The sequence below is a fragment of the Lathyrus oleraceus genome, chromosome 3, assembly GCF_024323335.1.
Source record: "Lathyrus oleraceus cultivar Zhongwan6 chromosome 3, CAAS_Psat_ZW6_1.0, whole genome shotgun sequence".
Taxonomy (NCBI): Eukaryota; Viridiplantae; Streptophyta; class Magnoliopsida; order Fabales; family Fabaceae; genus Lathyrus; species Lathyrus oleraceus.
Window position 1 is genome coordinate 302,519,795 of NC_066581.1, and position 144,179 is coordinate 302,663,973.

General features: G+C 38.2%; 5 protein-coding genes across 10 annotated transcripts; 3 read left to right on the forward strand and 2 right to left on the reverse strand.

The window, feature by feature from the left end:
* Positions 1-8,173: 8,173 nt before the first annotated feature.
* Positions 8,174-9,331, forward strand: LOC127130966 (F-box/kelch-repeat protein At3g23880). Its single transcript, XM_051059916.1, has one exon. It carries the CDS (start codon positions 8,174-8,176, stop codon positions 9,329-9,331), a length of 1,158 nt encoding a protein of 385 aa, XP_050915873.1.
* Positions 9,332-57,327: 47,996 nt separating this feature from the next.
* LOC127127245 (heat shock cognate 70 kDa protein) lies at positions 57,328-59,451 on the reverse strand. Its single transcript, XM_051056376.1, has 2 exons — positions 59,202-59,451; positions 57,328-59,079 (listed from the first exon to the last, which is right to left on the reverse strand). Exons 1-2 carry the CDS (start codon positions 59,422-59,424, stop codon positions 57,455-57,457), a joined length of 1,848 nt encoding a protein of 615 aa, XP_050912333.1. The 5' UTR covers positions 59,425-59,451; the 3' UTR covers positions 57,328-57,454.
* A 6,846-nt stretch (positions 59,452-66,297) lies between these two features.
* On the reverse strand, positions 66,298-105,541 carry LOC127130967 (uncharacterized). The gene is made up of 5 exons (XM_051059917.1): positions 105,533-105,541; positions 105,146-105,409; positions 103,505-104,395; positions 102,890-103,183; positions 66,298-66,552 (listed from the first exon to the last, which is right to left on the reverse strand). Exons 1-5 carry the CDS (start codon positions 105,539-105,541, stop codon positions 66,298-66,300), a joined length of 1,713 nt encoding a protein of 570 aa, XP_050915874.1.
* A 2,014-nt stretch (positions 105,542-107,555) lies between these two features.
* LOC127127246 (short-chain dehydrogenase TIC 32, chloroplastic-like) lies at positions 107,556-110,155 on the forward strand. Of its 6 annotated transcripts, none has more exons than XR_007805294.1 (6): positions 107,556-107,941; positions 108,548-108,635; positions 108,717-108,805; positions 108,967-109,046; positions 109,560-109,713; positions 109,818-110,155. XR_007805294.1 is itself a non-coding variant. In XM_051056379.1 (6 exons), the coding sequence occupies exons 3-6, from the start codon at positions 108,793-108,795 to the stop codon at positions 110,065-110,067; spliced, it is 486 nt and encodes a 161-aa protein (XP_050912336.1). In that variant the 5' UTR covers positions 107,556-107,941; positions 108,548-108,635; positions 108,717-108,792; the 3' UTR covers positions 110,068-110,155. The 6 variants fall into 6 exon arrangements, 2 of the variants coding, with proteins under 2 accessions (XP_050912336.1, XP_050912334.1); XR_007805292.1 differs by having other exon boundaries at positions 108,548-108,603; positions 108,967-109,114; XR_007805293.1 differs by having other exon boundaries at positions 108,548-108,603.
* A 67-nt stretch (positions 110,156-110,222) lies between these two features.
* On the forward strand, positions 110,223-112,476 carry LOC127127247 (uncharacterized). The gene is made up of 6 exons (XM_051056380.1): positions 110,223-110,249; positions 110,333-110,439; positions 110,823-111,159; positions 111,378-111,489; positions 111,652-111,938; positions 112,089-112,476. Exons 3-6 carry the CDS (start codon positions 111,058-111,060, stop codon positions 112,317-112,319), a joined length of 732 nt encoding a protein of 243 aa, XP_050912337.1. The 5' UTR covers positions 110,223-110,249; positions 110,333-110,439; positions 110,823-111,057; the 3' UTR covers positions 112,320-112,476.
* Positions 112,477-144,179: the final 31,703 nt, after the last annotated feature.

The window sequence follows — 144,179 nt, forward strand, 5'->3', positions numbered from 1 at the left end:
TTTTCTTTGAAGTAGTTTTCAACAAGATTTTTGAATGTGGGAAATAAACTAGAGACATCTGATTTATTTCTTAATGGATAGAGCCATAAATATTTGGGGAAGTGATCAACAAAAAGTAAATAATATGAGAAACCATCTAAAGACTTGATGTGGGTTGGATCCCATACATCAGAATATATAAGTTTTAATGGTTTTTCTGTTTTAATACTGGAAATAGAAAAAGGTAACTTGTGACTCTTAACACTATTGCATGATAGACAAGGTTGTTGTTGGCTCTTTATTTTGTGAGATGGTAGGATATGTCTAAGTATGCGATCAGATGGATGCCCCAATATGTGATACCATGGTGGAGGAATGTATGTAGTTGTGACAAGTGCTTGTGGTAGAGATGATGGATGGGGCATGTGGTAGAGTCCATTGCTATGCTGCCCTTTTATCAAGAAATGATCAGCAAAAAATTCAATGGAAATTGGATTAGTGTGACATAGAGATGAAACAGACAATAGTTTTTGAGTAATTTTAGGCACATGTAAAATATTTGAGAGATGAAATGATTGAAAGGGAGTTTTAAAAATAATTTTACCAATGTTGTAGATGGTGTGTCCAAATCCATCACCAACCAGAAGCTGATCTGAACCCGTGTAAGGTTGAGACAAGTGCAGGTTGTCCAACTCATTTATTATATGATGGGAAGCTCCCGAGTCTAAGATCCAACCTGATGCACCTGAAGGCATGGCCCTAGTATGAAGAGCAATAGAAGATTGATTCTTTGGAGGGTAGCCATGCAATTTGTAGCAGACCTTGGCTATATGGCCTGATTTGTCACAAAATTGACACACTACACGCTTCGAGAAGCCTAGTGATGTTGATCTGGGGTGATTGTGATACTACTTTGGTGTTTTGTTGTAGAATTGTTTCCGTTTGTGTGCAGTGTTTGTAGTCGAAATGAGAGGAGTTTCTTGCATAGTTCTATCCCTCTTTAAATAACTTTCAAAATCATAAAGGAGATCATGAAGATCATCAAATCCGATAGGATTTTCTTTGGTTCTTAGAGAAGCAGTCACTTCACGATACTCAGAGCCAATGCCATTCAAAGTGTGGATGACAAGGTCCACATCGTCCACCGGGGAGTTGATGATGGCTAATTCATCAGATAAAGCCTTGATACCATGGAGGTATTGAGAAATAAATTGTGATCCTTTTGTGAATCGAGATAGTCTCTCTTTTAGGTGCATAATTCTTGCACGAGTTTTGCTCACAAACATCTTAGTGAGAATGTCCCAAGCTTGTTTGGAGGTCTTGACATTCCCCAACATGTTAATGATACTTGTATGCTGGATCAGTTTGGGCTGGAATGGCAGTGGTGCCATCAACGTAGCCAATGAGATCATACCCTACAAGGAGTGCGTTGAACTGTACATGTCAAGCAGGAAAATTGTTGTTGCTCAGTTTCACTGATAAGTGGGTGTTTAGGACAATAATAGAGTTGGCATTTGGGGTAATTAAAATTTCAGATGTTGTTGAGGAAGGCATGGTGAGATTCTGGATCGATTTTACTGTAAAGCTTAGTAAACTACTGATACCATATAAGTGAATGTATTTCTGAATGAATGTTTTACAGAGATATACATCAGTATATATACATATATTACATAGTGAGAATTGAATAGGAAATATTTGAAATAAGCCTAAACTTTATCTAGCTAGCTGTTATTGTTTGACAAAGTTATATGCCTGTAAATGCTAATAATAATCAAATAACTCTCCTTTAATATTTGATGACCAAATCAAATATTCTTTTATTACTTGACTATTCAATTTGATTTTGTTGGTCCATTAACTCGTACCTATTGTAGCGGGGTATTCGTTACCATTAGAGATATTGACTAAATCCAAGGTAAATCATACAAAGTCGAGTCGCCACCGCACTTCTATTTATCCAAAGGAATGGTTAGAAAGCGAACAAAAACCTAATAGTTTTAACAAAAACTAGTAAAAGAAACAGAGATCTGGGTAAGGGGGTTGGTTATGCAATGGGAAGGTGTTAGGCACCCAAAACATCCTAGGTACTCCTAGGGAGCCCTTTTCACACTTGTGAAGGTTGTTGTTTTGTGAAAATTTTATTTGTGCAAACATGATTGAAGAGATGAGAAGAGGATGTACAAGTTATTTACATTTTTGTGTTTGGATGGATAAACCCATTGCCTATGTACCATCTTGTAAAAAGATTAGGATCAAAACCCCGTAGTTCGGGGTAGAAATCTCAAAAATGAGTTGGTGAATTGATTGGTCCAAAAGCCTTAAGGTCTTTTATTATCAAAGGGAGAAAACTCAACCAAACCACAAATCCACCATGTGAGGATAGCTTCAACATGCTAGTGAGGGGTTAACCCTATAATAAACATGGAAGACTCATTGTCCATCACTAAGGATATAGGTGAGTATTACATCTACCACAAGGATAACTCAAACCTAATAGCTAAAGGTTATGAAAGATTTTGATTAAGAAAGTGGCCATTGGAACCACAAAAGACATTTGAATGGGTTATATTTACCAATTAGAAGTATATACAAAAATGGTCAAAGTTGACTTAAAAGTTCAATTCAAAATAAGTGTTATGAAAAGAAAGTTTGAAAATCAAAAGCATAAGGCTTAGGTTTCTAATGTTTAAAAATAATGGTTAAATGTTTGCACAAAGAGTTTTGGCTTGGGTTAGAGTGGAGGGAAGAAGAAGAAGGGCTAAAGTCCTAAGGAAAATAAAAGATGAGGGATAAAGAAATAAAACCACAATGGAGTTCCTCTCTTGAGATCATATTGATGATCCAAGTAGCTCCCATCCTTTGGAATAAGCAACCACAAAGCAAATATTTCAAGCAAACAAACACAAGGCCATGCTTCCAAGAATCCTCCAATGGCTTTTGTATTTCTCACTTTGGATGCTCATGGTAATGGTCCTCCAATTAAGCTCAAATGGAAACTCCTAGCACAAAAGCACACACATCAAAAGTTTCATGGAGTAAAACAAGAATGGACAAGAGTGAGTTTAGAGATTTGGTCCTTCTAATCCATCTTCAACATTAATATCCTTTACTCCAATTTTGCATAAGGAAAGTCCTAGAATCCAATTCTCCATTTCTTTGCATAGGGAAAGTCCTAGAAACTAAGTCCATTTCTTTGCATTTTGGTTCACAACAATCAAAACAAGACACAAGCATAATAGTATATACACAATCATGTGCTCAAGTGAGCAAAAGGCAAATGGCATTAACATAAACATGTGCTCAAATGAGCAAAGAGAAAAGCAAATGGATAATATGTGCAAGAATTGTAAATTGCATAAAAATAAATTGCATAAAGTAAATGTTAATTGTCAATAGTTAGTGTTAGTAGTTAGTGTGCCATAAGGAAAATTTAGCGCTATGTTAAGCAATCGTAATTGGACTTATGTAGAAATCATAATTATCTGAGGTCGGTCAATAATAATGTAGGCAACAAACACAAGTTAGGAGTCTTGATTAGTGAACCAAGTCCCAACAACTTGCCATGCCAAAAAGAAAATGAGAAATGATCTTGTATTGGTTTAAGCCTTTTGCATGATTTAAAAGACAACCTATCCTTAATGCAAAGCCATTCACTTGATCAATTGATCAAGATGAATTAGATTTGAATCAAGGAAGGTTAAATCTCCCTAATCAATACTAACTTATCAACCTTTAACTCATTGATCAAAAAGAAAAGAAGAAGAAGAAAGAGATGAATAATAGAAATGGAAATGACAAAATGGTAAAAGAAATAAATGCATTAAATGAAACGTCATGTACCAATCCTCATATGTTGACCAATAACATTGAAAGTCAAAGTCAAACAACCAAAAACAGAAGTGAGATGATGATTGGAAGTCAAGAAATGAATAAACTATTTTTGGCATTTTTTAATATAAGAAATAAACTTGAATTAAAATAAATGGAAAGGTCAAACTTCAAAATCACTTCAAATCAACCTTGAAAGGTCCAAGTGATTTATCCTAAGTCCAACAAGGTCAAACAAAGTTTGACAAAAAATTTCAGCATTTTTAAAAGTCAGAAACTATTTTTAATCAATTAAAAATGAATAAAAATAACCTAATTGAACTAAAATCTCAAATAAATCTCAAATCAATTCAAAAATTGATGAGAATATTTTTCATATATCCATCATCATTCAAATAGGTTAGGAAAATATTTTTGCATTTTTTGAATATCAAAAACTATTTAAAATGAATTAAAAATAACCAGAAAAGAGAAAATTCACAAAAAATATCAAATGACAAAATAAAAAAATAAAAAAATCAGAAATAGAAACTAGAATTTATTTGGGAACTAATGCAATTGGTCCCATAATTTTTGGATAAAAAATGAAAGAGATATTGATTTTATGAAAATAATTGGAATTAAAGAAAATAAAAGGAAAATAAAACAGAAAATAGAAATTGTAAAAAGCGTGGACCGTCTGATCTAAGCTCATTAATTGAGCTGGCAAATCAAGAGGCCACAAAGCGCGCGCCTACCATGGATCCAAGTCAATGCGTGCACATGTGAAACAATATGAAGTCATAACAAGCAAGGGACGAGATTCAATCTGGGAAATAGATCCAATGGCCAGGGTTTGATCTGGAGATGATGAAGCCACCGGAGCCACCGTCTTCTCCGGTGAGCTCCAGGATTCCGGCCAAATTGCAGAAATTAAATAGGCAACCAAAACGTGCGATCTATACATCAATAGAAAGCTGGGATGATGTACATCATCCCTATACCATCCATTTTCCTTCTAGATCTCTATAATGTGAGAAATCAGAGCTGGAAAAATCTGGTTTTCATCATGAACTTAATGAATTGCAAAAATCAAAAGCATAAACATGATGCCTCTATTGAGAGGACTTCAGCCAACACAAAACCACAACCAATAGCTCAAAGGATTAGGAGAATAAAAAAAAATACCAGTTGGAGTTCAAGTTTGAGTTCTGGTGATTTGAGCTTGAAACCTTGCTTGCTTTATCAAAACATAAGTTCAATGAAGTGTATGGTGAAGGTCTAGAAGCACTAGATCTGAGAATTCAACCAGATGAAGTTGAATTTCAAATCTGAAAAAAATGAGAAAAGTGAGATTGCTTCTTTAGTGATGGTTAGGGAAATATTTCTGCAGCATTTTTGGTTGAGATTGGCGTGTCAAATGAGTGAGCATGGCAAGGTATTTATAGCTGGAGCTGATGCCAAAATGAGAAGAAACTCGTGTGCATGAAGCTTTGGGTCCTCCATGCATGGGCCTGTACAGGCGCATGTGAGGCTCAAAAGCTGATGGATTTGCAAGCTGATAGCACAATGAATTGATTTGGTCGTGTAATTTGCCTTGCAATAGCTTGCATTTCAAGATTCATGTGAATTCTCCATTTGCACCTAAACAATCATCTCTTCGAAAGTGCCATTTAGAAAATCCAAGCATAGGCATATGGGTAATGATTGGAAAGGTCTTTGTATGAGGAACAATTGTTATGTTGGACAAAAACTCATTTGGAGTGGGGAAATTTATGAAATTTGAGTTTAAAGTGTGATGTGCAAAACATGTCAATGCAAGGTTTCTAATTTTGGCCAACTTTCAAGCCCCTCTGTTTTGATGATGAAAGCTTGAAATGGAAAAACCTCCAACATCAAAGTTGTAGTTCTTTTTAAGACAATCAAAATAGACTTAAATTTTGTATCATTTAGATTTTTGATGAAAGAGTTATGGGCACTTGAAGTTGGACTTTTTTTACTTTTAATGCATTTGGTCAAAAAGGACCTATAATGTCTTGCATTATCACATGTATTTACTTTGAGATTTTGAAATTTTTTTCAACATAACATTTGAAGTATACATCTTAAGCTTTCCAGTGCATTTGATTCCACCTCAAAATCATAAAAAATGAATGAGTTATGTCCTTGGGAAGTTGACCCAAAATTAGGGTTTCAATCAAAATGACCTATAATGTATTGGAAGGGAAGATGGTTTTCAAAGCTTCAAATCAAATTTTGATGAACATGAAAGTTGTTCATATTGTCCTTAAGAACATTTTTTCTTTTGGAACCATCTCCATTTGACCAACACATCAAAAGTTAGGTCTCAGTGCATTTCAAAATAGTCAGATGAATTGACTGATCAACTTCTCAAGTCCATGCCTCATATCTTGATGAATTGATGATTGAGGATACTCAAATAAGTTCAAATATGCATGAAATGAAGAGTTAAGGAACTTCCCTTGATTGTATTTGATCATGGACTGAGGTTGCTTCATGAGCAAGGCATTGTGGTGCACAGATGGATTAGGGTTTCCTTGAAGAACAAGACCTCAAAAACCTTTGACTTGCTTTGATCAAAATGATGAATTGAGATGCTAGGGAGGCATATTTGATGGATGAGAGCTTTGGGGACCATTACCATGCTGGCTATCATCTCTTCTTGACCATGTCTTTGTACCAATGATCTCCTAGAAGCTTTGGACTTTGTGATTGCTCAAGCTACAAATAAAAGATGTTAGTGACATATTTTTGTGCTTTTGGTTAGTAAACAAAAATGAGAAAAGCAATGATATACAATTCAAGCATGCTTGGTGACCTCAAACCATCTCACAGAAGGTCCCACCCAAAGGCAAAGGGGATCAAGATGCTAATGATCCTTGAGGCAATGCAAATGCAATGTTATGATGCCATGAGGGATCTTAGGGATAAAATTGGGATCTTACACCTATTACCAACATTCATAATAAAAAATAAATATATCAATTATAAAATATCATATCATTTTAAAATTTTAAGAACATTAATTTTTTTTATTTAAAATTATTGTTGAATTATAAAATAAACTAATATTTATATTTAATATATAATAATTTAATATGTTTTTTAATATATATATATATATATATATATATATATATATAATATATATATATATATATATATATATATATATATATATATATATATATATATATATATATAATATATATATATATATATATATATATATATATATTATATATTATATATATATAATATTATATATATATATATATATATATATATATATATTATATATATATATTATATATATATATATATATATATATATATATATATATATATATATATATATATATATATATATATATATATATATCATAAAATGGAATAGATATTAAGGTGTATATATCCGAATCCATATCAACTTATTTTAATAAATAATTAATTTTTGGAACTCATCTTTTATTTATTTGACATATTTTAACTCTACGACTATTTTTTGGCGTACTAATTAGGGTTGGGTCCAATTGGCGCACTCTAATGCAATTTCATTATATATGCAATTTAATTTCATATTATTAGTTTACTTAATAAACGGTTCGTCCGTAAATTTAATCGGTTTAATCAATTACAACTAAAATTGTAAATTTCATCGGTTCAATCTTCGATCCGATTTTTAGTAAATGATCAAAATGACCTATTACCTTATCACATTAATTTGATATTTATAAAGATGATTTTTTTATAAAAATATTTTTAAAAGTAAAATAAAATACTTTTTCTTTACAAAATCTAAAATAATTATGCAACTTATACTAGTATGCTTATGCCATAGCAACTCAATGAAAGGATTTAGAGATGACAATGAGTATAACTTGACTATGATACTATAATACTCATATATATTCACAATTAAAAAAAAATCTCTATATCCGTTTCAACTCTGTTTCAGAACCCCGTATCTATTACAAGCATTCCTAATAAAAAATAAATAAAAATTAATTATAAATATTATTTACAAATTTTAAGAACATTATTTAATAAAAAAATTGTTGAATTATAAAATAAATAGAAATTTATAGAATAATTTAACATATTATATATATATATATATATATATATATATTATATATATATATATATATATATATATATATGAAACGGATATGAACTAGTAACTTCCACTTATTTTAATAAATAATTAATTATTGAAATATTTGACCTATTTTTACTCAATATTGGTTATTTTTTAACGCACTAATTAGGGTTGGGTCCAATTTCATTATATAAAAGCATATGGAGGAAACGAAAAAGTTGTCCTCTACCCTCAAAAACCTGCCTTACTAATTTTAAAATAATGAAACCATTTCAGGTGTTCCTCCACAACGATCTCGTCACAGAAGTTCTTTCGGTTCTTCCGGTGAAATCTCTTATTCGTTTTAAATGTGTTAGTAAGCATTGGAAAACTCTCATCTCCGATCATTCCTTTGTGAAATTGCATCTTAGAAGATCAGAAACACGAAACTTAGTATTAGTAACATGTCACATAATAGCTACCCCTAAAGAGCCTGATCGCAGTATTGTTCCATATCCTATACGTCGTTTACTCGATAACCCTTTGTTCATGCTTTTTGATGATCTTAACTATCATTTGAATTACAAAGGATGTGATTATATAGTTGGTTCATGCAACGGCTTAATTCTTTTGGCCGGTGAACATTTCAATTGCTACTTTAGGAATCAGGATAGGAGTAGAAGTTACTGGCTCTCGGTTTGGAACCCAGCCACCAGGTCAATTTCTAAAAGTTTTGGATATATTCATGAGTTTGGTGAATCTATATATCAAGCTTTCAACTTTGCGTTTGGTTATGATAATTCAAACGAAACTTATAAAGTGGCGGCGTTCCGTTACCTTCCAGATAAAAGCGAGGTGAGAGTTCTTAGTTTAGGTGATAATGTTTGGAGAAATGTTGAATGTTTCAAGGATGTTATTCTTCCGTACAAGTACGTGTATTTGAGTGAAACTATTAACTGGTTGGCCAAGGATATTAGTGTTGAGCAGATTGTTATTATTTCATTTGATTTGACAACAGAGACATTCAAGAAAATGGATGTTCCCGGTGGTTTTAATGGAGTTTTGTCTTGTGAGCCAAAGCCAGTTCTTGCTGTGTTGGGGGGTTGCCTTTGTTTTTCTTATTACTACGAGGAAATGGATTTTGTTATATGGAAGATGAATGAATTTGGAGTTGAAGATTCTTGGACTCTTTTTCTTAAAATGAATGGTCAAAATCTTGGTATAGATTATGACCATAGTAATTATAGATATCCATGGGTGCCGTTGCTTCTGTCGGATGATACACTGATACTGACGAGTAGTAATGAATCTCAGGCAATTCTCTATAATAGGAGAGATAATAGAGTTACTCGAACAAACATTATTGCTAATAGAACCAACTTTTCTTTAGAGTGGGAGGATGCCAAAGTTTATGTTGAAAGCTTAGTTCCAATTTTCTAAAAGTAAGTTTCTAAATAAAATGTGTTTTGTTATGTTTTGATTGTTACTTGTCAATATTGTCATCATTCTTTGTTCTTTTTTTGTTACATCTTTGATTCTTCTAGTTCTCACATAGGTTGGTCAAACTGAGCATGGAGATACCAGATGCAGTAGCTATGCATTCAACAGAAGCTTCGAAATCAACAAAAATATTTTGAACTTGCAATTTCTCTTTAATGGTTTGTTGCTATAGATCATTAAAAGGATTTTAGTTTTATTTTTAATATTTGTATGCTGTGTCTATTGCATATAAACTGATCACTATTAATTAGAATTCTTTCTTTTTCAAATGCCTTACATTTTACCCGTATAATACTACATTGTATATTTAATCAACAGGTGGATGATTTGGTTCAAGTTTAGTTATTTTACAGTGTTCTATAATTGCTTGAGTGAAGTTTTCTATTGATAATTTTCTTTACATGCATTAGACATGTTGGGAACGGTATATTCTATAAATGAAATGGTCATGAGAAAAACAAAATGAGTAGCGTTCCATGTCATGCTAAATTTTGTTCTCTACTCAAGGAAGTTCGGGCAAGTTATTCATTAAAAGCTTTTGCATTCATTGCGTACAAAGCTGAAAGACAACAATTAAAATCATGCATTAGCCTCAAACCTAACGAAGGGAGTAGTAGTGTTGAGCAGGTAACATTGCCTAAAGTAAATAACCGACGATAGGATTGTTTTGGAAAACTGAAGCGTCTCATATCTGTTCTATCTTTTGGATTCTCATTGTTTTCAACATTTCCAAGGAGAAGCTAATTATTGATTCAAGTGAAATACATTTTGTTATATAGGAAACCCATACAAACACGATGATTATTGATTCTCATTGTTTTCAACATTGTTGAACCAAAACACATACAAACACTTATGTGGATATGCGATGTCTCTCTCACTTATGTGTTGTTCTTAATCCTATGTCGATGCCTAGTCTCATAATCCATCAAATGGTATCATGAGCCTTTAGTTCAAATAAAGAGACTTGTTTACTTCTATCGAAATGTCTGGTGATACTCTTCCTGGTGACCTAATTGTTGGAAATCCCCAAAAACCTATGGAGAAACTCAACCAATCTTGATGAACAAGATTGTAACTACCCACACAATAACAAAGAAAAGAGAAGAACAATGGAGAAAGAGAGAGTGTATAGAACGATGAAGGAGAAGAGTAATATAATTATGCAGAATTTCTCTCTGCCCATAAACTGTAGAAAACTTCTTATTCACTTTGTCACTGCAAAATACTGTGAATTACAAGTGTTGTGAATACTCTATTCACCTTTATATGAAAATAAGGGTTACTCCCTCTATTTATAGATTTAAGTTAACTTTGACCTCAAGCCAAAGCCCAAAACTATAAAAACCCAAAATTATAAAAGCCCAAAATAGCTAACACTACTTAACACACTAGGTGGTTGGACACTTTCTTACTCTGTCGAGCAACCTGCTTCGACACAAGGAATTATAATTCAACACACCACCTAATTCATTGTGTCTAAGCTATCTACATTCATCATAGCTCTTAGCCTTCTGAACACTTTGACCTGCAGTCCCTTTGTCATGATGTCTGTAATCTGATTCTCAGTTCTGCAGTGTTCCACAATCATCTTCCCATCTGCTACCTGCTCTCGAAGATAATGGAACCTCATCTCGATGTGCTTGCTTCGACCATGTGCTATCGGATTCTTCGTCAGATTGATAGCTGACATGTTGCCGATCTTCATGGTAATTACTCCATGATTCTTTGTTGTTATCTCTTCGACCAGATTCACCATCCATGTTGCTTGGCATGCACAAAGAGAAGCAGCTATATATTCTGCTTCGCATGAAGATAATGCCACTACTGGCTCTTTTCTCGAACTCCAAGCAACTGGTGCACCACCTAGCAAAAATACATAACCAGCTGTGGATTTTCGATCCTCAGCATCACTACACCAACTTGAGTCGGTGTATCCCACTAATTTGCATTCTTTTCCTTCATCAGCTGCAGGAAACAAAATGCCATAGTCGAGAGTTCCTTTTAGATACCTTAGTATCCTCTTTGCCGCTGCTAGATGTGATACCTTTGGCTTCTGCATGAACCTACTCACCTTACCTACACTATATGCTAAGTCAGACCTTGTGTAACAAAGGTATCGAAGTGACCCAATAAGTCTTCTATATTGGGTTGGATCGACATCATCTTCATCTGAATCCTTCGACAGTTGTAATTTGGGCTCAGTTGGAGTCGAAGTTGGGTTGCAATCTTGCATCTCAAATCTCTTGAGAATTTCGCATGCATACCTTCTTTGGTGCATCATCAAACCTCTACCACTCTTGTAGAATTCGATGCAAAGGAAATATGAAATGCCACCCAGATCTGAAATTTCGAATTCCTTGTTGAGATCACCTAAAGAGTCTGATCGCAGTATTTTTCCATATCCTATACGCCATTTACTCGATAACCCTTTGTTCATGCTTTTTGATGATCTTAACTATCATTTGAATTACAAAGGATGTGAACGTATAGTTGGTTCATGCAACATTTTCTTGATCTGTCGCGGCTTCTGCAAGCGTTGTTACTCCTTCCTTCACAAGATCCCAAAGATCTTGATAACAGAACACAACCTTTATCTGCTTGCACCAATTCTCATAATTGTTGTTCTTGAGAATCAGAAGATTTGCTGGAAAATACCCATTTGGATGATTCGTTGCCATGGTGATTTTCTTCCCACAAATCGATTAAACCGGAGTTCTTGATACCAAATGTTGGAAATCCCCCAAAATCTATGGAGAACTTCAATCAATCTTGATGAACAAGATTGTTATCACCCACACAATGACAATAAACTAAAAGAACAATGGAGAAAGAAAGAGTGTAAAGAACAATGAAGGAGAAGAAGAATTAAATTCTGCAGAGTTTCTCTCTGCCCACAAACTGTGGAAAACTTGTTATTCACTTTGCAACTTTATAAGTTTCGTTTGGATTATCATAACCAAACGCAAAGTTGAAAGATTGATATATAGATTCACCAAACTCATGAATATATCCAAAACTTTTAGAAATTGACCTGGTGGCTGGGTTCCAAACAGAGAGCCAGTAACTTCTACTCCTATCCTGATTCCTAAAGTAGCAATTGAAATGTTCATCGGCCAAAAGAAAATGTTGCATGAACCAACTATTCGTTCACATCCTTTGTAATTCAAATGATAGTTAAGATCATCAAAAAACATGAACAAAAGGTTATCGAGTAAATGGCATATAGGATATGGAACAATATTGCGATCAGACTCTTTAGGTGATCTTAACAAGGAATTCGAAATGTCAGATCTGGGTGACATTTCATATTTCCTTGGCATCGAATTCTACAAGAGTGGTAGAGGTTTGATGATGCACCAAAAAAGGTATGCAGGCGAAATACTCAAGAGATTTGAGATGAAAGATTGCAACCCAACTTCGACTCCAGCTGAACACATATTACAACTGTCGAAAGATTCAAATGAAGATGATGTCGACCCAACCCAATATAGAAGACTTATTGGATCACTTCGATACCGTTGTCACACAAGGCCTGACTTAGCATACAGTGTAAGTATGGTGAGTAGGTCCATACAGAAGCCAAAGGTATCACATCTAGCAGCGAAGAAGATGATACTAAGGTATCTGAAAGGTACTCTGGACTATGGAATTTTGTTTCCTGCAGCTGATGAAGAAAAATAATGCAAATTAGTGGGATCCACCGACTCAAGTTGGTGTAGTGATGCCGAGGATCGAAAATTCACAGTTGGCTATGTGTTTATTCTAGGTGGTGCACCAGTTGCTTGGAGCTCGAGAAAAGAGCTAGTAGTGGCAATATCATCGTGCGAAGCAGAATACATAGTTGTTTCTCTTTGTGCTTGTCAAGCAACATGGATGGTGAATTTGGTCGAAGATATAATAGCGAAGAGTCATGGAGCAATTACCAAGAATATCGACAGTATTTCAGCTATCAATCTGGCGAAGAATCCGATAGCACATGGTCGAAGCAAGCACATCGAAATGAGGTTCCATTATCTTCGAGAGCAGGTAGCAGATGGGAAGTTGAATGTGGAACACTGCAAAATTGGGAATTAGATTGCATACATCATGACAAAGGGAGTGTAGGTCGAAGTGTTCAGAAGACTAAGAGCTATGATAAATGTAGATAACTTAGACACAATGAATTAGGTGGTGTGTTGAATTGTAATTCCTTGTGTCGAAGCAGATTGCTCGACAGAGTAAGGAAGTGTCGAACCACTTATGCCTATTTTAGTAGTGTTAGCTATTTTGGGCTTTTATAGTTTTAGACTTTGGCTTGAGGTACAAGTTAACCTAAATCTATAAATAAAGGTAGTAACCATTTTTTTTGTAATGAGGTGAATAGAGTATTCATAACATTGTATTCATAGTATTTTGCAGTTGTAAAGTGAATAACAAGTTTTCCACAGTTTGTGGACAGAGAGAAACTCTGCAGCATTTAATTCTTCTTCTTCTTCATCGTTCTTTACACTCTTTATTTCTCCATTATTCTCTTCTTTTATTATCATTGTGTGGATGATAACAATCTTGTTCATCAAGATTGAGTGAAATTCTCCATAGATTTTGAGGGATTTCCAACAGTTGTGTTGCCTTGGTCATTGTGAATAATCTCAACTCTAGCGTGTACATCATGCCTCACTGCAACACAAGAATAAGCTGTTCCAAGGTCTATTCCCACAAAATGCCCTTCATATTTCTTAGGCATCATCTTCTAGAAACAGAAACTCAGACAAAAAAAACACTCAAATCAAAACAACAGCGTAAAATAAATTAGAAACTGTACCTTAATGTTTTCTTCTCGTAAAATAAATGCTCTTTATGTAGTGTTGAGCAGGTAACATTGCGTTAAGTAAATAACCGACGATAGGATTTTTTTGGGAAACTGAAGCGTCTCATATTTGTCCTATTTTTTGGATTCTCATTGTTTTTAACATTTCCAAGGAGAAGCTAATTAATGATTCAAGTGAAATACGTTTTGTTATATATACAAACACGACGATTATTGATTCTCATTGTTTTCAACAATTTATGAAATATATATATTTTGAACCAAAACACCTACAAACACGAGATCTTCAAGATCCAAACCCTAAAACCTTAAGGTTTGAATCTCATGATCAAATGCTTCTATGGATTCGTATGGAGGCTTCCAAACTTGGATTTGGTGTGGTTATCGGAAGGTCCGATAATGGTCCAGATAGAAGATGCGCTTTTGTGACAATGACATATGAAAGAAGCGGGAAATATATAACTCCTCTCCAAAATTTTAAAAGAGACGACACCGGTTCAAGAAAACGTGAGTGTCCCTTTATGGTGCGTGGTTACATGTTGGCAAACAAAAACTGAAGATTTAATATCATATGTGACTTGCATAACCATGATTTGTATGAAAAATTAGTCGGTCATCCTAGTGTGTATCGGCTCATGGCAGAAGAGAAGAAATGTTTTGCAAACATGACATTGAATTTGGTTCATCCGAAAAATATACTTGCAACATTGAAACAAAAAAGACTATAAAATATATCAAATATCAAGAAAGTGTATAATATTCGGTACCAAATTAACAAGGCGCTTAGGAGGGATAAAACTGAAATGCAACAACTCTTGAAACTGTTGGAAGATGACAGTAACGTGTCTAGGTACCGAATGTGCGAGGATGGAGTTATTGTTGGAGATATATTTTGGACTCATTTTGATTTCATAAATTTGTTCAACACGTTTCGTATTGTGCTCATACTTGATTCAACTTACAAGATCAACAAGTATAGACATTCATTATTGGAGATGGTTGAGGTTACCTTAATTGAGAAGACATATTCTGTTGGGTTTGCATTTCTAGAGAGTGAAATAAAAGAGAATGCTACTTGGGCCTTAGAGGTGTGTCAGACATTGTTGAAGGACCAATGGGAGATGTCTAAAGTTATTGTTATCGATCGCGACAATGCCTTGATGAATTCGGCTAAAGAGGTATTTCCTACTTCTAATACATTACTTTGTAGGCATCACATAACAAAGAATGTGAGAATTCAGGTTAAACCTGCGGTAGGGACGAAACAGATAGAGTCTGAAGATGGAAAAATGGTGAAGGCAGGTGTGATTATGGAAAAAATAATGGATACATGGAATCGTATAGTAAATTCTTCCATAAAATAACTATATGTCGATTCCTTTATGCATTTCAGGAAAGTCTGTGGAAAGTATCTTGATTTGTTGAAATTTGTTGAAAGCACAATTCTTGACCAGGAGAAGGATAAAATTGTTTGTGCATGGACTGATAAGATTAGACACCTTGGAAATACAACAACTAGTAGAATTGAGTCTGCCCATGCTACTTTAAAAATTTGGTTGGAAAATAGTAAGAGTGGTTTGTGTAGAGATTGGAATTCTGTGAACCAAATGATTCAAAACCAGCATAATGAGATAAAAACACCTTATGAACAATGTCATAAGTTGTTTTCATAAGTTCTTTTAAATAAATAGCCTCACAGAACTATGCTAATAAGTAAGTTCAAATAAGTCAATGTAAACAAACTTTTAGACTCATTGGTCTTTTAGTTTATTAGTCTATTTAAATATTATTTGAATTGCTTATTTACATATGTCTAAAATAAATATGCTTCTATGTAGGCTAACAGGATAGCGAGGTCATCAAAAAGGCCAAACTCAGGCCTAAAAATAAGCCTATGACATACTACAGGCTAGACTTAGGTTTCGTTTTTTTTGGTAGGTCAGACTTAAGCTTGACAAAGCCTAGCTCGACTCAGCCTTTTTTACCCCTACTTAAGATACAATTGTATCATAGAAGCCAATATTCAAGATTATTGTGGAATAGCTTGGCTCAATTTAAGGCCATAGCTTTTTTTTGGCAGACTTTACTTATTTCAGAAAAAAATATTAACATGTTAGTATGAGTGGATTTGTATTGTGTGAGAAACAAGCATAATCTATTATGCAGTTATTTTATCACTATATTGTTACTTCTAAAATATGGAATATTATTCCTAATCCAACCAATCTATTTAATTTGTTTATATAGTTTTGTAGATGTGCTTGCTTTAAGAAATCGGAAAACAAAAGGAAGAGGAAAACAGAAGAAAGGAAGAATAAGAAGAATAAAGGAAGGAGAGAAGAGATGAAGAACCTAAAGGCTAATACTTTAAGGTTTAAGATTCATTTGACAATATTAATATTTCTAATCTTTTTAATAATGATAAATGATTAAAATTATTGAGTTTTTTTAAAAAAATAAATAACTTAATTTATAAATTAAAAAAATATGATATGGAATTATAAATGATGTGAAAGTGACATGTTACCAATATCATTGTCATGTCATTAAAAATTAATCTCAAATTAAAAAGGGGACTAAATTACCGAAACAAACTTTAAAAAGGAAAAAAAATCCTGGATTTTAAAATGAGAAGTAAAACTAAAAAAAATAGTGCATCAAAGTTGCAATTAAGCCTTTAATCTAACAAAATTCACAAACCAAAATTATCGATCATCTTAGATCATGAAATATAGAATTCGGTAATCGATCTGGTCTTTGAGGACAATAATCTTGTACTACTTCGATATAGTTGTACGCTTGTGGCATGTCAAGTTTTTAGTGCCGTCTAAACTAAGACATTTTCTTTTTTTCTATTTTTATGTTTTCTAATTTTCAATTATATGTGAAGAACCCAAAGTCCGGGGAAGGGGAATCTCGTTGAACCGATTACCAAAATCAAACGTTATTACCACGGCAGGCGTTAATTACAACAATCGTAATCGAGCGCTATATTTCTTATTTTAAAAATTATAGATACATCTTCTTTATATGTTAAGTGACCAAAATGACTTATTACCTTATCACACTAATTTGATATTTGTAAAGATGAGTTTTTTTATAAAAAATATTTTTAAAAATAAAATAAAATATTTTTTTCTTTACAAATTCTAAAATAGGGTTATGCAACTTATACTAGCATGCTTATCGTTAACGCCAAAGCGACTTAATAGGAGGTTGTGTAATTTAGGGATGAAAACGAGTAAAGTTTGAGTATAATACTATAATACTTATCTTCATATCCACAATTGGAAAAATTAATTTCTATATCCGAGTTTATATCCGCTTGAACTTCTGCTTTAAAACTCGTATTCATACATATTACCAACATTCATAATAAAAAATAAATAGATCAATTATAAAATATTACTCACATTGGTTATAAATATGAATAATTGAGCATTTATAAGTGGAAGAATTCATACACCTATCATCTTAAGATTTTAGGTGAATATGTAGTGTTTCTTTCACTAATGTGTTGTTCTTTTCCCAATATTGATATTCTTCCTCAAGACCTAATAAACCTTATCAATAAATTGAATTTTATGATGCTAACAACATTTATAAATTGACCTAACAACATTTATAAATTAAAATTAATTTTTTAATTTATAAAAAAAAACTTTTAATATTTTAAAAAACTTTTTCATATAAATTACTTTTGAAAATACGAAAAAAAAATATTATTTTTTAAAATTAAAATAAATGGGCTCTCTATCTTTACAAAAATAAATTGGATCACTCATTCGTTGACCCATATTAGTTAATAATTATACAAAGACAACAATATGAGTTCGAGCATGTGTCATTTCACTTAAGATAATGCTCTAACTATTAAATTGCTAGAAAAATAAAATAAAATAGGATCGATATAGCCTTGTGTTGCCTAGGTTTGGGTAGTATTCGATAAGAGTACAAAATATGTTATTTAAAAAATAATTATAATTAAAATATGATATTATAATTTTTTTAAATATAATTATAAAAATAATATAAAAGAATTAAAAATTAATATAAAAGAACAATATTATTCAAATGGCAATGAAAAATCAAAATTAAAAAAAATAATTTATTCAAAAAGGTAAAAATTTACGCTATAGCATAAAAAAAACCACATTTTAAAATTTTTAAAAATTCTGAGTAAATACTGAATACCAATATTTACTCCTCCATCATCGGCCTCTAGTTAATGTTCATTGAAAGGATACCAATATTTATTTCTCCATCATTATTAAAAATAGTAGCTCTAGTTCATGTTCATCTAAAGAAGATTACTACCTCTGTTTCAACTTGTTCCTTGGTGCTAGTGGAAATGGAAGCTCTAGCCAATACAATGGAATTTGATTTGGCCCCATTCTCTGATTTTTTCTGTCATGAGAATAACGTCTTTTTGGTTTGAAGCCTATGATTTTTGTCTTTAATGTTGCACGAATTATGATATCTCCTTTTTCTTCTTTAAGAGGATAAGGTCTTTAACTTGTTTGTGTATTACCTTTTCACAGGATGGAAGTGAAAACTCCTCTTTAGCTTTGTGTATCATTCCTAAAGTTGCAAGCCACCATACACTTTGATGATCATATTTTCCTTCTTGAATTTGAGCCTGAGCTCACTTAATTCTATATATATATATATTAAGTTATTTAGTTATTTATATAAAGTTATTTACATCTATATCCATATTCATTTATTTTAATAAATAATTAATCATCGGAACTCACATTTGTATTTATTTGTCAGATTTTTACATTATCTATATTGATTAATTTGTGTTGTACTAATTAGGATTGAGTCCAATTGCCGTACTCTAATGCAATTCCATTATATAAAAGCACATAGAGGAAACGAAAAAGTTGTTCTCTACCCTCAAAATCCTACATTACTAATTTTAAAATAATGAAAGTATCCCCGGTGTTCCTCCACAACAATCTCGTTATAGAAGTTCTTCCGGTAAAATCTCTTGTTCGTTTTAAGTGTGTTAGTAAGAATTGGAAAACCCTCATCTCCGATCATGCCTTCGTGAAATTGCATCTTAGAAGATCAAAAACACAAAACTTAACATTAGTAGCATGTCACATAATAGATACCTTTGAAAAGTTTGATCGCATTATTGTTCCACACCCTATATGCCGTTTACTCGATAACCCTTCATTCATCCTTTTTGATGACCTTAATTATCATTTAGGATAATATGAGACTTATAACACCCGATAATATCACATCAAATAATTTAGGATTATATATTTGTGATACTTATAAATAACTCAAATTTTGGTTTTAATTCTCATAAAAAAATCTTTCAGAAAACGGTCCTTCGTCCATACTTTTGATTGCTCTAACTATATATTCTAACAAAAGATGATGTAGCACACCACATTATACGCCATGTAATTTAAAGTTACTGAAAAACACGTTAGGTTACAGGGATTTTAAACCTCCCTACTTTCCTCTCTTTTGCAAATAATATGTTGGGAGCAGACAAACATAAGAATGCTCATGAAATACCTAAGAGAAATGTTGCCTCATAGAATGCAATGTCATCATATGAAAGCCAATACAATGAATTCTCTAAAAACCTTCCAACAAACTTCAAGTAAACCAAATTAACACAATTTCATATAGATTAAAAAAAAAGAAAAAGAGATAATGATATTTTTAATAAAGTATCTTTTAAAATAAAATAAAAAAGAGATAGTGATGATAAACTGTCATGCTATAAGCTATTATGAATTGTTAATTAAATACTATGGTTCTTGTTTCCACCATAGTTCAAGAACCGTGAATCCGATTACTATGAGACTTGAAGATTTGGAAAGATAATCCAATGGGATATTGCATGGTGATGAGATACCATGAATTAAACAAGTATGCTTGGTAGGTGTTTGTAATGGTTTCATACCTTATGTGAACTACTTATATATGTTTTATGTTTGACTTCTTTGTACCTTATGTAGGTTATGAACTATATCATGATGCATGCTTTATATTGTGGATTATTGTTGTATGGTTTGTGTAATAACATGATTAAAAGTATATGACGATGAGTGAGGAAACCTAGGGCTATAACTAGATAAATGAACTAGAAAGATAACTTAGGTTATGAAATTAACTTAGATAGCTACACTTGGACGCAAGGGTACCTTGGTGTGTGTCGTGGACAAGTAGTTGCTAGAATTATAGTTTAGTTATGAAATAATATGCTTTGTGTGTAACATGTTGTGTCGTTATGTGATTAAGGTGAATGTGATTGCCTTGTGATTGTCAAATACAATCATGATGTGTTTCTATCTAGTCACGTAGTCAGAAACAACCCCTTGTTTGTGTCGTCCTAAGTTGCGATGCTTATATAGAGTAGGAATTGGGATGTATGCACCAATACTTGAATGACCTGGGTTTGAATTCCAAAAGTGGCAGATCTCATGGTGGGTTAAAATCCCATATGGGTAAAAGGCTTGAAATGGGTTTGGAGTTCCATAGAAAGCGATGATTCTCGAGGTGGATGTTATCCCTTAGAATCTGAAGTCCATGCACATGTCAAAGTATGAGATATGATCCGTGACCTGAGTTGATAATCCTGGATGTAGGGCTTGCTAGGGAAATATACCTATGATACAAGGATCAATGACCCGAGTCGATAACCCTAGACGTAAGGCTTGCGGGGGAAAGATACATTGATTTGGTTTTCTACTAGTGATTGTTTGAGTTAATGAACTCAAAGAGACATTTTTCCATACATTGCGAGTTTTGTGTACTTAAGTATCTTTCCCCCCTTTGACTTGAGTTAGGATTTCATTAGAACCATATAGAGTTGAGTGGACCCATAATATAGGGATCTTACTGAGATTATTATCTCACCCCAATATTGTTGTTACTTTTCAGGTTTTGTTGCAGGTTACATTATACAAGAGGAAATGTGCATTGCTGTTTCAAGGAATGAAATTTATGGTGATCTTCTGCTGTGTATCTTGTACAATGACGGATGTTATACTTAGATTTTAGATTATTTTTTTAGCACTTTCCATATGTTATTCCATATATTGTATTTTTTGTATAATTGGTCAAGTATGTAAATGATACCAATAGGAACTTATGACCGTGTCAGTTTCAAATAATAACACTTGTATGATATTATTCTAAATATATATTATACGGGTTATTACAAGGAGAGTAATGAAAAAGAAAGGAAAATATATTTGGCGAGGACTCATTCCATTATCTTCCCTTTCCATTTTATGTTTTCTAGTTAAGATATTACCATTTTTGTATTATTATGGGTTTTGTTTCTTTAAAGACGATATCATAAGCCTAGCAAGAATAAATGTTGAGGGGGAAAGGCCACCCGTTCCATGATCGTTGTTCCAATATTATCATCCGATACTATTTTCAAAGATGTTTTGGAGGAAAAAATGCCATGGAGGAAAAATGTTGCAAGTACGAAGAAAAATGTCTTCCTTGTTGAAACAAGTTTGGTTCTACAACTATCCTTAAGTTTTGATGACAAAAAGTGTAGAGAATAATTTTATACTCTAACCATTTTTCCGAGTGTTCAGAAAATTGGAAACAGATTCTGACTCTAAAGATGTCCAGACTCTAAACCAAGGAACAAAAGTGTTCAAACAAGTCGACTATGATCTATCAAGTCAACATTTTGAACAAAAGTTATCCAGACAAACTCTAATATAAAGCTTTGACTATCTTCTTGTGAAAGTATCAGAACCTAGGTGTCGAAAGACACTATTTGTTTCACCAAGTTCTAATGACATGCTTTGGAAATTCTACTCAAGCTTCATCAACAAATATTAGAAGCCTATGAATAGAAGTTGTTCAAGCCAAAAGTCAACAAAGATTTGATGTGACAAAAGTACAAAAGAAAATATACTTTTTCCATAAAGTATTGTACTCTATGTCAAAGAATTCTTCTGCATACCATCATTTTCACCAATCATAGTCTACAACGCCATTTCTAGTATTGTGTTTGAAGTGATCTTCACACATTAGATACTTATAGGATATTTCAGCTTCACCTCCAATGAATCTATTTTGCATCTATTTAAAGAGGTCGTTAAATATTGAAGAACAAGACTTTTGATACCTACACTGAACTTTGATCAACATTCACACTCAAGAAACATATACAGAGAAATAAGAAGTGTTGCTTATATTTATACACTTAGAACAAAATCTCATTGAAAACATATACAAAGAAATAAGAAGTATTGCTTATACTTATACACTTAGAACAAAATCTCATTGAGTATTTGCTTATCTGAAGCATCTTGTAAACACAAAACTTATTATTACAACTTTGATTGTAATCCTCAAACGACCAGGTTAGGTCAGGCTTTTGACAAGTCAATAGCAGGTTATTATTGAGATTGAAATCTTCTCAAGTGACCAGGTTAGGTCAGGCTTTTGAGAAGTCAACAATAAGTTATTATTGAGGCTGAAAACTTCTTAAGCGACTGGGTAGGTCAGGGTCTTAAGGAGTCAGTGACCGTTAGTTTTCTCAGAAGACCAGTTGAGTCAGAATCCTTAAGAAGTTTGTGACAAGTTATCAGTTCATTTTTAATCAGTGTTGATTATTGGATTAAGTCTTTGTCTAAGGTAAATCACCCAGGTGAGTGGACTGGAGGTAACCTTGTCAACGGTGAACTAGGATAAAAATCCTTGAGTACTTTATCTTTGTTTTCATTGTTTTAAGCTTTTGTTTTAGATTGCGAAAAATTGTCAATCTAGAAACCCAATGAGCACTACAAGAAGGATCTCACAACACAATCCAGAGGCCACTACGGTCAAGCCATAATAGGCACTATGATTGTAATGAGTGCAACACCCCCTCTTTTCAAATCCGACTTTAATATAAAAAAAATAGATGCCACTACTATCTGAACATATTGAGACACACAACTTGACACGATTTTACATTTCCTCTGTTTTAGAATTTTTAATTTCATTTTATGCAACTTGGTGTTATTTGTCTAGACTCTCTAGAGCAACCGTACTCATTAATTTACTACAATTCAAGTTATTTATTCATTTAGAGTCATGCATGTCTTTACCATTCCCATGATGAAGTAATCTCGCTTAGGGTCATGAGGACCGTCCAGAATATAGACCTTTTGTAGAATGAAAGCTTTGGAAAAGTTTATGTTTTAACAATCTTAAATCTCATTTAATTTGTTTTTTTATGTGCAAAATAAAAACTTCTACGAAGGTAGATGTAGCTTTAAATATCAACTGAAAGTATGAAAGGTAAAAGTTGATGGTCGAACCTAAAAATTAGATGAATAAGCCAACACTCGAAAGTAGCTTAGGCCTATTTGAGAAAGCACAATCTAATTATTAATAGACAGACTTAAAGGGTCTTGTATCTAAAGCAAGCCATGAAAATAGGAAACTTCATAGACTTAGGATTGTCGCATCCTGCGAAAAATCAACCGGCGATGCTCGAAAATAAAAACACACAGAGCCGCCACTAAACGTAATTTATCCCAAGATAGGGAAAGGAAACGCTCAGAGAAACCTGGAAAGGAAATGGTCTCGCGACCAGAGAGAAAGGGTAAGGGAGTCGGTTACGCAAGGGGAAGGTATTAGCACCCCTCACGTCCGTCGTACTCGACGGGATCCACGTCCTAGAATAAAGAAAAGGTTGCTAAACATCACACACACACACACGGGGAACGCAGGTGGGGTTAAGAGAAGGGAGCTCGATAAGGTATCGCACCTTATGCCTACATATCTTGTCTGGAACAAGAATCAGAGCCACTGTAGTTCGGCTTACGCACGCCAAACAACACAAAACATATAAACAAGCAAGAGTGGCAAACATGGAGCCCGACAACCACTGGATGGAATTACGTCGGCATCCGAACCAAAACGCACTCAACAGGGCAAACGTGGAGCCCGACAGCCAATCACTGGGCTTACGTCGGCATCCGAACCAAAACACACTCAAAAGGGCAAACGTGGAGCCCGACAGCCAATCACTGGGCTTACGTCGGCATCCGAACCCAAACACACTCAATCAGATAACAACAAATACAAACAAACACACGCAAAAAAGAAAAAGGCGCCCGGAGTGGTCTCGTCGAACCACCTGCCTACATACCTTGTCTGGAACAAGGATCAGGGCGATGTAGTTCCCCTGAAAGGGACTAAATTGCTAACCAGAAACCGGGGAAAACACGACACTAGGGAGCTGAGACTCGAGCCTAATGTTGTCATGCAAAGTCACCCTAAGTTCAGGTTTCTACCTACTTGCATCAGTGCGATATAATCCTAACCAGGAAAGAAGAAAGCATACAAGCATACATCATATATCAAATGAGAACAGGCATCTCAAACAAGCATGTCAATCAGAGATTCACAGAGCACCCGCTATAACCAAACAAGAGGCTCAATCAAAGGGGTTTGACCGCCGAAGCGAGTCGTCTGTACATGGTTTTGATTTGCTCTTAACCTTGCCATTACGAGGCTAAGGTGAAGCAGATGAAGAGGTGAAGTGAGGATCAGACCTCACAGCTCATATCCCTAACCAGGGAGAGCTTCTGACAAATGAGCATGGGTCCAGAATGGGGGAACCCTTCTATACTCAGAGACTCTGACACAATGTGCACTGCACAGATCTTGGGCTTTTGATCTCAATGCTACAACCATGTAATGGGAGCAAGGAGAAGACTCACAGAATAGTGGGGGACAGACTGCTTGTCCCTAACTTCCACCAATTGCCTTCTTTGAAGGACTTTTCCTGCTTGGGCTTAAAAATAAACAACCACAATCATTGCCTCTTAAGGAGGACTTCAGACAATTTGCTCGGCCCGGTAACAGCCGGATCTCCAGACTACATGAAGTTTAGAGGACTTACCTCAATGCAAGTTGCTTAAGCAACGCAAAGCAAAAGTTCACAAGGAACTGAGCAACTAAAGTACCTGGAAACAATCCAACACAGTTAGTACTCAGACAGACAAAACCAAACAGCAAGTGTTCAATCAATCAAACTATACAAAGCAATGCACAATAAAGCAAGCTCAAAGCCCAAGCCTAAGCTTTACCACCTACAAAACAATGTTATGTTAGTGTACAAACATCAAACCACATCATTTAAAATTGATTTGGATCATTCTCCATGTGCATTATGCCTTTGATCCTGAAAAATCAAGCAAACATTAGCAACTAGACCACTAGGCTAAGCCTAGGGTCCAAAGGCAATAAAAATTCCTAAACAGCAAGGTATCCACCAACCAATCTCAAATTAAAGTCAAACAAGAGCAAACATCATTGGTCTCATGTTTATATCATTCCTTATGCTCATGTTATGCACAAAATAAGGCAAACTAGTTCAAATGAAGCACCAAGCATACAAACAGAACTATTGCATTCAAATCCACATCAAAATAAATCCAAAAATTCTCAAATTAAATACACCTAAACAGGGGCTAATCCAGGTATGGCACACCAAATTTGAGCTTAATTGGGCAAATGGAACCATGTCAATGAAAATCAACAAAAACAGACACAATTATAGGCTCCAAATCACAACATCAACACATGCTTCCACTTCAAAAATTCATAACTCAATGAAAACAGTAAAGAAATGGATGAGACCAAAACAGGGAGGTCCTAACATGTGTCTACTACAAGCATATCAAATTTTATGATTATACAATACCATATGAGCATTTCTCAATCAATCTACCAACCTAGGTCACATGAGCTTGCAAATTTAATCACCAGAAATGAAAATTCACAATCAAATTGAAAATGACATGAAAAATTCCACAAAAATTCTCATAGCATCCTAACATGTTAATCAACATTCATGCAAAATTTCAATCAATTCCAACATGTATAGGTCACTCAAAGAATTCCAGCAAATTGACATCAAGAGGTGTGACACCAATTGTCACACCTAAGTTCCAAAATTCATATCTCAATGGCCAGGCATCAAAAATACATGAAATTTACATATAAATGAACATCAACCAGTCAAGAATCACTACAAAAATTGGCAAGAATTTATTTTATGATATGAGCATTTCATGATCAAATTGCCAAAATGTATCAAAAATGAACACATGTGGAAAAAACCCTAGGGCAAATGATTTTTCTACCAAGCACAACTTTGACCAATAGGTCAAAAAAATTCTACACAAGTCAACAAAGTCATAGAAAAATCTCCATAATTTTCTGATTTTTCTACTATTTTTGGTGAATTATTTAAGGTGTTATCAATTTTTAATAATTAAATGAATTAATTAAAATGATAAAATGGCATTTTCGTAATTTCTGGCGCGGTGGAGGGAAACACAGAATTTGAAAATTCAAAAGCATTTCTGGATCAAACGCGTTAACTGCTTCGTTCTCAACCAAACGTTTTTCCAGAATTTTAGAAAAATGATGAACACAAAATTTCAACGAAAATGGACATGCATATAACCGATGGAATCGTCTGAACACGTAGATAACAAATATCAACTTATTTCCTCCTAAATGTTCCTAAATCATGCGAATCGAAGAGGTTAGGGTTTATGTTCATATCTTAAAATCCAGATTTCTCCTCCTATGGTTCATCATTCTCAAAACTAATCACATCACCGTGCTCTACATAACATGAACTATCAAACGCATATAAGCTTGAAGCAAATCATGAGATTCGAAATTTCTCAAACCTGGAAATGGCAGTGTGAAAACAGTGGAATCCGTGCTCTTCCTCCTCAAACAGTCGCAGTATATGCTTCAAGAAACTGAATGCCAAGCTCAGGTGCACTTGATTCCACTCCTAACATGCGAATTCTTGATTTACCATTGGAGCACCTTCCTATGACAGCCACGATTCAAGTCTTTTCCACCTTCAATCTCCACAAACAGTTGCCAAGGATGATGATTGGAGTTCAGATCAAAAAGAATTTCGAAGTTTGGTTGAGAATTGATGATGAAATTTGGATTTGAAGGTTTTTGTGTTCTTGAGGGTTTGAGAGAATTTGAGAGGTTTAGATCTGAATTTTGGTGAAAATGAAATTTTTTTATGATTAACAAGTGTTTAGGTTTATATACATGAGCTTAATTATCCCTTAATCCACTTAATTAGCCAAAAGCATTGTTAGTGTAAATGGTAATTTGTAAGAAAGGGCAAAAATGTAATTCCACTATGACAGCTCATGCCACCTGTTTTGACAGCACATACACCTTCCAATTATCATATGTGAGTTGTAGAAACTTGCCTCATGCTCATTGGTTGTGTAATTCTCAAATTCACCTTGTGTTTGCATTTTGTCCATTTTCACACTTCCACTTTTCAAGCCAAATCTCAATTTACAAGGCCTATGCAAGAAATGATGATTCCAACACACTCCAAATTCCATTTATGAGGTGTAGCAAAAAGTCTCATCTCAAAATTCCAATTATTTTGAAAGTTGGACAATTTTGCCCCTGGTCCAATTCAGCTGTCCAGTTGAAAAGTGACTTTTTGCATTGACCATTTTTGGGAAAATCCAATTATGCACCCTCAAATTACATGTCAAATGGAGTTTGTGCATATAAAGAACTTGCAATTTGGACAAAGTATGTGGAAATTATGGCCTCCTGATTACGGGTCATTTCTGAATTTCACTGAGCCATAATTTTCCAACCATACATGGGATTTTCAAGTTCTTGGACTTTTTGGAAAGGTGAGAACAAGATCTACAACTTTCATGTTGAACAAATTTTCATTTGAAGCTTCCTTGGACACGTGGCTTTGAGGTCCAAAACTTTCCATTTTTGGAAACTTCAGTTACAAGTCACTTTCTATTTTTGGCAGTTTTTGTCCTGACTTGATTTTCTTCATTCTTAGGCTTTGAGATGTCATTCAACACTTGTTCCAACATGAATGAAGTGTATCCAACTCATTTCCACCTCCAAATCCATCAGATCATGTACAGTTGACCACAGTTGACTTTTCAACTGATAGATGAAATTGGCAATGCATAGATCAAATTAAGCCCCAATCTTCAACTGAAATGGCTCAAGGGTGCAACCCTAGCCTCAATAAGCACAATATAATCACAAAATGATCCTCATCTCCATCACAAACCTCATCTTCTGATTATGCCCTGATTGGCCCAATACAACCGATTAGGGTTGACCAGTGGTCAAAACCCTAATCTCAAGGAATCTTCTTCAATCTCCTGATGACACCAAACCATGATGATGATGATGTATCATTGCAATCAAAGTGAAGACCAATATCCTTTGAGAATCATGAAACCCTGATTCACAGCCCAATCCTCAGATGGCCCATGATCAATCAATAAAACCCTGGCTTGCACCTTTGACTTCCTCATCTCCTGATCAAGACTTGGGAAGATGGCTTGCACAATGTAACCACATGATATGCAACATGAAATGCCTAATGCCCTAAAATGAAATGCAAATATGTTAATGCTTAGTCCCACGAGAGGAGGGCAAATTTTGAGGTGTTACAAGGATTAGGGGTGGAAATAGGCTAGACCGACTAACAGGGCCCTACGACCTAACATACACAGGCTCATGCCAGGGCATTTTTTTTTAATAGAAAAGTCCTGGGTTTTTTTATAAGCCTATTTAATTAAAAAGGCTATGTCTCAGGCCATAAAAAACCTTTTAGACCATCGGGACGACCTATTTAAATAGATATAAATAATTTTTTATTATCATTATGTTATGTTTTGTACTTTGAATTAAAATACATAAATAAAACATGATTATCTTAAAGGACTTATGAAAATAAGATAAAAACACCTTATGAACAATATCATAAGTTGTTTTCATAAGTTCTCTTAAACAAGTAGACTCACAAAACTTATGCTAATAGGTAAGTTAAAATAAGTCAATCTAAACAAACTTTTAGTTTCATTGGTCTTTTAGTTTGTTAGTCTATTTAAACATGATTTGAATTGCTTATTTACATATATCTAAAATAAATAGGGTTTTATGTAGGCTAACATGATAATAAAGTCATAGAAAATATCAGACTCGGGTCTAAAAATAAGCCTATGAAAGACTACAGGCCAAACTTAAGCTTCAATTTTTTTGATAGGTCAGACTTAGGTTTTGCAAAGCCTAACTCAGTCCAACCTTTTTCCACCCCTACTTAAGATACAAGTGTATCATAGAAGCCCATATCCAAATTATTATTTGGCTCAATTTAAGGGCATAAGTTTTTTTGTAGACTTTGCTTATTTCAAAAAGCATAATCTATTATGCAGTTATTTTATCACTATATTGTTACTTCTAAAATATGGCATGTTATTGATAACGCAAAAACGTATCGTATTTTTGACTTCATATGCATTATTTTTTACTCGATTAACACTTATTATTACGCAGTATTTTATGTTTATTGTAGGTATTTGTCGATTAAAAGGTTTACCGCAAGTAAAATGAAAAATAACAAAAAGGAAAGAAAAAGGAAGAAAAAGAGAAGAAAATGAAGCTTTCAAAGGGATAATGGGTCACCAAAGCAAATGGGCTTGTGACGCCCATTATCCAAGGAGTGTGGCACCCACCACATTGGCCCATGAGGAAGGTGGCGTCCGCCACCAGCCATTGAGAAGTGGTTGCTAAAGGTGGTGTTCGCCACTCATTAAGAAGATAGGGTTGTGGCAACTGCCACAACCTGGTCTTCCACCATTATCTCCACTTTTTTAGCCACGATGCCATTACCTTGCTACAATTTAGGAATTGTGGAAAAAGATATAAAAGCGGACCTCTCAGACTTCCCAAGCACCTCTCTGCTTCCCGTTTTCAAGTTTACGATTATTTTTTCATTCAACGTTTATTTTCTTTTAGTTTTCTAGGTTGTTTCTTACCTTGTAAAAGTGATAGTTTCTCCACATCGGGGACTATTACGGTTTATTATTTTACGCATTTGGGATTCAATTGTAAGGATTATTCATTGCCAAAGCCTGCCGGAATTATTTTAATCAAAGATTCAAGATTTAGTTCCAGTTCTTAAATTGCAATCCAGGTTTTATTTTGATTACTGTTTTATTTATTTATGCCTTATTGCATGTTTGCCAAAGTCTGTCGAAATTGTTTTAATCGAAGATTCAAAATTCAGTTTCAGTTCTTAAATTGTAATCCAGGTTTTATTTTGATTACTGTTTTATTTATTTATGCCTTATTGCATGTTTAATTTCCCAAATACCATGTTTGTTATCGGATGTATGTTTGGCTAAACCCTTAGGTATCAGTATGTAAAGACCGTCCAAACGACGGGATTCAATAAATAATTGGTATTAGTTTTTATAAAACTTATTTTTCCAGTTTTAGTTTCTTATTTTAATCAAACTATTTTTCGTACGAGAGTACAAAACAAACTAAGGTTACTGTCAACAAGAACGAGAGTTTGAGATTTTAAGCAAATAGCTGAAACTAGACATTAATCCTAAACACAGCGAGAGCGCTTTAGGATTAATTAGACTTTATTTATATTCAAAAATTACTTTTAAATTCAAAATAAACGCTTTAGGATTAATTAGACTTTATTTATATTAAAAAATTACTTTTAAATTCAAAATGAGACCGCAAGAGTCAAGCATTCTAGTTTAGGAGTATGGTCAAAGTCAATAAAAACGAGAGTGTGAGACTAAGTCATTTCTATAAATAATTTTTACTGAAGAATATTTTAACCAATAAGATTACACCAACTATCTATCGAATCCCCGAAGTTTGAGGTATTACATACCGATATCCCCTATATCCCATATCTTTATTCTATTTGCGTTATAGTTATTTCTCTTCATCCCTCAAATCATAGAATAATCATCGGTCTTAGATTTACATAGCAACATTAGACCACGATACGTTCGATTATTAGTCCTTGTGGGTTCGATAAGCTTTAAACCTACGCGATAGGACTGTGCACTTGCAGTCACAATTCACATAGACTTACTAAGTCGCAATCAGTTATTCCTAATCCAACCACTTTATTTAATTTGTTTATACAATTTTGTAGAGGTGCTAAGAAACAAGAAACCAGATGAAGAGGAAATCAAGAACAGAGGAAGGACAAGAAGAATAAAAGAAGGGAGAGAAGAGATGAAGAACATAAAGGCTAATACTTTACTTTAGGGTGTAGGATTCATTTGACAATATTAATATTTTTATTCATTTTAATAATGATAAATGATTAAAAGTATTGATTTTTTAAAAAAATCAATAACATTAATTTATAAATTAAAAAAATATGACATGAAGTTATAAATGGTTAATATGAAACTGACATGTAATAAATACCATTGTAACTGAATTTTAAAATGAGGATTAAAACTAAAATAAAAAAGAATAGGGGATCAAAGTAGCAATTAATCATTTAATCTAACAAAATTCACAAATCAAAATTATCGATCGTTTTAGATAAACACATGAAAAATAGAATTCGGTAATCGAACTGGTCTCTGAGAATGATAATCTTTTACTACTTCGATACAGTTGTACGCTTATGGCGTGTCAAGTTTTTAGTGCCGTCTAAACTAAGACGTTTTTTGTTTTTAATTTTTCTAACTTTCAATTATATCAAAGAATCCAAAGTCGGGAGAATCTTGCTGAATCAGTTAACAAAATCGATCGTTATTTCTACGACAAACATTGATTACAACAATTGTAAACGAACACTGCCTTTCTTGTTTTAAAGATTATAGTTAAGTGATCAAAATGACTTATTACCTTATCACATTAATTTGATATTTATAAAGATGATTTTTTTTATAAAAATATTCTTAAAAATAAAATAAAATACTTTTTTTTTACAAAATCTAAAATAGGATTATGCAACTTATATTAGTATGCTTATGGTAGAGCGACTGAATAAGTAAAGCTTGACTATAATACTATAATACTCATCGTAGATTCACAATTGAAAAAAAAAACTTATGTTTTAGAATCCGTACCACATCTATTGCCAACATTCCGAATAAGAAATAAATACATTAATTATAAATATCATATCATTTAAAATTTTAAGAATATTATTTAATAAAAAAAATACTATTGAATTATAAAATAAACAAATATATATATATATATATATATATATATATATATATATATATATATATATATATATATATATATATATATATATATATATATATATATATATATATATATATATATATATATATATATGAAACGGATATTAATTAAGTAGATATTAAGGTGTAGAACCAACTTTTCTTTAGAGTGGGAGGATGCCAAAGTTTATGTTGAAAGCTTAGTTCCAATTTTCTTAAGGTAAGTTTCTCCTCTATGGTTTACTTGTTTGAGTTTATGGTCCGTGGCTTAGGTTAATTTTATGTTGAGCATGTGGTGTATATTGAGAAAATCAATATGGTTAGTACATAATATATGAGCATGTTTCTAGTTGATATCATCTCAGCATAAACTTTTTATTTTATTTTATTTACCTGTGGATATGATCTCATCATGGAAGATTGTTTGTTGCATTATTTCTTATATGCTGTTATGCTTCTACCCGTGGAGGCTAGAAATGGAGCACTCAGTTTAAAATGAAAAGAAAATCTTAATATATTGTTGTTTTTTAATAAGTTAAACTTTATAGCTATAGAATTATTCAACCTAGTACGTGTAGTGGATACTGGATGAATTCTGATAATTAAAGTGTGTTTACTTGTCATCATTTTTGGTTCTTTTTTTTATACATCTTTGATTCTTCTTGTTCTTAAATAGGTTGGTCAAACTGAGTATGAAGATACCAGATGTAGCAATGTATACGACAGAAACTTCAAAATCAACAACAAGAAAAAAAAGATTTTGAACTTATCATTTTTGGATATTCCCAATTACATGAGTTATCAGATCTAAACAATAGTTCATTTTTAGATGCATTATCTATAAATGTGTTTTTTTGTTAGTCCTTGAGGTTGCAATAGAAATTTATGATTAACACATAGTTCAATCTCTCTCTCTTGTATATACATTTAGGAATATAAATGATCATCCATGGAGCAGATACAATGATATCCGTGTCCGTCCAATTGAGCTTGAAATCTTCTCAAGCGACCAAGTTAGGTCAGGCTATTGAGAAGTCAATAACAATGTATTATTGAGGTTGAAAACTTCTTAAGCGATTAGGTAGGTTAGGGTCTTAAGGAGTCAATGACCATCCATTTTCTTAGGATAACGGTTGGGTCAGAATCCTTAAAAAGTTTGTGAAAGATTATCACTGCATTTGTAATCAATGTTGATTATTGGATTAAGTTTTTGTCTAAGGCAAATCGCCCCACCTGTGGACTATTTAAACATTATTTGATTTGCTTATTTAAACATGTCTAAAATAAATAGGCTTTTATGTAGGCTAAATAGATAAGGAGACCATCAAAAAGGTCAGAATCAGACAAAAAAATAAGCCTATGACAGACTACATGCCAGACTTAGGCTTCGGTTTTTTTGATAGGCTAGACTTAGGTTTGACAAAGTCTAACTCGATCGAACTTATTTTCACCCCTACTTAAGATACAATTGTATCATAGAAACCAGTATTCAAGATTATTGTGGAAGAGTTTGGCTCAATTTATAGCCATAGTTTTTTTTTGGGCAGACTTTGTTTATTTTTAAAAAATAAAATTAATATGTTAATATGATTGGATGTGTGTTGTATGAAAAGCAAGCATAATCTATTTTGCAGTTATTTTATTACCATATTGTTTCTTCTAAAATATGGCATGCTATTCCTAATCCAACCACTTTATTTAATTTGTTTATACAGTTTTGTAGATGTGCTTGCAATAAGAAAGAGGAAAACAAGAGGAAGAGGAAAGCAAAAAGAAAGGAAGGATAAGAAGCATAAAAGAAGGGAGAAAAGAAATGAAGAACATAAAGACTAATATTTTACTTTAGGTATTTAGGATTCATTTGACAATATTAATATTTTTATTCTTTTTAATAATGATAAATGATTAAAATTGTTACATTGGAAAACCCTCATCTCCGATCATGCATTCGTGAAGTTGCATCTTAGAAGATTAGAAACACGAAACTTAACATTAATAACATGTCACACAATAGATACCCATGAAGAGTCTGATCACAATATTCTTCCATATCATATACGTTGTTTACTCGATAATCCTTTGTCATACGGTAAACTGACTTTTTGTGTTTTTTGCTTTAGAAAGCAAATGTCGCGGTAAGCAAGAGTCGCCACCGACTTTTCTTTTATCCAATAAGGAAAGGTGGAAAAGAACAGGAAAGACCTTAATTTAGATTCTTAGGTTCGGGAGGTACATTATACAAAGGGAAGGTGTTAGCACCCTTTGTATCCATGGTTATCCATGGGCTCTTAATTGCTTAATCATTTATGTTTTTTTGTTTGAAAAAGTGTTTGAGGAATGTGCAGGAAATGTTTTGAAAAGGAGAATTTAACTTTGTAATGATTCTTGTATGAATGTATACAAAGTGGTTATCTCGCTTAGTTTTGAAAGTCGTTTAGAAAAATATAACTCGGCAATGATTCTGGTACGAATGTATGCCAAGTGGTGATTTTCTAAGATGTTTTGAAAGGTGTGAGGTGTGAAAAGTATTTTAAGTTATGAATAAGCAATTAAGAGCTATACCTATCCAAGGTCTTTACGGGCATTTCCTATCCTTATGAGGGTAAAACTGTCCTTACTATTGAGAAGCAAGTAGTTTTATCCTTTGGATGTAAAAGGGTCATCGTAGGGTCATCGATTGGTCATTGAAGGCAACAGTTGTGAGGATACCTTAGCATTCGAAGGGACTATCATCATTTAACCGTAGGCTACACCGAAGGGTCATCGAGGGACAAAGGCAACATTCGAGGGACTATGATGATTTAACCGAAGGGTCTTTGCTAAGTGTATCCCCATATTCGCGGGACATGACCATAATACCGTAATATCGTAGGGTAACAAAAGAGAGGTCCAATATCACTTATTAAAAGGCTAAGTTTTACAATTAATTATATAGCCGTAATCAATTAGGTAATTAAGTCCATATTAAACTCGATGAAATCAATACATTAAAATCAGCTAGGTAATTTAGGATGAATCTCCACATTAAAATTAAGTAATTCAAAATCCATCTCCATAAGGGTATCCCACACATGAAGTGGAATACCTAGCCGGCCATTTCCTCGGGAATATGTAAGCCTTTGCACAATTCAGCACACGGGTTAGAATATCGAGATAAAGTACAATTGAAAATTGCACCACAAAATAAACACAACAGTCATAAAGTCAGACCAAATAATGCAGAATTATAATTAATCGTGATTAGATAAACATGAGGTAGAACAGAAAAGAAACAAAACAGCCACTGTCTCGTTCGCTCCTGCTTCGCCTAGCGAAGGCTTAGCGAGTGCTCGCTACAAGCTCGCTTAGCGATGTGCTAGCGAGCGGCTGCTGGTTTTGAATTTGATAGCAGCATGATCTCCGGAACCCTGAACTTTATGGCATTTAATCACAGGAATAGCATGGACAAACATTCAGGATATTCAAGCATATTTAAATTAGCATGTGAAATCAAATTACATATCCGAAAATTTAATCATGATGCTTTATGTATATAGAGATTACCGATTAAAAGCGTAAAACAGTAGCGATGCGCACACCTGTTTGCAACTGAGTTGCGGTGTTGAAGGGACTGACCACTCTTGGAGGTGGGCGGCGGTAACTTCGGCGCGGATGTGCGGCCTTCAGGGTTTCTTTATTCGGAACTCTCTAAGGTAGCCTCCAGGGTTTCTGTGCCAGGGTTTCTGTCCGTCTTCGTCTGTCCATTTTCGTGACTGAAGTGTCGGTATTTATAGTGATTGTGATGACCTAATGGGCTTAGAATGAAGCCCGAAAATTCTGATACATCGCAAGCTTCGCTAGGCGAAGGAGTTGCTCGCCTAGCGAGCAAGCTAGTTTGGGCCTTTTTCTGGATTGGGTGCTTCGCTAGGCGAGTGGCATAACGAAGGGTTCGCTAGGAGAAGGAATTGCTCGCCTAGCGAGCAGGCCAGTTTGGGCCATTTTGGATTGAGTCCGTTGTGAGCTGGGCTTTTGTTCCTTTAAGGTCAGTGCCTTGCAGAATAAGTTGGAGTGCTTCGAGAGATGTTTTGCAAGATTAATGGGCAAATTTTGGGGTATGACAGCTGCCCCTGTTCAATATTCTTGAACCGAGAGAGTTGGGATGGCAAGTATGCCATTCGTGGTCTGGAGGTGGAAGATTATTGAACACTAGAATGCCCTAAAAATTTGCACTTGTCAATTAGTCTTGATGGAGATGGGCTTAAAGATGCCATCCAGGAAGTTTGATGATGAGAGCTTCAGAGTGCGTCGTACATTAGACGATATCTGAAGGCAGGGGTGTCATACTGAGTCATACGATAGACCGTATAGTGAGTCATCCATTATGCTGTCGACTTCGCTGGGGAGTCAGAGTGTGTTATACGCTGCTGGGGATAAGGGATCAGAATGGGTCATATGCTAGACCGTATCTGAATACCAGTGTGAGTTGTTCATTAGGCGGATGACTTCGCTGAGGATGAAAAATCAGAAGGGATCGCACACTAGATCGTCTCTGAGTTGCAGAATGAGCCGTACGTTAGGCTGTATATGACGAAGGTAGAATCAGAATGGATCGTACGTTAGATCGCATCTGAGTTGAAGATCCAAATGGGTCGTACGTTAGACCGTATTGGAGTTGCAGAATGAACCTACTATTAGGTTGTATCTGAAAAGGGGTCAGAATGGATTGTACGTTAGATCGCATATGAGTTGAAGATCCAAATGGGTCGTACGTTAGACCGTATTGGAGTTGCAGAATGAACCGTCCGTTAGGTTGTATTTGAAGAAGAAAGTAGTCATACGCTAGACTACACCTTGGAATGTACCGTACGCTAGGCAGTATCCGAGGGTTTGAAGATCCAAATGGGTCGTACGTTAGACCGTATTGGAGTTGCTGAATGTCAGAATGGATCGCACGTCAGATCGTATCTGAGCTGAAGGAGTCATAGGTTGGGCTGAATCAGAATGAACCGTACGTTAGGCTGTATCTGATAATATTTGTGGTTGTATTTGCAATGAATATTTGGGGTGGGCTTAGGGATGCCACCATTAGGAGGATGTCAGAACGTTTGTCAGAATGGATACTCATCTGGATTCTATCTGAAAAATGGTCCAAATCTTGGATGTGATCAGGAGGATAATTAACCTGAAAAATAAAGTTAGTTTCATGCAATGTCATGATGCATGAGATGCTTTATGCTTGCGAACATGGTATGTAAAGTATATGATGCGGAATGAAATAAATGTGAACATTGTATGCAGGTATGTGATGTGAAATGATGTAATGAATGCAACATGCGTCTGAAACGTTCTTCCAGGGGACTCTACTGGGGAAATAAATCTCAGTCTTCTGGTCGGAGATATTTGTATTGATGACCCTTTCTTAGCTGGGGGGTATTTGATTTTTATCTGATGGCAGAGATATTTAACAGAGCCTGGCTGGGGGTAGAAGAGATGACCAATTTGTCTAGTGATGCCAATTTCTTCTGGGGAATAACTGGCGTTGCCGGGGAATCGAATTAGCAACAGATTCATTGGGAAGCGTGATTAGACCTTCTCCTCGATCCTGAAGTCGTGTAGTAATTGCTATTACTATTCTAGGCATGCATTTTTGGTAAACATTGATCATATTCAAATGCATAAATCAATTCAAATTAAATCAATGGACGTTTACGCAAACAAAACAGAAAAGTAAAAACGAAATCATCTTTTTGGAAATAAAATTGTATTGATTTTGAAAGAGGGCCTGTAAACAGGCAATTCGTGTACAGGGAGACAGAAATCCTAGTAAGAGGAAATTGCCAGGCAAACAAAGAGAAAGCTATGCAGAAAAAAGTCCTATTAATTTTAATCCCACTACTGTCATCATGTCTTCAAGCGTCTCATCTCCTGCTGTCGAATAGAAGTGATTAGCTTGTTCAGTCCTTGGAACTTGGGTGAAGCCGACAGAGAACGGGACATAGTCATACGCTTTAATCCCTAATTTTTGCCTGGACCGCCTTTTCAGGTTTTCAGTCCACCGGGATACCCTTTTTTGCCCAAGCCGCCTTTTCGGGTTTTTGACTCGCCGGGTGTACATTTTTATATGTTTATCCCTAATTTTTGCCTGGACCGCCTTTTCAGGTTTTCAGTCCACCGGGATACCCTTTTTTGCCCAAGCCGCCTTTTCGGGTTTTCGACTCGCCGGGTGTACATTTTTATATGTTTATCCCTAATTTTTGCCCGAACCCTTTTGGTTCGCCGGGATGCCCTTACTTTTGCCTAGGTACGTCGACCTAGCGAGTCTCTTTTATGCGTAGTATTTTTTAACTATGTCTGCGTTCACGGGATGTGGGAAGTCTTCGCCATCCATCGTAGCAAGCATCATGGCTCCACCAGAGAATACTTTCTTAACTACAAATGGCCCTTCGTATGTGGGAGTCCATTTGCCTCTGGGATCACCTTGTGGTAGAATGATACGCTTGATCACCAAGTCGCCAATTCGATACACCTGTCTCTTGACTTTCTTATTAACTGCCTGGGTCATGCGCTTCTGATATATCTGCCCATGACAAACAGCCGCGAGTCTCTTCAATCAAATTTATCTGATCAAGTCGAGTCTGAATCCATTCATCCTCATATAAGCCTGCATCTTTCATAATTCTTAGAGAGGGAATCTGAACTTCCACTGGTAAAACGGCTCCCATTCCATAGACTAAAGAGAAAGGGGTTGCCCCTGTCGAAGTGCGGTAACCATGAAGAGCAAAAGGTAACATCTCATGTCAGTCTTTGTACGTTACTGTCATCTTTTGTATGATCTTCTTGATATTCTTATTAGCAGCCTCCACGGCGCCGTTCATCTTTGGCCGGTATGGAGAAGAGTTATGGTGTTTTATTTTGAACTGCATGCAGAGTTCAGTTTAGTACCATTATCAGTGAGAACTCTTTCAGGAGACAGCAGGTTTCTCAAATAGATATTTGATAGAATCCATCTTAGAAGTCAATAAAGTGGTATGATTCAACATATACTGTCTTAGTCGGCGAGCAGCCCAAGCCAAAGCACAGTAAGCTTTCTCGAGCTGTGAGTATCTTGTTTCACAGTCGGTACCTTTTGCTAAGGCAGTGTATGGCATGCTCTTTTCGACCAGACTCGTCATGTTGCCCCAGCACACCCTATTGAATTTTCTAACACGGTCAAATACATGATTAGAGGTCTTCCTTCAATTGGTGGTATCAGAATTGGAGGTTCTTGGAGATATTTCTTGATTTTGTCGTTCATCATTCCGTACCATCTCTTGATTCTTTCTCAGTAATTTGAAGATGGGTTTGCAGGTAGCGGTCAAATGGGAGATAAATCGGGCAATGTAGTTCAACCGTCCCAAGAAACCTCTGACTTCTTTATCTGTACGGGGAATTGGCATTTCTTGAATAGCTCTCACCTTCGCCGGGTCGACCTCAATTCCTCTGCCACTGACAATAAATCCCAAGAGTTTACCGGATCTTACTCCGAAGGTGCATTTGTTCGGGTTCAATCTCAGCTTGTATTTTTTCAACCTCTCAAACAATTTGTACAAATGGTCGAGATGTTCTTCTTCAGTATGAGATCTGGCTATCATGTCATCCACATATACTTCTATTTCATGATGAATCATATCATGAAACAAAACCACCATAGCGCGCTGGTACGTTGCTCCGGCGTTCTTTAAACCGAATGGCATTACTTTGTAACAGAAAGTGCCCCATTGCGTCACGAACGTAGTTTTCTCCCTGTCCTCCGGTGCCATTTTAATCTGGTTATAACCCGAGAATCCATCCATGAAGGAGAATACTTTGTGTTGAGCGGTGTTATCTACCAGAACATCGATGTGCGGGAGCGGAAAGTCATCTTTGGGACTTGCTTTATTCAAATCTCTGTAATCTACGCACATTCGCACCTTACCATCCTTCTTCGGCACTGGCACCACATTAGCAACCCATTGAGGATAAGAAGTAACGGCTAGAAAACCAGCATTGAATTGTTTCATAACTTCGGCTTTGATTTTCTCAGACATTTCAGGACGCATGCGACGAACCTTCTACTTAACAGGATGACAATCTTCCTTCATCGGCAGCCGATGCACTACTATATCAGTATCCAGTCCGGGCATGTCTTCATAAGACCAAGCGAAAATCTCTACATAGTCATGCAACATCTGAATCAATCTTTCTTTGACACTGTTTTCCAAGCCTGCTCCTATTTTGACTTCTTTTCTGTCTACTTCAGTACCCAGATTTACAATTTCGATTGTCTCCTCATGCGGCTGTATAGTCCTTTCTTCTTGCAGCAACAGTCTGGCAAGTTCTCCAGGTACTTCACAATCTTCCTCACTTCCATCCTCGGCTTGATAGATCGGATTTTCAAAGTCATAATGGACAGTAGTAGAGTTATTATCAACAGGATCCAGAGTGGGTATGGATCTGCAATTTATTACGTGAGTGTGTGCAAGAAAACATAGCTTGTTTGAAAAATGACAGGAAAGATAAAGAGCGCAATATTTGAATGCAAAAAGTCCATTGATTTATTGAATGTAAATATGCTTATGAAAATGACAAAACCCTTGAAAAATTAGCTATTATGCCCCGGGTATAGACACAATGCTTTGAACCACAAAAATAGCAATAACAATTACTCCTGACTAAAGGAAATCGGGATAGTGTCTTCAGCCTTCCAATTATCGAGTCCGTCACCAATTGTTGGGAAAATCCAGCTATCCAGGTCACAATCGTTATCAGCATCTTCTACAGCATTGACAGTCTTGTCATGATTAGGCAGAGGAGCAGTGATGACCTTAGGAGTCTCCGGAGGATCAGAGGTAGTCGCCTGGATCTTTCCACTTCGAATGCCGCTTTCAACATATTCACCTGTCAATATAAGTTCAGTGAAACCCGATGAGGAACTTCTCAATAGATGGCTGTAGAATGGGCCAGTTAGTGTACCCATGAACATGTCCACTAATTCTCGATCAGTCATAGGGGGTTTGACTCTGCCAGCCAAATCTCTCCATTTTTTAGCATATTCTTTGAAGCTTTCTTTAGATCCCATAGTCATATTCTGCAACTGTAGCCGAGTAGGTGCTAGTTCAGAATTATACTGGTACTGTTTATAGAAAGCTGTTGCTAAATCAGTCCAGGTGCGGATGTTAGAGCTCTCGAGCTGATAGTACCATTCCAACTGTGTGCCAGACAGACTCTCTTGGAAGAAATGGATCCATAGCTTTCTGTCAGTGGTATACGGCTGAATCTTTCTCACGTAAGCTCTCAGATGCATCTGAGGACAAGACGCACCATCATACTTAGTGAAGACAGTGACCTTGAATTTGCGAGGAATGACCACATCAGAGACTAGACCCAAGCTTTCGAAATCCAAACCGGGCGCCTTCTGACCTTCCATAGCTAGCATGCGTTCTTCCAGCAGTTTATACTTATCACCTTTTGGAGAGTACTGCTCATTCTCGTAATCTTCATCGTCGTCTTCAGGGTTGAAGAGATCAACATTCTCATCCCCTGAATCATTCTCTGTTTCCTCTTCTTGATCCTTCGGCATTCTGATCTTGACCCCTGCGGCCTGTCTTTTAAGCCTTCTTCCCGGATTGATGTAACTCACAGGTTTCTTGTCCTTCTTCTGCTCGAGCAAGAGAGCCTTCAGTTCCTCCTGCCCCTTGGATAAGCTTAAGATCATCTCCTGGAATTGAGCATTTTGAGCCTGGAGATCTTTGACAGTTTGTTCGAGAGCCATTTTTCTGTTTTTGTTTAAGAGGCAGACCGTGAGAATATGATCCTTTAGAGTGCCTGTTATGCAATGTTATGCTATGCAATGTATGAAATGTTTTCAAGGACTTTTGGAATTTAACTTTGCGTAAACTACCAAAAAGAGAGGAGATTTTATTACTAATTTCTTAATCAATGTTCATTACAAAAAATAATAATAAAGATACAATGAAAACTCAAGTCTCCCAGGGACAGATTCTTTTTGGGCGAAGATATGCATTTAGTCTTCGTTCCTCATTAAGTTGGCTGGTGAGCTCTAGTACTTTCTTCTTTTCTGCATTGAACTGAGCTTCGAAAGTATCCCTTTCCTCTCTCAACTGGGTCCAGGATCTCTTCAATTCCTCCACATCGGTAGGCATATCTGGATAAGGAATGATCTGAGAAGCACTTCCTTCAACTCCCAGCTCAACAATCAATGGCCCGACTGCAAGGTATGGCATGACAAGTTCACGAGCTCTGGCGCGCACCCACCTGAGATAAGGCTCCATAGGAATAGAATTTTTCTGTCCTAAAGTACTTCTTTTCACCATGCCCCAAGCCCGTATAAACCTTTGACGGAGACCTTGAGAGTCAGTGTCATAGTCAAACACAGTGCCTTGAACAATTACTTCATGTGGACCATCTCTTCGAGCATACCCAAACTGACGTAGGGCTAAGGCAGGATTATAAGTAATACCCCCTCTTATCCCCAGGAGTGGTACGTTAGGGAATTCTCCACAACGGTCGATGAGGATAACATTTTCTCTGAGATTAGAACACCAACGGATGTCTGAATGGGAGAGTGCCATTATCCTTTGAGACCATTTCAGATTTTGATCATTCTTCAAGACTGATTGAGGAAGGTGCGAAATAAACCACTTGGATAATAAAGGTACGCAGCACATGAGAGTCCCTTGCCTCTTCATAGTACGAGTGTGAAGGGAATGCAAAATGTCTCCAAGCAAGGTGGGCACAGGGTTATGAGTGAGGAATATCTTAATAGCATTCATGTCTATGAATTGGTCTGGATTAGGGAATAACACCAAACCATAGATTAGTAATGCTAGGACATCTTCGAAAGCATGGACATTCATAACTTTTAGGAATTCTCGGGCCTTATTTATTAGAAATTTGGCAAGTAAACCCTTAACTCCACTTCTTGTTACCCAATTAGTTTCAATGTCAGACTTTGTCATGTGTAAAGCTGTGGCAACTTCTTCAGACTTCGGAATCTTTTCTAAACCACTGAAAGGTATTTGGTCAAGAATAGGTATCCCAAGCAACTTGGAAAATTCTTCTAATGTGGGTACCAACTGATAATCTGGGAAGGTGAAGCAATGATGTTTAGGGTCGAAGAACTGGAATAGAACTCTCATCATATCTTCTTTGAAACTAGTGGTAACCAAATTGAGGAGAGAACCATGTTTTTTGATGAACTGAGCATGATCGGGAAGTTCTGACACTAATTCCTTGAGTTGAGGAGAGATTGCTACAAGATTGATCCGGATAGTCTTCCTGGAAGCCATAACCTGTTTAACAGAGCAAAGCTAAATCCCTAAGTCCTTGAAATGGTTAGTATGATGCCATGGTGTTATGATGTTATGATGTTATGATGTTATGATGTTAAATAAATAACAAGCACAAGCAAGTCACACAACAATCATTCCTAGGTTTTAAGGCTTGCATGAGTTCCATAGGTAAGTACCCTCCCCACTGAAGTTTGGTTGGTTCCACCTGTCCTAGAATAGTAACCGGGTTCTAGAAGGATCTCAAATCATTGACCTTTCTTTAAGTCCACTTCAGTGCAACACCAAGTGGTTGACCAAAGCTTCCCTAAAGTCCAATCTCAAAGAGTGTAGTATCAAGTATTAACCAACCTCAGTCGGAACCGAAGCCAGTTATCTCACTACTTTCTAATGGCTAGGATGAGTCAATTAGGGTTCTAAAGGTCCGGTTAATGCTTTGATGACACCATGCGAATGCCAAATTTTTCCTCAAGTAAACATGAGGAACATCAGGACATCCAAAGTGTCACATTAACCGTAGCCATCATTTTAACCATTCCAGTATACGCCGGATAGTCGCGATGATCTATTGCTACTTACCTAAGGTACACTAGATCCGGGTGTAGGATCTTTCACTCAAAACTCCCTTAAAAGAAGGAACAATTAGAAAAACATAAATGATTTTTTTTAAGGTGACCTCTCTTTGTAGTCCCCAGTAGAGTCGCCAGTTCTGTCATACGGTGAACTGACTTTTTGTGTTTTTTGCTTTAGAAAGCAAATGTCGCGGTAAGCAAGAGTCGCCACCGACTTTTCTTTTATCCAATAAGGAAAGGTGGAAAAGAACAGGAAAGACCTTAATTTAGATTCTTAGGTTCGGGAGGTACATTATACAAAGGGAAGGTGTTATCACCCTTTGTATCCATGGTTATCCATGAGCTCTTAATTGCTTAATCATTTATGTTTTTTTTGTTTGAAAAAGTGTTTGAGGAATGTGCAGGAAATGTTTTGAAAAGGAGAATTTAACTTTGTAATGATTCTTGTATGAATGTATACAAAGTGGTTATCTCGCTTAGTTTTGAAAGTCGTTTAGAAAAATATAACTCGGCAATGATTCTGGTACGAATGTATGCCAAGTGGTGATTTTCTAAGATGTTTTGAAAGGTGTGAGGTGTGAAAAGTATTTTAAGTTATGAATAAGCAATTAAGAGTTATACCTATCCAAGGTCTTTACGGGCATTTCCTATCCTTATGAGGGTAAAACTGTCCTTACTATTGAGAAGCAAGTAGTTTTATCCTTTGGATGTAAAAGGGTCATCGTAGGGTCATCGATTGGTCATTGAAGGCAACAGTTGTGAGGATACCTTAGCATTCGAAGGGACTATCATCATTTAACCGTAGGCTACACCGAAGGGTCATCGAGGGACAAAGGCAACATTCGAGGGACTATGATGATTTAACCGAAGGGTCTTTGCTAAGTGTATCCCCATATTCGCGGGACATGACCATAATACCGTAATATCGTAGGGTAACAAAAGAGAGGTCCAATATCACTTATTAAAAGGCTAAGTTTTACAATTAATTATATAGCCGTAATCAATTAGGTAATTAAGTCCACATTAAACTCGATGAAATCAATACATTAAAATCAGCTAGGTAATTTAGGATGAATCTCCACATTAAAATTAAGTAATTCAAAATCCATCTCCATAAGGGTATCCCACACATGAAGTGGAATACCTAGCCGGCCATTTCCTCGGGAATATGTAAGCCTTTGCACAATTCAGCACACGGGTTAGAATATCGAGATAAAGTACAATTGAAAATTGCACCACAAAATAAACACAACAGTCATAAAGTCAGACCAAATAATGCAGAATTATAATTAATCGTGATTAGATAAACATGAGGTAGAACAGAAAAGAAACAAAACAGCCACTGTCTCGTTCGCTCCTGCTTCGCCTAGCGAAGGCTTAGCGAGTGCTCGCTACAAGCTCGCTTAGCGATGTGCTAGCGAGCGGCTGCTGGTTTTGAATTTGATAGCAGCATGATCTCCGGAACCCTGAACTTTATGGCATTTAATCACAGGAATAGCATGGACAAACATTCAGGATATTCAAGCATATTTAAATTAGCATGTGAAATCAAATTACATATCCGAAAATTTAATCATGATGCTTTATGTATATAGAGATTACCGATTAAAAGCGTAAAACAGTAGCGATGCGCACACCTGTTTGCAACTGAGTTGCGGTGTTGAAGGGACTGACCACTCTTGGAGGTGGGCGGCGGTAACTTCGGCGCAGATGTGCGGCCTTCAGGGTTTCTTTATTCGGAACTCTCTAAGGTAGCCTCCAGGGTTTCTGTTCGTCTTCGTCTGTCCATTTTCGTGACTGAAGTGTCGGTATTTATAGTGATTGTGATGACCTAATGGGCTCAGAATGAAGCCCGAAAATTCTGATACATCGCAAGCTTCGCTAGGCGAAGGAGTTGCTCGCCTAGCGAGCAAGCTAGTTTGGGCCTTTTTCTGGATTGGGTGCTTCGCTAGGCGAGTGGCATAACGAAGGGTTCGCTAGGCGAAGGAATTGCTCGCCTAGCGAGCAGGCCAGTTTGGGCCATTTTGGATTGAGTCCGTTGTGAGCTGGGCTTTTGTTCCTTTAAGGTCAGTGCCTTGCAGAATAAGTTGGAGTGCTTCGAGAGATGTTTTGCAAGATTAATGGGCAAATTTTGGGGTATGACACCCTTCCTTCATGCTTTTTTATGATCTTAACTATCATTTGAATTACAAAGGATGTGATTGTATAGTTGGTTCATGCAATGGGTTAATTCTTTTGGCAGGTGAACATTTCAATTACTACTTTAGGAATCATGATAAGAGTAGAAGTTACGGGCTCTTTCTTTGGAATCCAGCCACCCGGTCAACTTCTAATTTTTTTGGATATACTCATGAGTTTGGTGAATCGATATTGTTGTATTAATTTTGTAATAGATTTTTAAAATATTTATTTTATTAAGTTGTGAATATATGAGTATGTGTGACATATCTATAAAATTTAGTTTCATGTTGTTAGTTTATTTAATAAACGATTCGACCGTAGGTTTAACCAGTTTAATCAATTACACCTTAAACCGTAAATTTCACTGATTGAATCTCCGATCCGGTTTTTAAAATATTGGTTAAGTGATCAAATAAACTTATTACCTTATTACATTAATATATTTATAAAGATGATTTTTTTTTTATAAAAATCATTTTTAAAAATAAAATAAAATACTTTTCCTTTACAAAATCTAAAATAAGGTTATGCAAATGTGCCATAGCTATTCAATGAAAGGCTGTAATTTAGAGATTACAATGAGTAAAACTTGACTATAATACTATAATACTCAACTATATTTATAATAAAAGAAATCTCTATATCCGAATCTATATCGGTTTGAACTCTATTTTAGAACCCCTATCTATTACAAACATTCCTAATAAAAAATAAATAGATTAATTATAAATATTATTTAAAAAATTTAAGAATATTATTTAATAAAAAAAATATCGTTAAATTATAAAATAAACAAGAATTTATATTATAATTTAACATATTTTTTTAATATATATATATATATATATATATATATATATATATATATATATATATATTGAACTAAATAGATATTAAGGTGTAGCTTCCACTTATTTTAATAAATAATTAATTATTGGAATTCATGTTGGTATTTATTTGACCTATTTTTACTCTATATTGGTTATTTTTTGGGTACTAATTAGGGTTGGGTTCAATTGCCGCACTCTAATGCAATTCCATTATATAAAAGCACATAGAGGAAACGAAAAAGTTGTCCTCTACCCTCAAATCCTACGTTACTAATTTTAAAATAATGAAACCATCCCCGGTGTTCCTCCACAACGATCTTGTCACAAAAGTTCTTTTGATTCTTCCGGTGAAATCCCTTGTTCATTTTAAGTGTGTCAGTAAGCATTGAAAAACTCTCATCTCTGACCATGCATTCGTGAAGTTTCATCTTAGAAGATCAGAAACACGAAACATAACATTAGTAGCATGTCACATAATAGATTACCCTAAAGAGTCTGATCGCAGTATTGTTCCATACCTTATACGTTGTTTACTCGATAACCCTTAGAACAAAATCTCATTGAATATTCTTGTTAAGTGTAATACTTGATTGTAAACTTGTGTATCTACTTATGTGAAATATCTCGTAAACACAAAACTAGTTATTATAACTTTGATTGCAATCCTCAAACTACCAGGTTAGGCTAGGTTCTTGAGAAGTCAATAATAGGTTGTTATTGAGGTTGAAATCTTCTCAAGCGACCAAGTTAGGTCAGGATATTGAGAAGTCAATAACAATTTATTATTGAGGTTGAAAACATCTTAAGCGACTAGGTAGGTCATGGTCTTAAGGAGTCAGTGACCATCAATTTTCTTAGGAGAACAGTTGGATCAGAATCCTTAAGAAGTTCGTGAAAGGTTATCACTGCATTTGTAATCAGTGTTGATTATTGGATTAAGTCCTTGTCTAAGGCAAATCGCCCCACCGGTGGACTAGAGGTAGCCTTGTTAACAGTGAACCAGGATAAAAATCCTTGAGTACTTTATCTTTTCTTTTATTTTTTTAATCTTTTATTTTGGATTGCAAAGAATTGTCAATCTAAAAACCCAATTCAAACCCCCATTTCTTGTGTTTCTTGAACCTTCAGTCCTACCTACAAAGGTTGCAAAGGAAAATGTGGTTCTCTTACATGGTCAGTCTTAGATAGAAAAATCATAATACCAAAGAATCAATAATCAATCAAAACTATATCATTTTATATAATCACATGATACAAAAGAATCAATAATCAATCATAGTACCAGAGAATGATCTTATTTTATTTTATGAATATATCGTGCACTTGCGTCTTATCAAATTTTCTGTGCCATTGCCATGGACTATTTTTTCCAGATTTTTTTTTTTTTATTTTCATCGTTTAGACTACATTTTTTTCCTGTTATTTAATTTCTCTCAAATTCTATCATGCTTGGTTGAATGTGAAGAGTCCACATTGTTGGGTAATTTGTTCAACCAATTTATAAGATAGAGATTTTTATATAGGAGACGTAAACAACAACTAGTGATGGATGACAATCACACATTAAAAGACTATGCATCCCTGATCAATAGTGTTTTGATTTCTTTTTTACATGTGGTTTATCGTTAATTCTTAATAGTTTAATTTCAATTTTGTTAGTTTTATTTCTGTATTTTTGTTTGTCTTCATTTTTAGGTGTTTAGAATGAACAATGACAAGGTATAATGCAGAAGACGCAAAATTGGACAAAACGCATGAAGACTGTACACAAGGAGGATGCCACAATACAGTCTAGAGGCCACTAATTTTATTTATACAAAGTTTAAATTCTTGGTGTTGTTTGTATATACTCTCTAGAGCAATTGTACTCATTAATTTACTACAATTCAGGTTATTTGTTCACTTTTTATATTTTATTCTTTATGTTTATATTTTCATTTAGAATCATGCATGTCTTTACCATTTTCATGATGGAGTAATCTCGCTTAGGGTCATAAGGACTGTTCAGAATATGGACCTTATGCAGAATGAAAGCTTCGAAAAAGTCTATGTTTTAACAATCTTAAATCTCATTTAATCTGTTTTTTTATGTGCAAAATGAAAACCTCTACGAAGGTAGAGGTAACTTCAAATATCAACTGAAAGTCTGAAAGATAAAAGTTAATGCTCAAACCTAAAAATTTGACGAATAAGCCAACACACAAAAGTGGCTTAGGCCTATTTAAGAAAGCGCAATCAAATTGTAAATAGCTAATTGAAAGGGTCTTGCCGCTAAAGAACACCATGAAAATTGGAGGCTTCAGAGACTTAGTATTAGAGGTGGAAATATGCCAGACAGACTAATAGGGGCCTACGACTTAGCTTACATAGGCTCAGGCCAGAGCATATTTTTTTAATAGAAAATGCCTAAGCTTTTTTATAAGCCTATTTAATTAAAAAGACTATGCCCCTGACCATAAAAAAAAACCTTTTAAACTTATCAGGTCGGCCTATTTAAATAAATATGAATATTTTTTTGTACTTTGAATTAAACTACATAAATAAAACATGTTTATATTCAAGAACTTATGAAAATAAGATAAAAACACTTTATGAACAATGTCATAAGTTGTTTTCATAAGTTCTCTTAAACAAATAACCTCACAAAACTTATGCTAATAAGTAAGTTAAAATAAGTCAATGTAAATGAATTTTTAGGTTCATTGATCTTTTAGTTTGTTAGTCTATTTAAAGATTATTTGAATTGCTTATTTACATATATCTAAAATAAATAAGCTTTTATGTAGGCTAACAGGATAACGAGGCCATCGAAAAGGTCAGACTCAGACAAAAAAATAAGCCTATGACAGGCTACATGCCAGACTTAGGCTTCAGTTTTTTTGATAGACCAGACTTAGGCTTGACAAAGCCTAACTCGATCGAACCTATTTTTACCCCTACTTAAGATACAATTGTATCATATAAGCCATTATTCAAGATTATTGTGGAAGAGCTTGGCTCAATTTAAGGCCATAGTTGTTTTTGGTTGACTTTTCTTATTTAAAAAAAATATTAATATGTTAGCATGACTGGATGTGTGTTTTGTGAAAATCAAGCCTAATCTATTTTGCAGTTATTTTATCACTATATTGTTACTTCTAAAATATGACATCTTATTCCTAATCCAACCACTTTATTTAATTTGTTTATACAGTTTTGTAGATGTGCTTGCAATAAGAAAGAGGAAAACAAGAGGAAGAGGAAAACAAAAACAAAGGAAGGATAAGAAGAATAAAAGAAGGGAGAAAAGAGATAAAAAAACATGAAGACTAATATTTTACTTTAGGTGTTTAGGATTCATTTGACAATATTAATATTTCTATTCTTTTTAATAATGATATATGATTAAAATTGTTGATTTTTTTAAATAAATAAATAACTTAGTTTATAAATTAAAAGAAATATGACATGAAATTATATGATGTGAAACTGACATGTTATCACTACCATTATCATGTCATTAAAAATTAGTCCCAAATTAAAAAGGGGACTAAAATTCAGAAGAAAAAAAACTTTAAAAAAGGACAAAAAAAACCTAGATTTTAAAACTAGGACTAAAACTAAAAAAAATTGATAGGGGACTAGAGTTGCAATTAAGTCTTTAATCTAACGAAATTCACAAATCAAAATTACGGATCGTCTTAGATAAACATATGAAATATAGAATTCGGTAATCGAATTGGTCTCTGAGGACGATAATCTTTTACTATTTCGATATAGTTGTACATTTGTGGCGTGTCAAGTTTTTAGCGCCGTCTAAACTAAGACATTTTCTATTTTCTATTTTTAATTTTTCTAATTTTCAGTCATATGCGAAGAAATTGAAGTATGGGGAATCTTGCTGAACCGATTACCAAAATCGAACGTTAATTCCATGACAGACGTTAATTACCACAATCGTAATGGAAAGCTATTTTTTTTAAAGATTATAAATACATTTCTTTATATGTTAAGTGACCAAAATGACTTATTATCTTATGACACTAATTTTGATAGTTGTAAAGATGATTTCTTTTATAAAAAATCTTTTTAAAAATAAAATAAAATATTTTTTCCTTTAAATCTAAAATAGGGATGAAAACGAGTAAAGTTGGACTCCTCCTTTAAAACTCATACTCGTACCTATTACCGACATTCATAATAAAAAATAAATAAATCATTTATAAAACATCATATCATAATAAAAAATATTGTCTTGAATTTGAAGCATAAGAAATTATAACGTCTTCGTAATCAATTAGCTAGCGAATTTCATCTCATAATCCATTATATAACTACCATAATTGTGATCAATTAGCGAGCGAATTTCATCTCATAATCCATTATATAACTACCATAATTGATTATTAATCATAAATAGATGCATAATCAATTATTATACATACAATAGATTATGACCCATCCATAATTTATTATTACACAACAATAATCAATTATGGTCCATCCATAATAAATTATGGACGGAGAAAACTCATCGGTTAGAAATGAGTTTTTTATTTTAAAAAGAGTTTTCTAAAGGGTTTAAAAAACATAAAGTTAGAAAATAGTTTTTAGTGTGTGCGTGTAGAGTGAGTGTTTTAGTACTTAGAATGTATTATACTTATATTATATATTTGATTCTAAAATGATAAGGGCAACTTAATAAAAATATTAAAAAGTAAAATTTTGGAATGAATTAAGGATGGAAATTTGACTCATTCTAATGGGCACCCATAAATTGAATAAAATAAAAACATGCAAAAATAGATACAGGCATAAGTTTGGGTAATTACGAGTATGGACATATTGGTACCCACTCCGCCTCATACTCGCACATTATATATTTATATATTTTCATTTATATTATTATATAAAAATTTGTGTCTATCAATTATAAAACGTATATCAATATTAAACAATTACGTATTTAATATAAGTGTTCGTTTATTTCAACAATAAATTGTTCAAAAATTTTATAATATTTTTAAAATTTTGAAATTATATAATATTTTATAATTTATTTATTTATTTTTAATATGAATACGGGTCACGGATACGACTATGGACACTTATATACTTATAGGACATGGATACGGATACTAATTTTGACACACAAGCTGTATGGATACGAGTATGGAGATTTTTTCAAATTGCTAGTACGGGGATGGGTACTATGTACTCATTGCCATCACTATTCCTAGCATTAACGTCTGATGCTTAATGTTGATCTTAACCTTCTATACTTTTATGCCAAATATCATAATCTTTTATTTAGTTTAATCTTTCTTTTTCATTTGATGATGTTTATGATAAATTACATTATTCCTTTGTGATCATCCAAATCTGTTAACCAGTTAAGTAAATAGAGCCGCACAAAAAGTTTGCACTTCACATGTAAGGTATCCACGTGCTTGGTGATAGTCAAGTAAGGTGTCCGGGTGCTTGAGGTTTTCCAATTTTGGGTGCGTCTTCGAGGACTTAGGGATGTGATAGTCAATTATGTGTTTGGTGAGCCGATTCCTTTGGCGGTGAGCAGAGATATGTTTGGTTGAATCATGTTCATGTCTTATTTGAGAACGGTGTGAGAAAGATCTCATTGGATGGTGGTATGCTCCTGGTGTATGGCTATTGTCTACACCTCTATAGTCACAGATAATGACAAGGGCAATGCCTCATGGACAACTCTTGAGCTCTTGATGGTTATGACCCAACTTCGAAGGAAGCGTCCCTCGAAATGAGTCCATAGTGACCGTGTTGCAACTATTAGATTTAATTATTAGATTTAATTCATATTTAAGTTTGTTAGATATTAGATTTAAATATTAGATTTGATTCATATTTAAGTTTGTTAGATATTAGATTTAAATATTAGATTTGATTCATATTTAAGTTTGTTAGAGGCTTATAAATAGGGTGTCAATCATTGTAACTTTTAATCCTTTTTGTAGCCATCATTCTCTGAATAAGAATATTTCCATTCATCATATATTCTACCTTTGCACCAACAATTGGTATCTAGAGCTCCGGTTCGGATTCATTGGGGAAACACGGGAAACACGAGTGAACGTGAGGTCTTGTGTGTTTGATTTTGATTCTTAGATTCGTGTTGAATCTTGAACAAAATCTGATCAGAATTTTAATTCTGTGGGTTGGGAAACACTGTGTGAGAAATCTGAGTGTATTGTGCAAGGTAGAAAGATGAACGGAAACGGCAACATGAACACCAAACTTCCAGTATTTGACGGTAAAAACTGGAACCGTTGGATGATCCAAATGCGTGTACTGTTCGGTGCTCAAGATGTTCTAGATCTTGTCACTGATGGTTATGTTCCGGTAGCAGCAGATGCGACGGATGAACAGAAAAACACGCAGAAGGAAGTAAGGAAGAAGGATCAGAAAGCATTGTTCTTCATTCATCAATGTGTTGATGTAAATGTGTTTGAGAAGATTGCAGATTCAACGACAGCAAAGGCTGCGTGGGACACACTGGTTAGATGTTATGGTGGTGACACATCAGTGAAGAAGGTGAAGCTTCAGTCCTTGAGAAAGCAATATGAGAATCTCAACATGAAGAATAATGAGAAAGTTTCTGAATACATCTCCAGAGTGATTCTGATCACTAATGAGATGAAAGCGTGTGGAGAAACTCTTTCTGAAGAAACAATCATGGAGAAGGTATTAAGATCCCTTACCTCTCAATTTGATTACATTGTGGTAGCAATAGAACATTCCAAAGATCTGAGCACCATGAGAATTGAAGAACTGCAGAGCAGTCTAGAAGCGCAAGAGTTGCGTTTGACTGAGAGAACTTCTGAAAGGGAAGTAGAGCAGCAGGCTCTGAAAGCAACTTCTGATAGGAGGTATCAGAAGCAGTCAGAAGCCAGGAGAAGATCTGATGGTGGTCAGAAGTCAGAAAGCTCAACCTCTGATAGACAAAAAAATGCTCAGAAGGGAAAAGAGAAGTATGACAAGAAGAAAATCCAATGTTACTGCTGTAAGAAGTTCGGTCATTTTGCTAGAGACTGTTGGTCAAACAAGGAGAGAAAATCAGAAGAAGCAAATATAGCCAGAAGTTCTGATGACGAATCTGTGCTATTGATGGCCTCTGAATCTGATGATATGGATCTGATAGACTGGTGGTATATGGACACTGGCTGTTCAAATCATCTTACTGGAAACAAGAAATGGCTGGTTGACTTTGACTCTGAAAAAAGGACAAAGATCAGATGTGCTGATGACAAATATCTTAATGCAGAAGGTATGGGAAATGTCAGAGTGATTCTGAACAATGGGAAAACAGCATTGATTCAGAACGTGTGGTATGTACCTGGCATCAGAAGCAATCTGATGAGTGTGGGACAATTAATTGAGAAAGGTTTCTCAGTTACCATGAAGGACAATCTTCTGAAGCTGTACGACTGTAATCAGAAGTTGATTATGGAGTCAGAACAGGGAAGGAATAGAACATTCAAGGTGAATGTCAGAACTGCAGACTCAGAATGTCTTAGTGCAACAAGTGCTGAGAAGGAGAGTGAGCTGTGGCACAGAAGATTTGGTCATTTGAATTTCAGAAGCTTAAAACATCTGAATTCAAAGAAGTTGGTACATGGAATTCCTGCAATTAAGAAGCCTGAAAAGTCATGCAAAGTTTGCATGGAAGGAAAACAACCACGATTGCCATTTGCGTCAGAAACTGCTCCAAGAGCAAAACATGCCTTGGGAGTTGTACATTCTGATGTGTGTGGTCCATTTCCAGTAGCATCGATGGGAGGGAATAAATACTTTGTGTTATTTGTTGATGAATTCACAAGAATGACATGGGTATCCCTTATTAAGTTCAAACACGAGGTGTTTGATGAATTCAAGAAGTTCAGAATGAAGGCTGAGAATCAGAGTGGTCAAAAGCTGAAGATTCTTAGAACTGACGGTGGAGGTGAGTATAACTCCAAAGAGTTCCAGAAGTTCTGTGAGGAGAATGGAATTGAGCATGAGGTTACTGCTCCTTATACCCCTCAACACAATGGTCTTGCTGAAAGAAGAAACCGAACTTTGCTTGATATGGTGAGAAGCATGCTAAAGGAGAAGAAGCTTCCTCAGAAGCTCTGGGGAGAAGCTGTTGCCACCGCAACGTATGTACTCAACCGATGTCCTACGAAGAAGTTGAAGGAAATAGTTCCAATACAGAAGTGGACTGGAGATAAGCAAAGTGTTAGTCATCTGAAGGTGTTTGGTTCTGTTTGCTATAAACATGTTCCAGAAGCCAGAAGACAGAAGCTGGATGATAGAAGCAAAGTGATGATTCTGATAGGGTACCACAGTACAGGTGCATACAAGCTCTATTGTCCAGAAACCAATAAAATTGAATTCAGTAGAGATGTGATTGTGAAGGAATCAGAAGTTTGGAATTGGGAAAAGTCTCAATCTGATTCTGATGTTAGAACTTCTGAAGAAAGGTCAGAGTTCAGAATTTCTGAGGTTGGAGTAAACTCTGACGTTGATTCTGACTCTGATAGTGTTTCAGACTCTGATGATCCAGACTCTGATGACCCAGACTCTGATGGTAATCCAGATTCTAGTGGCAATTCAGACTCTGGAAATATGCCAGACCCTGAAGATGGTCAAAGCTCTGGAGGAAGTCAACCATCTGAAGCTAGAAACTCTGAAGCTCAAGACTCTGAACAAGTTCAGAGACCACAAAGAATAAGAAACATCCCCAGAAGATATGCAGAATTTGACATGCTGAAAGACACTGAAGTAGACTCTGAAGGAGAAGTTATTCAGTGTGCCATGTTAGTAGACTCTAAACCCATAAGTACAGAAGAGGCTCTTAAGCAGAAGCTCTGGCTGAAGGCCATGAAAGAAGAACTTGATGCTATAGAGAGAAACAAGACTGGAAGTTCTGAACAAGAGATAGCCAAGTTCAAGAAAGTTCTGATGAATGAATTCGAAATGACTGATCTAGGCAAAATGACATACTTTCTAGGGATGGAGTTCAGATACTCTGAGAAAGGTATTATTTTGCATCAGCTCAAGTATGAATTAGAACTTCTGAAGAGATTTGATCTGAAGAATTGTAAGATTGCTGTTACTGCATGCCAAGCTGTGTGGATTCTGAATCTATTGCAGGATCTGAAGATTAAAGTAAACAAACCTCTGAAGCTGATGATTGACAACAAGTCTGCAAACAATCTTGCCAGAAACCCAGTGTTGCATGGGAGAAGCAAGCACATTGAGACCAAGTATCATTTTCTGAGACATCAAGTTCAGAGGGGAGTGTTAGAAGTTGTACACTGCAGCACTCAGAAGCAGTTGGCAGATGTTCTGACGAAAGCTATCAAGACTGATCAATTTCTCAGATTAAGGGATGGAATTGGTGTTACAAGTTTTGATGGAATATGAATTAAGGGATGGTATTAGATTTAATTATTAGATTTAATTCATATTTAAGTTTGTTAGATATTAGATTTAAATATTAGATTTGATTCATATTTAAGTTTGTTAGATATTAGATTTAAATATTAGATTTGATTCATATTTAAGTTTGTTAGAGGCTTATAAATAGGGTGTCAATCATTGTAACTTTTAATCCTTTTTGTAGCCATCATTCTCTGAATAAGAATATTTCCATTCATCATATATTCTACCTTTGCACCAACAGCAACACCTAAAGTTGTGTTTCTATTTAAATTGGAATTTTTTATTGATTTTCTTCAACGCAAAGGAGCTCTGTGTTATGTTATTCCAACAGAGTCAAAAATATTTACAGTGAGTTTTTGCATATGGTGCTCCTACCAAAGCTTGGAATTGTTGAAAGATTGCAACAATGTAAACTTTGAGAAATACGGTAGAGAATTCGTGAGAATCACAACGATTATCTCAGACGACACCACTATGTCGTACTAAAATCAGGAAATGATTGTCGAAGGTAGAAGCCTATGGTACAGTGGTTACTGTTTTCTGGTGAACATATGAAATACCTGCAAAAAGTTAACACTATCTCTAATCAGTGTTTGAATGAAGTGAAACTTTGCAAATGTGTTAAAGAAAACCTAATGGTCACGCCTATATAAGGAGGTGGTTAGAACCATTTCCGATTTGTTTAGGTTCATATTATTTAACTGGGCTAGTTAACTAAGTGTAAAGGTTTTACATTCGTTGTGTAGACTTGGGGCTACAATTCATTAACAGATCAATGTAAAGGTTTTACCTTCATTGTGTAGAAAACAGAAGAAAAAAAACTTATAATCTTAATGGAGAAAAAACCCTAACAAATCTAGGCTATAGTATAATGTCAAGATACATACTATCTAGCTTGTTCATATGATTCTTAAGAACATCTATTTCGTGCATGTGATTGTCATCGAGCAATATTTTGGCCCTTTTGATTGCAGCATTGATTTGTATGTTCTTCAGTTTTGAGAGCTTCAATTTAACCTCCTGCTTCTTTAAAACGGTTTCAAGTTTGTAAACACAGTTTTCCAATTTACTTTTAGCTTCGGCCATTTCTTGGAATTTCTTATCTTCAGCACTATAAATATCAGCTTCTCGAATCAATTTTTGAATTTCTTCTGCAGATAACCTCTCTTTATAATCTGTTATCACAATCTCATTCATGATGCCCGTGGATGCTTCCTTAGCACAAACTGCCAAAATACCGTTCTCATCAATAGAAAAGTTTACACTTATAGGATGGCCACGTGGGGCAGTTGGAATCCCAGACAGTGTAAAAGAACCAAGAACATTGTTGTCACTAGCTCTCGTTCTCTCACCCTCATAAACCCCTACCATAACTAAAGTTTGGTTATCTATAACCGTTTTACACATTATTGCCTTCTTGACAGGTATAATAGTATTCTTAGGAATCACTACTCTCATTCTATCATGAGGCTTTCTAAAACCTAAAGACAATGGTGTAACATCGATCAATACCAAACTTGGAACATTCTTAATGCCATCACTTAGCAACGCAGCCTGCACAGCTGCACCAAAAGCAACAGCCTCATCAGGATTGATGCTATTGCACAAATCCTTTCCATTGAAAAAGTCCCCTAATAACTGCTGCAGTTTGGGAATCCTAGAAGAGCCACCAACAAGGACAACATCATCTATACAACTCTTGTCCATCTTAGAGTCAGTAAGACAACTCTCAACTGTCTCCATACATTCATTAAAAAGGTCCATATTGATTTCCTCAAACTTAGCACGAGAAATTGATGAAAAGAAGTCGATGCCCTCAAATAATGCATCTACCTCAATAGTGGTGTCAAAAGAAAAAGAGAGTAACTTTTTCGCCCTCTCGCATTTAGATCTCAACCTCCTTAAGGCTCTTGGGTTTCTACTAATGTCCACTTTGTTCTTCCTATTGAACTCCTCTAAAAAGTAGTTCACCATTCTATTATCAAAGTCCTCACCACCAAGGTGGGAGTTTCCAGCGGTAGCCTTAACTTGGAAGACCTTATCCTTGATTGTTACAAGAGACACGTCAAAAGTTCCACCACCAAGGTCAAATACAAAAATATTGCGTTCTCCCACACAAGCAGTTTTCTTGTCAAGGCCATATGCAATAGCAGCAGCAGTAGGCTCGGCAATTATCCGCATAACATCAAGGCCAGCAATGGCACCAGCATCAATGGTGGATTTTCGTTGAGAATCATTGAAATAAGCTGGCACAGTAATGACTGCATTCTTAACCGGTGATTCCAAATATGCTTCTGCAATCTGACGCATCTTTGTGAGGACCATTGATGAAATTTCCTCAGCACAGAGGTGCTTCTCCTGACCCTTGTAATCAACAACTACCATGGGTTTGTTGTTTGCATCAGCAACGACTTTGAATGGCCACATGTTGATGTCTTTTTGAACAACATCATCACTGAATTTCCTACCTATTAACCTCTTAGCATCTAAAAAGAAAATTATTGGTTACTAAAGGCCCAAACCAATCAACATTGAAAAAATCATAACACTTAAGTGGCCTCTAAAAATGAAATGTACTGATTCAACAAAGTAAGTGAAAGGAAGTTACCAAAGATAGTGTTTTGTGGGTTTGTAGCAGCTTGATCCTTAGCTGCTTCACCAATCAATCTTTGTTTGTGAGTGAAAGCAACACAAGAAGGTGTGGTTCTGTTGCCTTGGTCATTGTGAATAATCTCAACTCTAGCGTGTACATCATGCCACACTGCAACACAAGAATAAGCTGTGCCAAGGTCTATTCCCACGGCATGCCCTTCATATTTCTTAGGCATCATCGTTTAAGTAAACTATAGAATCTCAGAAAAAAAAAACTCAAGTCTGAAAATGTGGAAAATGGGAACAGGCAATTTGACTATTTATTGAGATTGGTTGCGTATTGTAGTAAATAACCGACGATACAACTGTTTACGAAAACTGAAGCGTGTGTGTTTTCTTCTGCTCTTTCATGGTTGTGTTGTATGCTCTAATTAATATTTTCAATTTATTATTTTATTTTTAATATATGTGAAATAATCTACTATAATAATCATTTTGAGACAGAACGAATAACAACAACCAATAATATATTTAACAAAGATTCTATTATGATCAATTGAAAATAAATGAATTAATAAATAATAACTGTCAAATAAAATTCATGATAAATTAATTATATTAAGTTTATATCATAAAAAATTACAACAAAAAAAACTACTAATACATGTTAAAGGGTTTAGAGAAAAATTATTGTTTATATTACTAATCATCGTAGAATGAGGAGGATCATAACTTTCACTATCACCATTATCATTGTTACTTGTTGTAAGTAATGACGGTGTATAAACTATTGTGACGGTGTTTAGCTGGCAACGGCGTTTTGTCGCAATTATAATGATATTTTATCTGATTTTTTTCTCGGCCTTAAAACGGTGAATAATGATATTAGAAGACTTTGATACTGTTTTGTCACCCGTCACATATCAATATTTAAAACTTTGAAATAGTAAAAAAAAAATTATAGATGAAAAATTGATTCAAGAATGATTAAGGGCATGTTTGAAACACTTTTCAATTTTAATTCTTAAAATTTATTTTTCAGATCTATTTTAAAAAATTATTTTTAAGAAGAAAATTAACAAAAAAATTGTTTGATAAACTAATTTTTAAAAACTGTTTTGAAAATATGAAAATGAAAAAACTTGTTTGATAATCTAATCTTTTAATAGTATTTTAAGAAGAGAATAAAAATGCATATTTTGTCATTTACTTTTAAAATCTATTCTATTGTATAAAATATTACAAACGTAAGAAAATTAATTGATATTTGGTCGAATACAAATAATTTGGTTAAATCAATTTTTAATTTTACAAATCATATAACACTTGTTTGTAATAATAATAAGAAAAAAACAAGTAAAAAATGGAATTTCACGTTTAATAGAGAAAAAAAAATTATATAGTGAAAATAATTAAGAAACACAAAAAAAAATTAAGTAAAATAAATAAACATATTTGAAAATGTTACTTATACATAAAAAGAGTATAAATAAAAGAAATAACATACTCTTTCAAATACGTTTTTCTATTTTATTTTTAAAATATAAAAATTATTAAAATTACATTAATGCTATTAATGAAAATTATAAATTTTCATATTTTTTGTTCAAGTTTTATAATACTAAAAACTAAAAAGTAAGAAGCAAAACACAACTAAACTGTTTCACTTTTTTGCTTTTAAAAACTGAAAAATAGAAAAGAATTTTTAAAAACACTTTTGCAAAACATTATATTCAAACAAGTTTTTAAATTTTAAATTTTCAAAAACTAAAAAAGAGATTTTAAGATGCATTTCAAACAGGCCCTAAGTATTTGGTTTGTCAAAAGTAGAATTGCTCCTACCTTCAAAATTGATTATACCTCCAACTAGAAAGAAAGTAAATAGTGGAATTATTTGGCTAAACCTTACTTCCTGAAGTATTTGGTGATTGAATACAAGATCGTCAAATATTAATCCTCTTCATATTTTTTCAATCCTCATTTGGAACTTTTGTAACAACTCTACTTTTTTGTTTCTTTTGTTTTTCTTTTCTTCTTTTCTTGCGTCTTTCCTTCTTTTATTATCATTGGCAAGACATCATACTAAGAATTGAAGAACACAACAAAAACAAATGCATTCGTTAAATAAAGAACAATCAATTTACAAACAAGGAAAGCATACTTATTAAATTTGAAATTAAAACTTTAACGATAAAACAAAATAAAAAGAGATAACACAAATCTGTGGGTTTTCTCCCACGCGGCACTTATTTAAAGTATTTAGCTTAACCGTGTGATTCTCTATTAGGGCGGCATATATAACACAAAAAAACACATTATCTATTAGATTTAATTATTAGATTTAATTCATATTTAAGTTTGTTAGATATTAGATTTAGATATTAGATTTAAATATTAGATTTGATTCATATTTAAGTTTGTTAGATATTAGATTTAAATATTAGATTTGATTCATATTTAAGTTTGTTAGAGGCTTATAAATAGGGTGTCAATCATTGTAACTTTTAATCCTTTTTGTAGCCATCATTCTCTGAATAAGAATATTTCCATTTATCATATATTCTACCTTTGCACCAACAATTGGTATCTAGAGCTCCGGTTCGGATTCATTGGGAAACACGGGAAACACGAGTGAACGTGAGGTCTTGTGTGTTTGATTTTGATTCTTAGATTCGTGTTGAATCTTGAACAAAATCTGATCAGAATTTTAATTCTGTGGGTTGGGAAACACTGTGTGAGAAATCTGAGTGTATTGTGCAAGGTAGAAAGATGAACGGAAACGGCAACATGAACACCAAACTTCCAGTATTTGACGGTAAAAACTGGAATCGTTGGATGATCCAAATGCGTGTACTGTTCGGTGCTCAAGATGTTCTAGATCTTGTCACTGATGGTTATGTTCCGGTAGCAGCAGATGCGACGGATGAACAGAAAAACACGCAGAAGGAAGTAAGGAAGAAGGATCAGAAAGCATTGTTCTTCATTCATCAATGTGTTGATGTAAATGTGTTTGAGAAGATTGCAGATTCAACGACAGCAAAGGCTGCGTGGGACACACTGGTTAGATGTTATGGTGGTGACGCATCAGTGAAGAAGGTGAAGCTTCAGTCCTTGAGAAAGCAATATGAGAATCTCAACATGAAGAATAATGAGAAAGTTTCTGAATACATCTCCAGAGTGATTCTGATCACTAATGAGATGAAAGCGTGTGGAGAAACTCTTTCTGAAGAAACAATCATGGAGAAGGTATTGAGATCCCTTACCTGTCAATTTGATTACATTGTGGTAGCAATAGAACATTCCAAAGATCTGAGCACCATGAGAATTGAAGAGCTGCAGAGCAGTCTAGAAGCGCAAGAGTTGCGTTTGACTGAGAGAACTTCTGAAAGGGAAGTAGAGCAGCAGGCTCTGAAAGCAACTTCTGATAGGAGGTATCAGAAGCAGTCAGAAGCCAGGAGAAGATCTGATGGTGGTCAGAAGTCAGAAAGCTCAACCTCTGATAGACAAAAGAATGCTCAGAAGGGAAAAGAGAAGTATGACAAGAAGAAGATCCAATGTTACTGCTGTAAGAAGTTTGGTCACTTTGCTAGAGACTGTTGGTCAAACAAGGAAAGAAAATCAGAAGAAGCAAATATAGCCAGAAGTTCTGATGACGAATCTGTGCTATTGATGGCCTCTGAATCTGATGATATGGATCTGATAGACTGGTGGTATATGGACACTGGTTGTTCAAATCATCTTACTGGAAACAAGAAATGGCTGGTTGACTTTGACTCTGAAAAGAGGACAAAGATCAGATGTGCTGATGACAAATATCTTAATGCAGAAGGTATGGGAAATGTCAGAGTGACTCTGAACAATGGGAAAACAGCATTGATTCAGAACGTGTGGTATGTACCTGGCATCAGAAGCAATCTGATGAGTGTGGGACAATTAATTGAGAAAGGTTTCTCAGTTACCATGAAGGACAATCTTCTGAAGCTGTACGACTGTAATCAGAAGTTGATTATGGAGTCAGAACAGGGAAGGAATAGAACATTCAAGGTGAATGTCAGAACTGCAGACTCAGAATGTCTTAGTGCAACAAGTGCTGAGAAGGAGAGTGAGTTGTGGCACAGAAGATTTGGTCATTTGAATTTCAGAAGCTTAAAACATCTGAATTCAAAGAAGTTGGTACATGGAATTCCTGCAATTAAGAAGCCTGAAAAGTCATGCAAAGTTTGTATGGAAGGAAAACAACCACGATTGCCATTTGCGTCAGAAACTGCTCCAAGAGCAAAACATGCCTTGGGAGTTGTACATTCTGATGTGTGTGGTCCATTTCCAGTAGCATCGATGGGAGGGAATAAATACTTTGTGTTATTTGTTGATGAATTCACAAGAATGACATGGGTATCCCTTATTAAGTTCAAACACGAGGTGTTTGATGAATTCAAGAAGTTCAGAATGAAGGCTGAGAATCAGAGTGGTCAAAAGCTGAAGATTCTTAGAACTGACGGTGGAGGTGAGTATAACTCCAAAGAGTTCCAGAAGTTCTGTGAGGAGAATGGAATTGAGCATGAGGTTACTGCTCCTTATACCCCTCAACACAATGGTCTTGCTGAAAGAAGAAACCGAACTTTGCTTGATATGGTGAGAAGCATGCTAAAGGAGAAGAAGCTTCCTCAGAAGCTCTGGGGAGAAGCTGTTGCCACCGCAACGTATGTACTCAACCGATGTCCTACGAAGAAGTTGAAGGAAATAGTTCCAATACAGAAGTGGACTGGAGATAAGCAAAGTGTTAGTCATCTGAAGGTGTTTGGTTCTGTTTGCTATAAACATGTTCCAGAAGCCAGAAGACAGAAGCTGGATGATAGAAGCAAAGTGATGATTCTGATAGGGTACCACAGTACAGGTGCATACAAGCTCTATTGTCCAGAAACCAATAAAATTGAATTCAGCAGAGATGTGATTGTGAAGGAATCAGAAGTTTGGAATTGGGATAAGTCTCAATCTGACTCTGATGTTAGAACCTCTGAAGAAAGGTCAGAGTTCAGAATTTCTGAGGCTGGAGTAAACTCTGATATTGATTCTGATTCTGATAGTGATTCTGACTCTGGAGAAGACTCAGAAGATGAAGGTGACTCTGATGATCCAGACTCTGATGACCCAGACTCTGATGGTAATCCAGATTCTGGTGGCAATTCAGACTCTGGAAATATGCCAGACCCTGAAGATGGTCAAAGCTCTGGAGGAAGTCAACCATCTGAAGCTAGAAACTCTGAAGCTCAAGACTCTGAACAAGTTCAGAGACCACAAAGAATCAGAAACATCCCCAGAAGATATGCAGAATTTGACATGCTGAAAGACACTGAAGTAGACTCTGAAGGAGAAGTTATTCAGTGTGCCATGTTAGTAGACTCTGAACCCATAAGTACAGAAGAGGCTCTTAAGCAGAAGCTCTGGCTGAAGGCCATGAAAGAAGAACTTGATGCTATAGAGAGAAACAAGACTGGAAGTTCTGAACAAGAGATAGCCAAGTTCAAGAAAGTACTGATGAATGAATTCGAAATGACTGATCTAGGCAAAATGACATACTTTCTAGGGATGGAGTTCAGATACTCTGAGAAAGGTATTATTTTGCATCAGCTCAAGTATGAATTAGAACTTCTGAAGAGATTTGATCTGAAGAATTGTAAGATTGCTGTTACTGCATGCCAAGCTGTGTGGATTCTGAATCTATTGCAGGATCTGAAGATTAAAGTAAACAAACCTCTGAAGCTGATGATTGACAACAAGTCTGCAATCAATCTTGCCAGAAACCCAGTGTTGCATGGGAGAAGCAAGCACATTGAGACCAAGTATCATTTTCTGAGACATCAAGTTCAGAGGGGAGTGTTAGAAGTTGTACACTGCAGCACTCAGAAGCAGTTGGCAGATGTTCTGACGAAAGCTATCAAGACTGATCAATTTCTCAGATTAAGGGATGGAATTGGTGTTACAAGTTTTGATGGAATATGAATTAAGGGATGGTATTAGATTTAATTATTAGATTTAATTCATATTTAAGTTTGTTAGATATTAGATTTAGATATTAGATTTAAATATTAGATTTGATTCATATTTAAGTTTGTTAGATATTAGATTTAAATATTAGATTTGATTCATATTTAAGTTTGTTAGAGGCTTATAAATAGGGTGTCAATCATTGTAACTTTTAATCCTTTTTGTAGCCATCATTCTCTGAATAAGAATATTTCCATTTATCATATATTCTACCTTTGCACCAACATTATCTTTCTTATTCCTTTTATTTGGTAGGACTCCCATTAATTTGAGGTATTTATGATGTTACTTTCATATGTTCTTCAAATTGATAGTAGCGAACAAGACATAATTGGAATCCAATACTTTATCTATTTCTTATCTTCCATCTTTCTTGTTGCTCAAATAACTTTTAGGGACATTATTTTGTTTAAGATTTTCTTCTTGGATATATGCATCTCGATAAATTGTTGAATACAAAACTATATCATCTTCTCTTAGCATTCTTTCTTTTTTTCATATCTATTTTTCATCTCAAATTCATCTATTCTTAATTCAGATTTTTCATTTGATGACATGCATTCTTCTTCTTCTTGTTTTTTTTCAACTTCTCCTTCATCGAATACTTCCCTTTCATCTTCGATTTCTCTCTCAACTTCTTCATCCCTAGGACTATCCAACGTATTCCCACTAAAACCTCCAATTGATCGAGCTTCCATTTGTTTAGATAACTTCCCAATTTAATTTTTAATATTCTTTATGGATGCTTCAATGTTCTTGTTGGATGCTCCAATATTCGTGTTGAATGCTTCAATTTTCTTGTTGGATGCTTCAATGTTTGAGTGCATTGTCTTCAAGTTGTGTTGATTCAGTTTGAATTGGTTCAGAGTCTCTTCTAGAAGAGATGGATCTCTTTTAGGTATTTCTTGGGTGACCTTAATTGCTCAAAGGTAGGTTTGATTAAACTTCATAAATTATCTCAGAGTGTCTTTTGGAATGGATGACTTTCTTGGTGGTGAATCTTGAGGAGTTTATTGGATAAAATTTTGACATTGATTGTTACTCCAGTTAAAATTTGAATGATCATATCACCATGGATTATCGATATCAAAGTAAGAATCTGAATCTTGATAATTTCCTACACAATGTGTTTGTTCGACATATCCCTCTGGTACACAATGGTCATTAGCATGAGCTTTACCACGCAAATCATATTGTAATGCTATAACTAGATTAGCATTTTTTGGAACTCGAGTTGAGGTGGCAATTTGCTTTGATAAAGCTTTAATCTTTGCTAACATAACAAGTTGAAAATCAACTTCATTATACACGTCTTCCTTTACCTCACATACACAATAAAAAAAATACTTCAATAGCATTAAACTAGATAAAAGTTAAATAAGAATAAAAATAGAAAAACTAGAATAACATGAAATATTAAAATAACCAAAATAAAAATAACTAACTAAAATTTAAATAAAAATAAAAATAAAACAATAAATAAATATCAACAATGAAATGGGAACAATAAAAAAAACAAAAACAAAAAAACAAATAACTAGCAACAAAGAAAATTTAAAACTAAACCTAAAAATTGAAAGAAAAATAACAAACAAGGCACACTAATATCCTTGTCGAAATAATCAACAATCCTCGAAAGTGTTTCATCGTCAAAATTAACTCCTAAGAATGTTCACCCTTCTTTCTTATATGTTTAACCCTTTTATATAAGAAAAAACGTGTCAGTAAAGCACTCTATCACGACCACGATGATTTCATCACGACCACTATGGTTTTATCTCAGTAGCATCATGATTGTAATGCTTTTTGTTGTGCTCGTGATGGTTATATCGCGGTCACGATGATTCCATTGTCTAGAGCTCTTTTTTATCTTTCTTTTGCAAAATGATTTTCTCAATTCAAGTTACGAAACTCTAAATATGATCAAATTACTGGACATACGTCATGTTGTAAATTATGCTAAAAAATATTATTTTATTTATAATTTCTCACTTTCCCATATTTCTATTTTGTTTCTTCACTTATTCATTTTTTTTTCTATTTCTTCCTAAAATTCATACATAATTAACCAAAAACTAATAAAAACAATTGAAATGCTTGTAAAAATTATATGATGACAAACTGTCATCAGGGTCATGCTTATACTATAGAGGTGACTATTGTTGTAAGAAAATTCTATCAAAGGTAACAATTCCTCCCAATTTCCCATTTCCTATAGTACATAAGCTCTCAATATGTCCTCTGAGGTTTGAGTTGCTCCCTTTGAGTGTCCATCAATCAGAGGGTGATAAGCGGTGCTAAGGTTAAGTTGAGTCCCATAAACTTTATGAAAGACTATCCAAAAATGAGATGTGAACCTATGATTTTTATATGATACAATGTTAAGAGGAACTCCATGAAGTCTTATTATTTTCTTAATGAAGATTATTTATAACTTAAGAGTATGGTATATTGTGTAAACGTGGAGGAAATTATATGACTTGGTTAACCTATCCACCACTACTGTCCAAATGGAATCATATTTGTACTGTGTTTCAAGTAAACCTACCAAAAATAATTCCATGGATATGTTATCCTATTTAAACCCAATTATCTCTAAGGTTTTCAACATACTTGTCATCTCTGATGTCCATCTATTCACTTTCTAGCACACTAAATACCTTGAAAGGTACTTTTCAGTCTCACTCCCCATATCGGACCGCCAATAGTCCATCTTGAGATCATGGTACATCTTGTTGGTTTCTGGTGAATAGATAATCCATTCTTATAACTTTCACCTAAGATTAAAATATTCACATTCTCATCACAAATCCTATCTTGATAAAAAAAAAAGTTCATCAAGTGCAAAGGTAAATTCGACTTGAGTTCTCTTTCCTTGCAAAACATCATCACTCGTTCGAACTAGTTTAATATTATCTTTCATATCACATGATGAGATTTCTAGTTGTGAAAGTAATTTTTTCATCTAAAGAGATAAAGTCTCCCAATAATTCATCTCATGAACCATTGAGCATGACAAATTAAGTGAATTCCTACATAAGTTGTCATCTATCACATTCGTCTTTCTCTGATGATACTTAAACTAAAAATCTTAATCTCTCAACGACTCCATCCACCTTCTTTGTCTCATACTCAAAATCTTTAAGTAAAAAGATAATGCAAACTATTATGGTCACTAAAGTTCTCATACTTGACACGCTACAAATGACGCCTCAAAAACTTCAAGACAAAAACTATTACTGCTAGTTCTAGGTCATGGGTAGGGGTGTGCATGGTTCAAAATTCAAACCAAATTGAACCAAATATATAGATTAGTTTGATTTTTAAAACCACTTTGACGAAATCGGTTTATTTTTTTAAAATTGGTTTATATTTGGATCGGTTTGGTTAATAACCGGTTTTAAATGGATTTTGATTTTAATCAAAATTATTTAATTTAATTTAAATTTTATTTTCTTTAAATTAATATTAATTTTTAAATTTAAAAACATAAACAAATTTTATGAGATTTTAAAATATTTTTTCTTTTAAAATTTAAAAAACATACAAAAAACAATTTCTTTAAGAAAAAAATTTTAAAATAATAAAATTCTTTTCTGAAAATGAAACAAAAACGGAAGAAAAAATATTTAAAAAAAAGTTATTCCAAAAAATAAAAATAACTGAAAAAAAAAATTATTTAAAAAAAAATGGAAATCGGAAATAAAAAAATTCTGAAAATAAAAAATAATTTCTATTCTGAAATTATAAAAAATTATTATTATTATTTTTTAAATTATTTTTTTCTGAAAATAAAAGTTTTTTTATTCTGAAAATTTGAAAAAATAACCTTTTTGAAAATTAAAAAAATTATAAAAAGAAATTAAATTTTTTTACTGAAGAAAATACAAAATATTTTTTTTATTTAGAAGAAAATAATAATTTTATTTGAAAAAAAAATATCAAATATAATTTTTTCGAAAAAAAATCTGTATTTTATTTTTAAAATAATTTTTTTATAAAATTTAGAAACATTTAAAATATAAAAATAATTATAATGTGATAAAACATGATAACATACAAATATAAAAATTTAAGTAAAATTTGGATACCTAATAACAAAACCAAATTTTTATAATGGGTAACGATTTATATTTGGATAACAAAATGGATGCCCAAATTTTTATTTTAACATTCGGTTTGATTTTTTAAAAGTGGAACAATTTGGTTATGAATAATCGGTTTTTTTGCACACCCCTAATCATGGGTATGGTAGTTTTTATCATATGTTCTAAGGTGAGGATATATGAAAAACTTTGTAAAGAATATTTGTTATTAACCTACTAACCCCAGGAAACTCTTAAGCTTGATGACAGTTCTGGTTTGTTTCTAATTTAACACATTCTACTCTCATTTGAGAAATTATGTGACCCAAAAATTTCACTTCTTCCATCTAAAACTAACACTTACTCAGATTGGCAAGCAATATCGTATATCTATGTACTTCAATATTATGTTATGGTATTCTTCATGTTCCTTAGAACTCTGAGATTATATAAAGATGTCACCAATCAAATTACTTCACATTTTAAAACAAGGTTTGAAGATTATATCTATGTACTTCAATATTATGTTAAGGTGTTGTTTGAAGTTGTTCATTTCCCCGGCAGTGCAGCATTCTTCCTCCAAGTTAGCCTCTATTATGGTACATCCCCAGTATAGTGTTGTTTGAGCCCTATTGTGGTACATCCCTAGTAGCGTGTTGTTTGAGTCCTATGGTGGGTCGTCCCCGGTAGGTTGCTGTTTGAACACTTTTGTGAGACAGTTCCCAAGCAGAGTGTTTGTGGAAGACTTCAGTTTTCTTCTCTGCAGCAGAGCATTTTTCTCCTCTCCCCAGCGTGGGTGATTTTCTGTGAAGATTCGGTATGTGGTGGATTGACATCCCAGTACTCCATCATTTCCTCGGATAGATCCCCAGCGGAGTTGTTGCCACGATGAACTTTATCAATGCCTATCTATCCCTACCAGAGATCTGGTTGCTTCTTGGTATCTTGGACCCCCAGCATGAGTTGTTGTTGTGGCAGTGTCTGCCTGTGCTATGAACTCCTTTCCCCGGTTGTGACTGATGATCCCTCCGGAAGCCTCTTGTGGCCTTTTTCCCCTGCAGGATGGTGTAGTCCCTTGATATCCCAGTCTCCGGCAGATCTCTGTTGCCCTCGGGTGATCTTTTGGCTTTCCCTCTGGAAGGGTAGTACCGGGTGGTTGATTCCTGGACCTGTGTGTTAGACATGTTTGTTTGTCAGCATTCATCATGCATAATGCATATACGCATAGTCATAGCATTCAGGTATTCATGTTGCATCTTTTGCCATATATCTGTTGATTGTGGTCTCCTGCTAATTGGTGATACAGATCTCTCTAGTAGATCCCCCCAAGCAGATGTGGGTGTGTCTGATCTCTCCATATAGAGTCAGCCCCTTAGGCAGAAAGTGTCTACCATTTCCTTCTGCACTCCCCACTGAGTTATATCCTCGTGGATGACGGTTGGTTCCGTTCCCTCCCTACACACATAACGGGATGGGTTTTCCCTATTGAGTTCTTTCCTCATTAGGATGAGTCTTGATTCAGTTTGCCTTTTTGGATCGATCCTAAATTGGCTTCCTATTGGCCGTCTCTTGTGCCTCCCTGTGGTATAAATGAACAGTTGCTCACTAACCGGCACTCATTCATCTTATCCTCAGCGGAATTTGTTGGCTTCTACCTACTACCCGGTAGTTGTAAATCCTATTTTCTCCCATTCTGTTCCTCAGTAGATTGTTGTGGTCTTCTACTTATCAACCGGTAGATGTAAACTCCATGTTCTCCCCTTTGTGGAGTTAACCCTTTGTGCTCATCCTAGTCGATGACGGTTACTTTTTCGTGGTTTTCTACCTACTAACCGGTAGATGTAATCCCCTCTTTGTGGTTATCATTATCCAGTTTTCAGTATTGATATTCCTTTCCCCTTTCGGATATTTGCTTTGATTAAGCAACTTTATCCCCAGCGGGTCTTCCCCTTCCTTGTGGGTAATTGCTCCGAGTAAGCAATTTTATCCTCAGTGGGTCCTCTTTCATTCACCGTTTGCCGGTAATGTTTATTGTTTCCCCTTTTGATTGGTCGTCATTTACATACCTAGTCCTGGTATCCCGATGCCTTTCTTTTCGGTTGAGTTATCCTTTAACAACCTACAACCCGGTTATGGATAATCTTCCATGCGAGTGTATTATCTACGTTTTGACGGCTATAGATAATACATCTCATGCACTCTTCGGTCGAAGCCCTTCGTGTTTCCCCAGTTGTTTGGATAGCTGCCTTGTTCGCGCAATTTATCCCCAGTGAGCCATCTCTCGTCTACCCTGTTGTTGTTGGTAACGATTGTTTCTCTTTTCGGTCGATCTATCCTTTAACAACCTACACACCGGTTATGGGTAATCTTCCATGCGAGTATATTATCTACGTTTTGACGGCTATAGATAATATATCTCATGCGCTCCTTGGTCGAAGTGTTGTCCTTCCCAGTTGAGTAAGATTCGTATTCCTTGCGGAATCGAATGTCCATCCTTTAACAAGTTTGCTTTCGCTCTCTTCAGGATGATGAGTGTTTTGGAACACACACCAATTCACGATTTCGGTTGATCTATCCTTTAACAACCTGCACACCGGTTATGGGTAATCTTCCATGCGAGTGTATTATCTACGTTTTGACGGCTATAGATAATATATCTCATGCGCTCCTTGTCGAGGTTTTATCCTTCCCAGTTGAGTAAGATTCGTATTCCTTGTGGAATTGAATATCCATCCTTTAACAAGTTTGCTTTCGCTCTCTTCAGGATGATGAGTGTTTTGGAACACACACCAATTCACGATTTCGGTCGATTTATCCTTTGACAACCTACAACCCGGTTATGGATAATCTTCCATGCGAGTATATTATCTACGTTTTGACGGCTATAGATAATATATCTCATGCGCTCTTTGGTTGGACCCTTTGTTTGTTTCCCCAACTGAGTAAGATTCGTATTCCTTGTGGAATCGAATGTCCATCCTTTAACAAGATTGCTTTCGCTCTCTTCAGGATGATGAGTGTTTTGGAACACAAACCAATTCACGCTTTGGTCGATCACCTGTTTCATGCCTACAACCCGGTATCCTTGGTGTACCTTCCTTCCTGCCCCCTTTTGTGACCTTGGTCCCCTGTGGAGTCAGATTTTCCTGAGTCGAAATATGCCTCTTCAGGTTTTCCTCAGATGTTTTTGGTTGATTGATATATCTCACCCGTACACCGGTCTTAGATATTCCTTCTTCCCGAGCTTGTTACCTACTAACCGGTAACACCTCACCCCTTTCTTTCTCCCATTCGTCCGTTGACGTATGGTTGTATCTCTTTCCCCAGGTCATCCGTTGATGTCTGGTCACCTCTCCGTTGGTGTCGATAAACGTCGAGCTTCTCCCGTTCGTCCGTCGACGTCTGGTCGAGTCTTCCCATTCATCCGTTGATGTCTAGTCACCTCTCCGTTGGTGTCGATAAACGTTGAGTTTTTCCCATTCGTCCGTTGACGTATGGTTGTATCTCTTTCCCCAGGTCATCCGTTGATGTCTGGTCACCTCTCCGTTGGTGTCGATAAACGTCGAGCTTCTCCCGTTCGTCCGTTGACGTCTGGTCGAGTCTTCCCATTCATCCGTTGATGTCTGGTCACCTCTCCGTTGGTGTCGATAAACGTTGAGTTTTTCCCATTCGTCCGTTGAGGTATGGTTGTATCTCTTTCCCCAGGTCATCCGTTGATGTCTGGTCACCTCTCTGTTGGTGTCGATAAACGTCGAGCTTCTCCCGTTCGTCCGTTGACGTCTGGTCGAGTCTTCCCATTCATCCGTTGATGTCTGGTCACCTCTCCGTTGGTGTCGATAAACGTTGAGTTTTTCCCATTCGTCCGTTGACGTATGGTTGTATCTCTTTCCCCAGGTCATCCGTTGATGTCTGGTCACCTCTCCGTTGGTGTCGATAAACGTCGAGCTTCTCCCGTTCGTCCGTTGACGTCTGGTCGAGTCTTCCCATTCATCTGTTGATGTCTGGTCACCTCTCCGTTGGTGTCGATAAACGTTGAGTTTTTCCCATTCGTCCGTTAACGTATGGTTGTATCTCTTTCCCCAGGTCATCCGTTGATGTCTGGTCACCTCTCCGTTGGTATTGGTAAACGTCGAGCTTCTCCCATTCGTCCGTTGATGTTTGGTTGAGTCTTCCCAGTTCATCCGTTGATGTCTGGTCACCTCTCCGTTGGTATCGATAAATGTTGAGTTTCTCCTATTCGTCCGTTGACGTCTAGTTGTATCCTTTCCCATTCATCCGTTGATGTCTGGTCACCTCTCCGTTGGTATTGGTAAACGTCGAGTTTTTCCCATTCGTCCGTTGGCGTCTGGTTGTACCTCTTTCTCCTATTCATCACCTGTTGATGTATGGTGGTGGTTCCTTTTCCTAAAAAAATCAAAATCCCCAGTGGAGTCGTTGGTAGACGTCTTGTCTGGTCCCGTGATAAGTATCAGATCCCAGTGGAAGTTGCTATTGGTGAACTTTCTTTTCGTGGATCCCCACAGAGTGCAAATTTCTACGGTTCTTTGGTATTCAATCCCTGTGTACCTTGAAGGTCTGACAGCCGTTGCTCTCATCCGTTCAGGTTCCAAGTTGATTGAATAGGGGCAGCTGTAGCACCTCAAATTTGCACCTCCCATTTGTACATTCATTTCATTTGTAGGTCATTAGCATTGCATAGCATGTTGCATTTCATCAGGCAAGACTGATCAGGAGAATCCATCTGTGCAAGAGAGCAAGGGTTTTTCCATGAGATAAAGGCTCTATGGTTGTTCTAATGAGCTTACATGACCCAAGGTTTATTTTGAAGCAACTTGGCCAAGTGTTGAAAGCTCAAAGTCCACAGTGCATGACCAAGTCATCTGAGGCCCATAAAAGTCAACTGCAAGTCAACTGAGGGCTAGGAGATGGAGAAATGGTCTGAGACACCTCATTCATGTCCCAAAGAAGGTTATTCAACATATCAAACATCTACCTTGAAGATTTTGAAGCCAGATCAAAAGTTTCCAAAAATGGAAAGTGACCTGTAATTTGAAAGTTTCCAAAAATGGCAAGTTTTTGGATCAACTTCAACTCAACTTTCCAATATCAGATAAGCTTCAATTGAAATTTTGTCCAACATGAAAGTTGAAGATCTTTCTCTCTCATTTCCAAAAAGTCCAAGATCATGAATTTCTAATGAATGGTTAATGAGTTATGATCAAATCATGGCAAAGTGTGCTTGAAACTTCAAATGGCCATATCTTTTGAACCAAGACCCCAAATTGAGTGGCTCTTTTTGCAAAATTCTTCTCATGACATGTAGTTTCCAAATCATTCATCATATTGCATGAAAATTCATCATATGATCATATGCATATTCATGTCCATTTTGGAGGGAAAATCATGAATTCAAAATTGGTGCATCATATGGACTTTTTAACCATTCCAATATGTTCATAACATGGTTTTGAGTGAAAATGCATGGCCATTGTTACTGTTCACGTAGGCTTGCATGCATGGGGTGAAAAAACCAAATTTTGCATAACACCTCTTTTCTCATTGTCGCATTACGCGAAAACCGGTGGGAAAACAAGAACAACAGAGCCGCCACCGTGCGTTATTTATCCCAAAAGAGGGAAAGGAAACGCTCAGAGTAAACCTGGAAAAAGCCTGGTCTCGCGACCAAAGAGAATGGGATCGGGAGTCGGTTATGCAAAGGGAAGGTATTAGCACCCCTACGCATCCGTCGTACTCGACGGGATCCACGCACAATAGGAAGGAAAATGGTTGCTGAAAACACTGCTCAAACACACACACACGGGCTGGAAGAGACACAAGAAAACAGACAAGGCTGACTCGGCAGGATATCGCATCCTGGGCCTACTTAGTCTATCAGGCATAGACATCAGAGTCAAAGTAGTTCGGACTGGGGAAACGACACATGCTCGCTAGGATGTCGCATCCTATGCATACGTATCTCCTTTGGACGAAGGAGAATCAGAGCATTCGTAGCTCGATTAACACGCACACAAACAAATACAGGCAAAGGCAAACGTGGAGCCTGAATGCCAATCACTGGGCTTACATCAGCATCCGAACCAAAACACACACAAGAAGGTAGACGTGGAGCCTGAATGCCAATTACTAGACTTACATCAGCATCCGAACCAAGCAAACCCACACTGGAACCCGAACGCCACTCGATGGACTTACATCAGCTTCCCAGCACACAACAACACAAAAACAAAGACACGGGCGCCCGGAGAGATCTGTTCATCTCCTGCCTACGTACCTCATCTGGTATGAGGATCAGGGCGACGTAGTTCCCCTACGCAGGGACACAGGACTAGCCTAGCCAGATAACAGAGGGAGACACAACTAGGGAGACTACGACTCGAGCCTAGATGTTATCATGCAAAATCATCCCTAAGTCAAGGTTTCTAGCTAACTTGCACAGGAAGCAAGCCTATCCTATAACACAAGCAATAGCAAACAAACACAAACAGCACACACTATATGCACACAAGTGGGGCTCAATCAAAGGGTAAGACTGCAAGAGCAAGCCATCTATACAGGGGTGGTGTTAGCTCTTAACCTTGCCATTGAGGGGCTAAGGTGAAGCTGGTGAAAGGAGAGTGAAGATAAGACTTCACAACTCTTATCCCTGGTCAGGGAGAGCTATAGACAAAGAAGTGTGGGTCCAGAAAGTGGGAACCCTTCTACACTTAAGACTCTGACACAACTGTACATTGTACAAGATCTTGGGTTTGTGTCCCAATGCATCAACACAGTGGTGTGAGCAGAGGGACGACTCAACAGAATAGCGGGGGATAGATTGCATATCCCTTGGGTTCCGCCAATTGCCTCATTGAGGTCTTTACCTGCTTGGGGACAAACATAAACAATCACAAGCATTGCCTCTTAAGGAGGACTTCAGACAGTTGCCTGGCTAAATAACAAGCCAGGTCTTCCAGACTACATGGAGAAGAAGGTGCTATACCTCAATGCAAATGCTATACAAGCAAAGCAATGCAAGTTCTTAAGAGAACTGAGCAACTAAGGGTACCTGAAATCAATCAAATATAATCAACATCCCAACATAAACAAAACAACAACACAAGAATCAATCAACAATGTACAATCAAACAATAATGTGCATAGCACAAAGTCCAAGTGAACCAAGCACCCTACAAAACAACCAAGTTAGTTTGCAATAGTCAAATGAAACAACTCAATTATGAATCAACCTCTTTAAGGCATTAGCTTCTTAACCTGAAAAGTCAAAGTCAAACTCAAACATGAGTAACAAGACCACTAGGACAAGCCTAGGGTCCAAAGGGTGGAAAAAATGTAAAACAGCAAGTGAATCATGATCAAAGTCAAGATAATTCAAATAAGAAGAGATCCCAATTGGTCTCATATCCAAACTATGCACTAATTCCATTTTATGCACAAATTAAGACAAAGTGAGCAAAGTTGAATCACATATGAACAACCAGAATGATTACATCCAAACAAATATCAAAACAGCTCAATAAATTCCACAAAAATTATATCCTAAACAGAGGACATTCAATGAGCTACACATCAATTTTCATGCCATTTGGACAAAAGGAACTATGGGAATTAAATCAACATGTTAAGGCATGCAAAAAATCAACCTAATTAGGTCATAAACCCAAAGTCAACTTCAATCAATTGCAAAACAGTGATATCAAATTAGAAATGAATGGGACCAAAGCCAAATTGAAACTATACATGTTAAGACACACTCCACCAAATTTCACATTCATATGGTAAGGGATTAGGATTTTACAAGGCATATAAATTTGCTACTCAAGGAACAATCCAAAAATGCTAAACAACAATCAAAAATCCAAATCAAATAGAAAATGGATCAATTAAATCCACAAAAAATCAGGGTGAAACCTAACATATGAAAGTCATCTCATGCAAAAAATCAGAGCCATAGGCCTAAGGTAAGCATGGAAAAATAAATCATGAACTCAGCATAGCATAGTGTGACACATATTGTCACACTCAAAAAGAATATGTCATATCTATCAAACCAGAGATCCAAAAATTACAAACTATATGTCCAAATCTCCAGAAGTGAGTCAAGAATCATCATATGAAATTTCATTCAATTTGGAGCTAGCATGATTATTTGGTGATTAAAATGGTAAAACATATGAAAATAGCACACATGACAAGAATCAATATACCATTCCAAAATTCTACCAGGCACAACATGAACTATTATGCCTAAAAAAAACTAGATTAAATTTGGGATCTAACAAAAAAATTCCCACCTAATTTGGACTAATATTGGATTTTATATGATTTTTAAAGTTTTGTTGAATTATCAAAATATTTATTTAATGGATTAATGGATTAAATAAGTTGCGAATGGCATTAACGTAATTATCTTCAGCCAGGCCAAAATGCACAGTGGCGTTTTAATGCGGTGGCGGCTTCTTACTGGTCCAAGCCGGCGCCAAACAGAGATTTGAAAATGGCCAGGAAGTGAACGGATCAAACGCAGTAATTTCCCAGAATTTCTTGTTCTTCACCGCATGTTCATATGTTCATCATCTCCAGCTTCCGTCACGAGCATTTCTTCACCAAATCGCGCAAGCCTTATACCAATCTCTTCGTCTCTCAACGTAGGTTACGAATATGTCCACGACTTTGTCTAAAGGTTAACGCACGCAAAGAACCGATCGAAAGAAGATTCACACACAAATATTCAGATCGACATATCTAGCTCAATACCTAACGGAATCGCGCGATTCAAACGGCAGAACGATCTATGTTCAACGATCTATCTAAGCCATGTATTGATTTCAAGAATTAAAGGTTTCGAGATTTCACCTTCTTGGAGTGGCAGTGTGAAATCCTTGCTTGTTTTGATCCAATTCTTGAAAACAGACGAAGGAGGATGATTATGAAGGTGATTAGTGAAGAATTCTTAGCTCAAAGATGCACGAATCAATGAAATCCACCAGCTGCCATTGATGCTCAAGGTTTTGCAACAGTTGGAATTTGCATGTGTTTGGCTTCAATCTCCACAAACAGAACTTGCAAATTACCTGCAAGAGATGAATCAACCAAAAACTAGCAAAAACAATGGTGAATTCTTGGAGAATTGATGAAAAAGTGTATGTGAAAAATTTGAGAAAAGTGAGAGAATTTGAGAGTTTTTTGTGATGAATCTGAAAAAGTGATTAGTGGTTAAGCAATGCAGTTACAATTAGCAATATATATCACTTCCTAATCCAAAATTAATTAAGATTAAGCAAATGGCAAAGATTAGTGTTAATGTGCAATTTCAAGCTTTGGCCAAAATGCCCTCTCTTAAACCAGTCCACTTTTCTGTCCAACCTTGGTTCAAACAAGTCAAAAATGACATTTGGAAAGTGTTGCAAAAAGTCCCATGCCAAAATTCCATGTATTTTGAGTTTTGGACCATTTTGCCCTTGGATTTTAATTGTTGCACTTGAAAATTGACCTTTTTATGTGAAGGCTTTTGGCAAAATGTGATGATGGATTATGAAAGTACACATCAAATGTGATTTGCTCAAAGAAAAACCATCCAATTTGGCCATTCCATGTGAAAGTTATGGCACTTTGATTTTGGGCATTTTTGGAAAATGATTGGATCATATCTTGCCAACCACACATGGGAATTTCAAGTTCTTGGACTTTTTGGAATGGTGAGATCAAGATCTTCAACTTTCATGTTGGACAAAATTCCATTTGAAGCTTGTATGATGAAGTAATTTTGAGGAGAAAAACTTTCCATTTTGGGCAGCTGAAATTACAGGTCACCTGCTATTTTTGGAAACTTCTGATCTGACCTCCAAATCTTCAACCTTGGTCTTTGATATGTCAAATGAGACTTATATGGACATGAATGAGGCCTTTCAAACCATCTCACACCTTCCAATCCATAAAATCAGGCACAGTTGACCACAGTTGACTTTCTATGGTTTCTGAAGAAATTCAGCTTGACTGTTGAGCTTTGATCATCCAATCTTTGACCAAACCACTTCAAAATGATCCTTAGACCATGTGAACTTGATAAATCAACCATAGGGCTTTGTTCCAATGAAAATAGCACATGCTTGCTTGTTTGACTGATTCTCCTGACCAGTTTGACCTAATTTGTCAACTGAGCTTGCACTTGGGCAAAGGGCAATGCAATGTTATGCAATGAACTATGTTATGTTAATGACCTAATCATGAAAATGTATGTACACAAGGTAGAGTGCAAATTTGAGGTGCTACAGCTGCCCCTATTCAATCAACTGGGAACCCGAATGGATGAGAGCAACGGCTGTCAGACTTTTAGGGTAAACAGGGATTGAATACCAAGAACCGTAGAATTTGCACAATGCTGGGAATTCTTTCTTGTTTTTTTTTTGTTTTTGTCTTCGTTAGAGGTACAACCACATCCAGACATCGACACACGATGACTGGGATCAGAAATCTCGACTAGATGCCAGCGGACAACTAGGAAAAACTCAACGTTTACCAAGACCAACGGAGAGGTAAATCAACTCTACTGGGGATAACCAGGAAAGGATACAACCATACGTCAGCGGACGTAATGGGAAAAACTCAACGTTTACCAAAACCAACGGAGAGGTAAATCAACTCTACTGGGGATAACCAGGAAAGGATACAACCATACGTCAGCGGACGTAATGGGAAAAACTCAACGTTTACCAAAACCAACAGAGAGGTAAATCAACTCTACTGGGGATAACCAGGAAAAACTCGACGTTTACCAAAACCAACGGAGAGGTAGCCAGACATCATCGGATGAATGGGATGAACTGGGAAGACTCGACCAGACGTCATCGGACGAAAGGGAGAAGCTCGACATTTATCGACACCAACGGAGAAGTAGAATCAACTGGGACGACCAGGAAAACTCGACCAAACGTCAATGGACAGAATGGGAGACTCAACGTTTATCGACACCAACGGAGAAGGAGAAAACTCAACCAGACGCCAACGGACGAAAGGGAGACCACAACCGGACACCAGATAGGACGTCTACTGGGGATTCTGGCTGGGAAATCCACCAGACATTAATGAATGAATGGGAGTAGGGTATACAATCAAACGTCATCGGACAAGTGAGAAAAACTCGACGTTTATCGAAACCAACGGAGAGGTAAATCCGCATGGGGAAAGGTACAACTAGACGTCATAGGACGAATAGGAAAAACTCGACGTTTATCGACACCAACGGAGAGGAGGAATCTGAGGGGAATCATCTAGATATCAACGGATAACTAGGGAAAACTCGACGTTTATCGACACCAACGGAGAGGAGAAATCTTCTGGGGACGACCCTGTGGGGAAAGATGTCAACTATACGCCAACGGACGCATAGGAAAAACTCGACGTTTATCGACACCAACGGAGAAGAGAAATCTTCTAGGGAAGGGACGACGTTACGAACATCGACAGATGATGTTTACAGACATCAAAGAGGACCAGACACTTACGCATGACTGGGAAATTACCGAAAGATGGTGTTTACCGACACCAAAGAAGACAACACACGCGGGTGCTGACCGGATACTGACATTTACAAGATGACAGGGCAAGACTACACACTTGCAGGGGTCTTACTGGAGAGAATCAGGCTTTCCTTTCACCAACGGATGAGGAAATAAACCTCTGTGGGGATTAATCCTGAACGCCATCAGGAGCAACTGTAGCAAACGTGCAGTACAGGTTTGAACAAAAATCCACCTCTGCCGGGGATACGGTCTGACAGGTTTCGAACACATGAATGCATATGTTTGAATTTTTCTATGGCGTAATGCTCCATATCAAATGGAAATGCTACGCATTTTTGAGGATGCAATGAATACTACATGCAAAATGCAACACTGGCTAAGGATCCAAACTGATCAGATACTCCAACTCTGCAGGGAAACTCTGCTTGAAGAATACTCTGCGGGGAGACTCTTATTGGGAAATGCCTTGCGGAGAAAGCACCGACTTCTCACTCATGCTGGAGAAAACAACACTGTTGCCGGGGAAAGAAAAGACTCCGCTGGGGAACACCAATCCACTTGGGGACTCCGCTCGGGGAAAACAACCTTGCAACTCTGCTGAGGAACACCAGGCGACTACACTGGTGAAGGTTAACCAAAGCAACTGTGCTGGGGAAAGAACCTGTCATACCCCAAAATTTGCCCATTGGTGTTACAAAGCATTTTCCAAGACCCTCTGACTTGTTCTGCAAGGCACTGATGCCAAATGGACAAGAGCCCAGCTCACTACAGGCCTAATCCACAGGCGGCCCAAAGTAGCTTGCTCGCTAGGCGAGCAGATCCTTCGCCTAGCGAATATCTCAACATGCCACTCGCCCAGCGAAGCGTCAGGTCCAGAAAAAGCCCAAACCTAATTTGCTCGCTAGGCGAGTAATTCCTTCGCCTAGCGAAGCTTGCGAAAATTGGAAATTTTGGACCTCATTTCAAGCCCATTAGGTCACCATTGCCACTACTATAAATACATGCTCTTCTGCCACGAAAAAGACAACCCAGAGAGAGACGAAAAACGGAGAACCAACACGGAAAAGCAGAGAAAGACGGACGGAAACCCTAGCACGGGAACTTTGACGGCCACGTATCCGCACCGGAGTTACCGCTGCCCAACGCAACCCGACACCAGCAAGGATCCGTCAATTCAGCATCATCACTAGGTTGCCAACAGGTTTGTGTATCATTACCGTTTTATGTCTTCATTCCATAAGCTCTGAATGCGTAACACCGCATGATATATTGAATTTTTGGATACGAGTTCATACTTTGCATGCAAGCTTAAATGTGTCTGAACATCATAAATATTGGACCATGTTATTGCTGTAATTGAATGTGATAAGATATGTAATATGCGGGAGTCATGCTGTTCTGAAATTCCAAACCCGTGGTCGCTCGCTAGCTCATCGCTAGGCGAGCCTGCAGCGAGCCTTCGCTGAGCCTTCGCTAGGCGAGGTAGCAGCGAACGGGACAGTGGCTGCTTTGTCCCTTCGCTGTTCCATTTTATGTGTGTTTCATTATTGTTGCATCATTTGGCCTGAACTCTAACTGTTATTTTATGGCATTTTATGGTATTAATCAAATCGTATTTTATCCTTATGCTCTAACCCGTGCGTTGAATGATGTAAAAGCTTCCATATCCCCAATGAAGTGGCCGGCTAGGTACCCTTACGTGTGAGAGACTTTTGTGGAGATTCATATTGATTACCAATTAATTTTAATGTGTCGATTTTTTAATGTATTGATTGATTTTAATGTGTTGGTTTTAATGTGGAAATTCACCATAATTACCTAATGAACTTAAAACATGGACTTTAAATTAATGATATCGGACCTCTCTTTATTACCCCACGGTTACGTAATACGGTCATGTCCCGCGAATATGGGGATATCCTTAGCAAAGACCCTTCGGTAAAATCATCATAGTCCCTCGGATGTTGCCTTCGAACATACGATTTCGTCCCTCGATGACCCTTCGGTGTAGCCTACGGTTAAATGATGATAGTCCCTTCGAATGCTAAGGTATCCTCACAACTGTTGCCTTCAATGACCTATCGATGACCCTACGATGACCCTTATACATCCCCAGGATAAAACTACTTACTTCTCAATAGTAAGGACAGTTTTACCCTCATAAGGATGGGAAATGCCCAGAAAGACCTCGGACAGGTATAACCTTAATTGCTCATTCATAATAGAAAAATGCTTTTCACACCCCACACCTTTCAAATATCTTTTGGAAAATCACCACTTAGCATACATCCATACTAGGATCATTGCCGAGTTATATTTTTCTAAACCACTTTCGAGAAACCAAACGAGATAACCACTTTGTATACATTCATGCAAGAATCATTACAAAGTTAAATTCTCATTTTCAAAACATTTTTCACACAGTTCTCAACTACCTTTTTCAAACTAGAAAACATAAATGATTGAGCAATTAAGAGCCCATGGATAACCATGGATACAAAGGGTGCTAATACCTTCCCTTTGTATAAAGTACCTCCCGAACCTAAGAATTTAAAATTAAGGTCTTTCCTGTTCTTTTCCGCCTTTCCTTATGGGATAAAAGAAAAGTCGGTGGCGACTCTTGCTAACCGCGACATTGCGATTACAAATCCAATAAAGTCCAGTTCACCGTATGACAGAACTGGCGACTCTGCTGGGGACGATAAAGAGAGGTCCACCTTAAAAAATCATTTATGTTTGAATTTGTGCTTTCGTTTTAAGGGATTGTCTGAGTGAAAGATCCTACACCCGGATCTAGTGTACCTTAGGTAAGTAGCAATAGATCATCGCGACTATCCGGCGTATACTGGAATGGTTAAAATGATAGCTACGGTTAATGTGACACTTTGGTTGTCCTGATGTTCCTCATGTTACTTGAGGAAAAATTTGGCTTCCGCGTGGTGTCATCAGAGCATTAACCAGACCTTTAAAACCCTAATTGACTCATCCTAGCCATTAGAAAGTAGTGAGATAACTGGCTTCGGTTCCGACTGAGGTTGGTTGATACTCGATACTACACTCTTCGAGATTGGACTTTAGGGAAGCTTCGGTCAACCACTTGGTGTTGCACTGAAGTGGACTTAAGGAAAGGTCGATGATTTGAGATCCTTCTAGAACCCGGTTACTATTCTAGGACAGGTTGAACCAACCAAACTTCAGTGGGGAGGGTACTTACCTATGGAACTCATGCAAGCCTTAAAACCTAGGAATGATTGTTGTGTGACATGTCTGTGCTTGCATAACAGCATAACATCATAACATCATGGCATCATGGCATTATCATACTAACCATTTCAAGGACTTAGGAATTTAGCTTTGCTCTTTGAACAGGTTATGGCTTCCAGGAAGACTATCCGGATCAATCTTGTAACGATCTCTCCTCAACTCAAGGATTTGGTGCTAGAACTTCCCGATCATGCTCAGTTCAACAAGAAACATGGTCATCTTCTCAATTTAGTTACCACTGGTTTCAAAGAAGATATGATGAGAGTTCTATTCCAGTTCTTCGATCCTAAACATCATTGCTTCACTTTCCCGGATTATCAGTTGGTACCCACATTAGAAGAATTCTCCCAGCTGCTTGGGATACCTATCCTGGATCAAATACCTTTCAGTGGTCTGGAAAAGATTCCGGAGTCTGAAGAAGTTGCCGCAGCTTTACACATGACAAAGTCCGACATTGAAACTAATTGGGTAACAAGAAGTGGAATTAAAGGTTTACTTGCCAAATTTCTGATAAGTAAGGCCCGAGAATTCCTAAAAGTTATGAATGTCCATGCTTTTGAAGATGTTCTAGCATTGCTAATCTATGGTTTGGTGTTATTCCCTAATCCGGACCAATTCATAGATGTGAATGCTATTAAGATATTCCTCACTCATAACCCTGTGCCTACCTTGCTTGGAGATGTCTTGCATTCCCTTCACACTCGTACTATGAGGAGGCAAGGGACTCTCATGTGCTGCGTACCTTTGTTGTCTAGGTGGTTTATTTCGCACCTTCCTCAATCAGTCTTGAAGAATGATCAAAATCTGAAATGGTCTCAAAGGATAATGGCACTCTCCCATTCAGACATCCGTTGGTGTTCCAATCTCAGAGAGAACGTCACCCTCATCGACCGTTGTGGAGAATTCCCTAATGTACCACTCATGGGGATAAGAGGGGGTGTTACTTATAATCCTGCCTTAGCCCTACGTCAGTTTGGGCATGCTCGAAGAGATGGTCCACATGAAATGATTATTCAAGGTATAGTGTTTGACTACGACAATGACCCTCAAGGTCTCCGCCAAAGGTTTGTACGAGCTTGGGGCATGGTGAAAAGGAGCAATTTAGGAAAGAAAAATTCTATTCCTATGGAGCCTTATCTCAGATGGGTACGCGTCAGAGCTCGCGAACTTGTCATGCCATATCTTGCAGTCGGACCATTAATTGTTGAATCAGAGGTCGAAGGAGTTGCTTCCCAGATCATTTCTTATCCAGATATGCCTACTGATGCTGAGGAATTGAAAAGATCCTGGACCCAGTTGAGAGAGGAGAGAGATACTTTCGAAGCTCAGTTCAATACAGAAAGGAAGAAAGTGTTAGAGCTCGCCAGTCAGCTTAATGAGGAACGAAGACTCAATGCATATCTTCGCCCGAAAAGAAGTCGCCCCTGGGAGACCTGAGCTTTCATTGTAGTTTTACTATTATTCTTTTTGTAATGAACATTGATAAAAAAAAAGCAATAAACATTTCTCTCTTATTGGGGATTTATGCAAAGTTAAATTCCGAAAGTCCTTGCAAACATTTCATACATTGCATCGCATAACATAGCATTGCATAACAGGTGTTCTAAAAGACCATATTCTCACGGTCTGCCTCTTAAACAGAAAAATGGATCTCGAACAGACTGTCAAAGATCTCCAGACTCAAAATGCTCAGTTCAAGGAGATGATGTTAAGCTTATCCAAGGGGCAGGAGGAACTGAAGGCCCTTTTGGCTGAAAAGAAGAAGGACAAGAAAGCTGTGAGCTTCATTAACCCGGGCAGAAGGCGTAAAGGACAGGCTACGGGAATCAAATTTGGAATCCCGAATGGCCCAGAAGAGGGAGAGGAAAATGATTCAGAGGAGGAGAATGTTGACTTCTCTAACCCTGAGGATGTTGATGAAGAGTATGAAAATGAACAGTACTCTCCAAGGGATGATAAGTACAAACTGCTGGAAGAACGCATGCTAGCCATGGAGGGTCAGCAGACACCTGGTCTGGATTTCGAAAGTTTGGGTCTGGTCTCCGATGTGACCATTCCTCGCAAATTCAAAATCCCCACTTTCAATAAGTACGATGGTGCGTCTTGTCCTCAGATGCATCTAAGGGCTTATGTGAGAAAGATTCAGCCGCATACCACCGATAAGAAACTGTGGATCCATTTCTTCCAAGAAAGTCTGTCTGGCACTCAGTTGGAATGGTATTATCAGCTCGAGAGCTCTGACATCCGCACCTGGACTGATTTAGCAACGGCTTTCTATAAGCAGTACCAGTACAATTCTGAATTAGCACCTACTCGGCTACAGTTGCAGAATATGGCCATGGGATCTAAAGAAAGCTTCAAAGAGTACGCTCAGAAATGGAGAGATTTGGCCGGCAGAGTCAAACCCCCTATGACTGACCGAGAATTAGTAGACCTGTTCATGGGTACCCTGACTGGCCCATTCTACAGCCACCTACTGGGGAGTTCTTCGTCAGGTTTCACTGAACTTATATTGACAGGTGAACGGGTGGAGAGCGGCATTCGAAGTGGAAAGTTACAGGCAACTACTTCTACAAGCAGTAAAAGGTCCTACCATGGGAAGAATGAATCCAATGCTGTGTATGGTCAAAGGAGTCATAATAAGAAAATCGGTGACCATGCCATTGGAGCGGTGACAATCGCAGCCCCGCCAGCTCAAAACTTCCAGCAAAGACAAGACAGACCAAGAAGGCAGTTTACCAAGCTCAATATGACTCTAGCACAAGCACTGCAAAGCATGCTGAAGGTAAATTTAATCACTCTCAGAGGTCCTCCTGCAAATGTCAACACTGCTTCGCCTCGTTATAATCCCAATGCCAGGTGTGCATATCACTCCGATAGCCCCGGGCATGATACAAACGATTGTTGGCTGTTGAAGAATAAGATTCAGGACATGATCGATGCTGGGGAAATTGAGTTCGAGCCTCCGGAGACTCCTAATGTCATCAATGCACCTATGCCTAATCATGACAAGGCTGTTAATGCTCTCAATGACGGTTCTCTCATCACTACTGTAACGAACTTAACATCTCCTCTCCCGATCATAAAGAGGAACTTATTGCAAGCTGGTTTATTTCCAGGTTGTACTGAAGATTGCAATCTCTGCACACTTTGGCCCGAGGACTGTTTGAAACTGAAAAATGGCATTCAACGGCTGATGGACGACCGTACAATTCTCTTTGAAAGGGTTTCTAAAACGGAAAACCCTATTGAAGAAATATCTATGATCGCCAGGTCCAAAGTTCCAGTAAAGATTACCGCTCCCAGGGTACCTGTGAAGATTATTGCCGAGCCCAAGGTAGCTCCCCTGATCATTACTGCACCTGGCCCAATACCGTACTCCTCAAGCAAGGCCATTCCGTGGAATTATGGAGGTGAGGTGTACATCCATGGCGTAAAGCAAGTTGGTGATTCTGCTAATCCTAATGATGTTATGGGGACTAGTAAAATTACTCGAAGTGGAAGGATCTTCTCTCCAGAAATCTCACCCCCAGCTCCTGAGACTCGAGGAAAGGAACCAGTCAATCCTTCCCAGTCAGAGGCACCAGTCGAAGCTACTACTGAAGACGTTGCCAAACGAGAAATGGAAGAAGTGTTGAAAATCATCCGCAAGAGTGATTTTGATGTGGTAGAGCAGTTGGGGCACACTCCTTCCAAAATCTCGATGTTGTCCTTGTTGTTGTCTTCTGAATCTCATGCCAATGCCTTGATAAAATTCCTAAAGACTGCCCATGTACCTCAGGAGACCTCCGTTGATCAGTTCGAAAACTATGTTGCTAATCTGACTGTCGACGGTGGCCTAGGTTTTTCCAATGCTGACCTGACACCAGCGGGAAAGAACCATAATAAGGCTCTGCATATCTCTATTGAGTGTAAAGGAATCACCCTGTCTCATGTGTTGATCGATAATGGCTCTTCTTTGAATGTGTTACCGAAAGCCGTGCTCGAGAAACTTGACTGCAAGAGCATTGAGCTGAAGCCTAGTGACATTGTGGTGCGGGCTTACGATGGTGCAAAGAGTGTTGTCCACGGTGAAGTTGTTCTCCCTATCAAGATAGGACCTCAAGTCTTCAACACTACTTTTTATGTAATGAACATTCGCCCTGCCTACTCCTGCTTACTGGGACGCCCTTGGATTCATGAGGCAGGCGCTGTAGCTTCGTCTCTCCATCAAAAGCTGAGGTATCCAATAGAGGGTAAGATCGTCACTGTGTGTGGGGAAGAAGAATACATTGTCAGTAGTGTGCATACCTTCAGATACGTTGAAATGGATGGTGAATTCTTCGAGACTCCGACTCAGTCATTTGAAGTGGTTTCTCCGCCCGATCCTGTCCTTAAGCCAACTCCCTGTGTGCCCAAGATTATTCGTGCTCCTCCTGCTATGATTTCTCTGAAAGATGCTCAAGCTGTAGTGGAAGATGGTGGCTGTACTGGCTGGGGTCAACTGATCAACGTACCGTACAAGTCTGACAAAGCTGGTCTGGGATTCAACTCTGAAAAGATGGTCAAAGATCAAATCAATGTGGTAGAAGATGCTGACAGTGATTGCGACCTGGATAGCTGGATCTACCCAACAATTGGCAATGGACTCAATAATTGGAAGGCTGAAGACATCATCCCGATCTCCTTTAGTCAGGAGTAATTGTTATTGTCTATTTAGCATTGCAAATTTTAATTGAACTTCGTAAAGCATTGTGTCTATACCCGAGGCACAATAGCTAATTTGTTAAGGGTTTTGTCATTTCATAAGCATATTGTCATATTCAATAAATCAATGGACATTTCGCATTCAAATATTGCGCTCTTTATTTTTCCTGTCGTCTTTCAAACAAGCTATGCATTCTTACACACACTCACGTAACAAATTGCAGATCCGTACTCACTCTGGATCCTATTGATAATAATTCCGCTACTGTTCATTATGACTTTGAAAATCCAATCTACCAAGCCGAAGATGGAAGTGAGGAAGATTGTGAAGTCCCTGGAGAGCTTGCCAGACTATTACTGCAAGAGGAAAGGACTATACAGCCGCATGAAGAATCCCTCGAAATTGTAAATCTGGGTACTGAGGTAGACAGAAAAGAAGTCAAAATAGGAGCAGGATTGGAAAGCAGTGTCAAGGAAAGATTGGTTCGGATGTTGCATGACTATGTAGAGGTTTTCGCCTGGTCTTATGAAGACATGCCTGGGTTGGATACTAATATAGTGGTGCATCGGCTGCCTACGAAGGAAGACTGCCGTCCTGTCAAGCAAAAGGTTCGCCGCATGCGTCCCGAAATGTCTGAGAAAATCAAAGCCGAGGTTATGAAGCAATTCAATGCCGGTTTCCTAGCTGTTACTTCTTATCCTCAATGGGTTGCTAATGTGGTGCCTGTGCCAAAGAAGGATGGTAAGGTGCGAATGTGCGTAGATTACCGAGACCTGAATAAAGCAAGTCCCAAAGACGACTTTCCACTCCCACACATTGATGTTCTGGTAGATAACACCGCTCAACACAAAGTATTCTCATTCATGGATGGATTCTCGGGTTATAACCAGATTAAGATGGCACCTGAGGACATGGAGAAAACTACGTTTGTGACGCAATGGGGCACTTTCTGTTACAAAGTAATGCCGTTCGGTCTAAAGAACGCCGGGGCAACATACCAGCGTGCTATGGTGGTTTTGTTCCACGATATGATTCATCATGAGATAGAAGTATATGTGGATGACATGATAGCTAGATCTCATACTGAAGAAGAGCATCTCGATCATTTATACAAACTGTTCGAGAGGCTGAAGAAGTACAAGTTGAGATTGAATCCGAACAAATGCACTTTTGGAGTAAGATCCGGTAAACTCTTGGGCTTTATTGTCAGTGGTAAAGGAATTGAGGTTGACCCGGCTAAAGTGAGAGCTATTCAAGAAATGCCAGTTCCCCGTACGGAGAAAGAGGTCAGAGGTTTCTTGGGACGCTTGAACTACATTGCCCGATTTATCTCCCACTTGACCGCTACCTGCAAACCCATCTTCAAATTACTGAGGAAAAATCAAGAAATGATATGGAATGACGAATGCCAAGAAGCCTTTGACAAAATCAAGAAATATCTCCAGGAACCTCCAATTCTGATACCACCAGTCGAAGGAAGACCTCTAATCATGTATTTGACCGTGTTAGAAAGTTCAATGGGGTGTGTATTGGGGCAACATGACGAGTCTGGTCGAAAAGAGCATGCCATATACTACCTGAGCAAAAAGTTTACCGACTGTGAAACAAGATACTCACTGCTCGAGAGAACTTGCTGTGCTTTGGCCTGGGCTGCTCGCCGACTAAGACAGTATATGTTGAATCAGACCACTTTGTTGATTTCTAGGATGGATCCCATCAAATACATGTTCGAGAAGCCTGCCCTCTCCGGAAGAATAGCGAGATGGCAGATGATCTTAACAGAGTATGATATCCAATGTACTACCCAGAAAGCAATAAAAGGAAGCGTGCTGGCTGATCATTTGGCTCATCAAGCGGTGGATGATTACCAATCTATGAATTTTGAGTTCCCAGATGAGGATGTCATGTTTGTTACGGATAATGAAAAACCTAAACCAGATGAAGGACCCGAATGGGGATCCCGATGGACTATGGTCTTTGATGGATCTTCTAATGCATTGGGCCATGGTGTTGGGGTTGTACTCATTTCTCCCGGAGGTTACCATACACCTCTCACTGCTAGACTATGTTTTCATTGCACCAATAATATGGCTGAGTATGAAGCATGTATTTTTGGACTCAAGGCTGCTATAGACTGGCGAATCAAGCTTTTGAGTGTGTACGGAGATTCGGCCTTGGTAATCAGTCAGATCAATGGGGAATGGGATACTAAACATCCAAATCTCATCCCTTATCGCGAGCAGGTGATGACATTGATCCCATACTTTGAAGAGATAACATTTGAACATATCCCACGAGAAGAGAATCAGCTGGCAGACGCATTGGCTACCATGTCATCTATGTTCAGAGTCAGATGGGACGGTGAAGCTCCCATGATTACCATTGAACGATTAGATGAACCAGCACACTGTTATGAACTTGACACTGAGGAGGTACGGGAAAAACCTTGGTTCCACGACGTAAAAAGATACTTAGAAGCTCAGGAATACCCTGAAGGGGCATCCATCAATGACAGAAAATTCCTGAGGAAGTTCTCCGCTAAATTCTTTCTGAGTAATGGAGTGTTATACAAACGTAATCATGATTCGACTCTGCTTCGCTGTGTGGATAAAAAGGAAGCGGAAAAGATTATGGAAGACATGCATGACGGTATTTTTGGGACTCATCCTAATGGACATACCATGGCCAAGAAGATTCTGAGATCAGGGTATTATTGGTCTACCATGGAAGCTGATTGCCACCGTCACTCCAGAACCTGCCACAAGTGTCAGATCTATGCGGACAAAGTACATGTGCCTCCTGCTCCATTGAATGTGTTGACAGCTCCTTGGCCCTTTGCAATGTGGGGCATCGATATGATCGGAGAGATTAAACCTACGGCTTCCAATGGACATCGCTTCATTCTCGTCGCTATTGATTACTTCACAAAGTGGGTAGAGGCAGCCTCCTTCGCTTTTGTCACCAAGAATGTGGTGGCACGGTTCATCAAGAATAGTCTTATTTGTCGGTATGGCATCCCTGAAAGAATTATCACGGACAATGGTACTAATTTGAATAACAAGATGATTACGGAACTCTGCACGCAGTTCAAAATGAAGCATCATAATTCTTCTCCGTACCGGCCAAAGATGAATGGCGCCGTGGAGGCTGCTAATAAGAACATCAAGAAGATCATACAAAAGATGACAGTAACGTACAAAGACTGGCATGAGATGTTACCATTTGCTCTCCATGGTTATCGCACTTCAGTACGCACTTCGACAGGGGCAACTCCTTTCTCTTTAGTCTACGGAACGGAAGCTGTTTTACCAGTGGAAGTCCAGATTCCTTCTCTAAGAATCATGAAAGAGGCGGGCTTAGACGAAGATGAATGGATTCAGACTCGACTCGATCAAATAAACTTGATTGACGAGAAGAGACTTGCGGCTGTTTGTCACGGGCAGATATACCAGAAGCGCATGACCCAAGCATTTAACAAAAGAGTCAAGAGACAGGTATATCAGGTAGGCGACTTGGTGATCAAGCGTATCATTCTACCACAAGGTGACCCCAGAGGCAAGTGGACTCCCACATACGAAGGGCCGTTTGTGGTTAAGAAGGTATTCTCTGGTGGAGCCATGATCCTTGCTACAATGGATGGCGAAGATTTCCCGCATCCTGTGAACGCGGACATAGTTAAAAAATACTACGCATAAAAGAGACCCGCTAGGTCGACGTACCTAGGCAAAAGTAAGGGCATCCCGGCGAACCAAAAGGGTTCGGGCAAAAATTAGGGATAAACATATAACAAATGTACACCCGGCAAGTCGAAAACCTGAAAAGGAGGCTTGGGCAAAAAAGGGTATCCCGGTGGGCTGAAAACCTGAAAAGGCGGTCCAGGCAAAAATTAGGGATTAAAGCGTATGACTATGTCCCGTTCTCTGCCCCTTCAACCAAGTTCCAGGGACTGAACAAGCAATCACTTCTATCCGACAGCAGGAGATGAGATGCTTAAAGACATAATGACAGTGGTGGAATTAGAATCGATAGGACTTTTTCTGCATAGCTTTCTCTTTTTCTTGACAATTTCCTCTTACTAGGATTTCCGTCTCCTTGTACATAAATTGCCTGTTTATAGGCCCCCTTTCAAAATCAATACAATTTCCAAAAAGATGCTTTTAGTTTTACCTTTTCTGTTTTGATTTGCGTAAACGTCCATGGATTTAATTTGAATTGACTTATACACTTGAATATGACCAATGTTTACAAAAATGCATGCCTAAAATAGCAATAGCAATTACTACACGACTTCAGGGTCGAGGAGAAGGTCTAATCACGCTTCCCCAAGGAGTCCGTTGTTAATCCGATTCCCCGGCAACGCCAATTATCCCCAGAAGAGGTCGGCACCACCAGACAGACGGATCATCTCTTCCATCCCCAGCCAGGCTCTGTTGAGTGTTTTCATCGTCAGACCGAAATCAAGTATCCCCCAGCTAAGGAAGGGCCATCAATACCAATGTCTCCGACCAGCAGACTGAGATCTATCTCCCCAGTAGTGTCCCCTGGAGGAATGTTTCAGGCGCCTAATGCATTCATTACACCATTTCATATTACATACCTGCATACAACGCCCACATTTATTTCATTCCGCATCATACACTTTACATCATTTCATATACAGGCATATACATGCATACCAGGTTCGCAGGCATAAAACATCTCATGCATCATGACATTGCATGAGGCTAATGTTGTTTTTCAGGTTAATTATCCTCTTGATACAATTAACACAAAGGTCCATCCAGACGGACATCTGTATCAATTACATTCAGGATTCAACTACACCTCCCAGATATACTCCCGGACATTTATCGCCAATGCAACAAATATTATCAGATACAGCCTAACGTACGGTTCATTCTGATTCGGTCCAACATATGACTCTTTCAACTCAGATACGGTCTAACGTACGATCCATTCTGACTCTCAGCAACTCCCATACGGTCTAACGTACGACCCATTTGGACCTCTAGCTCAGATACGATCTAACGTACGATCCATTCTGATCTTCAACAACTCAAGTATGGTTTAATGTACGACCAAGTTAAACCTTCATCTTCTCAGGTGCTACCTTCGGACAGGTACATTCCTGAATGGTAGTCTAGTATACGGCTACTCCCTTTCTCAGGTGCTACCTTCGGACAGGTACATTCCTGAATGGTAGTCTAGTATACGGCTACTTTCCTTGCTCAGGTGCTACCTTCGGACAGGTACATTCCTGAATGGTAGTCTAGTATACGGCTACTCCCTTTCTCAGGTGCTACCTTCGGACAGGTACATTCCTGAATGGTAGTCTAGTATACGGCTACTTCCCTTTCTCAGGTGCTACCTTCGGACAGGTACATTCCTGAATGGTAGTCTAGTATACGGCTACTCCCTTTCTCAGGTGTTACCTTCGGACAGGTACATTCCTGAATGGTAGTCTAGTATACGGCTACTCCCTTTCTCAGGTGCTACCTTCGGACAGGTACATTCCTGAATGGTAGTCTAGTATACGGCTACTCCCTTTCTCAGGTGCTACCTTCGGACATGTACATTCCTGAATGGTAGTCTAGTATACGGCTACTCCCTTTCTCAGGTGTTACCTTCGGACAGGTACATTCCTGAATGGTAGTCTAGTATACGGCTACTCCCTTTCTCAGGTGCTACCTTCGGACAGGTACATTCCTGAATGGTAGTCTAGTATACGGCTACTCCCTTTCTCAGGTGCTACCTTCGGACATGTACATTCCTGAATGGTAATCTAGTATACGGCTACTCCCTTTCTCAGGTGCTACCTTCGGACAGGTACATTCCTGAATGATAGTCTGGTATATGGCTACAGCCTTACTCAGGTGATACCTTCGGACAGGTACATTTCTGAATGGTGGTCTGGTACACGACTACTCCCTTTTCAGCAGATTCAGCCTAACGTACGGCCCGTTCTGCAACTCAGATACGATCTAGCATACGATCCATTCTGACCTTTCATCCCCATCAAAGTCATCCGCCTAACGAACAGCTCACTCTGATACCCAGATATGGTCCAGTGTATGATCCATTCTGATCCATTATCCCCAGCAGCATATAGCATACTCTGACTCCCCAGCGAAGTCGACGGCATAATGGAGGACTCATTATACGGTCTGATGTATGACCCGGTGTGACACCCCTGTCTCTAGATATCGTCTAACGTACGACGCAATCTGGAAGTTTCTTGGATGGCATCTTTAAGCCCATCTCCGTCAAGACTGATGGATAAGCGCAAATTTTCGGGGCATTCTGGTGTTCAATAATCTTTCACCTCCAGACCACGAACGGCATATGCCGTTCTACTCTCTCGGTTCGAGAATATTGAACAGGGGCAGCTGTCATACCCCAAAATTTGCCCATTGGTGTTACAAAGCATTTTCCAAGACCCTCTGACTTGTTCTGCAAGGCACTGATGCCAAATGGACAAGAGCCCAGCTCACTACAGGCCTAATCCACAGGCGGCCCAAAGTAGCTTGCTCGCTAGGCGAGCAGATCCTTCGCCTAGCGAATATCTCAACATGCCACTCGCCCAGCGAAGCGTCAGGTCCAGAAAAAGCCCAAACCTAATTTGCTCGCTAGGCGAGTAATTCCTTCGCCTAGCGAAGCTTGCGAAAATTGGAAATTTTGGACCTCATTTCAAGCCCATTAGGTCACCATTGCCACTACTATAAATACATGCTCTTCTGCCACGAAAAAGACAACCCAGAGAGAGACGAAAAACGGAGAACCAACACGGAAAAGCAGAGAAAGACGGACGGAAACCCTAGCACGGGAACTTTGACGGCCACGTATCCGCACCGGAGTTACCGCTGCCCAACGCAACCCGACACCAGCAAGGATCCGTCAATTCAGCATCATCACTAGGTTGCCAACAGGTTTGTGTATCATTACCGTTTTATGTCTTCATTCCATAAGCTCTGAATGCGTAACACCGCATGATATATTGAATTTTTGGATACGAGTTCATACTTTGCATGCAAGCTTAAATGTGTCTGAACATCATAAATATTGGACCATGTTATTGCTGTAATTGAATGTGATAAGATATGTAATATGCGGGAGTCATGCTGTTCTGAAATTCCAAACCCGTGGTCGCTCGCTAGCTCATCGCTAGGCGAGCCTGCAGCGAGCCTTCGCTGAGCCTTCGCTAGGCGAGGTAGCAGCGAACGGGACAGTGGCTGCTTTGTCCCTTCGCTGTTCCATTTTATGTGTGTTTCATTATTGTTGCATCATTTGGCCTGAACTCTAACTGTTATTTTATGGCATTTTATGGTATTAATCAAATCGTATTTTATCCTTATGCTCTAACCCGTGCGTTGAATGATGTAAAAGCTTCCATATCCCCAATGAAGTGGCCGGCTAGGTACCCTTACGTGTGAGAGACTTTTGTGGAGATTCATATTGATTACCAATTAATTTTAATGTGTCGATTTTTTAATGTATTGATTGATTTTAATGTGTTGGTTTTAATGTGGAAATTCACCATAATTACCTAATGAACTTAAAACATGGACTTTAAATTAATGATATCGGACCTCTCTTTATTACCCCACGGTTACGTAATACGGTCATGTCCCGCGAATATGGGGATATCCTTAGCAAAGACCCTTCGGTAAAATCATCATAGTCCCTCGGATGTTGCCTTCGAACATACGATTTCGTCCCTCGATGACCCTTCGGTGTAGCCTACGGTTAAATGATGATAGTCCCTTCGAATGCTAAGGTATCCTCACAACTGTTGCCTTCAATGACCTATCGATGACCCTACGATGACCCTTATACATCCCCAGGATAAAACTACTTACTTCTCAATAGTAAGGACAGTTTTACCCTCATAAGGATGGGAAATGCCCAGAAAGACCTCGGACAGGTATAACCTTAATTGCTCATTCATAATAGAAAAATGCTTTTCACACCCCACACCTTTCAAATATCTTTTGGAAAATCACCACTTAGCATACATCCATACTAGGATCATTGCCGAGTTATATTTTTCTAAACCACTTTCGAGAAACCAAACGAGATAACCACTTTGTATACATTCATGCAAGAATCATTACAAAGTTAAATTCTCATTTTCAAAACATTTTTCACACAGTTCTCAACTACCTTTTTCAAACTAGAAAACATAAATGATTGAGCAATTAAGAGCCCATGGATAACCATGGATACAAAGGGTGCTAATACCTTCCCTTTGTATAAAGTACCTCCCGAACCTAAGAATTTAAAATTAAGGTCTTTCCTGTTCTTTTCCGCCTTTCCTTATGGGATAAAAGAAAAGTCGGTGGCGACTCTTGCTAACCGCGACATTGCGATTACAAATCCAATAAAGTCCAGTTCACCGTATGACAGAACCCAACGTAACTCTCTGGGGAGTAATAGAGCTTTGCCAGGGATAACCGGGCGACTTCACTGGGGAAACCGACCAATCCACAGGTAAGATACTCTGCTTCGGGGAATAACTGCTACTCCGTTGGGGACGACCCACCCCAAACCCTACGCAGGATAAACTCAGCTGGGGATACCTGTGACACTCCGCTCCGGAATACTCCTTAATCCACAGGTAGGATAACTGCTGGAGATATATTTCGTTGAAACCCGCTCCACTCGGGGAATTTGCTGAGGAAGATCTGTCAACACCAAACTCTGCTCGGGATCTCTATTAGGGACAGCCACCCTGCTAGGGATAACCCACCTCTCTGCTGAGGAAGAGTACAACTCTGTTGGGGAACAACATTTCACTGATAAATTCCACTGGGAGACCCTCCTGGGGAAAACATTCGCTGAGAAATACACCCACTGGGAAATCTGCAAACACCTGCCTACTGGGGTTAGGCAATCCTTGGATCTGCTGGGGAAGAGGACACCATCCACAAACACCTCTGCAGGGGAACACAGTTCTGAAAACTTCCAAACTTGTTTAGAAAAACATCTGCTGGGGGAAACGCTTACAGACGACGACCTGCAAAACAGCACAACAATATGCCCCAGGGGTACATGGACGAAATATGCTCAAGTGTCCTCAACGTTCAAAATGATTTTCAAATGTTTTTATCTTTCTGCAAGTTATCGTTAAGCCTTCATGTTTTTATATGCAATGTTTATCAAAAATTCGGACGTTTTTGCAAACAAAACAGTAAAATAAAAACAAGAGAGCTATTTATCTGAATAACGAATTTTATTGATTGAAAATGCGCCTGAAAAGGCGAATACAATGGGAGGCAATTCCTAGAAAGAGGTAATTGCGCACAAAAGGAAAATAAACTATCCTAATGGCAATGTGAACACGGCATCCACTATTTCCCAATCCTGTTATAACTCACAGATCATCGGTTTTCCTCCCAACTTCCTTGCTTTCTGAGAAGAACAACTGGACCGATCACATCTTTCGAGATGGCAGACAACGAAGCGTGAAGATGTACAGATGACTCAGACTGTAGTCTTCGCTCTAATCCCTCTTTTGGCTGGATCGCCCTTTCGGGTTCTCAATCCACCGGGATATCCATTTTTGCCTAAGCCGCCCTTGCGGGTTTTCGACTTACCGGGTGTACAAATTCTTTTCATTTTATCCCTAACTTTTGCCCGAACCTTTTCTTTCTGTTTTTTTGGTTCGCCGGGATACCCTTTTTTGCCTGGACTCTTTTGTTCTTTTTGTCCAGCGGGTCAATTTATGCGAAGTATTTTTTGACTACATCTGAGTTAACAGGGGACGGAAAGTCTTCCCCATCCATTGTTGTAAGCATCAAGGCTCCACCGGAGAAAACCTTCTTCACAACATATGGACCTTCGTAATTAGGAGTCCACTTGCCCCTGTTATCTGTACCGGGAGGAAGGATCCTCTTCAGAACTAAATCACCAGTCTGAAATGTCCGAGGCCGCACTTTCTGATCAAAGGCTCGCTTCATCCTTCTCTGATATAACTGCCCATGGCACACAGCTGCTAGCCGTCTCTCTTCGATAAGGCTCAACTCATTAAACCTTGTTCGAATCCACTCGGCTTCGTCTAGCTTGACATCCAATAATACCCTCAGAGAAGGGATCTCCACTTCAACGGGTAGGACTGCTTCCATACCATACACAAGGGAGTACGGGGTTGCCCCGGTCGACGTACGCACTGAGGTACGGTACCCATGCAAAGCGAAAGGCAACATCTCATGCCAATCCTTGTACGTAACGACCATCTTCTGCACAATCTTCTTGATATTCTTGTTTGCCGCCTCTACAGCACCATTCATCTTTGGTCTGTAAGGAGAAGAATTGTGATGTTCAATCTTGAAATCTCTGCAAAGCTCTTTCATCATCTTGTTATTGAGATTCGAACCATTGTCAGTGATGATCCTCTCAGGAACTCCATAACGACAGATGATTTCTTTCTTGATGAACCGGGCAACCACTTGTTTGGTAACGTTAGCATAGGAAGCTGCTTCCACCCACTTGGTGAAGTAGTCAATCGCGACCAGGATGAAGCGATGTCCGTTCGAAGCAGTAGGCTCGATCTTCCCAATCATGTCGATGCCCCACATGGCGAACGGCCAAGGCGAGTTCATGACATTCAACGGGCTTGGTGGTACATGCACCTTATCAGCATAGATCTGGCATTTATGGCACTTCCGAGCATATTTGAAGCAATCGGATTCCATGGTCATCCAGTAATAACCGGCTCTCAGCAGTTTCTTAGCCATTGCATGACCACCAGCATGGGTACCAAACGAACCCTCGTGCACTTCTTGCATCAACATGTCTGCTTCGTGTTTATCCACGCATCTGAGCAAGACCATGTCAAAGTTCCTCTTGTACAACACATCATCCTGATTCAAATAAAAGCTTCCAGCTAGCCTTCTCAGGGTTTTCTTGTCATTCTTTGACGCATCTTCAGGATACTCCTGAGTCTTGAGGAAGTTCTTGATGTCATAATACCACGGTTTCTCATCAATCATAACAGACTCGGCTGCGAACACATACGCAGGCCTCTCGAGTCGATTCACCGCAACATGTGGCACATGATTCCACCAATGAACCTTTATCATGGAGGATAAAGTGGCCAAAGCATCAGCCATCTGATTCTCATCCCGAGGGACATGATACAACTTCACCTTCTTGAAGAACGTCAGTATTCTTCTGGTGTAATCTCTATACGGGATCAAATGCGGCTGGTTAGTATTCCAATCTCCATTGACATGATTGATCACTAGAGCTGAATCTCCAAATATGTCAAGTGTTTTGATTCTCAAATCAATGGCTTCTTCTATCCCCATGATACAAGCCTCATACTCAGCTTCATTATTGGTGACATCAAAAGTCAATCTGGTAGAAAAGGGTATATGAGCACCTTTAGGATTGATCAGTACTGCACCAACACCGTTACCATTCACATTCACAGCCCCATCAAACATCAATGTCCACTTGTCATCAGGATCCGGTCCTTCCTCGACAAGAGGCTCTTCGCAATCTTTCATCTTAAGATACATGATGTCTTCATCAGGGAATTCAAACATCATAGGCTGATAATCATCGATCGGTTGTTCGGCGAGATAGTCTGACAATACACTACCTTTGATAGCCTTCTGCGACGTGTACTGGATATCATACTCTGTTAAGATCATCTGCCAACGGGCAACACGTCCAGTGAGAGCCGGCTTCTCAAAGATGTATTTCACTGGATCCACCTTAGAAATCAACAAGGTAGTATGGTTCAACATATACTGCCTCAGTCGGCGAGCAGCCCAGGCCAAAGCACAACAAGTTTTCTCAAGCTGTGAATATTTGATTTCACAGTCGGTAAACTTTTTGCTAAGGTAGTATATGGCATGCTCTTTTCGACCAGACTCGTCATGTTGTCCCAATACACACCCCATCGAGTTCTCGGTCACTGACAGGTACATTATCAATGGTCTCCCCGGGACTGGAGGAATTAGGATTGGAGGTTTCTGTAAATACTCTTTAATCTTGTCAAAAGCCTTCTGACAATCATCATTCCATTTGATTGCCTGATTCTTTCTCAGCAATTTGAAAATTGGTTCGCACGTGGCAGTTAGGTGAGATACGAACCTTGCAATGTAGTTCAATCTCCCTAAAAACCCACGAACCTGCTTTTCTGTTTTCGGTTCAGGCATTTCCTGAATAGCTTTGACTTTTGCTGGATCAACCTCAATCCCTTTTTCACTGACAATGAAGCCCAACAGCTTCCCTGATCTCACCCCAAACGTACACTTGTTCGGATTCAGCCTCAGTTTGAACTTGACCAATCTGTCAAACAACTTCTGCAAATTAACCAGGTGCTCCTCTTCTGTCCGCGACTTCGCAATCATATCATCCACGTACACTTCAATCTCTTTGTGCATCATGTCATGAAAGAGAGTCGTCATTGCCCTCTGATAGGTAGCACCGACATTCTTCAGCCCAAATGGCATCACTTTGTAGCAGAACGTGCCCCAAGGTGTAATGAATGTCGTCTTTTCCATGTCCTCTGGCGCCATCTTGATCTGGTTATAGCCCGAGAAACCGTCCATGAAAGAGAATACCGAGGATTGAGCCGTATTATCCACCAATACATCAATGTGAGGTAATGGGAAATCGTCTTTCGGACTCGCCCTGTTCAAATCCCGGTAATCGACACACATTATGACTTTGCCATCCTTCTTCGGCACAAGAACAATGTTGGCCACCCACGGTGGGTAAGTTGTCACTGACAAGAAACCAGCATCGAACTGCTTTTGAACCTCTTCCTTGATTTTCACTGCCATATCAGGACTCGTTCTACGAAGCTTCTGCTTGACCGAAGGACAATCATCTCTGAGAGGTAGTCTATGAACCACAATATCAGTATTCAGCCCAGGCATATCTTGATAAGACCAGGCGAATATCTCCATGTACTCTCTCAGCATCTCAATCAATTTGCTCTTGACCTCAGGTTTCAAAGCAGCCCCAATCTTGATATCTCTTCTGGCGTCCTCAGTACCAAGATTCACAATCTCCAACTCCTCCTGATGAGGTTGGATGACCCTTTCCTCCTGCTTCAAAAATCTGGCCAATTCTTTCGGGAGTTCACCGTCTTCATCACTCTCCTCTTCAGCTTGGTAGATGGGATTGTCGAAATCGTACTGAGCCATAACAGATTTGTTCATAGTGGATGCCATAAGGTCACTTCTGCATGTTTAATGCTTTATTTTAGAAAAAGATTTCAAGAAAGTCACAAAAACAAAAACATTGCCATTTTTATTTTTTTTTGAAAAATAAAAAAACAAAAATAGAAAGACAGTGATCACAAAATTGTTTGCAAAACGTCCTTTATTAATGATAAAAATTGAAACATGAGGCCCTACAATGAACCACTACGCCTTGGGCAGAACGTAGGGTTTTGTGCAGAATGAAAAAAAACAAAAGAAAATTACTCTGTCTGAAGAGTAACTTGGACTATATCCTCTGCAGTCCAGTTGTTGATCACCTCCCCTGGTGCACTCGGGCGGACCCAGCAGCCGAGATCACAATCACTGTCAACATCTTCACCTTCAGTAGCAAAGACATCACCATGATTCATCAGCCCAGCGCTGGTGAAGGTACTTGGACCTGTTGCCCCCTGCTCTGCTCGGAGAGGCTCATAACCGATGCCAAATTTGTCTTCTTTGACAGGCAAGTCCACCATCTTGCCCCAGCCTTCAGCTCTACCAGAGTCAACAACCTCCTTAGCCTGCTTGTAAGAAGTGATTGAAGCACCTGGCTTCCTCTGTTCAGCACACGCCACCTTCTCAATAGCCACCGTCTCGAACGCCTGGCACAAAGTTTCGTGGATCTCGCCATCCACCTCGACGTATTTGAACGAGGATAAATGACTCACCAAGATATCTTCTTCACCGCACACGGTCACAATCTGACCGTTCCAGACATACTTGAGCTTCTGATGGAGAGTCGACGAGACTGCCCCCGCTGCATGTATCCATGGACGTCCCAGAAGACAACTATAAGCAGGCTGGATGTCCATGACATAGAAGACAATGTCAAACTCCTCAGGACCTATCTTCATGGGCAAAGTAACTTCCCCAAACACAGAACGTTTGGATCCGTCAAAAGCCCGAACAATCAGGTCGCTTGGCGTCAGCACAACCCCTTCAATCGATATCTTCTTCAATATCTGCTTAGGCAGCACATTCAACGAAGACCCGGTGTCCACCAACACATGAGACAACACAGCCCCCTTACACTCCATGGTGATGTGTAAGGCTTTGTTATGATTCCGACCCTCGGGTGTCAAATCAAGATCTGTGAACCCCACACCGTGTCGGGTACTCACGTTAGCAATTACACCCTCAAGCTGATTGACGGAAATCTCCTGAGGTACATACGCCATATTTAACATCTTCAACAGGGCGTCTCTATGTGCCTCAGAGCACAATAGCAGGGAAAGGATAGAGATTTTGGAGGGAGTTTGGTTGAGCTGATCTACAATCTTGTAGTCACTCTCCTTGATTATGCGCATGAATTCCTCCACATCCTTCTCAAATGAGCCACCAGGCACATTTGTTTGAGCAGGCGTCTCGTCCACTGCGGCCTGTTTGCCCTTAGCTCTGGCAGATGCCTCAGCATTGGCATCCCTCAACGGTGGAGGCGCAAACAGCCGACCACTGCGAGTAAAGCCTCCTGGACCACCCACATTGTCCACAGCTGGACTCACAACCGCAGGAGCTTTACTGACAGGCACACTGATAGTTACGGGCACTTGATTTGAAGGCTTGACCCTGTTCTCAGCCCTTCTATTGCTTCGGTAGGCATTATCATACCTCCAAGGCACAACATTACTATTCACGGTCCTTCTTATCGGAGCAATGATTGTTGTTGGAGTGTTGGTAGCAACTGGTGCAGAAATAGTAACTGGATTACCATTCGTTGTAGGCGCCCGTCCTTCAGACGGCTTGAAGAAGATTGTGACAGTAGACACTACCCCACGTTCTCTGTTTTCAGCCCTACCAAACTGAACACAACCTCGATCCATCAAACCCTGGATACCAGCCCGCAGTAGTTCACACCCATTTTCTGACTCTGCACAGCCCAAGCAGTCTTTACCACAGCCCGGATGAACACCACCGTTCAGCAGACGGCCCTTAACCACCATCAGAGAAGTCTGAATCTCACTGACATCGACAACCAAATCCTCAGAATCAACCCCTTCGATACAATTCACCCTATGAGCACCGTGCACTGGCATGGGATTGTTCACAACATTTGGCACAGGTGCGAAATTGATCGTCTTGGCATCGATCAAATCCTGGACTTTATGCTGAAAAGCCCGACACTTCTTAATATTATGCCCCGGTGCTCCAGAATGGAAATCGCACCGGACATTCGCATCATACCCTGGTGGCAAAACAGTTGGCGGAGCCATCGTCCTCAACTCTACAAAACCCAACCTGAGCAACTCAGGCAGCAGCTCAGCATAAGTCATGGGCAATGGGTCAAATCGTCTATCAGACTGCAGCCTCTGCCTCGGCTGATAAGGACGTTGCTGTTGTTGTTGTTGTCTAGGTTGTTGCGGAGGTTGACGTTGCTGAGGTGCAGGGATGGTCACTGCAGCAACCTATCTGTACCGATGCTGATTTCTGTTCGGCCCTCGGCGATGCTGAACAGCATTAGTTTCACCTTCTCTACGGCGAGGTGCCCCAAAGAAAGGTTTCTTTGATGAAGAGGAACCCACATCATTAATCTTCCCAGCCTTGATTAAACTTTCCGTCCTCTCACCACAGATCACTACATCAGAGAAGCTTCCGAATGGGCAACTCCCCATTCGGTCCATGAATACCCCTTGCAGCGTGCCAATGAACATATCAGTCAACTCCCTTTCCAGTATAGGGGGTTGAACTCTGGCAGCAAGTTCACGCCACCTCTGGGCGTACTCTTTAAAGCTCTCGTTATTTTTCTGGCACAGACTCTGCAGCTGAGTCCTGCTCGGTGCCATATCCATGTTGTGTTTGTACTGTCTGAGAAAAGCTTCTCCCAGATCCCTCCAACATCGGATAGAATCTCGTTTCAACTCCATGTACCAATCCAGAGATGCCCCAGATAGGCTATCCTGGAAAAAATACATCCACATTTTCTCGTCATCTGTATATGCCGAGATCTTCCGATAGTAGGCCTGCACATGAGTGCGAGGGCAAGAAGTACCATTGTACTTGTCAAAGGTGGGTGCCTTGAATTTATGGGGAATTCTCAGACCTTCTACTAACCCCATGTTCGTGACATCGAACCCGAGAGAGTTCTGGCATTCCATCGCTCTTATTTTTTCAGCCAGGGCATCGACCTTACGATCCCTATCCTCAATTCTGCCAACATCACCATCATATTCACTCAGCATTGTGAACATGTCCTCTTGTCTGTCGACAATAGGAGCTGGATGACGCACCGGAGCCCTGGTGGCTCTAGCATTGGCCTCTGCAGCAAGAGGCTGACCATCAACTCTTATCCCTCTGAGTTCTTCTCCTGTAGCATAACCATGACCAGGAGCAGCAGCAACATTAACAGTCTCAAAACCAGGTGGAGTAACAGGTGAACCACGGTTAGACGCCTGAATAACCGTTTCTTGCCTCTGAACCAAAGCACGGAGCTCCTCCTGACCCTGAGCAACCCCTTGCATCATTGTCAAAAATTGGGCCATGTTCGCCCTCATCTCAGCTAATTCAGTCTGAACCTGATCCATGCTTCTGCGCTGATTAAGTCTGGTAGAATACCGGTGTGGTCGCTGATCAGCTATCCTGCCTGACACAGGAACCAGAGTGAGAAGTCGGCACAAGAACACCTGTTATGCAATATGGTATGTGTATGATGTGCGTGATGTATATGCAGGTTAACTTTTTTCATGCATTATTATACATATATTTTTTTGAAGATAAACATGCTATGATGCAAATGAGGGAGCCAAGACTGGTCGGCTGATCGTCACACAGCGCAGGATCGAAGCTTCGGCTCGAACTCTGGTATCACAACTTCATCTGAAACCCAAAGTCATCTGAACCCAAGTCAACTGAACCATATCCACATCTGAGCATCCTCAAATTCAGCCCAGGGATCCGAAATAAACGGAACCCTCTGATCACACTTCCAGGATCAAACCTCCGGCTTCCAGAAATAGATCCATAAATCCGACTCATAAATAGGACTCTGATCAACCAATAGTCACCAATAAAGTCACCATCAGAACATGCATCTGTAAGAATCAACCCTCCCCTCACAGGTAAATTCTAATCAGGTCGTCCTAAGGCGGACAATGATCTCGACAATCGGGCAAAGATACTCAACGGGTTTGCCCTTTCGGGTGTGCCGTTGCAGCTCTCTTAAGATCGTCTCAATTAAAGATCCGGGAAAGAACGGTCACCGAAGTCAACAGCTCAGATGAAGTGACACAACCAAAGTGGATACTCCACAAAGGAATGGCACTATCAAATGAACCTCGTCCGGCTTGTGGTATGTCACGTTGCAATAATATGCTGATAAAGCAAATGAGGAACGTAAGACCACACTAATCCTAGGTGTATACTCGGGCCTGGGTTTTAGCCCCACTCAGAACACCCACCCCAAACAGAGGAACCACTTGTACAGAAGACAACTCAATGACAGTATGATGCATGCAAACATATATGCACATATATACAACATAATAAACATGCATACAATAAATAACAGCACATAGCAACCTAAACTCTGACCTAGAGAGCGCTAGGAGAGACTCGCTTAGGGGAGATGGACCAGCAAGAGGTCAACATCAGAATCCCCAGCAGAGTCGCCAACTGTCGCATTACGCGAAAAACCGGCGGGAAAACAAGAACAACAGAGCCGCCACTGTGCGTTATTTATCCCAAAAGAGGGAAAGGAAACTCTCAGAGTAAACCTGGAAAAAGCCTGGTCTCGCGACCAAAGAGAATGGGATCGGGAGTCGGTTATGCGAAGGGAAGGTATTAGCACCCCTACGCATCCGTCGTACTCGACGGGATCCACGCACAATAGGAAGGAAAATGGTTGCTGAAAACACTGCTCAAACACACACACACGGGCTGGAAGAGACACAAGAAAACAGACAAGGCTGACTCGGCAGGATATCGCATCCTGGGCCTACTTAGTCTATCAGGCATAGACATCAGAGTCAAAGTAGTTCGGACTGGGGAAACGACACATGCTCGCTAGGATGTCGCATCCTATGCATACGTATCTCCTTTGGACGAAGGAGAATCAGAGCATTCGTAGCTCGGTTAACACGCACACAAACAAATACAGGCAAAGGCAAACGTGGAGCCTGAATGCCAATCACTGGGCTTACATCAGCATCCGAACCAAAACACACACAAGAAGGCAGACGTGGAGCTTGAATGCCAATTACTGGACTTACATCAGCATCCGAACCAACACTACGCCAAAAAGGTTTTTTAACAGCGCATCTTAGACAGCGCTTTTAAAAGAAAGCGCTGTCTAAGGTTAAAATAAAAATAAAACACGGAAAATGTTCTAAAAAAATAATGAAAGCGCTGTCTAAGGGGGGGTCTTAGACAGCGCTTTTAGAAAGCGCTGTCTAAGACCCCCCCTTAGACAGCGCTTTTAGAAAGCTCTTTTAAATATAGACCTTAGTCAGCGCTTTTGAGAAAGCGCTGTTTAAAGTCTTTCAATTAAAAAAAAAATTAAAACGCCATCCCATAGGATCAACGGATGACCCAAATCCCAAACGCAAACAACACCTTGAGAGGAGAATTAAAGCTTCAGCTTCCCTCCTTACTGGAGAACCTTCCTCCGTCGCGCCAGAATTCGCCACCGGCGGCAGCGGAGACCTAAACTACTAAATTTCCACCCCAAATCCTTCGTCTACACAACCTTAACCTAAATCTGCCATTAAATTTCACAATTCCTGATTATACATCCAAACTGGAGTGGTGCTGTACATGAACCCTAAATACAAATGGTAAAATTAAACTCTAAAACGATGGAATCAAAACCCAATAGGTTGGGGTTTTGATTCCCCAAGCTTCGAGCTACATCTTGTATCCGATTCAAAGTGAAACAAGGAAGAAATCGACTTACCTATGGAGAAGACGAAGACGACGACGAACTTCCAGTAAGCTCTCCTTTCTCTAAGTTCCGTTCAAACACTTTTTCTTCTACTTCTTCTTCAACCTTCTTCTGCTTCTATCGTGCACACGTGAGTTATGAGGGTTGTGTAGAGAAGGTGAGTTATGAGGGTTGTGTTGAGAGGTTGAGGGATTCAAATAGAGCTGAATGGAGATTGAATCGAGAAGTGTGCGTATGAATGAGTTTCTGGACCAATGAATGAATCGGAGAATGTGTGATTCTGGGGAAGTTCGATGAATGAAGATTGTAATGGTGAGGGATTTATAGATAGGAATTTTAACAGAGGTTAACTCTGTGAGATTCAATCAAAGCAATCTTGTTAAATGTTAGTTACTCCGTTAGTGTTGGGAAGTTTGGGAATTAGTTAGAGATGAAATTGTAGAAAAATCTGTTTAGTTTGGATTTCTGTTAGCATTTAAATGTGAATTTCGGTTATAGTTAGTTATATTAGATATGAATGGTAATGAACTATTTTCTGTTATGGACTGTTAATGCAGTATGATAACATATGCTCTGCTAGCAATTTCCTGATATGAAGTTAATGATTAGTTCGAAGGTTTTGTTAACTCCGCTCTGATAATTGGTTTTGTAGGTTAAAGTTAAAAGAAAATTGGCTTATGGACCCTGTTATAAAGAATGGAGTTAATGGTTGGTGAAATGAATATAAGTGGGATGTGAAGGTTAAAATGCATTTGGTTATTGATCAGATTTGCTATGTTATGCATGAATTGAACTGTTTTTGCCATGTTGAAATGATACAGGTGCACCGTTGTAATAGAGTTTCACTTGTGCGTTCAGAAAGAAGGGTTCTGCATTTGGCCTAGTGTATTGCATTGAATGAATTTTGAAGGTGGGTCCATAAAGAATGAAGGAGCTTGGTTTTGTATGTTTATGTTTGTGTTGGTGTGTTGGTGTGCAATAGGACGCTTGGATGTTTGTTTTGTATTTTTATAGGCTCCTAGTAAAACATTAGTACTAATATTTTCTTGTTTGTTTGTTTATAATTGTAAGAAATAATGCAGGAATTATGGCATGCCCTTTCAAGCTGTCCAAAGACAACATTGAACTACAGTTTGCCACCAATCACATAGGTATGTGGTAAATCTTATGTAAGATGTCGATTCTGACAACATTGCTCACAAGTAAGATCCAATCAACTGTAAGTTTTTCCTTTTGGAAATTCTTTTCCTGAGTAGCAGTAACATGAATTCAATTTACTAGTGTTTTATTCTTCTTATAATATGAATTATTCAAGAACTTTCCAGCATTAAAGTGGGGAAGGGATAGAGCACTTTGCCACTCACTCACATTAGTTTATACAGAGTGTGGGCCATGTGTTTTACACAAACTAATAGTTTATATACAACATGCAAATTTGAAACCTCTCTTTCTACATTGGAGAAGTGGTTTGTAAATCATTGAAAGATGAAATTTATGTGCAATTTACACTTATGATCTGTCTTAATCAATTTATATAAAACATCAAGTAATTATTTTACTTTTTATTTTCTTCTTTTTTGTGAGATTTTACTGTTTCTTTAAATCCATTTCCTGAGAAGAAGCAATCCTTTTGATTGTAATTATGAGTTATTTTAACTATGCAGGGCATTTTCTTTTGACAAATCTTTTGTTGGATACTATGAAGAAAACAACACGTGAAAGTAAAAAAGAAGGAAGAATTGTTAATGTTGCCTCAGAGGCTCACAGGTTTGCATATCCCGAAGGAATCCGTTTTGACAAAATCAATGACCAATCAAGGTAATACCACGTGCTTATGTTGACTTCCTTGATTAGAGTTAAAACAGTTGGCTCGCCTTAGTTGCATGAAGAATTAAACTTGAAAATGTTATCCCTTTGTACAGTTATAACAACTGGCGTGCATATGGGCAATCCAAGCTTGCTAACGTTTTACATGCCAACCAACTTACAAAACATCTCAAGGTGCACTTACTTCTACTGTATAGTGGTGTTATTTACATGCCATATGGTTTAGTAGTTCATAATTGGTGTGTTTTTACCATAGTTCAATATAACTTATTGTGTCTCACTTTAATTAAAAAGAGGATGTCCTTAGGTCGGTGTTCTTTTCATTGTCTCATTAGCTTTTTATGAGTTGACTAAGAAACTGATATTTGAGCTTAACTACTAACATAAGCATGTGTGAGACTGTTTGAGAGAGTTTCTGAAAACAACTTATGACATGTCCATAAGTTGTTTTCAGCTTATTTTCATAAGCTCTCCAAGATAGCTTTCCAAAGCGCTGTCCAAGTGTTGCATCGGCACACCATATATTGGTATTATTTGACATTCTAATGCTCTAATTTCTTTGATTTTCTCTCCTGTTTGCAATTGATAAGTTACTGTTATTTTGTTGTAGACGTATGCTAAGAATCACAATGATACTAATCTATTGGTGGAAGTAATGAAACTTTTGAAGAGGAATGATTTACCATTGCAACCGGGCACGGCAGATATAGTTTTTAGGTATGTCATTCTTTTTGCATTTTCATGATTTTGTTTTGCAGTACAAAGGGTCTTCTGTGAATAAGATTTTAATATGGTGTTTACCTCTAAAAGGAGTTGCTGAACTTTTTGTTGATTTCATTGTTATTCCCTTTAAACTGGCTGGCATGCTTCATTTTCAAATCATGATCTGTTGTTAGTTCCCCCAAAGCTCTATTTGATTGTATGAAGGCAATTTGGTGCCTCTTTGTGCCTTAGGCTACAAGCCTACAATGCAGTTAGTTTGCTTGGTTTTTAGTATTGTCCAACACTAGACAAATTATGAATCTCACCTTTTCTTGTATGTTGCTTTTGTTCTCTTAAGTATGTTTTTCTGACCTGTTACCTGGGTCAATCATTTGCAGCATTTGTTACAATACAGATGAATGGGAGTTGATTAATAAGTACGCGAAAAGGTTTGTTAAGGCTGGTGTAAAACTACGACAAACCTCATTTGAAACATGGATGGGATTTGCTGCCAAAAGAGGTGCTCATACTTGATGTCTTTTGTCTGCCTAATTCTATAAGCTTCTGTTGAGGTGCTCATTAGATAAGTGTTTAGTTATATTGAATCATAAAAAAGATGAGCCATGCAAGCTTATGTTTGCAGTGGAGCTTGCTGAAATGCTGTCCACAGACATGCAGAAAGAGGGCCTTCATGGGCGAACGTTGACTCTTAAACTGAAAACTACTTCTTTTGAGGTACTTGTGATTTCTTGACTCTGTTTCTTTCTAAACAATTTTCTGTTTATGATAGAGGTCAATTCTCTGGCTTGGGTTCTTACCTCTGGACAAAGCTTTGTTAAAAGAAAAGTTGTTAATATTGTTCAAGTTCCTTTAAGGATTTGTCATGATCACCATGCATTTTACTATCTTACTATATTTCTCTTGCAAGTACTAAAAAAATGCTCAATCTATAGGTTCGGAATAGAGCTGTGACTTTACAAAACTACATCAACTCAAGTGAGGATATTCTGAAGCATGCATCAAAATTGCTGAAAGCTGAACTTCCCGTTTCAGTAAGATTAATAGGTATATGTTTCTGTTAACTTGCTTTATTGTTGACCAATTATTCAGATGGTGCTCAAGGCCAATATAAGAGGGTGCTTTCTGCTTATAGATATAGTCTATGAGCAAGTTCACATTAGTTCCTTGTATAAGTCAGTGCATAACAGATTTTTCTTCTCCTCTTAGGTCTTAGAGTATCACAGTTTAACGGAGATAAAAGTGGTAGTGGTGCTACCCCTGATCGTACACAGAAGACTATTACCAATTTCATTACTTCAGGAGAAGCCAATAGGAAAAAGGACCCTTTTTCAGATGTTACAGATCATGACTTTATCAGTGATATAGAAACTGATCCTTCGATTGATGTTGGGCACACAAGCCAGCTTGATAGCAGAGATCCTTTTGATGGTAATCATTCATTAGATGTAAATCACCAAAGCTGCACTCTCTGGAAAAATGATGGTGCAGAGAAGGTATATCTCCTTTTCTCTCTTTATTTTTCGAAGTAGCTGACATATATTGATATAGGTCAGTTTCCGCAACCGAATAATTGCTTTGGCGGATTGAGGAGCATGTTGATGTTTTTTAGCGCTACTATTTATCATCTCTGCCGTATTTACCAGGTACAAACTTCTGGTAATGATGCTGCAAGTTCTCACCACAGTGCATGTACAGAGATGCTTGGATCAACTTCATTCCAGGGGAAGTTTGAGGGGAAAAATGTGATAGGTCTATGTTTTTTCAGTCAGGATCAAAAGCACCGAATCAAAAGACAAAGCAAATCCAAGAAGCAAAAGTTGTCGCAGAGAGAGGGCCGATATACGCCCATTGATTATTTTTTTGTTAAGGAGTAATCAAAGCTTTAAGTTATTATTGTATAATTTGTATCTTATTTTGCCTCACATCAATAATTTCTAAGTCTCTAGGAATGTCTTTTCTCCACATAAGATAAAATATGTATAGTTGTATTATGAATCTTGATATGATTAATAAAATAGTCTCATTCATTCACCGTGTGTTTAATTTTTCTTAGTTTATGTGAATTGTAAAAAAAAGGCCAAAATGGCATATATAAAATGTGATAAAATCTGGTTGAAAACAGGTAGAAATTCTGGTTTATAAACCTGGAAAAAATGTGGTTTAAAACAAAAGCTTCAAAAATTTTCGTATACCTTAGACAGCGCTTTTGTAAAAAGCACTGTCTAAGGGGGGGGCTTAGACAGCGCTTTTTGAAAAGCGCTGTCTAAGGTATACCTAAAAAAATTAAAATAGGAGGGTCTTAGAAAGCGCCTTTGGCCAAAGCGCTGTCTAAGGGGGTGGGGCTTAGACAACGCTTTTCAAAAGCGCTGTCTAAGGTATACCTAAAAAATTTAAAATAAGAGGGTCTTATAAAGCGCTTTTGGCCAAAGCGCTGTCTAAGGGGGGGGGGGGGGGGGGGGGGGGGGGGGCTTAGACAGCGCTTTTAAGATTTAAAAAAGCGCTGTCTAAACCTTTAGCAGCGGAGGTTTAGACAGCGCTTTAAAGCGCTGTCTAAGGCTAAAAAAAGCGCTGTCTAAGGTCTTGTTTGTTGTAGTGCAAGCAAACCCACACTGGAACCCGAACGCCACTCGATGGACTTACATCAGCTTCCCAGCACACAACAACACAAAAACAAAGACACGGGCGCCCGAAGAGATCTGCTCATCTCCTGCCTACGTACCTCATCTGGTATGAGGATCAGGGCGACGTAGTTCCCCTACGCAGGGACACAGGACTAGCCTAGCCAGATAACAGAGGGAGACACAACTAGGGAGACTACGACTCGAGCCTAGATGTTATCATGCAAAATCATCCCTAAGTCAAGGTTTCTAGCTAACTTGCACAGGAAGCAAGCCTATCCTATAACACAAGCAATAGCAAACAAACACAAACAGCACACACTATATGCACACAAGTGGGGCTCAATCAAAGGGTAAGACTGCAAGAGCAAGCCATCTGTACAGGGGTGGTGTTAGCTCTTAACCTTGCCATTGAGGGGCTAAGGTGAAGCTGGTGAAAGGAGAGTGAAGATAAGACTTCACAGCTCTTATCCCTGGTCAGGGAGAGCTATAGACAAAGAAGTGTGGGTCCAGAAAGTGGGAACCCTTCTACACTTAAGACTCTGACACAACTGTACATTGTACAAGATCTTGGGTTTGTGTCCCAATGCATCAACACAGTGGTGTGAGCAGAGGGACGACTCAACAGAATAGCGGGGGATAGATTGCATATCCCTTGGGTTCCGCCAATTGCCTCATTGAGGTCTTTACCTGCTTGGGGACAAACATAAACAATCACAAGCATTGCCTCTTAAGGAGGACTTCAGACAGTTGCCTGGCTAAATAACAAGCCAGGTCTTCCAGACTACATGGAGAAGAAGGTGCTATACCTCAATGAAAATGCTATACAAGCAAAGCAATGCAAGTTCTTAAGAGAACTGAGCAACTAAGGGTACCTGAAATCAATCAAATATAATCAGCATCCCAACATAAACAAAACAACAACACAAGAATCAATCAACAATGTACAATCAAACAATAATGTGCATAGCACAAAGTCCAAGTGAACCAAGCACCCTACAAAACAACCAAGTTAGTTTGCAATAGTCAAATGAAACAACTCAATTATGAATCAACCTCTTTAAGGCATTAGCTTCTTAACCTGAAAAGTCAAAGTCAAACTCAAACATGAGTAACAAGACCACTAGGACAAGCCTAGGGTCCAAAGGATGGAAAAAATGTAAAACAGCAAGTGAATCATGATCAAAGTCAAGATAATTCAAATAAGAAGAGATCCCAATTGGTCTCATATCCAAACTATGCACTAATTCCATTTTATGCACAAATTAAGACAAAGTGAGCAAAGTTGAATCACATATGAACAACCAGAATGATTACATCCAAACAAATATCAAAACAGCTCAATAAATTCCACAAAAATTATATCCTAAACAGAGGACATTCAATGAGCTACACATCAATTTTCATGCCATTTGGACAAAAGGAACTATGGGAATTAAATCAACATGTTAAGGCATGCAAAAAATCAACCTAATTAGGTCATAAACCCAAAGTCAACTTCAATCAATTGCAAAACAGTGATATCAAATTAGAAATGAATGGGACCAAAGCCAAATTGAAACTATACATGTTAAGACACACTCCACCAAATTTCACATTCATATGGTAAGGGATTAGGATTTTACAAGGCATATAAATTTGCTACTCAAGGAACAATCCAAAAATGCTAAACAGCAATCAAAAATCCAAATCAAATAGAAAATGGATCAATTAAATCCACAAAAAATCAGGGTGAAACCTAACATATGAAAGTCATCTCATGCGAAAAATCAGAGCCATAGGCCTAAGGTAAGCATGGAAAAATAAATCATGAACTCAGCATAGCATAGTGTGACACATATTGTCACACTCAAAAAGAATATGTCATATCTATCAAACCAGAGATCCAAAAATTACAAACTATATGTCCAAATCTCCAGGAGTGAGTCAAGAATCATCATATGAAATTTCATTCAATTTGGAGCTAGCATGATTATTTGGTGATTAAAATGGTAAAACATATGAAAATAGCACACATGACAAGAATCAATATACCATTCCAAAATTCTACCAGGCACAACATGAACTATTATGCCTAAAAAAAACTAGATTAAATTTGGGATCTAACAAAAAAATTCCCACCTAATTTGGACTAATATTGGATTTTATATGATTTTTTAAAGTTTTGTTGAATTATCAAAATATTTATTTAATGGATTAATGGATTAAATAAGTTGCGAATGGCATTAACGTAATTATCTTCAGCCAGGCCAAAATGCACAGTGGCGTTTTAATGCGGTGGCGGCTTCTTACTGGTCCAAGCCGGCGCCAAACAGAGATTTGAAAATGGCCAGGAAGTGAACGGATCAAACGCAGTAATTTCCCAGAATTTCTCGTTCTTCACCGCATGTTCATATGTTCATCATCTCCAGCTTCCGTCACGAGCATTTCTTCACCAAATCGCGCAAGCCTTATACCAATCTCTTCGTCTCTCAACGTAGGTTACGAATATGTCCACGACTTTGTCTAAAGGTTAACGCACGCAAAGAACCGATCGAAAGAAGATTCACACACAAATATTCAGATCGACATATCTAGCTCAATACCTAACGGAATCGCGCGATTCAAACGGCAGAACGATCTATGTTCAACGATCTATCTAAGCCATGTATTGATTTCAAGAATTAAAGGTTTCGAGATTTCACCTTCTTGGAGTGGCAGTGTGAAATCCTTGCTTGTTTTGATCCAATTCTTGAAAACAGACGAAGGAGGATGATTATGAAGGTGATTAGTGAAGAATTCTTAGCTCAAAGATGCACGAATCAATGAAATCCACCAGCTGCCATTGATGCTCAAGGTTTTGCAACAGTTGGAATTTGCACGTGTTTGGCTTCAATCTCCACAAACAGAACTTGCAAATTACCTGCAAGAGATGAATCAACCAAAAACTAGCAAAAACAATGGTGAATTCTTGGAGAATTGATGAAAAAGTGTATGTGAAAAATTTGAGAAAAGTGAGAGAATTTGAGAGTTTTTTGTGATGATTCTGAAAAAGTGATTAGTGGTTAAGCAATGCAGTTACAATTAGCAATATATACCACTTCCTAATCCAAAATTAATTAAGATTAAGCAAATGGCAAAGATTAGTGTTAATGTGCAATTTCAAGCTTTGGCCAAAATGCCCTCTCTTAAACCAGTCCACTTTTCTGTCCAACCTTGGTTCAAACAAGTCAAAAATGACATTTGGAAAGTGTTGCAAAAAGTCTCATGCCAAAATTCCATGTATTTTGAGTTTTGGACCATTTTGCCCTTGGATTTTAATTGTTGCACTTGAAAATTCACCTTTTTATGTGAAGGCTTTTGGCAAAATGTGATGATGGATTATGAAAGTACACATCAAATGTGATTTGCTCAAAGAAAAACCATCCAATTTGGCCATTCCATGTGAAAGTTATGGCACTTTGATTTTGGGCATTTTTGGAAAATGATTGGATCATATCTTGCCAACCACACATGGGAATTTCAAGTTCTTGGACTTTTTGGAATGGTGAGATCAAGATCTTCAACTTTCATGTTGGACAAAATTCCATTTGAAGCTTTTATGATGAAGTAATTTTGAGGAGAAAAACTTTCCATTTTGGGCAGCTGAAATTACAGGTCACCTGCTATTTTTGGAAACTTCTGATCTGACCTCCAAATCTTCAACCTTGGTCTTTGATATGTCAAATGAGACTTATATGGACATGAATGAGGCCTTTCAAACCATCTCACACCTTCCAATCCATAAAATCAGGCACAGTTGACCACAGTTGACTTTCTATGGTTTCTGAAGAAATTCAGCTTGACTGTTGAGCTTTGATCATCCAATCTTTGGCCAAACCACTTCAAAATGATCCTTAGACCATGTGAACTTGATAAATCAACCATAGGGCTTTGTTCCAATGAAAATAGCACATGCTTGCTTGTTTGACTGATCCTCCTGACCAGTTTGACCTAATTTGTCAACTGAGCTTGCACTTGGGCAAAGGGCAATGCAATGTTATGCAATGAACTATGTTATGTTAATGACCTAATCATGAAAATGTATGTACACAAGGTAGAGTGCAAATTTGAGGTGCTACACTCATTAAAAAATAATTAGCCAAGCTTAAACATGATTAGGAAATGGATTAACATGTCATATAAATAGTTAATTATAACAGAATTTTCACAATTTCACATTTCTAGATCTAGATCCAAAATTTCCCTCCAAAAATTCTCTTCTTCCAAATTCAAAAATTCTTCAAAGAACACTTGATTTTTATTGCATATTTATGTTCTTGGATCATTATTCAGTATAGATCAAGCCATTGGTTGTGAAATTTGGTGAAGAATTGAGTATATGAAGATCATGAACATGATGATGGAGATTCAAATTTAATCAAGATCTAGTTCATCTCAAGCTTCAATTTCAACTTCAGAGGTCATTACAAGGTTGATAGAAGGGATTTGGATGCTTTTGGACACTTGAATCCACCACTGCCATTGTTGAAGCTTCAAGAAGGTGCAAAATTCGAACCTCTTAATTCATGATTTTATGCACATAATCTTGTAGAGTTTTTCATGGTGAGAATTCTGATATAAAGAACTTGAAAAACGGACAAATATTGAAGAAGATATGATGAATTAAAGTCTTGATGCATAAACATGTTTTCATTCGATCTGCATGATTTACGGTGAATTAGAGGAAAATAATTGTAGATTCGAGTTCCTTAGATCAAGACGAGTCGATTGGTGTATCCACTTTCAAATTCTGGAAAAAAATATGAGTGGCACTGTTCATCACCACCGTCTCCACGAAGGAGACGGTTGTTTCCACCGCTTGGGACTGCCAGCCACCGTCTGTGAATAGTACACGTTAGGGCTTCCTGTAATTATACTGTAGCGCGGCCTCCTTGGTTCAGCGGTTAGTGCAAGTGCCATTCACCATGAAGTCCAGGGTTCGATACCTCTTGAGCGTGCGTTTCATTTTTTTTCATTTTACTTACTATTAACCAAAACGGCGTCGTTTTGGGTGAAGCTTGAACCTCACTTCGATTCCGCCTGATGCCAATTCCATGTTTCCAACTCATTTCCATTATTTCCATGCTTTTTTAATTTTTATTTCATTTTTTCCATGATCTTCAAAAAATCATAACTAATTGTAGAATGATCCAAATAATTCCAGGTTTTTTTCTACATGATCCTTGAAATGTGCTAGACTAATTGAACATGTATGCTTTGTGACATTGCTTCATTCATCCTATCATAAAATGCTCATACATGATCCAAATGCCATGAAATTTTGCATGATGATTATTAACATGATGGTGGATTTGTGTGATTTTATTTGGCATTTTTTGCTATTGTCTTCACTGTTTGGGACACATGTACTCTAGGTGTGACAATTTGTGTCACACAATTGGATGGTTAACTTGTACATTTTCATTTCCATACCAATTGAACTCCTCTGTTTATGATTTTTGGTATGTGGATTGTATTGGATGTGTTGAATGCTCTTGATTTTTTCCAGAATTGTTTGAATCATTTCTGTTTTGACTGGGAATTTTCATTCTTAATGTTCAAATGTGTGCCTTAAATTGGTCATTGACTTCTCTTGCTTATTACATGAACTTGCCTATTGCTTTTGGTTTGGTCCTTTTTAGGACTTGTTCTTGATTGGTTAAATATGATTCATATTGAGTTTGAAGTTCTGTTTTGGATTTTTGATCCTCTTTTGACCCTAGGCCTTGACCTAGTGGTTTGTTACTAACATTTGAGTTGTGAATTTCAGGTTCAAGTATACATCTCCATGGTTGATGTTGCTCCTTCATTTGAGATTGATCATTTGTTGTTGTTGGCTAACATTTGTTTGTTTTGTAGGCTTTGAGGACAATTCATTTGTGTTTATGGCTTATGTGTTGCATATTGGGTTGTCTGTTTGATATTGACTGTTGACTGTTGGTCTGGATTTTGTACTGATTGGTTTAGCTGTTTCCACAGGTACCTAAGTTGCTTTAAGTTCATTTGAACTTTGCTTTGCTTGCTTGTGGTTGGCATACCACTGAGGTATAATTCCTTGATCTTCATGTAGTCTGGAAGACCTGTCATGTTACTTTGGCAGGCACCTGTCTGAAGCCCTCCTTAAGAGGCAATGCTTGTGGATGTTTAATTTTGTGCCAAGCAGGTAAAGACCTCTCAAGAGGCAATTGGCAGATAAAAGGGATGTGCAATCCATCCCCTGCTATTCAGTTGTGTCATTCACTTTGCTCACACCATGTGTTGATGCATTGTGAATAAGAACCCAAGGTCTTGTTGTGTCAGTCACTTGTGGAGAAGAGTTCCTACATTTTGAACTCCCACACTTTCATTGTTTCAAGCTCTCCCAGGCCAGGGATAAGAGCTATGAGGTTTGATCCTCATCTCCCATTTCATCTGCTTCACCCTAACTCTCAATGTTAGGGTTAAGAGCTAAAAACACCCCATTCCAGTTGGCTTGTTTCTACAGCCTAGCCTTGTATGAGCCAATTGTTTGCATATAGTGTGTGTGCTTGCTTTATTGTGCTTGTATTTGCATGATTGTGCTGTTTAGGCTAGCTTGCTTCCTGTGCAAGTTAGGATAGAGACCTTAACATAGGGATCGTATGCATGACAACTTCTAGGCTCGAGTCGTAGTCTCCCTAGTAGCTTGTTCTCTCCCTTGTCTCTGGTTAGGTTAGAAGTTCTTTCCCTGTTTAGGGGAACTACGTCGCCCTGATCCTCATACCAGATGAGGTACGTAGGCAGGAGATGAGCTGATCTCTCCGGGCGCCCTTTTTATTTTTCAACCCTTTGTGTTGTGTTGGAGTCTGACATAAGTCCAGCGATTGGCAGTTGGTTTCCTGTGTTTGCTTCTTTGTTTGGAGTCTGACGTAAGTCCAGCGATTGGCAGTCGGTTTCCTGTTTGTGTTTTGTTTGGCGTGCGTTAGCCGAGCTACGAGTGCTCTGATTCTTCTCTGGTTAAGAGAAGATACGTATGCATAGGATGCGATATCCTAGCGAGCACGTTTCCCCTGTTCCCGAACTACGTCGACTCTGATGTCTGTGTCTGACAGACTACGTAGGCCCAGGATGCGATATCCTGCCGAGTCCCGTTTCTTCCGTCTTTCATTTGTGTTTGTTTCCAGCGTGTGTGCAGTGTTTGAGCAGTCTTTAGCAACCTTTCTTCTATTCTTTCTGAGCGTGGATCCCGTCGAGTACGACGGATGCATAGGGGGTGCTAATACCTTCCCTTCGCATAACCGACTCCCGATCCCATCCATCTCTGGTCGCGAGACCATTCCTTTCCAGGTTTACTTCGAGCGTTTCCTTTCCCTCCTTTGGGATAAATAACGCACGGTGGCGGCTCTGTTGTTTCGTTTTCCCGCCGGTTTTTCGCGTAATGCGACAGCTGGCGACTCTGCTGGGGACATAGAGAAGTTGACCTCTTGCTGGTCCATCTTCCCTAAGCGAGTCACTCCTAACGCTCTTTAGGATAGGGTTTGGTTGATTTTACTGTTTTATTTATTGCATTTATGATTATGATGTGATTGTATATATGTGCATTATATGTTTGCATGCATCATATTTTCATTGTGCTGGCTGTGTGTTTGTCTCTCTGTGGGGTGGGAGTTACAAGAGGTAAAAGACCCAATACCCAGGCTATGAGTGAACTCTAGGACACCTAGGAATAGAGTGATTCATGGGAAGCGGGTGGTATTGCGCCACTTAGCGGAACATGATATCACGAGCAGTTCAGACTCTGATGGGGTATTATCGGTACATACATCGGGTGTGTACATGATGATATTCTTGAAAGGGTTGTTTATCCTGCGTTTCTCTTGACCTTACCCTGGCCTAGATGACACCCGTGAGTGGGGCGGGAATGAATCATTTTACAGGTACAGTTGGTGACTTGATCTGTTGGTGACCGTATTCTGTTGGTGACTCTTGGTTCCTGTTGGTGACTTGGTTCAGCAATATGGGTTCCAGATGACCTTGGGTCTCAGATGACTTTGGGTCTTAGATGACTTTGATTGATTCCAGAATTTATGTCGAAGCTCTGATCCTGTGCCTTGGGATGCACAACCAACCAGTCATAGTTGCATCATTTGCATCATAGCATGTTTATTTTCAAAAGAAAGAAAAAAAAGTGATGAAAAAATGAATGATGAGAAATGCAAAAAAGAAGTTAACCCGCATACGCATATCCTTTTCCAGGATCATTCATGATAAAACAGGCATTCGCATCATACGCATCATACGCATCATATACATATCATTCTTGCATTACAGGTGTTCTTGAACGAGACTTCTCACTCTGGTTCCTGTCCTAGGCAGGATTGCTGATCAACGTCCGCACCGCTACGCTACGAGACTGAATCAACAGAGGAATATGGATCAAGTTCAAGCTGAGTTAGCAGAGATGAGGGCTAACATGGCCCAATTTATGAGTATGATGCAAGGGGTCGTTCAAGAGCAAGAGGAGCTGCGAGCCTTAGCCCAGAGACAGGAAATTGTGGCTCCACCTGCCAGCCGTGCTTCACCAGTGGGTGTTCCTGTGAATGATAATGTTGATGCTGCTCCCGTCAATGATTATGCTGTGGGTGATGAATTGAGGGGAATCAGAATCAATGGACAGCCTCTTGCTGCAGAGACTGTTAATGTCAGAGCAACCCGTGCTCCGGTTCGCCATCCTGCTCCGCTGGTTGATAGGCAGGAAGACATGTTCACCATGCTCAGTGATGAAGATGATGTGGGAAGAATTGAAGAGAGGGACAGAAAAGTTGATGCCTTGGCTGAGAAGATCAGAGCCATGGAGTGTCAGAACTCTTTGGGATTTGATGTAACCGATATGGGATTGGTTGATGGATTGAGGATCCCTTACAAATTCAAGGCGCCATCTTTTGACAAATATAATGGCACTTCCTGTCCTCGCACCCATGTGCAGGCTTATTACAGAAAAATCTCCGCCTATACAGACGATGAAAAGATGTGGATGTATTTTTTCCAGGACAGCTTGTCTGGAGCTTCCTTGGACTGGTACATGGAGCTGAAAAGAGAGTCTATCAGAAGCTGGAGAGATCTGGGTGAAGCCTTCTTGAGGCAATACAAGCACAATATGGATATGGCTCCGAGTCGAACTCAGTTACAGAGCTTGTGTCAGAAATCAGGAGAAAGTTTCAAGGAGTACGCCCAGAGATGGCGGGAATTAGCTGCAAGAGTGCAACCTCCGATGTTGGAGAGAGAGTTGACTGACATGTTCATTGGAACCCTGCAGGGTGTGTTCATGGACCGTATGGGAAGTTGCCCGTTCAGTAGCTTTTCAGATGTTGTAATCTGTGGAGAAAGAACGGAGAGTCTTATCAAAGCAGGAAAGATTCAAGATCCTGGCTCTTCAAGTTCTTCGAGTTCTAAAAAGCCATCCTCTAGGGCACCCAGAAGGGGAGAGGGTGAAACTAATGCCGTACACAGTCGAAGAAATATGAATAGAGGACAATATCGGCAAATTGCTGCTGTGACTATTCCAACAACTCAACAACAGCAAAGAAGACCAACTCAGCAATATCAACATCAACAACATCGTCCTCAACAGCAGGCTTACCAGCCTCACAATGGTAATCAAGCTAGTACGAGTAATGAGAGGAAGAAGATCATTTTTGATCCGATCCCTATGTCATACGCAGAGCTGTATCCCTCTTTGATAGAGCGGAACTTGATTACTCCCAGAGACCCGCCGGCTATACCCGTCAACCCTCGGTGGTGGTATAAGCCTGATCAGCATTGTGTGTATCATTCGGGTGCTCCTGGTCATGATGTGGATAGTTGCTTTCAGTTGAAGAATAAGGTGCAGGACCTTATGAGATCAGGTATTCTGAACTTTGAGGACTTAGGTCCCAATGTTAATCGAGCTTGAAGATAACAAGCCCCGGGCTGGCGTTGGCTTGTCTTCTGAGGTCTTCAACGAAAAGGGTTGTTCAGAGTGGAGGTTTTATCCACGTCAATCAGAGTGGGGAAGCTGATGATGCAGAGGATACTGACATTTGTCATCCCTGGCAGGGTCTGCCATCATTGGATCGCTGTGGGTGTTCCTACAGTTGTTCATAAGTCAGAGTAATAATCACTTTGTTTAAAAACCCTTCTCCCATGCCAAAAGGAGAAGTGATGACATTGTTGGCAACATTTGTGCAATGATATTTTCATTCAAATAAAAGCATGTTAAACATTTGTTTTTCCATTTGTTTTCCCTTTTCGCTTTTTACATGAAATTGGTGATCACAAAAAACCCTAAAAACAAGAATAAAAGCAATCTTTTCATCTGTATAATGATTGCCTTGTTCGTTTTCCAAAAAGCTTTTACATTCAAAATCATTATGCAGGTTGATTCTTAAACCCATTGAACATAATGATCCAACGCCATCTCCCAACTTTGAATTCCCTGTATTCGAAGCAGAGGAAGATGATGTTGAAAGGAATTCCTGACGAGATTTCCCGACTTCTTGAGCAAGAAAAGAAGATCACTCAGCTGCATCTCGAGAATCAGCAAAACAGTCCAACTGGGGCATTACAAATGTAATAAAAAAAAAGAAAAAAAAAGAAAAGAGGAGGGTGCAAAATCAAAATCAAAATCAAAATCAAAAGAAAGAAAAAGAAAGAAAGGAACAAAAGAATAATAGCACCCTCAAATCCCAAGTTGACTGATGCTGAATGGATTCAGAGTCGTTATGACCAAGTGAATCTGATCGAAAAGAAGAGATTAATTGCCATGTGTCATGGTCAATTACATCAGCAGAGAATGAAGAAAGCATTTGACAAGAAGGTCAAGCCTCGTGTGTTCCGAGAAGGTGACCTTGTGCTCGAGAAAGTCTTGTCTTTCGCGCCCGATTCCAGGGGCAAGTGGACTCCATGAAGGTCCATATGTTGGCAAGAGAGCCTTTTCAGGCAGTGCTTTGACACTTACAACAATGGATGGGGAGGATTTCACTCGTCTCGTGAATTCAGATGCAGTCAAGAAATACTTCGCCTAAAAAAAAAAGCAGAATAGCTCGCTAAGTTGAATCACCCCAAAGGGCGACTTAGGCAAAAAGGAGCGTCTCGGTGGATTGAAAACCCGAAAGGGCGATCCAGGCAAAAGTTAGAGACATTGAAAAAAAGAGAATTTGCATCCCGCTAGATTGAGTACCTCACACTGGGGCAATCTAGGCAAAAATTAGGGATTTGGCAAGTAACTGCATCCTGACAAGACTGTGTTCTACATCTGTCATCCGTTAGGAAATTCTTGATTCGTCGTCGACTGAAGCTTCGAATGCATCGAAATTCGGAATTGGTAGAGAAAGGGTCATTATGTTCAATGTAGCCCTCTTCCAATATATATCACTGATTTCAAACTTGTACAGATCTATGGAGTCTTGCCATTCGCAGACTACCATTCCATCACATCAATTTGAGCTTTTATCCAATTATTTGCACTCTTATTTGTTTCAACTCAACAAATGTTTTGCATGTCTTAATTGATAAAATATCATTGTTTTCAAAATAAACAAATTTTTCACAAAATTGTTCTTAAACAAAGTGAACATTCACGATGATGGAAGGATACTTAGGAGATCTGCAGTGCTCTCCCGAGGGTGGTATGATTCCCAACAGGGTAAGACTTTTGTTCATCTCTCTGGCATGACTGTATCTTTTCCCTGTAGAACCTTTCATGGTTTTTCCTCAGTGAAGGTGCTCAATGCAGTGTTGTTTGAAGTTGTTCATTTCCCCGGCAGTGCAGCATTCTTCCTCCAAGTTAGCCTCTATTATGGTACATCCCCAGTAGAGTGCTGTTTGAGCCCTATTGTGGTACATCCCCAGTAGCGTGCTGTTTGAGTCCTATGGTGGGTCGTCCCTGGTAGGTTGTTGTTTGAACACTTTTGTGAGACAGTTCCCAAGCAGAGTGTTTCTGGAAGACTTCAGTTTTCTTCTCTCCAGCAGAGCATTTTTCTCCTCTCCCCAGCGTGGGTGATTTTCTGTGAAGATTCGGTATGTGGTGGATTGACATCCCAGTACTCCATCATTTCCTCGGATAGATCCCCAGCGGAGTTGTTGGCACGATGAACTTTATCAATGCCTATCTATCCCTACCAGAGATCTGGTTGCTTCTTGGTATCTTGGACCCCCAGCATGAGTTGCTGTTGTGGCAGTGTCTGCCTGTGCTATGAACTCCTTTCCCCGGTTGTGACTGATGATCCCTCCGGAAGCCTCTTGTGGCCTTTTTCCCCTGCAGGATGGTGTAGTCCTTTGATATCCCAGTCTCCGGCAGATCTTTGTTGCCCTCGGGTGATCTTTTGGCTTTCCCTCTGGAAGGGTAGTACCGGGTGGTTGATTCCTGGACCTGTGTGTTAGACATGTTTGTTTGTCAGCATTCATCATGCATAATGCATATACGCATAATCATAGCATTCAGGTATTCATGTTGCATCTTTTGCCATATATCTGTTGATTGTGGTCTCCTGCTAATTGGTGATACAGATCTCTCTAGTAGATCCCCCCAAGCAGATGTGGGTGTGTCTGATCTCTCCATATAGAGTCATCCCCTTAGGCAGAAAGTGTCTACCATTTCCTTCTGCACTCCCCACTGAGTTATATCCTCGTGGATGACGGTTGGTTCCGTTCCCTCCCTACACACATAACGGGATGGGTTTTCCCTATTGAGTTCTTTCCTCATTAGGATGAGTCTTGATTCAGTTTGCCTTTTTGGATCGATCCTAAATTGGCTTCCTATTGGCCGTCTCTTGTGCCTCCCTGTGGTATAAATGAACAGTTGCTCACTAACCGGCACTCATTCATCTTATCCTCAGCGGAATTTGTTGGCTTCTACCTACTACCCGGTAGTTGTAAATCCTATTTTCTCCCATTCTGTTCCTCAGCAGATTGTTGTGGTCTTCTACTTATCAACCGGTAGATGTAAACTCCATGTTCTCCCCTTTGTGGAGTTAACCCTTTGTGCTCATCCTAGTCGATGACGGTTACTTTTCCGTGGTTTTCTACCTACTAACCGGTAGATGTAATCCCCTCTTTGTGGTTATCATTATCCAGTTTTCGGTATTGATATTCCTTTCCCCTTTCGGATATTTGCTTTGATTAAGCAACTTTATCCCCAGCGGGTCTTCCCCTTCCTTGTGGGTAATTGCTCCGAGTAAGCAATTTTATCCTCAATGGGTCCTCTTTCATTCACCGTTTGCCGGTAATGTTTGTTGTTTCCCCTTTTGATTGGTCGTCATTTACATACCTAGTCCTGGTATCCCGATGCCTTTCTTTTCGGTTGAGTTATCCTTTAACAACCTACAACCCGGTTCTGGATAATCTTCCATGCGAGTGTATTATCTACGTTTTGACGGCTATAGATAATACATCTCATGCACTCTTCGGTCGAAGCCCTTCGTGTTTCCCCAGTCGAGTAAGATTCGTTGTCCCTTTGCGGAATCGAATATTCATTCTACCCCAGTTGTTTGGATAGCTGCCTTGTTCGCGCAATTTATCCCCAGTGAGTCATCTCTCGTCTACCCTGTTGTTGTTGGTAACGATTGTTTCTCTTTTCGGTCGATCTATCCTTTAACAACCTACACACCGGTTATGGGTAATCTTCCATGCGAGTATATTATCTACGTTTTGACGGCTATAGATAATATATCTCATGCGCTCCTTGGTCGAAGTGTTGTCCTTCCCAGTTGAGTAAGATCCGTATTCCTTGCGGAATCGAATGTCCATCCTTTAACAAGTTTGCTTTCGCTCTCTTCAGGATGATGAGTGTTTTGGAACACACACCAATTCACGATTTCGGTTAATCTATCCTTTAACAACCTACACATCGGTTATGGGTAATCTTCCATGCGAGTGTATTATCTACGTTTTGACGGCTATAGATAATATATCTCATGCGCTCCTTGTCGAGGTTTTATCCTTCCCAGTTGAGTAAGATTCGTATTCCTTGTGGAATCGAATGTCCATCCTTTAACAAGTTTGCTTTCGCTCTCTTCAGGATGATGAGTGTTTTGGAACACACCAATTCACGATTTCGGTCGATTTATCCTTTGACAACCTACAACCCGGTTATGGATAATCTTCCATGCGAGTATATTATCTACGTTTTGACGGCTATAGATAATATATCTCATGCGCTCTTTGGTTGGACCCTTTGTTTGTTTCCCCAACTGAGTAAGATTCGTATTCCTTGTGGAATCGAATGTCCATCCTTTAACAAGATTGCTTTCGCTCTCTTCAGGATGATGAGTGTTTTGGAACACAAACCAATTCACACTTTGGTCGGTCACCTGTTTCATGCCTACAACCCGGTATCCTTGGTGTTCCTTCCTTCCTGCTCCCTTTTGCGACCTTGGTCCCCTGTGGAGTCAGATTTTCCTCAGTCGAAATATGCCTCTTCAGGTTTTCCTCAGATGTTTTTGGTTGATTGATATATCTCACCCGTACACCGGTCTTAGATATTCCTTCTTCCCGAGCTTGTTACCTACTAACCGGTAACACCTCACCCCTTTCTTTCTCTCATTCGTCCGTTGACGTATGGTTGTATCTCTTTCCCCAGGTCATCCGTTGATGTCTGGTCACCTCTCCGTTGGTGTCGATAAACGTCGAGCTTCTCCCGTTCGTCCGTTGACGTCTGGTCGAGTCTTCCCATTCATCCATTGATGTCTGGTCACCTCTCCTTTGGTGTCGATAAACGTTGAGTTTTTCCCATTCGTCCGTTGACGTATGGTTGTATCTCTTTCCCCAGGTCATCCGTTGATGTCTGGTCACCTCTCCGTTGGTGTCGATAAACGTCGAGCTTCTCCCGTTCGTCCGTTGACGTCTGGTCGAGTCTTCCCATTCATCTGTTGATTCTTGGTCACCTCTCCGTTGGTGTCGATAAACGTTGAGTTTTTCCCATTCGCCCGTTGACGTATGGTTGTATCTCTTTCCCCAGGTCATCCGTTGATGTCTGGTCACCTCTCCGTTGGCGTCGATAAACGTCGAGCTTCTCCCGTTCGTCCGTTGACGTCTGGTCGAGTCTTCCCATTCATCCGTTGATGTCTGGTCACCTCTCTGTTGGTGTCGATAAACATTGAGTTTTTCCCATTCGTCCGTTAACGTATGGTTGTATCTCTTTCCCCAGGTCATCCGTTGATGTCTGGTCACCTCTCCGTTGGTATTGGTAAACGTCGAGCTTCTCCCATTCGTCCGTTGACGTTTGGTTGAGTCTTCCCAGTTCATCCGTTGATGTCTGGTCACCTCTCCGTTGGTATCGATAAATGTTGAGTTTTTCCTATTCGTCCGTTGACGTCTAGTTGTATCCTTTCCCATTCATCCGTTGATCTCTGGTCACCTCTCCGTTGGTATTGGTAAACGTCGAGTTTTTCCCATTCGTCCGTTGGCGTCTGGTTGTACCTCTTTCTCCTATTCATCACCTGTTGATGTATGGTGGTGGTTCCTTTTCCTAAAAAAATCAAAATCCCCAGTGGAGTCGTTGGTAGACGTCTTGTCTGGTCCCGTGATAAGTATCAGATCCCAGTGGAAGTTGCTATTGGTGAACTTTCTTTTCGTGGATCCCCACAGAGTGCAAATTTCTACGGTTCTTTGGTATTCAATCCCTGTGTACCTTGAAGGTCTGACAGCCGTTGCTCTCATCCGTTCAGGTTCCCAGTTGATTGAATAGGGGCAGCTGTAGCACCTCAAATTTGCACCTCCCATTTGTACATTCATTTCATTTGTAGGTCATTAGCATTGCATAGCATGTTGCATTTCATCAGGCAAGACTGATCAGGAGAATCCATCTGTGCAAGAGAGCAAGGGTTTTTCCATGAGATAAAGGCCCTATGGTTGTTCTAATGAGCTTACATGACCCAAGGTTTATTTTGAAGCAACTTGGCCAAGTGTTGAAAGCTCAAAGTCCACAGTGCATGACCAAGTCATCTGAGGCCCATAAAAGTCAACTGCAAGTCAACTGAGGGCTAGGAGATGGAGAAATGGTCTGAGACACCTCATTCATGTCCCAAAGAAGGTTATTCAACATATCAAACATCTACCTTGAAGATTTTGAAGCCAGATCAAAAGTTTCCAAAAATGGAAAGTGACCTGTAATTTGAAAGTTTCCAAAAATGGCAAGTTTTTGGATCAACTTCAACTCAACTTTCCAATATCAAATAAGCTTCAAATGAAATTTTGTCCAACATGAAAGTTGAAGATCTTTCTCTCCCATTTCCAAAAAGTCCAAGATCATGAATTTCTAATGAATGGTTAAGGAGTTATGATCAAATCATGGCAAAGTGTGCTTGAAACTTCAAATGGCCATATCTTTTGAACCAAGACCCCAAATTGAGTGGCTCTTTTTGCAAAATTCTTCTCATGACATGTAGTTTCCAAATCATTCATCATATTGCATGAAAATTCATCATATGATCATATGCATATTCATGTCCATTTTGGAGGGAAAATCATGAATTCAAAATTGGTGCATCATATGGACTTTTTAACCATTCCAATATGTTCATAACATGGTTTTGAGTGAAAATGCATGGCCATTGTTACTGTTCACGTAGGCTTGCATGCATGGGGTGAAAAAACCAAATTTTGCATAACACCTCTTTTCTCATGAAAAAATAATTAGCCAAGCTTTAACATGATTAGGAAATGGATTAACATGTCATATAAATAGTTAATTATAACAGAATTTTCACAATTTCACATTTCTAGATCTAGATCCAAAATTTCCCTCCAAAAATTCTCTTCTTCCAAATTCAAAAATTCTTCAAAGAACACTTGATTTTTATTGCATATTTATGTTCTTGGATCATTATTCAGTATAGATCAAGCCATTGATTGTGAAATTTGGTGAAGAATTGAGTATATGAAGATCATGAACATGATGATGGAGATTCAAATTTAATCAAGATCTAGTTCATCTCAAGCTTCAATTTCAACTTCAGAGGTCATTACAAGGTTGATAGAAGGGATTTGGATGCTTTTGGACACTTGAATCCACCACTGCCATTGTTGAAGCTTCAAGAAGGTGTAAAATTCGAACCTCTTAATTCATGATTTTATGCACATAATCTTGTAGAGTTTTTCATGGTGAGAATTCTGATATAAAGAACTTGAAAAACGGACAAATATTGAAGAAGATACGATGAATTAAAGTCTTGATGCATAAACATGTTTTCATTCGATCTGCATGATTTACGGTGAATTAGAGGAAAATAATTGTAGATTCGAGTTCCTTAGATCAAGACGAGTCGATTGGTGTATCCACTTTCAAATTCTGGAAAAAAATATGAGTGGCACTGTTCATCACCACCGTCTCCACGAAGGAGACGGTTGTTTCCACCGCTTGGGACTGCCAGCCACCGTCTGTGAATAGTACACGTTAGGGCTTCCTGTAATTATACTGTAGCGCGGCCTCCTTGGTCCAGCGGTTAGTGCAAACGCCATTCACCATGAAGTCCAGGGTTCGATACCTCTTGAGCGTGCGTTTCATTTTTTTTTTCATTTTACTTACTATTAACCAAAACGGCGTCGTTTTGGGTGAAGCTTGAACCTCACTTCGATTCCGCCTGATGCCAATTCCATGTTTCCAACTCATTTCCATTATTTCCATGCTTTTTTAATTTTTATTTCATTTTTTCCATGATCTTCAAAAAATCATAAATAATTGTAGAATGATCCAAATAATTCCAGGTTTTTTTCTACATGATCCTTGAAATGTGCTAGACTAATTGAACATGTATGCTTTGTGACATTGCTTCATTCATCCTATCATAAAATGCTCATACATGATCCAAATGCCATGAAATTTTGCATGATGATTATTAACATGATGATGGATTTGTGTGATTTTATTTGGCATTTTTTGCTATTGTCTTCACTGTTTGGGACACATGTACTCTAGGTGTGACAATTTGTGTCACACAATTGGATGGTTAACTTGTACATTTTTATTTCCATACCAATTGAACTCCTCTGTTTATGATTTTTGGTATGTGGATTGTATTGGATGTGTTGAATGCTCATGATTTTTTCCAGAATTGTTTGAATCATTTCTGTTTTGACTGGGAATTTTCATTCTTAATGTTTAAATGTGTGCCTTGAATTGGTCATTGACTTCTCTTGCTTATTACATGAACTTGCCTATTGATTTTGGTTTGGTCCTTTTTAGGACTTGTTCTTGATTGGTTAAATATGATTCATGTTGAGTTTGAAGTTCTGTTTTGGATTTTTGATCCTCTTTTGACCCTAGGCCTTGACCTAGTGGTTTGTTACTAACATTTGAGTTGTGAATTTCAGGTTCAAGTATACATCTCCATGGTTGATGTTGCTCCTTCATTTGAGCTTGATCATTTGTTGTTGTTGGCTAACATTTGTTTGTTTTGTAGGCTTTGAGGACAATTCATTTGTGTTTATGGCTTATGTGTTGCATATTGGGTTGTCTGTTTGATATTGACTGTTGACTGTTGGTCTGGATTTTGTACTGATTGGTTTAGCTGTTTCCACAGGTACCTAAGTTGCTTTAAGTTCATTTGAAATTTGCTTTGCTTGCTTGTGGTTGGCATACCACTGAGGTATAATTCCTTGATCTTCATGTAGTTTGGAAGACCTGTCATGTTACTTTGGCAGGCACCTGTCTGAAGCCCTCCTTAAGAGGCAATGCTTGTGGATGTTTAATTTTGTGCCAAGCAGGTAAAGACCTCTCAGGAGGCAATTGGCAGATAAAAGGGATGTGCAATCCATCCCCTGCTATTCAGTTGTGTCATTCACTTTGCTCACACCATGTGTTGATGCATTGTGAATAAGAACCCAAGGTCTTGTTGTGTCAGTCACTTGTGGAGAAGAGTTCCTACATTCTGAACTCCCACACTTTCATTGTTTCAAGCTCTCCCAGGCCAGGGATAAGAGCTATGAGGCCTGATCCTCATCTCCCATTTCATCTGCTTCACCCTAACTCTCAATGTTAGGGTTAAGAGCTAAAAACACCCCATTCCAGTTGGCTTGTTTCTACAGCCTAGCCTTGTATGAGCCAATTGTTTGCATATAGTGTGTGTGCTTGCTTTATTGTGCTTGTATTTGCTTGATTGTGTTGTTTAGGCTAGCTTGCTTCCTGTGCAAGTTAGGATAGAGACCTTAACATAGGGATTGTATGCATGACAACTTCTAGGCTCGAGTCGTAGTCTCCCTAGTAGCTTGTTCTCTCCCTTGTCTCTGGTTAGGTTAGAAGTTCTTTCCCTGTTTAGGGGAACTACGTCGCCCTGATCCTCATACCAGATGAGGTACGTAGGCAGGAGATGAGCTGATCTCTCCGGGCGCCCTTTTTATTTTTCAACCCTTTGTGTTGTGTTGGAGTCTGACATAAGTCCAACGATTGGCAGTTGGTTTCCTGTGTTTGCTTCTTTGTTTGGAGTCTAACGTAAGTCCAGCGATTGGTAGTCGGTTTCCTGTTTGTGTTTTGTTTGGCGTGCGTTAGCCGAGCTACGAGTGCTCTGATTCTTCTCTGGTTAAGAGAAGATACGTATGCATAGGATGCGATATCCTAGCGAGCACGTTTCCCCTGTTCCCGAACTACGTCGACTCTGATGTCTGTGTCTGACAGACTACGTAGGCCCAGGATGCGATATCCTGCCGAGTCCCGTTTCTTCCGTCTTTCATCTGTGTTTGTTTCCAGCGTATGTGCAGTGTTTGAGCAGTCTTTAGCAACCTTTCTTCTATTCTTTCTGAGCGTGGATCCCGTCGAGTACGACGGATGCGTAGGGGTGCTAATACCTTCCCTTCACATAACCGACTCCCGATCCCATCCATCTCTGGTCGCGAGACCATTCCTTTCCAGGTTTACTTCGAGCGTTTCCTTTCCCTCCTTTGGGATAAATAACGCACGGTGGCGGCTCTGTTGTTTCGTTTTCCCGCCGGTTTTTCGCGTAATGCGACACATATATATGTATATGAAATGCAACTCACAACATAACGTAGCACTTATGCATGTGGTACCATTTACAGACAACACGTGTCCATCTCGCTCTAGAATCCCCACCATAGGACCCGGGTGCACCAAATCGTTACCATCACCATAGATAACGTTTCACTGATTCCCATATGGAACCAGATACTCGCTCCAAAATCCCCATCATATGACCAGAGCCCACCAAAACTGGACTGAAGCCCGTACACCATCTCGCTCCTGAATCTCAACAACATGCACCAAAAGAATCACCAAAATTATCACCATGCATATTTCACAATTATGCACAACATCATTCACAATATGCAATAATTAATCAATGTTAAGACAATCAACAAACAACACAAAATTTCAAAACCTCATCAAATTCATATTCACAAGCATTCAATCATGTTAATTCGTTATAACATTAACTTATCATTATGCAAACACAATTATTTGATAATCGGTCATATATGTCATCACATACATACCTATAGTAGACACATGACTACAACTCAATTATTTCACAAAGAACTACCATGAGGTAACTCTACATATTAGCTTTCCAACGCCTCAAACGCCACCTTATTTGGACCTATAGAACGAAAGTTACGGTCAAAATCATCGGACAATGCAATAGAAAAGCAAAACAAAATTTTCACAAATTGGCCTAAGACAATCGTTTGTCATCAAAGATGATTAGCTACTAACTTTCAAAAAGTCACATTTTTCATGCAATTAATCAATTGCACCACCCATGTAATCGATTATCATAAACATTTTTTTCAAAATTTGAACTAGTGCAATCGATTGTCATGGGATGACAATTGATTGTCACTGCAACTTTTTCCAAAAAAACCCAATTTTCAAGATTTTTTCTTCATCTCCTTCATCCCTAAACCTTCATACATGACCCTAACCAATTTTTCCCAAAATAAATCAACACAGACATGAATTTAACAGTGAATCATGTCATCACAACCATCACATATTATAACATCTATATTCATCGTGATTCAAAACAATTTCATCAATAATTTCATCAACAATCATGTACACAATTCAAGCACTCAAACATTCATCAATGGCAAAATTTTATACATGCATATTCATAATGATCCAAACATAATTTTAGTCATAGAATCACATATATAAACACAATTAATCATGAAATTCCAAATTTCTAACACAACACAGTTCATCATAGCAAAATCATGGAACCCTAATGAGAGCAAGGACCCACCTTCTCTATATCATCATGCAATACACTCATAATGAGAGCCCTTTCTCCCTTTTACCTTAGATTTCCAACAAAAATGGCAAATCAAGTCGCTCCTACAGTTTCTCCTTTCAAAACCTAACTCTCCTTCCAATTGTTCTTGTTTCTCTAAGCCTCCTTGTTTTCACGTACTCACATAAGGTTCCCTAAAACCTAATTTTCTTCTAACTTTTAGAATATATAATATTCTAATTATTTTTGCCTAATTATTACTATTTCCCAACTAATTTCCAGCTTTTCTCCTCTTACCACATACTTCCATCAAATCACACAATTGGTCCAATTCCTCATACTTACCAATTTCTCATTTTATTTCTAATAATAATTAAAATGCTAATTATTCTAATTAATTTTTAAAGTATTCTACCAAGCTACTACATTCTCACCAAACCCCACCATAACCATACACCTTAATAACACATAATCACATAAAAAAAATTAAAAACACTAAATAATTAAATAAAATTTTAAATAATTCAATTAAATAGATTAATCGAATTTGGGGTGTTACAAATTGTAACACCTTAAAATTTGCCCTCCTCTCTTGGGACTAGCTTAGCATATTGCATTTCATTTTTTTAGGACATTAGTCATTGCATCTTTGCATATCATGTGGCTACATTGAACAAGTCATCCTCCTAAGTCTTGGTCAGAAGATAAGGAGGTTAAGATATTCAAGCCTGAGGGTTTCATGGATTGATCACTAATCATCTGAGGGTCTGTGCTTCAAATTAGGGTTTCCTAGTTCTTCAAGAAGATTGATCATTATCTTGGTTGAAATGGTACATCATCATCATCATGGTTTTATCATTACCAAGAGATTCATTGCTTGATCAGATTCCTTGGGATTAGGGTTTTAACCTTTGGTTAACCCTAATCAACTGAATTGTGCCAATCAGGGCTTGTTAAGGAGATGAGGTCTTCATTGAGATAAGGGATCATTCCATGGTTTCATTGAGCTTGTGGAAGCTAGGGTTTCCTTGTGGAGCCATTTCATCAGGAGTTTGAGGCTCAAGCTCAACAGTCAAGCTAAAATTCATCTGTCAGTCAACAAAAGTCAACCACAAGTCAACTGATGGATTTGGAGGTGGGAGAGGGTTAGAAACACTTCATTCATGTCCAAACAAGTTTCATTTGACATTTCAAAGATCAACATTGAAGGAAATAAAGTCAGATGAAAACTTTCCAAAAATAGAAAGTGACTTGTAATTTCAAATTGCCAAAAATGGAAAGGTCTTCTCCTCAAAATTACATGTCCAAAGAAGCTTCAAATGAAATTTTGTCCAACATGAAAGTTGAAGATCTTGCTCTCACCTTTCCAAAAAGTCCAAGAACATGAATTTCTCATGTGTGGTTGAGAAATTATGGATCAATCATTGTCAATGGATTTTGAACTTCAAACTTGGATAACTTTCGCACCACAAGGCCAAATGGAGTGGGGTTTTTTGCTACAATCTTGTTTTAACATGCTCTATCCAAATCTTGCATTACCATTCATCAAATCTCATCACAAAAAAATTGGATTTTCCATGTGAATTGAATTTGAATTTTGGAGGGAAAAGTTGATTTTGAGAAATAAGCATTTTCCACACTTCCAATCAATGGCATTTGGTCTTAAACATTATTTGGAGTGCATTTGGTCCATAACTCGTGCACTGTAGCAGCATTTCTATGTACATGAGGTGGATTAGCAATTTTGCATCACACTTGCATTTCACTTAAATTCATTTGCATTTGGCTAATTAGGATCAAGGTCTTGATTAACAGCACATATAAAACCATAATCCTAACTGAATTCACGATTAATATCTCATTTGCACCAGATCTAGATCCAATCACAAAATTGCACAAACTTTTTCTCTCCATTTTTCTGCAAAAATTTTCGTAGAACTTGCATTGTTCTTCATTGGTCCAGCATCCACAAGCACTTTGGAGTTGAATTGAAGCAAACATTCATCATTTTCGAGCTAAATCAAGGATTGTTGAAGCATTGCATCTCCCATGGCAGTTGAGGTTTCAAGAATAATCGAGCATTGCTGAGCTGTTCTCTTGCATTCATTCACCTTTCCAAGCAATATAGAGCATCTGTTTTCACAATTGAAGCCTTGAAACAAGCAAATCAACCTCTGCATCATCATTGAGGTTAGAATTCGATTGCTCTAATTCTTGGAATAATGATGTGCATCTTGTAGATCTCTGATTCCTGATCATGCTGAACTTTAGATCTAGTGATTTCATGCAATATTGAAGAAGTTAGGTTGATTTTAAGTTTGGTTGATGAAACTTATTTTGATCGATGCATTTGATATGGTTAGAATTAGGTGAAATTGATGTTGGATTATTGATGTGTGTTGAAGGATGATTCTAATGGTATATATTTCATGAATTTCTGGAATGATTTGTTCTTGACCTGGATGAACATGATGAACAAGCGATTGTCGCATTACGCGAAAAACCGGCGGGAAAACAAGAACAACAGAGCCGCCACCGTGCGTTATTTATCCCAAAAGAGGGAAAGGAAACGCTCAGAGTAAACCTGGAAAAAGCATGGTCTCGCGACCAAAGAGAATGGGATCGGGAGTCGGTTATGCGAAGGGAAGGTATTAGCACCCCTACACATCCGTCGTACTCGACGGGATCCACGCACAATAGGAAGGAAAATGGTTGCTAAAATCACTGCTCAAATAAACACACACTGGCTGAAAGAGACACAAGGAACGCAGGTGGGGTTAAGAGAAAGGAGCTCGATAGGACATCGCATCCTATGCCTACATATCTCGTCTGGAACGAGAATCAGAGCCACTGTAGTTCGGCTTACGCACGCCAAACAACACAAAACGCACAAACAGATGGCAAACATGGAGCCCGACAACCACTCGATGGAATTACGTCAGCATCCGAACCAAAACACGCACAAAACGGCAAACGTGGAGCCCGACATCCAATCACTGGACTTACGTCGGCATCCGAACCAAACACACAATCAGATAACAAGTAAACACACTCAAAAAAGAAAAAGGTTGCCCGGAGTGGTCTCGCACGACCACCTGCCTACATACCTCGTCTGGAACAAGGATCAGGGCGATGTAGTTCCCCTACGCAGGGAAGAAATACTAGCCAGAAACCAAGGGAGGACACACTACCAGGGAGCTATACTCGAGCCTAGTGTTGTCATGCATCATTGCCCTACATTGAGGTTTCTAGCTAACTGGCACAGGGAGCCAGCCTATCCTAAAGCACAAGCAATATCAAACAATCAAACACAAACAACACACACTATATGCACACAAGTGAGGCTCAAACAAAGGGTAAGGCTGCAGAGGCAAGCCAACTGTACAGGTGAGGTTTTGCTCTTAACCTTGCCATTGAGGGGCTAAGGTGAAGCAGATGAAAGGAGAGTGAAGATAAGACTTCACAGCTCTTATCCCTAGTCAGGGAGAGCTTCAGACAAAGGAGTGTGGGTTCAGAAAGGAGGAACCCTTCTACACTCGAGACTCTGACACAACTGTACATTGTACAAGATCTTGGGTTTGTGTCCCAATGCATCAACATAGTGGTGTGAGCAGAGGGACGACTCAACAGAATAGTGGGGGATAGATTGCATATCCCTTGGCTTCCACCAATTGCCTTAATCAAGGTCTTTACCTGCTTGGCACAAAAGTAAACAAGCACAAACATCGCCTCTTAAGGAGGACTTCAGACAGTTATTTGCCCGGCCAAGTAACAGACCGGGTCTCCAGACTACATGAAGAATAGAAGTCCTACCTCAAGCGGTTTAAAAACCAAGCAGCAGCAAGCAAGTTCTTAAAGAACTGTAAGCAACTAAATGTACCTGAAAACAATCAAGTATCATCAGTACTCAGACAGACAACAATAAACAGCAAATGTTAATCAGTCAGACTATACAGATTAATGCAACACAGGTTAAGGCACATAAGTGCAAGCTACAAGCTCAAGCTCAAGCTTCACAACCTACAAAACAAATTCATGTTAGTTCTCAACATCAAACAACATCAACTTAATTGACTTGGTTCATTCTCCTTAAGCTCTTTGCATTTTATCCTGAAAAATCAATCCAAATGTGAGAAACTGGGCCACTAGGCCAAGCCTAGGGTCCAAAAGGGATAAAAAATCCTCAACAGCAAGGGATTCTCAACCAAAATCAAATTAATGCAAATAGAAAGCCAATGCAATTGATCCCATACTCATACCATTCATCATATTCATTTCATGATCAAAACAAGTCAAACTAGGTCAAATGCAACATCAAAAGTCCAAACAGAATAACCTCAATCAAAAGCATACCAAAACAATTCCAAAAATCCTCAAATAATTCACACCTAAACAGGACATATTCAAGGTATAGCATGTCAATTTTCAGCTCAATTGGACAAAAGGAACTAGGTCAATGAAAATCAAGAAATCCAGACACAATTATTCAAGCCAATTCAAGGCATTCAAGCAAGCATCCTCTTCAAAAATTCATAACAGAGTGACAACATATCATAAATGAATGGGACCAAAACAGGGATGTCCTACAATGTGTCTACAACCATCATACCAAATTTCATGTTCATCCAAAACCATATGAGTATTTCACATTAAATTTACAAACATGTGTCCTATGAACTTGCATAATTGACCAACAGAAATGAAAAATATCAATCAAATTGAAAATGCCACATAAAAATCCAGAAAAATTCACATAGCATCTCAACATATCCATAAACATCCATGCAAAATTTCAATTCATTTCAACAAGCATAGGCTAGGCAAATAATTTCATGAAGTTGCCCTAATTAGGTGTGACACAAATTGTCACACCTAAGTTCAAAAAATCATAACTCATTCCACAGGTATCCAAAACTCACAAACTTTATATGTAAACCACCAGCAACATGTCTAGAATCACCACAAAAAATTTCAAGGATTTATTTTAAGGCATGAGAATTTCACATCAAAAATGGCAAAATGTGTCAAAATGTACCACAAGTCAAACAACCCTAGGTCAAACCAATTTTCCACCAAGCACAATTTCTAAAATTATGATCATAAAATTCTACAGGGAAAATGGAACCATAGAAAAAATCCTCATATTTTTCTGATCATTAAAATATTTTTTTATGATTTTTTTAAGATTTGTATGATTTTTTTAAATAATTATTTGAATTAATTTAATTAATTAAAGGTTTCAATGGCAGTTTTGTAATTCTCCAAGGCCAGGCGCGGTAAACAGGTTATTTGAAAATTCAAAGGAAAAAACGGATCAAACAAGATGCTGCGCCCAGAATTCATCACCTTCTTCCCAGAAATTCCAAGAACACACGAAGAACATTTCATCACCAAAATCTACAAACTCATACTCGTTGGAACGGTCTAAGAACGAGGATCTCAAATATGTCAATGATTTGGACTAACTCTTCCTATATTTCACGAATCGAACAACTTAGGGTTTCACATCCTAACTTTGAATCAACATAACTTTCTCTACCCTAATCCATTTTACAAACCAAAGGCATCATTGAAATCCACATGAAACATACTTCAAAACACATATAAGCATTCACAAAATCGTGAGATTCGAGATCTCACCTTAATCCAAAGGCAGTGGTGAATTTGGAGGTATTTGCACGTTTAGTTCCAAAACAGATGCAGCAAGAGCTTCAAGGAGTTGAATGGAGTGCTCAGGTTCAATTGACTTTGCCTCTAATGCACAAAAATCGAATTCACCATTGAAGGACCTTCCTTGAACAGTTGCGAATGGAGATGAATTTGAGCTTGCCTTGCCAAAACAGATGAAGTAGATGATGATTGGAGATCGAATCCAAAAGAACTTTGCCAAAAAATCAAGAATTGGAAGAGTTCTCTTGATTTTGGCTTGATGTGTTCTTGAGAGAAATTGATGAATTTGGAGGGAAAAGATTGTGATTTTGGTGAATTGTGATTATTCATCTGAAGTTAGTTAGGATTAAGAATATATACTCCCACTTAAACAAGCCTTAATCACCAAATTAATCAAAATGGAAATGATTAGCAAAATTGTTATTTTCCAAGCAAGGGCAAAATAGTAACTTCACATGCCAGCTCATTGACAGCTCATTGACAGCTCACACACTCTCAAAATGACATGTGTGAGCTGTGGCAACTTGTCTCATGTTGATTGGATGCATATTTTGGAAATTCACTATGTGATGGCACTTTGTCCATTTTTAAGTTCATTTCAAAAGCCAATTCTCAAACCACAAGGCCTTGGCATGTTATTAGCATTCCAACAATTTCCAAATACCATTTGTGAAGTGTTGCAAAAATCCCCATCCAAAAATTCCCATTATTTCTCAAGTTGGACAATTTTGCCCTTGGATCTTTAATTGTACACTTGAAATTTGACTTTTTGCATTGACCATTTTTGATGAAATCCAATTATGCACCATGAAAGTACATGTCAAATGGAGTTTGTGCATAAAAAGATCACTCAATTTGGACACTCCATGTGGAAGTTATGCTCCTCTGATTATGGGTCTTTTTTGAAATTGAATGGACCATAACTTGCCAACCACACATGGGATTTTCAAGTTCCTGGACTTTTTGGAAAGGTGAGACCAAGATCTACAACTTTCATGTTGAACAAATTTTCATTTGAAACTTCCTTGGACATGTGATTTTGAGGTCAAAAACTTTCCATTTTTGGAAACTTCCATTACAAGTCACTCACTATTTTTGGCAATTTTTGTCCTGACTTCCAAATCTTCAACCTTGGTCTTTGATATGTCAAATGAGACTTATATGGACATGAATGAGGCCTTTCAAACCATCTCACCCCTTCCAAGCCATAAAATCAGGCATAGTTGACCACAGTTGACCACAGTTGACTTCCTGTGGTTTCCGGTTGATTGAACACTGACTGATGACTTATGAGCATCCAATCTTTGGCCAAATCACTTCAAAATGATCCTTAGGCCATATGAGCTTGATAAATCCACCCTAGGGCTTTGTTCCAATGAAAATAGCACTGGCTTGCTTGTTTGACTGATTCTCCTGACCAGTGGGACCTAATTTGTCAGCTGAGCTTGCACCTGGGCAAATGGACAATGCAATGTTATGCAGTGGCCTATGTTATGTTAATGACCTAATATGAAATGAATGTACAAAAGGTAGGGTGCAAATTTGAGGTGCTACAGCGATGAACATGTTAGGGTTTAGTTTTCCAGAAGTGTTTTGATCCGCCTGGCCGTGTTTTTGCATGAATTTTGTTGTTTGTGTGCCATGCACCAATCACAGCGCGCCACCTCACTTAATGAAACGGCGCGTTTCATTAAGTGAGCGCCACTTTTGAATCTCCACACGGTTCGAGTCCGGTCCAGCGCATTGCCATTATTTTGGCTTTGCATTTTTTCCAACTATGCTATACATGTTCACATGCCTTGTTCCATTGTTTTTTTATTTTTTCTCACTTACAAATTCCATAACTCCATGATTACTTGTCCAATTAACATGAGATTTTTTCCATTGTTTTCCTCAAGATATCTACTATTTTATGGTGATTTTTACAAAAATTGTGCACGCCTGGATTTTCATTTTGGCTAGGGAATGTTCATACATGTGTTTTGTTGCACCTTGCTTGCCATTTTCATTGTGAAATAATGATGCTTGATCTAATGGAGCTGAAAATTTACATGCCTAATCTAGACACTTTGATTGATTTTTTGGCATTGAGTTTGCAATTTTTGCATTTTTGGTTTGTGAGATATGAGCTGATCATTGGAGGTGTGACAATGTGTGTCACACCATTTCTTGTCTAATTTGCTGATTTTATTTACCATGCCTATTGAATGCCAAATGATCTGAATTTTTGCATGATGATACTTCTGGATGTTAAGTTTGCTTGTGAAGTTTTGTAGAATTTTTGAGTGCATTTCCAATTTGTTTGAGAATTTCTCTTATGTTTGACCATTTGTGGACTTTTTGAGAGTCATGAACTTCTATGATTTGTGAAATTCTTGATGTTTATTGGATGAACTTGAAATTTTGCATATGTATTCTGGACACCTTGAAGTTTGCCATGGCTTTGGTTTGATACATTTAGCATGTTTGGATTCTGTTTTATGCTTGTGTGAAGTTGATGTATGATTTTGTGCCCTCATTGAGCTTGTTTTGCATTACCTTGCCTTAGGGAATTTATTTGACATACGTCCACTTATCCAATTGACTTGAATTTTGGTATGATGATCATGTAATGAGTGCTGTTTAGCCATGATTTTTCTTGGGATTTATTGAATTATTTTTGATTTAGTTTGGATTGATTCATTCTGTTTGGTCCAATGAGCTTCGAACTTGCATGCTTTGCACTATTTGTTTTGTGAAATGAAATTGGTGTGTGATATGAATGTGAGACCACTTGGACATTGTTCTAATTTGATTGTACTTGATTTGTGCCAATTTTCATGTTCTGTTTTGAATTATTTCTCCCTCTTTGACCCTAGGCCTTGTCCTAGGGGTTTGCTTATGTTTGAGTTGTGTTTTCAGGACAAAGAGCATATGGCATTGAGGGAGTTGATTCACATTGCTTGAGTTGACTAATTGGTCAATGTTGAACTAATATTGAGTTTGTTTTGTAGGTGGCTTCTAAGTCATTTGAGTTGTGCTTTGCTTGATGCATTGCTTGTGTACAGTTAACTGTTGACTTGTAATTGTCTGTTTGACTGTTTGAGTGGAATACTGACTGAGTTAGATTGATTTCAGGTACATTAGTTGCTATAGTTCATTGTGAACTTGCTTTTGCTGTTGCTTGGTTGCTTAACCAATTGAGGTATAACTTTCTAACTGCATGTAGTCTGGAAGACCTGGCCTGTTACTTGGCCAGGCACCTGTCTGAAGTCCTCCTTAAGAGGCAATGCTTGTGTTTGTTTATCTTTGTCCCCAAGCAGGAAAAGACCTTTGATAAGGCAATTGGCAGACACAAGAGATGTGCAATCCATCTCCTGCTACTCAGTTGAGTCATCCCTTGGCTCACATTACATGTTGATGCCTTGAGGATATTAACCCAAGATCTCTGTTGAGTCAGTCATAAGTGTAGAAGGGTTCCCACTTTCTGAACCCACACTTCCTTTGTCTAAAAGCTCTCCCAGGCCAGGGATAAGAGTTGTGAGGCACACCCCTCACTTCCTATTTCATCTGCTTCACCCTAACTCTCAATGTTAGGGTTAAGAGCTAACATCATCCTGATACAGTTGGCTTGCTTTTGCAGCCTAACCCTTGTGTGAGCCCACTTTGTCTGTATATAGTGTATGCTATTTGTGATTGTTTGCTTTGACTGTTTGTGCTGTTTAGGTTTAGCTTTCTCCCTGTGCAAGTTAGATAGCAACCTTAACCTAGGACCATGGTGAATTTGCATGATAACTATTAGGCTCGAGCTAGTCTCCCTTCTAGTTGGTCATTTCCCAGTCTCTGGTTAGGAGAAAGTTTCTCCCCTGTTAAGGGGAACTACGTTGCCCTGATCCTCATAACAGATGAGGTACGTAGGCAGGAGGTCGTACGAGATCTCTCCGGGCACCCTTTTTCTTTTTGTGTGTGTTTGCTTGACAGTTATTAGGCTCGAGTGCCAGACTCCTTAGTAACTTGTTGTGTGTTATCCTTCTTGTGTGTGTTAGGAGATGGATGTAAGCCCAGCGATTGGCATTCCGTATCCTATTGTTGTTTGGTTCGGAGTCCGATATAAGTCCAGCGATTGGCATTCGGTTTCCATGTTTGCCTGCTTATGTGTGTTTTGTTTCGGCGTGTGTGAGGCGAACTACGGTAGCTCTGATTCTCATTCTAGATGAGATACGTAGGCATAGGATGCGATGTCCTAGCGAGCCCTTTCCCCTCT

Excerpts from the sequence above, each read along its gene's own strand:
- LOC127130966 (XM_051059916.1), top strand. The coding sequence starts at position 8,174 with ATGAAACCATTTCAGGTGTTCCTCCACAACGATCTCGTCACAGAAGTT.
- LOC127127245 (XM_051056376.1), bottom strand. The coding sequence starts at position 59,424 with ATGATGCCTAAGAAATATGAAGGGCATGCCGTGGGAATAGACCTTGGC. Across the intron at positions 59,080-59,201 it reads CCCACAAAACACTATCTTTG|ATGCTAAGAGGTTAATAGGT; the intron begins GTAACTTCCTTT and ends TTTTCTTTTTAG.
- LOC127130967 (XM_051059917.1), bottom strand. Across the intron at positions 103,184-103,504 it reads TGAGTCCAGCTGTGGACAAT|GAGATTTCCGTCAATCAGCT; the intron begins GTGGGTGGTCCA and ends TATGTACCTCAG. Across the intron at positions 66,553-102,889 it reads AACGTTCTGTGTTTGGGGAA|GTAAAGGAAGACGTGTATAA; the intron begins GTTACTTTGCCC and ends TGTGTATGTGAG.
- LOC127127246 (XM_051056379.1), top strand. Across the intron at positions 109,047-109,559 it reads GTTTGCCACCAATCACATAG|GGCATTTTCTTTTGACAAAT; the intron begins GTATGTGGTAAA and ends TTAACTATGCAG. Across the intron at positions 109,714-109,817 it reads AAAATCAATGACCAATCAAG|TTATAACAACTGGCGTGCAT; the intron begins GTAATACCACGT and ends CCCTTTGTACAG.
- LOC127127247 (XM_051056380.1), top strand. The coding sequence starts at position 111,058 with ATGTTTGCAGTGGAGCTTGCTGAAATGCTGTCCACAGACATGCAGAAA. Across the intron at positions 111,160-111,377 it reads TGAAAACTACTTCTTTTGAG|GTTCGGAATAGAGCTGTGAC; the intron begins GTACTTGTGATT and ends CTCAATCTATAG. Across the intron at positions 111,490-111,651 it reads CGTTTCAGTAAGATTAATAG|GTCTTAGAGTATCACAGTTT; the intron begins GTATATGTTTCT and ends TTCTCCTCTTAG.